General features: G+C 29.4%; 18 protein-coding genes and 2 long non-coding RNA genes across 33 annotated transcripts in view; 11 read left to right on the top strand and 9 right to left on the bottom strand.

Moving 5' to 3' along the window:
* Positions 1-16,477, top strand: part of LOC107063915 (acyl-CoA Delta-9 desaturase) — a 21,589-nt gene extending 5,112 nt beyond the window's left edge. The window contains exons 1-6 of one of the 2 annotated variants that reach the window (XM_089172338.1): positions 4,722-4,868; positions 13,156-13,424; positions 13,604-13,734; positions 14,092-14,297; positions 14,393-14,575; positions 14,789-16,477. In XM_089172338.1, the coding sequence (XP_089028464.1) occupies positions 13,169-13,424; positions 13,604-13,734; positions 14,092-14,297; positions 14,393-14,575; positions 14,789-15,146 (1,134 nt within the window). In that variant the 5' untranslated portion in view covers positions 4,722-4,868; positions 13,156-13,168 and the 3' untranslated portion in view covers positions 15,147-16,477. Of the gene's footprint in view, positions 1-4,721; positions 4,869-13,155; positions 13,425-13,603; positions 13,735-14,091; positions 14,298-14,392; positions 14,576-14,788 lie in introns of those variants that run through there. The other variant, XM_015316077.2, reaches the window with a different exon arrangement.
* Positions 1,109-7,730, bottom strand: LOC107063917 (uncharacterized). The gene is made up of 3 exons (XR_016176518.1): positions 7,179-7,730; positions 6,001-6,094; positions 1,109-1,998 (listed from the first exon to the last, which is right to left on the bottom strand). It is a non-coding gene; the product is annotated as an uncharacterized LOC107063917 (long non-coding RNA).
* Positions 16,478-17,910: 1,433 nt separating the features above from the next.
* LOC107063850 (putative E3 ubiquitin-protein ligase makorin-1) lies at positions 17,911-22,898 on the top strand. Its single transcript, XM_089172339.1, has 4 exons — positions 17,911-18,519; positions 18,642-18,684; positions 22,311-22,621; positions 22,697-22,898. The coding sequence occupies exons 1-4, from the start codon at positions 18,509-18,511 to the stop codon at positions 22,788-22,790; spliced, it is 459 nt and encodes a 152-aa protein (XP_089028465.1). The 5' UTR covers positions 17,911-18,508; the 3' UTR covers positions 22,791-22,898.
* A 174-nt stretch (positions 22,899-23,072) lies between these two features.
* Positions 23,073-26,501, top strand: LOC107063916 (acyl-CoA Delta-9 desaturase). 2 transcript variants are annotated; one of them, XM_015316079.2, is made up of 6 exons: positions 23,073-23,214; positions 23,534-23,705; positions 23,900-24,030; positions 24,388-24,593; positions 24,689-24,871; positions 25,085-26,501. In XM_015316079.2, exons 2-6 carry the CDS (start codon positions 23,561-23,563, stop codon positions 25,440-25,442), a joined length of 1,023 nt encoding a protein of 340 aa, XP_015171565.2. In that variant the 5' UTR covers positions 23,073-23,214; positions 23,534-23,560; the 3' UTR covers positions 25,443-26,501. The 2 variants fall into 2 exon arrangements, with proteins under 2 accessions (XP_015171565.2, XP_015171566.2); XM_015316080.2 differs by having other exon boundaries at positions 23,122-23,428.
* A 1,063-nt stretch (positions 26,502-27,564) lies between these two features.
* LOC107063913 (aminopeptidase A) lies at positions 27,565-34,072 on the top strand. Of its 2 annotated transcripts, none has more exons than XM_089172337.1 (16): positions 27,565-27,785; positions 28,814-29,149; positions 29,938-30,346; positions 30,434-30,581; positions 30,668-30,938; positions 31,031-31,201; positions 31,292-31,389; positions 31,610-31,744; positions 31,836-32,134; positions 32,213-32,298; positions 32,359-32,486; positions 32,569-32,772; positions 32,858-32,937; positions 33,005-33,153; positions 33,245-33,377; positions 33,476-34,072. In XM_089172337.1, the coding sequence occupies exons 2-16, from the start codon at positions 28,942-28,944 to the stop codon at positions 33,846-33,848; spliced, it is 2,892 nt and encodes a 963-aa protein (XP_089028463.1). In that variant the 5' UTR covers positions 27,565-27,785; positions 28,814-28,941; the 3' UTR covers positions 33,849-34,072. The 2 variants fall into 2 exon arrangements, with proteins under 2 accessions (XP_089028463.1, XP_015171557.2); XM_015316071.2 differs by lacking the exon at positions 27,565-27,785 and adding an exon at positions 27,882-28,152.
* Positions 34,073-34,221: 149 nt separating this feature from the next.
* On the top strand, positions 34,222-44,333 carry LOC107063914 (peptide transporter family 1). 3 transcript variants are annotated; one of them, XM_015316074.2, is made up of 11 exons: positions 34,222-34,862; positions 35,391-35,573; positions 36,542-36,582; positions 40,487-40,565; positions 40,660-40,888; positions 41,269-41,543; positions 41,670-41,752; positions 41,953-42,366; positions 42,476-42,701; positions 42,795-43,408; positions 43,512-44,333. In XM_015316074.2, exons 2-11 carry the CDS (start codon positions 35,534-35,536, stop codon positions 43,680-43,682), a joined length of 2,172 nt encoding a protein of 723 aa, XP_015171560.2. In that variant the 5' UTR covers positions 34,222-34,862; positions 35,391-35,533; the 3' UTR covers positions 43,683-44,333. The 3 variants fall into 3 exon arrangements, with proteins under 3 accessions (XP_015171560.2, XP_015171558.2, XP_015171561.2); XM_015316072.2 differs by lacking the exons at positions 34,222-34,862; positions 35,391-35,573; positions 36,542-36,582 and adding an exon at positions 38,779-39,375; XM_015316075.2 differs by lacking the exons at positions 34,222-34,862; positions 35,391-35,573; positions 36,542-36,582 and adding an exon at positions 38,788-39,395.
* A 14,928-nt stretch (positions 44,334-59,261) lies between these two features.
* Positions 59,262-64,155, top strand: LOC107063980 (exopolyphosphatase prune). The gene is made up of 6 exons (XM_015316194.2): positions 59,262-59,497; positions 59,859-60,100; positions 60,849-61,117; positions 62,296-62,537; positions 63,051-63,209; positions 63,910-64,155. The coding sequence occupies exons 1-6, from the start codon at positions 59,462-59,464 to the stop codon at positions 64,081-64,083; spliced, it is 1,122 nt and encodes a 373-aa protein (XP_015171680.2). The 5' UTR covers positions 59,262-59,461; the 3' UTR covers positions 64,084-64,155.
* On the bottom strand, positions 61,230-62,289 carry LOC149032656 (uncharacterized). Its single transcript, XR_016176477.1, has 2 exons — positions 61,980-62,289; positions 61,230-61,917 (listed from the first exon to the last, which is right to left on the bottom strand). It is a non-coding gene; the product is annotated as an uncharacterized LOC149032656 (long non-coding RNA).
* Positions 64,156-65,957: 1,802 nt separating the features above from the next.
* Positions 65,958-91,353, top strand: LOC107063979 (discoidin domain-containing receptor 2). Of its 2 annotated transcripts, none has more exons than XM_015316193.2 (15): positions 65,958-66,613; positions 82,834-83,003; positions 83,219-83,324; positions 83,915-84,140; positions 84,808-84,955; positions 85,616-85,911; positions 86,038-86,245; positions 86,343-86,942; positions 87,760-87,911; positions 87,988-88,149; positions 88,237-88,346; positions 88,430-88,606; positions 88,680-88,772; positions 88,871-89,012; positions 89,137-91,353. In XM_015316193.2, exons 2-15 carry the CDS (start codon positions 82,925-82,927, stop codon positions 89,452-89,454), a joined length of 2,817 nt encoding a protein of 938 aa, XP_015171679.1. In that variant the 5' UTR covers positions 65,958-66,613; positions 82,834-82,924; the 3' UTR covers positions 89,455-91,353. The 2 variants fall into 2 exon arrangements, with proteins under 2 accessions (XP_015171679.1, XP_089028306.1); XM_089172180.1 differs by having other exon boundaries at positions 82,806-83,003.
* LOC107064008 (UDP-sugar transporter UST74c) lies at positions 89,540-94,614 on the bottom strand. The gene is made up of 4 exons (XM_089172186.1): positions 93,539-94,614; positions 92,450-92,757; positions 92,013-92,236; positions 89,540-91,935 (listed from the first exon to the last, which is right to left on the bottom strand). Exons 1-4 carry the CDS (start codon positions 94,416-94,418, stop codon positions 91,773-91,775), a joined length of 1,575 nt encoding a protein of 524 aa, XP_089028312.1. The 5' UTR covers positions 94,419-94,614; the 3' UTR covers positions 89,540-91,772.
* Positions 94,615-94,847: 233 nt separating this feature from the next.
* Cox10 (Cytochrome c oxidase assembly factor 10) lies at positions 94,848-97,390 on the top strand. The gene is given in 8 exon segments (XM_015316188.2): positions 94,848-95,102; positions 95,221-95,343; positions 95,431-95,701; positions 95,783-95,978; positions 96,056-96,231; positions 96,314-96,631; positions 96,705-96,831; positions 96,833-97,390. Coding segments are annotated over 7 exon segments (1,263 nt in total). The 5' UTR covers positions 94,848-95,102; positions 95,221-95,262; the 3' UTR covers positions 96,927-97,390.
* On the bottom strand, positions 97,240-101,668 carry Idh (isocitrate dehydrogenase [NADP] cytoplasmic). 3 transcript variants are annotated; one of them, XM_089172184.1, is made up of 3 exons: positions 101,596-101,668; positions 99,482-99,684; positions 97,240-98,977 (listed from the first exon to the last, which is right to left on the bottom strand). In XM_089172184.1, the coding sequence occupies exons 1-3, from the start codon at positions 101,651-101,653 to the stop codon at positions 97,763-97,765; spliced, it is 1,476 nt and encodes a 491-aa protein (XP_089028310.1). In that variant the 5' UTR covers positions 101,654-101,668; the 3' UTR covers positions 97,240-97,762. The 3 variants fall into 3 exon arrangements, with proteins under 3 accessions (XP_089028310.1, XP_089028309.1, XP_015171673.1); XM_089172183.1 differs by lacking the exon at positions 101,596-101,668 and adding an exon at positions 99,796-99,952 and having other exon boundaries at positions 99,482-99,622; XM_015316187.2 differs by lacking the exon at positions 101,596-101,668 and having other exon boundaries at positions 99,482-99,955.
* PIG-C (phosphatidylinositol glycan anchor biosynthesis class C) lies at positions 100,356-101,638 on the bottom strand. The gene is made up of 2 exons (XM_015316186.2): positions 101,496-101,638; positions 100,356-101,406 (listed from the first exon to the last, which is right to left on the bottom strand). The coding sequence occupies exon 2, from the start codon at positions 101,282-101,284 to the stop codon at positions 100,481-100,483; it is 804 nt and encodes a 267-aa protein (XP_015171672.2). The 5' UTR covers positions 101,285-101,406; positions 101,496-101,638; the 3' UTR covers positions 100,356-100,480.
* Positions 101,669-102,029: 361 nt separating the features above from the next.
* Cul3 (cullin 3) lies at positions 102,030-113,830 on the top strand. Of its 5 annotated transcripts, none has more exons than XM_089172182.1 (14): positions 102,040-102,740; positions 105,188-105,571; positions 105,649-105,852; positions 105,939-106,118; positions 106,192-106,566; positions 106,648-106,818; positions 107,055-107,162; positions 107,245-107,422; positions 107,528-107,772; positions 108,020-108,189; positions 108,491-108,629; positions 108,774-108,901; positions 108,993-109,050; positions 112,157-113,830. In XM_089172182.1, the coding sequence occupies exons 1-13, from the start codon at positions 102,681-102,683 to the stop codon at positions 109,015-109,017; spliced, it is 2,367 nt and encodes a 788-aa protein (XP_089028308.1). In that variant the 5' UTR covers positions 102,040-102,680; the 3' UTR covers positions 109,018-109,050; positions 112,157-113,830. The 5 variants fall into 5 exon arrangements, 4 of the variants coding, with proteins under 4 accessions (XP_089028308.1, XP_015171554.1, XP_015171553.1 ...); XM_015316068.2 differs by lacking the exon at positions 112,157-113,830 and adding an exon at positions 111,513-111,715; XM_015316067.2 differs by lacking the exon at positions 112,157-113,830 and adding an exon at positions 111,447-111,715.
* A 162-nt stretch (positions 113,831-113,992) lies between these two features.
* Ubc10 (ubiquitin conjugating enzyme 10) lies at positions 113,993-115,767 on the bottom strand. Its single transcript, XM_015316066.2, has 4 exons — positions 115,613-115,767; positions 115,128-115,220; positions 114,566-114,752; positions 113,993-114,385 (listed from the first exon to the last, which is right to left on the bottom strand). The coding sequence occupies exons 1-4, from the start codon at positions 115,637-115,639 to the stop codon at positions 114,216-114,218; spliced, it is 477 nt and encodes a 158-aa protein (XP_015171552.1). The 5' UTR covers positions 115,640-115,767; the 3' UTR covers positions 113,993-114,215.
* A 275-nt stretch (positions 115,768-116,042) lies between these two features.
* Positions 116,043-123,671, top strand: Nup205 (nuclear pore complex protein Nup205). The gene is made up of 10 exons (XM_015316060.2): positions 116,043-116,522; positions 117,149-117,312; positions 117,393-117,809; positions 117,907-118,198; positions 118,275-118,997; positions 119,070-122,324; positions 122,399-122,652; positions 122,750-122,989; positions 123,083-123,281; positions 123,388-123,671. Exons 1-10 carry the CDS (start codon positions 116,513-116,515, stop codon positions 123,600-123,602), a joined length of 5,769 nt encoding a protein of 1,922 aa, XP_015171546.1. The 5' UTR covers positions 116,043-116,512; the 3' UTR covers positions 123,603-123,671.
* LOC107063906 (NF-X1-type zinc finger protein NFXL1) lies at positions 123,585-128,137 on the bottom strand. Its single transcript, XM_015316061.2, has 5 exons — positions 127,637-128,137; positions 126,654-126,966; positions 126,418-126,530; positions 124,456-126,133; positions 123,585-124,387 (listed from the first exon to the last, which is right to left on the bottom strand). The coding sequence occupies exons 2-5, from the start codon at positions 126,915-126,917 to the stop codon at positions 123,959-123,961; spliced, it is 2,484 nt and encodes an 827-aa protein (XP_015171547.1). The 5' UTR covers positions 126,918-126,966; positions 127,637-128,137; the 3' UTR covers positions 123,585-123,958.
* Positions 128,138-128,361: 224 nt separating this feature from the next.
* Positions 128,362-130,861, top strand: Gmppb (GDP-mannose pyrophosphorylase B). Of its 2 annotated transcripts, none has more exons than XM_015316064.2 (6): positions 128,362-128,742; positions 129,096-129,358; positions 129,457-129,850; positions 129,953-130,114; positions 130,212-130,443; positions 130,512-130,861. In XM_015316064.2, exons 2-6 carry the CDS (start codon positions 129,206-129,208, stop codon positions 130,678-130,680), a joined length of 1,110 nt encoding a protein of 369 aa, XP_015171550.1. In that variant the 5' UTR covers positions 128,362-128,742; positions 129,096-129,205; the 3' UTR covers positions 130,681-130,861. The 2 variants fall into 2 exon arrangements, with proteins under 2 accessions (XP_015171550.1, XP_015171549.1); XM_015316063.2 differs by having other exon boundaries at positions 129,092-129,358.
* On the bottom strand, positions 130,842-133,996 carry Sse (extra spindle pole bodies like 1, separase). Its single transcript, XM_015316062.2, is given in 10 exon segments — positions 130,842-131,028; positions 131,277-131,422; positions 131,521-131,688; positions 131,764-132,074; positions 132,159-132,343; positions 132,346-132,374; positions 132,457-132,593; positions 132,688-132,977; positions 133,057-133,273; positions 133,388-133,996. Coding segments are annotated over 10 exon segments (1,851 nt in total). The 5' UTR covers positions 133,607-133,996; the 3' UTR covers positions 130,842-130,879.
* Positions 133,997-134,700: 704 nt separating this feature from the next.
* On the bottom strand, positions 134,701-142,225 carry l(2)k09022 (HEAT repeat containing 1 homolog l(2)k09022). The gene is given in 8 exon segments (XM_089172179.1): positions 134,701-135,094; positions 135,258-135,708; positions 135,805-136,256; positions 136,401-136,718; positions 136,797-140,416; positions 140,419-141,149; positions 141,218-141,512; positions 141,596-142,225. Coding segments are annotated over 8 exon segments (6,180 nt in total). The 5' UTR covers positions 141,738-142,225; the 3' UTR covers positions 134,701-134,923.
* Positions 142,226-143,878: the final 1,653 nt, after the last annotated feature.

Raw genomic sequence — 143,878 nt, 5'->3', positions numbered from 1 at the left:
ATGGCAAATGTTTGATAACAAAGATAAGTATGACAACTAAAAGTGACAAATGAGAGAAAAAGAAAAGAAAATGTCAAAGTATCCTTTTTATTTTAATTTTTTATTTTATTTTATTTTTTTTTTTTCGTTGAAAGACACGTTCTTACGTTCATTCTATTTCTCTTTAAAATATTCACATCTAATTAGGATTTAAAAATAGAAGTTGATAATCAGAGAGAGAGAGAGAGAGAGAGAGAGAGGATAATGTCATACACTTACGCACATACATTTATTATATTATAAAAAGAAAAATATAAAAATTTATTTCTATACAGAATGATTTAACAGCTCTTGTCACTTAAATAACTCCGCAAGTATGATATTAGAAAAAAAAGTGGACAAAAAACAAATTTCATGAATAATTTAGAACTATATAACATTGTTATTTAACATTAGTATTTTTTTGCTAAATTGAGTTTTTTCGAGATTTATTGATCAACACTTCGTTTTTTAAAATACAATATTATATTTTAATATTTATTTTCTCCTAGCAGCTGTCAAGACAAATCAAATGATGTATTATATGAATATTTTGGAAGATAAACGAAGGTTAAAACTGGCGAACAAGGCGGCCACAATACAACTCTTCGGCGTTATGGTCGCGCGGTGGTCGCGTCAGGGTTGTTTCAGGATTGCGTCACCCTTTAGTTATTCTGACAATAGAAGGAACAGATAGTTTTCGAATAGTTTTTAATAGTCATTGTCAGGTTTTGTATTTAATATTGCATATCACTGGATTGGTATTGTCAGCCGCTATCTGAAAATAAGTATTAAAATATAATATTGTATTTAAAAAAAACAAAGTTGACCAATAAATCTCGGAAATGACTCAAGCTTGCAAAAAAATACTAATGTTATATTGTAGTTCTGAATTTTTCATGCAACTTTTTTCTTATCCACTTTTCTGTTACTATTATACTTTCGGAGTTATTTAGGTTGCAAGAGCTGAGAAATCTTCCTGTATAATATATTTCATTTCCCTCTTTAAATAAATAATATATAAGTTATATGGAGTAGATAAATTATATATATATATATATTATTTATTAATAATATAATATAATTATACTATAATATAAATTATATAGTATATAAATAAATGATATATAAGTTTTTAATTTTCATTCAATTAAATTATTTACATTTAAATGATATGTGGAATTACAGGTGCCAATGAGCTTACGTTAATTTTGTAAATAATACGTTTACGCTTCCAATAATAATATTTTACGTTTTTAATATTTTTATGTTGATTTAATGTACAATATTAACGGTAAATTCTTTGCTAATATTAAAACGACGAGGAGAGAGAAAGGGAGAGAGATGGTTTCTTATTCACTACTGTTTTTTCGTTTCATTAAATCCATCCAGCTCGCCCTGTGATTCCTTCGTATGTCATCGACCCCTTTGTTTTCTGTGTCAAAAAGTATGTTATCCGAACGGTTTATATCTGCAAGCAATGATGTCGTAAAATTTAACGTTCATCTAACGGACGAGATTTATATGTACTCACTTCTTTGTGATCGTAAGTGTAAGAAGAAAAAAAAAGGAAAGCAGAAATGAAAGCAATGTATTTTAATAAACTATAGAGGTGTTGTGTGTGTGTGTGTATGTATGTATGTATATTTGTAGGTCATAGTATTTTGTTAACGATATTCAATTTTTTTCGTTAGCTCTCAAAATTTAGGATTATTTTTTACAATAATTTTTTCTCACTTTTAAGGGGATATCCTGGTCTAGAAGCCTAAATTTTAGGCATTTTTCAAACTAAGATAAAAAAAAAAAAGAAAAATATTTTTAGTATCCATTTTTTTTATATGGTGTTTATTAACATTTTAAGAATACAAAAAAAAATCGTGAAAAAAAAATAAAAAATTCGTAAAAATACAGGCCGATGAAGTGGGGGTTACAAAAAAAACGGTGCACTCTGGTTGACATGATTCCAACCCTTATAGTGATCTGAAACACAAAAATTTGGAAAATTCTTAATCAGTAAAGATGTCGCTATCGGGTGACCCTTAGCCAAAAAAAAAAATTCACAAAATGGCGTAGATATGAAAAAAAATTTTTTTTTCTCCCTTTTTTTTGACCTTCTCGAATTTTTTTTAAAATACTAAAAATTAAAATTATTCAAAATCTAAGAGTCACCCGATAGAGAGATATATAAAGAAGATTCCCGCCAAATTTTAAAGAAATCGGTCGAGTAGAACTTGAGATATTATGTTAATCACCTCGAAAAAAGTAGTTTCGAGAAAAACGCGTTCAAAGTTTCGCGTAATAAGGGTAGGGTACAGAATACCGCGTCACTAAAACAGCTATATCTCCGAAAATAATTTGAATTTTGAAAAATCCTTTTAAGGACATATTCCTAAAAGGTTAAGCTTTGAAAATATGAAAAAAAATCGATTTTTTCAAATTTCTAAACCAGAATACCCCCTTAACGCATACTTCTATGAGAATTAGTTTTTATTAATAAGATTACGAAATTTATTTGAATTTAAATACTCAATGAAAAATTATTGTCTTCGTAGTGAATTCATTTCAATTTATTACACAAACTCTGATTGTTATTTTGTCTAATGTCAACTAATAATTATAATAGAATAAAATTTAAAAGACGTCAAAGTCTACAATTGCACAATCCGAGTTGCTATTTTATAACAAGAGGTTAATTTTAAATAACACATTTAATTAATATTATCGTACATTCAAAGACTTTCATTCTCGAAGGTTCAACATTAATAATTAGATTCATTTTGCAAAACTTGAATAAGTATGCAAGAATTTAAGACTTGACATGACAGTAAATGTGCTTACTTCGCTAGAAATTATAAACTCCGATTTATAATACAATACATGACGATTAGTCTGCCGTAAAGTGTTGGTTTAAGTGATAAACAATATTGAAATATTTAATATAACAAACACTAGTGTGTTGTCTACTTAAGAAAAAAAAATATCAAACATTAGTTCTTATTAGCTAACCGGATGTTCGATTGTTTCACGTTCAAATACATATTCCTATTCTTTGATTATCATAATTATTAATATTATAGTTTAATTATTTTTTTTTCTTTTTTGGTAATACTTCGGAACAATAAGGATTTGATTTCTTCATTTTGTGTCAGACATATCTAATATCATTTATTTATAATCGTGTATCCCCTATCAAATTTCGCAAGGTTTATAACAAGGTAATTAGAAATAATGCATCCATAAAGTGTATTTATTTCAAGTGACAAATTATTTATTATTACTCCAGACATTAAGGAACATTTTATTTCTTAAATGTTTATGTTTTAATTATAAATTTTTTTCGTTATTTTTGTTTCTTTTTTTTGTTTTGTTTTCTGCAACCAACCGCAAGGTTTTTAATTGATGATAAAATTGGTTAGTGATGTATTATTATTTTTACAAACATTTTAAACTATATATATTATCTATTATTATGGTATTATTTGATATTTTTTTTTTTTTTTACATTTCTATAACACTAGTTCGAAATTTATCTTCAACAATGGAAATAAACTGTTTACTTATTTTTGTCGACGTGAATAATAATATTTTAATGATTCATTGTTTCATAATTTTTCAGTCAAATTATTACCACAACAGTTTTAAGCCCTAATTGTAAGTGTAACACTGGTAATCCTCTTCTAATCATGAACAATGTGACTAACATTTTGTTTACTACTTAAAAAAAACATTACGTTGCCTTCAGTATTTCTGTACGTTTTCTTCGAAAATATTAAAATTGTTTTTTAGTTTTATTTCAAGTGGAATATATTTTAAGCTGAATAAATTGGACACAAGAAGCCTCGTTTTATAAACGTTTTGTAAAATTCCAACATACGAAAGTACTAGCATTATTATTAAAAAGAATTATAACAAAATTGAAATAAGAATGATAGAAACAGAACCATAAGAAGAAATTGGCGTTATTGCAAATGCTGTTTTTTAAAAGAGTACACTTTTTTGTTTTCTATTAACTTTTTTATTTTTTTTCTTCTTGTTATTAAACACTAAAAATAAAACTGACTTCAAAAGACACGTATATAAATACTTATATAAATAAAATCGTACCTATAAAAAATTTGTAAAAAAACAAATATCGACATTACTACATAATGTGTACGTTCTAGAACGATTTCTTTTATTGGTAAAAAAAAAAAAAAAATTACTTTTCAGTATATGTATTCAATGAGTATGAATAATTATTATACAAAGGTACAAGACGGGTCATAAATTAATAGGAAACGGTTGCACATGTTGAAATGTTCTCCCATTCTCTAACCGTTCTTTCATAATATCTTTATTTTACTTTTCGAAATATGATAATATAGTCTATTTTGAAACAATAATCAAAATGTTTTAAATATTGCTTAGAATATATCCTATTTATTTGATACTATAAATAAATCATATAAGAACGAATGAGACTATAAGTTTGTAATCATAATCCCAATTATATTTATAGTAGTTCAGTGCATTGTTTATTTGCATTTGTTGCACCACTATGTTTCTTTTTATTTTTTTTTTTTATTTACGAAAGTTTTACTTCATATCCGTTACCGAAGTGTCAAACGAATTATTCTAGATACTAATAATAACGAACATTAAGCATTTTACTCTTCCCCTTTATAACGTCATAGTTCGTAGCAATGTATAAGTGGCTACGCTTGTCCAGCGCCCAATGTTGTTAAGTAGGACGTACTTTCTTATAACTCCGGTATTTTGTGTCAAGATTCCAGTCGAGTCAGATCTCTTGTTGCAGTTCTATCATCAGGAATCATCCACACGCTACTTCACCTGGCCAAGTAGCAAAAATTGTGTGCGTGTGTTGTGCATTTTTCTTTTTTTAACTTCAGTTTAAATTTATTATTTTTAAAATAGTTTCATTTTTATTTTTTTATTTTTTTTTTAGTTTGTCATTTTCATACTTTTGTTTTTGTTATAATATTTGCTATTTTTCTATTTGTTCGTTCGTTTGTTTGTTTTATGTACGGTTTTCATTAAAACAAAATAAAATAAGGAAAAACAATCGTAAGATTATTTTTTCATGTGAGTCAATTTTTTATCTATACAATTTATAATACAATAAAAATAAAAAAACGAAACAATTTCTCGAATTTGGATCATCGATATTTCTGTCGTAAGTTTTTCCTTTTTTTTCTTTTTTTTTTTATTTGCTTTATCATTTTATTATTTCTTTTAAATTATTCTATTAGTTCTTTTAGTTTTTGTTGTTGTTCCTTCATTTTTTCTTCTTTTTTATTATAAACGAGTGATAATTACGAGCAAGATTATTGTTCATAAATTTATTTATTTATTTTTAAAACACACACATATTATAACACATACTATAATTCGATATTCTTCCAATTAGACAATTTTGTTCGATCGAACAATCCAACAAACTTATTTTCGATTTAATAAATCAATATGTTATAAGAAAAACGTAGAATATTTTCGCGTAGAAAAAAATTATAAAAAGTATAATAATATCGAATAATTGAAAAAAAATAATTAAAAAATTAATTGCAATATCTTAAGGATATAAAAAATTAAAGTTTATATCGAAATTATTGAATGAGTTGTAAAATATATAAATTAATATGTATTCATACGTATAATTATTTTATTATTAATTTGCTTTCCTTTTTTTTTGTTTAGTTTAAAATATTATTTTACCTTTGTTTATTTATCGGATTTCTACTTTTTTTTTTATTTATAAAATATATAAAATAAAATGAAGGATTTGTTTTTGAACGCATAGGAAGATTGGAACTTAAAAAAAAAATGAAATAATTATCCTCGTTGCTTGACATTTTGGTGCATATTAAAATCTTATAAGAAAATATATTATTTTTGTTAGATAGCTTAAGTTCTACTATTTATATATATAATATAAATATCAAATTAACGAATTTAAGAATAAGATCATGTAGAATGCAATCTTACAAGAATATTTTCTAACGATTTTCTCGTTCGGTGCTTCCACATGCTTGATAATCCTTCCGTTCGACATACTTTCTTACTTGTGCGATTCTGTTTACTAGAATGAAATTAAACACTTTATTTATGGAATTCTTCCTGCAAACTAAAATAACTCACGAGCGATAATATTATATTTAAAAGTGACTAAATAATTGTTGCTTAACACTCGTCCTTCGAATATAATGAGTTTTATCGGAGAAAAAAACAAAAATTAAAATTATTCATGAAAAGCACGAACTTCTTATACAAATCTATTTATCGAATAAAAACGAACATTATTTTTTATATCAGTTTTTTTTATAGTATATAATAAAGATCTAGTACAACGAATAATTGCAAAGAAACTCGTTAATGAAATTTCGTAATCACAGAAAAAAATAGCTAGCTATAGCTAGACGCTAGCTTTGAGCGTCAAATTTGACCACATTATATAATTTCGATTGAACTGCCATCTAGACAAGAAGCAACGATAAAGCTGAAAATATTTGAGCTTTAAATTAATTAACGCTGGCATCATTTACATACCAGCATAGTTTTTTTTTCAACTGTAAATATATTTCATTATATATGAGAGCTAGTAAGATTCTCCTTCGTCTAATTTTATCAATTTCTGCTTGTCGAATTATTTTATTTTTTTTATTTTTTTTTTAATTATTATTTTTACACTGTTAATTTAACTGTGTTGTTGTTGATCCAAATAGATAAGGGAATAACATAAATCGATAAGTCAACTTTCTATTTTTGTTACTTGTAAAACGTTATTTTAATTCGTCAATGTCGCTTGACATTACAGTTTGACGCTCAGATTTGACGATGCTTCTTATCTGGATGGCACTTTTATCGAAATTATATAATGTGGTCAAATTTGACGCTCAAAGCTAGCGTCAAGCGTCAACATGAAATCGCACCTTTACGGTTAATCTTACGCAAATGAACAAAAAAAAAATGACGTGCGATTTTTTCAAAACAACCATTATTTTTCCATTTCGTAACATTATCTATTCGACGTTTAATTGAATTCGTTAAAAAGAAAAAAAAGAAATTCTTCTCTAGATGAGTTTTGTTCTAAGTATATTTAAATACATATATATATGCATATATGAATGTGATTGTATAAAAATATGTATGTATATATGTGTTACCAATTTTGAATAATTGCACTTGCACCATGGGAATTGTGCAACGATAGCGAAAGGACGACAAGTTTGCGAAGCATGAAAAATTATTACGAATCCACAAACTCTAGTATAGTATAAAACACACACCATTATAACGTGATTCATTAACTCTAGTGTAATAAGAAAATATATAAAATTATTGTTCATCCTCAAATATCACAAAAAATTATTATTTGACAAAATCCAACGACACGTACTTACTCCTATTCTTTCTTCTTTTTTTCCGATTACGTGCCAACTGCTGCGTACAGTTTCTCACTAAGCAAATAAGATATCGTCAATTAGGTCACTTTCATCTTTACTCACGTTTCTCGAATCCTTTTCCACCACGTGTTTCCACTTTCCGAAGAAACATTTCGTTTATATCGCTACTTCCTTATCGTACGACCTCCTTAAAAAAAAAAAGAAGAAAAAATTTTCGACAAAATATCGAATAAAATAAGAATTATTTATCATAATATAACAATATTAATATACAATTAATAGCGAAACAAAAATTAATTATTGCATATATATATACATTATACTTACAATTTGAATTAATTCATTTTGGATTTATGAATGATCAATTTATTTATTTATTTTTTCTTTTATTATATTTATATAAAATCTACTCACTGTATAAAATTGTTTTAATTCCCATAGACGATACATGGTGATACAAAAAACATAATATTTAATAAAAATGACAAATCAATATGAGACATTAGTTTGAAAGTGTTGATGTGTATTAGTGATAGCATAAGGTTTCGATGTACGATAGCATAAAATAACCGGTTGGTGATTGGCAATGACCTCAACAGCGCTATTGGCCTCATTTCTTGAGAACCTGTTTGAGTCTTTTGAAACTTCACTTCTTTTACTTCCTTCTTCCTTTCCCGTTCGACTCTTTTTACCATCTTCTTTCTCTCTTTCTGTTTAATCCTTCAGAGATCGCTTTCTTTTATTCTATTTTTCCCCTTTTATTCTCTTCCATAGATAATACCGTTTCATCATTGTACATCATCATGTACATACACTTTTATAATACACTAACATATGGTTAATAAGATCACTGTAATCTATTTTCATTTTCTTAAACAAACAGCTTTCAGTTTTTTTGTTCTTCCTTTTTTCTTTTTCCATTCATTTCCTTTCATTTTCCTCGTATAATACATATATATATATATTGTTTCAACAGTTTTATCCATCAACATTATTATTCTGTCGTTACTTTTTTTTTTACTTTATTAATACCCTTTTTTCTTAATTTTTTTTTAATTAGTTCGATTCTTTAACATCTCATCTGAAAACTATGCTAAAATCAATACAATTGTTATATCTAATTGATAAATAGTAAAACAAAAATACATGTACTATTTGAACACAAATCTTTGTTTTGATGGGCATGTTAAAATATGCTAATTATAATTAATAAAATTCAGTATTGATTAAGTTCAAAAATTCGCAACTTATTTGGTAGAATTAAATAAACGTGAGCAAATGTTCAGTAGAATAGTCATTCAACTCATAAAAGGAAAAATAATAAAGACATATTAATAAAAGTTTTACAATTAAATCATTTAAATTGATTATTATTTAAAATAATTCATAAAAAAACATAGGCCAATAAATTTTTTATTTTTTATTTCGTCATAAAAAGAACGTTGACATTTTTAAGGTTAACGGTTCGCGAAAAAGTCACGTAGAAAAATTAAATATTTCGGTTACACGTTGGTCGTAAAAATTTATCGTTTAAAAATAGATCGTCCAAGTTAATTATTATTATTATTATTATTATTTGTTTTGTTTTATTTCTAATCTCTAATTTAACGACCGTGACATATATTTTTTTTAAATAAATTTTTAAATATTTATTTATCTCACCAAGTATCGTGAAGGAAGTAAACGAAAAATTCTTCAATTATGAATTATTTCGATATTTATTTTTGAATCAATTTGCATAAATCTCATCGTTTCTTGATTACTTACAATTAGGATTGTTCATTACTTATTCTTAACCGCAAGAATAGTCAAATCGTTTGATTAACAATCATCAGTACCACCCCTTTACCACAGACAGTTAAACAAAGAGAAAGAAAGAGAAAGAGAGAGAGGTATCATCATCTGACAGTTATTAACTAATCTATCAATAACTTATCCAACTTTACACATTTTATTAAACATTAAAATTAAACAATACTTGTCACATTCTTTCGTCAAGTTATTAATAATTTTCTACAGTATGGTAAAGTCTGAAGTAATTCCCAATATGCATAGCACGTTGATTTGTACATGTTTCACAATAAAATGTTGTTTACCGCCTTCCACCTGGTGTTCTTCTGTCAGAACAGACAATACAATCCCATTTTTTTTCTTTATATATATATATATATATAGATATATTTCTTATTATTATCATTTTTATTATCTTATTATTATATATTTCTTAATTTTATCTTATTTCGATTTGTTTTTTTGTGCCATTTTAATAGAAAACTACAGAAAAACACGTGTTTCTTAAAAAATTGCGGTGTAACAAGTTCATTCTCCGTAATTGCTAATAAGCTTTCATGTCCCCTCAGAGGGGACAACCGAGTGCAAAGGGTTAAAACCTTGACTACAAATGTGAAATAATTCGTCAAATTTAAAGACGTCAAATTGAAAGGTGTCATCTGTCTACGGATGTCATCAAAAGTTGGGGGTCATACGAATATGTAAAATAATTGATCATTATCCTAAATTTGCTGAATTGTGTGTATAATTTTATATCAAATAAATTTTAACATTTCTACTGTTATATGTTGTTAAATATGTTTATATATGTATGTATGTTCTATTTTACTTGAAATTTTTTTTTGTAAAATTTATTTTTTTATAGCTTCTTTTTCATTTATCGAAAACATTTATGAGTAAATAAGCATATATATTTTTTCCCATTATGGCCTCATAGATAAGGTTTTAACATATTATAATGAATCACCTTTTGAAAAAAAGAGTAAGATTGTTCTTTGTAGATTATGCATTTCTTATAATAGAAAAATTCAAGAAGAACTTGATTAATGATCGCATATAATTAAATGTGTTAAACATATTTATTCAAAGTAAAAAACTTTTTAAATAAAACATCTTTAACAATTAATTGTTTCTTATCATTGATAACAAACAATTGTTCGAGGGATATAGCGGTAGTTCTTTTTTTTTTTTTTTTCAAAGAAAAATGTACACAAATGGTTTCGAAAAAAGGGACAAACTAGACAATCGAAGATCGGGAAGCAGCTCTTTAGGCTGGGGTCAAATCAGGACCTGGATAGTTGAGGAATTTCGAGAGGGGAAGGAAAATGAAGAACGAGGAGTTGAACACGCAAATTAGGTCAAAGATTATCGAAACTTGGAAATCATTCCGGTTAAATACCCTGTGTCATTGTCGGGGAGATTTTGGTGATGGTAGTGGGGGAGGGGGAGGTTTGTAATAGGTCAAAAGAGAAACTGACGTCAGTTAACATCTCAGAGTGTGTGTTCATAACAGAATGAAGTTGATTTAGAAAAGGTTTAAGATCGGTTCGGGATTATTTTGAATGAGTGATTAATAATCTAAACAGTTCAGAATACTAGGTTTTATGAATATAAAAAGAATAATGGAATATAGATTTACACTTGTTATTGCAATAGTATAAAATAGATAGAATATATGTAGATCTAAAGTAATAAGATCAAAAATAATGAAACTTATTAGAAGAATAACTGAAAACACGATTTTGACTAATTAAAATAAATATCAAATTTATTGAACTTTATATTATTAATGGTAAGTGTTCGAATGTTAATTATTATTAATTATAATATAGAAAAATATGATAAAATTGTGTGTGTGTGTTTTTTTTTTATAAATATTTACTTTCTCTTTTTTGCTGTTTTCTTTTTTTTTTTTTTTTTTTTTTAAACAAAGGTAGGTAGAAGTTAGTAGTAATGTTGATGGTTAGGATTATGAGTTTTTGATTATACGCGATGATCGTTAAAGATGTTGAAAGATGTTAGTGGGATGTAACTTTTGCGTTGGATTAGAAATAGTATTATGCATTAGATTGATTTGATATAGCTTTAATAAGAGTGGAAAATAATATAGGAAAATGACACAATTTAATGATAAAAAAGAAATAGAAGGAAAGATAACAACAAAAATACGGTTCAATTCGATGAAACGTGTAGTTATCAATCTAAATGACTTTGATATAAAAAAAATATTAGATGTTAGATCTGTGTCGAGTATTAAAAAATATATATATTGCGTTAGTTATATAAGTTTGAAAAGAAATAAATAATAACACATTTTTTATATATACCAAGCAATGTACAATGCATTTAAGTTGTTGTTTTTTTTCTCTATCGACTTCTTTTTTGTTTTGTTTTTCTTTGTAATTATTTACAAAAAAAAGAAAAACTCCTGTTCAAACTTTACATAAGCTTTCTTTATATAACGTAGTGCATCGTCGCATTATATATTTTAATATGTGTTTAAATACGCATTATTTACACAAGTGACATCCATGATAATTACTTTTACTACAGTACAAGTACGTTAATTTAACCTAATATCGCGTTAAAAGACAAAAAAAAAAAGAAAATATTAAACGCCATCAATCTCAACATTGTCTACTGTATTTGTTGATACCTCTTTACATACGTATATTTCTATCGGTAATTTCTTTTCTACAAAATTAGTTATCAAACATATTTTAAATCAAATAAATAAAAGTGTAGAAAGATTGTATAAAAGTTTCATGAAATAAATTATACATCATTAATTGTCGGAAACAATTATTATCATAGATTTCGTTGTGCACGGTCAAACTTGAACTGGAGAATATAATTAAATATTTTTCTACAAATTATATATACATTTATATGTAATAATTTTTTTTATCTATATGTACGACATATGATATTATAATAATTGTAAATTTCATTTTTATATTATATATATTTAACAAGCGAAAATATTTAACAAGTTTTCGATTTTGTAAATTTAAATTTACAATTGAATTTTATTATTAAATCATTTAATATGAAACGTCTAATTAAACTAATATAATATATTAGTTATATATATATATATATATATATAATTATAAAAGGTTGTATATTATATTTTTATATTATATAATATTAATATATAATATAAAAATAAATAAAATATATATATAGATTATCCTTATCTAAATTTGATTTATATTATTATTTAATCATAATTAACCTATTGTTATTTTATTTTTAATTGTAAAAATTTTCATATTATGATTATGATAACTATATATATTATGATAACTTTCTTATTTTGGAGCTTTGATTATTTGTAAGAGAAATTCAAATAAATCATTCGAAAGTTAACGGGAAATCTATGCGTCAACCGAATAGTAATGGATGAATTGTAAACGGACAGAAGGAAATACGAAGAGACACTAAAAGCACTCATAAATTTATAGTTAGGTCTTCTTTACAATGAAAACTAAACTTTCACACATCCATGAAATACGTATGTTAAATTCTTCTTAGCATTCATATTACCATTGGATTTTTTTGTTATAGTCATTAATATTAATTGAAATGCATCAATACTTTTTATATATAATAAAAAGCCCATAATTCGTTCATATTTACATATGATTACACACAATTATGAAGTCACAGTTTCTAATGGCCATTTTTTTATATATCTTATTATTATTATTATTATTATTATTATTATTATTATTATTATTATTATTATTATTATTTATTATGTTCGTTATCGACCAATTAATCTATTGGAAACAAAACAGGTTTTATAAAAATTTAAAAAAAATTTAAAAAAGAAAATCAACCAACATTGATACATTGAATAGCTATATTACAGAGAAACAACTTTTTAATTAAATTTAATAGAAGAAGAAAATAATATGTCTATTAATTGACTTGTTTATAGATCTTACGTAATCATGGCACCAAACTTGTTTGGAACAACAGCATCATTATTTTTGGAAGCATCCCAGACTGGAATAATAGATGAAAATTCGACGACAGAAAAAACAAGTTCACCGAAATTAGAAAAGAAAAAATTAATAAAATCACAGCAAAAATATAGGTGGAATATTGTATGGAGAAACGTCATAGCATTTCTCTATCTTCACATTAGCTTCCTTTATGGATTGTATTTAGCTTTCACTGCTGCAAAATTGGTTACTACGATATTCGGTAAGTTATTATAACAAATCAATTTTGATATTATAAACGAACGTTCGAGGATTAATATTTAGGACACAATATCATATATAATTGACTTATACTACTGCACATTTATTGTAAAAAGAAAAAAACAATCAATAATTTATAGTCTATGAAAAGATAAGAACAATAAACCATATTTGTTTCAGCGATAACCAGTGGCTTTTTAGCAGGCTTCGGTGTAACGGCAGGTGCTCATAGATTATGGGCACATAAATCTTACAAAGCTAAATGGCCGATGAGAGTAATACTGATGATTTGCCAAACTATGGCATTTCAAGTAAGTTTATTCACTTTTATTACATTTTTAAATATAAATATAAGTAATCGCGTAAAACTTGTGTTCATTTCATTCCGTTGAATCAAAGAACACATTATTTGTAATAAAAAAATACTTATACATAACAATAAATATTATATACCGATTTTAAATAAAAATATGAACTACAAATTATAAACAAAGTAATAACAATCTAAATTAAATCAATTATTTTATTTGATTGAAAAATAACTTTCAATATAAAGGCATTAAATTATTACCTATGAAATGCTAATCGAAAAAGAAAATGACACTTGCACTAGAGATCGAAGGTTATGTAATATTGCAAACAAGTAAATGCAATTGTTAATATTGCAGAATCACATTTACGAATGGGTCAGAGATCATCGGGTCCATCACAAGTTCACTGACACGGATGCTGATCCTCATAACTCGCAAAGAGGATTTTTCTTCTCTCACATTGGTTGGCTAATGTTAAAAAAGCATCCCGATGTTATAAAAAAAGGTGCTACGGTAGATATGAGCGATCTCGAGAAAGATCCAGTGGTCGTATGGCAACGCAGGTAAATATCAATTACCTTCGAATATATTGAAATATTTCTTTTTTTTTTAATATTAAATAATCGATATAATTTGTTCTTTTTTTTTTTATTTCTAGACTTTATATCATTCTTATGCCGCTATTTTGTTTCATCATTCCTACGTGGATACCTATATATTTCTGGAATGAGCGTCCGATGTACTCATGGTACCTTACGATTTTTAGATACACCTTATCTTTAAACATTACCTGGCTAGTAAATTCTGCTGCACATATTTGGGGTACAAAACCGTATGATAGGTATGTGAACGTTATTTTAGTTTTTATTACAATATTAATTAAACTACGCTTACGCGATAATATTAACTATTATATTATTATAATTAAAACAAAAAGAAACAAAAGTGATGCGAAATATATTAAAATAAAACTATTTGAGTATCTTAATAACTTGCGTATCACTCTAAAAAATATTTAATAAAATAATATTTATCATTTTTTCTTTTTTGCTAGTACGATTTCTCCAACAGACAGTTATTCGGTTGGTATTGCTGCATTCGGTGAAGGTTGGCATAATTATCATCACGTATTTCCGTGGGATTACAAAGCTGCTGAGTTAGGAAATTACAAAGTAAATTTTTCAACGGCAATTATCGATGGTTTTGCTAAAATTGGTTGGGCTTATGATCTCAAGACAGTCTCACACGAAATGATTGAAAAGCGTGCATGTAGAACGGGAGATGGTACAAAGTATCAAAATGTCAAAGATCAACACGAGCACAATCATAATAATTCTATTTGGGGTTGGGATGATCCAGATATCAATACTGAAGATGTTCAAAGCGCAAGGATATTAAATAAGGCCGAATAAGACTATTATTATTGGATTGGTGGTGGCGTTAATAAAAAGAAAATTACCAAATAAAAAAAAAACCATAGCGAAAATGAGAAAAAATTAAAAAAATTAATGAAAAAAAGAAGTATATCTTGTATAGGAAAGATTTTTTTAATATTTTCGCGTTTTTATCATTATTAGATTATATTTATGTTCAATGCGTTGTTATTACTATGGTATTATTTTTTCAACTTTAATCATTTATTTCGGAAACCTTATGTGCAATTTTATATGAGCTCTGATATTAAATTTACCGATAAGTGAAACACGATTACCCTATGATGACATGATAGTCAATTTACACTAACTCAATGAAACGTCAATTAAAAATCAAAAATACAGTAGTTACGATGATGCTAAAATCTTTTTCTGTTTTTTTTCCTTTTTAAGTCTATTTGTATTAACTGTATCTCCACATATGTGGGAGATACGCAATTGAGTAGATCGTAGTTTTCATACGATTCGGTAGATAATATTTATCATTAACTTAATACAAATTTTTACTTTGAAGAATAAACGAAAAAACGTCTGCGTAAAAGTACAAAAAGAAAAAAAAGGATTTCGTTTGGATCCATCGTACATCGTAAGATAAATATGCTCTCATAATAAGAAGGTTTCTCAAATAAATGATTTTTACGGTTGCTGTAATTATTGATAAGATTTCTCATTTATAAATTTCTATAGTGTCTTCCGTGATCGTGTTATCTCGCAAGAATTTCAATTCGATAAAGTCTTATTTTAGAAATTAGAAATATCACCCATACTTTTAATATTAACTTAATAAATCGTTTATAACTCATAATTAATAAGTAGTAATCTTTCTTGATAAAAAATCAAAAATATTCGATAATGATAATTTGAATTTAATTAGTTTTCCTTAACAATATAATTTATATACATAAAATTGTATATAAGTGGTCAGTTTAAAATAATTCATTTATAATCGTATATTATATATCATTATATCGTATATTAAATATATTGTAAAAATTTTTGTGAGATAACAAATCTGCCTTGTAAATATAGTTACAGCACACCAATATGCAATACGAATATAATATAATATAATATAAATAAATTATGTATAAGCTTCCGCATTTTATGTCTTATAGAAATATACCAGACTTATCGTAAATTTTAGAAACAATAACTAAAAACCATAATAATTTTAAGCCAAAGGGGCTGTTAGAATTACTAAGGAAGGTGTCTATTACGTTTTATTTGTATGTAATATATATATATATATATATATGCAATTCCTAAAATGGTACAATACAATAAAGATTGATATGATATTTATAAATAATTTTATTATTGTGTATTTAAATATATTATTTATTTGTTATTTAAATATATAGTTATAATATTTTTGTCCTACGTAATATTTGTTAACGTAAAGATATTTTTCAAATTAAACATTTATTTTTTTTTATTGTAACTGACAATTAATTTTTTCGAAAAAAAATCTTTAACCCTGTAATAAATTATTGTCATTGAAACTACTTTTTTTTTTTATTAAAAAATTTAGGTGAGATCGTTTCTATCGGAACTGTGAAAAATGTTCTACACATTGATAATTTCTAAGGTGGACGATGAGAAAAAAAAACATTGATCAGTAGAACAATTAGAAAAAAGAATAAAAGAAAAAAAGAAACAAAAAAAAAACAAAAGAACAAAATTTCTCTCGAAAGAACCTTGAACAGTCTTTGAGAAAAAATTCTATCTAAATTGTCAGCTGAAAAAATACAGAAAAAATACCTGCACGTTCGAAGGAAAAATATTCCGTTTCATTTTCTTTGTCTTGTTGTAAAGATTTATCGTATGCCTGACTTAGAAAGTTTTTCGGACCGTTATTAGTAACAAAAGAAACACAAAAGATAGTATCTTTCGTCTTTTCCAAAGAATCTTTCCCTTTTTCGACATTTTCTATGATAAACAAAAGAAGACAGAGGTAAGTAGAATCAGGGTTAGAAATAAAAGATTATTCGTTGTAGCTTCTTCCAGGTTCATTCATTTTTTCACCCCTCTCCTAAACCTGAAAACCTATAAAAGGCCCTTTCCATAGTTCTACGGAACCTATAAAAGTTCATCCCTCATTTTTCTTCTAGCAGTCTTTGCTGACATTTACAAGCGATTCTCGGAGAACGAGTGGTTAATCAGTGTTACAGTGGAAGTTTGAGAAATTCACCGACGATTGGACACGTAAAATTATTATTTGCAGGTAAGGTGTAAACTTTTATTTTCAAAAACTCTATTAACTTTCATTAATAAATCGTGGACTCGCGTCTGCAAAGAAAATCGACGAATTGGAGGACAGTATAGATAAAAAATGAGAAAATATACGCGATGTAAAAGTTATATCGACAAAAGCCACCGTTGGTTTTTGTAAAAGATACAAAAACAAACCGCGTGATTCAACGAAGAATGCGAGATAGCCGTCAAAATACGAAACGAAGTGCGTATCACATGGCTGACCCAAAACACGGATGTAATCCAGGATCAATTTTGTAATATTAGAAGAAATAGATGAAAATTGCCAAAGCAGTAACGTCCGTGGTATGTACTTGGGGATAAATAGACTTAGAAAGAGATTCCAAGAGCTAGGACGGAACTAGTGAAAGATAGAAACAATAATTTAATTACGGATGCAACGGGTGTATTAGACACGTGGCAAAAATTATTTTGACCGGTTATTGAATGTAAAATTTGAGAACGACCAGGAAATAGGGAATTTTGTGTTCCACACAAAAAAATTAAAAAATTATAAATCACCGGGTACCGACTCGATTCCAGATGAGTTAATCAAATGGTGGGAGGGGGGAAGTAGATTGATTGATGAAATTTATGAATTAACTAAATTAATATGGAATAAGAGGAAACATTGCCGGAACAATGGAAAGAGTCCATTATAATTCCAATTTTTAAAAAAAGCGACAAAATAAATTTCAATAATTACAGGGGGATCTCATTACTCTTACCACGTGCTATAAAATCTTGTCAAATATTTTATTAGCGTATGCGGACAAGACAATGGGAGATCACCAGTGCGGTTTTAGGCAAAACGTGCAGACGTTTATATGGCAAAGACCTTTACGTAGAAAACACATTACCTTTAGAAAACACATTTTGATGAAATAGTTTCTTTCCATTAGAAAATAATAATGATATCAGAATTATTTATGTTAGCAGTATAGGAAGTATTAACATGACTGAAGAATTGGTTAAAGCTCTTGAACTTATACCATCGACTATCTCATCAGTTGCTGGTTCTTCTACATCCAACAACGAAATGTTTAATACTTCAGGAACATCAACTGATACATCCAAACCTCTTACAGATGTTCAAGTAGTAAGTCCATCGAATCAAACTTTTAATCCTTCATCTAAACCTCTTTGTCCATATTCTGAAGCTACAAATATTTGTGATTTCAAATGCCTATATTTTCATGGAAATATTTGTGATTTGTGTAGTTGTGCAGCTTTTCATCAAAAATTTCGGAAACAACATACAAATGTGAGTATATATTTATAAGTTGTTAATCTTTTACTTTTTTATTAGTATTTGTTAAGGTAGTACCCCCCTGTGTCGATTTAAAAAAATCGAATTTTTTTTTTTTACATATTTCGTAAGAAAAACATTTCGAAAATATGCTTCGAAAATTTCAGACCGATATTCAAAGTATTCTCAAAGTTATAACCGAAAGTATGGAGCGAGCCGTAGTTTGTATAACTCAGAACGCCTCTATTTATTCACTGTAAGGTATTGTGTTGTTGATAAGCAAATTTTCGAATAAATAATTGATGTGATAGTAAAATCAAGCATATGTAAAGCATGTCAGTATTTAGCAACAAAAAACCCCATCGAAGCTGAGAGTTTATCTGAAGATCACAAAAATGAATGCACAACAAATCACGAGGGTAGCAATGGACAAATGGAGGTCGACAGTGTTTCTGAAATGTTCAAGCGTTCTGAGGAGCGTTATGGTTTGAAATACGTTAAATACATTGTTCAAACAGCCAGAAACTACGTCGACACCGTTGATAATGCTCGTATTTTGAGAGCGAAAAATCTACAGAAGCTTACTCTAAAGAGGTCAAAACCTACGTAGGGTTCTCAAAGCTGTTTAAAATAATAATTATGAGGAAGTTGAAGGACTACTGTATGCACCAGACATAGCAGAATAATGTTAGTATAATTTTTTTATAAAAAATCTGTTCTCAAAACTTTAAACGCGTTTTTCTCGAAACTACGTTTTTGAAATTTTGCGGAAGCACTCACTAAAAACTATAGAACCGATTAGGCTAAAATTTTTACAAGTTATTCTTTACACATATTCTGATGACTGGAACCTCAAAAATCTTTAACTTTTTATAATGATTAACCTTCATATAAATTCCCTCCTGTTTTCCTTAACATGGTAGCAGAGCGTGGTTGCTAAAAGTTTTGTGGAAGAATTGCGATGGAGCTGTGATGTGAATGGATTAAGATTCCGGACTGTAAAACACGTGGTTGTATGGAAGAAACCGATAAGCCGATAGTCAAGAAAGAAACCAAGCCTGTGCGTAAAAATTCTGAACACGAAGGAACGTTCGAGAAGTACGAAGACAAAATGGCAGGTAATTGTGATATAACAATTCCAGTATTTGATGGTGAAGACTACGGTATGTGGAAAAAACGAATAATGATGTACTTGAAACTCAAAAAGTGTCATGAAGTGGTTGAAAGAGAAAAGGTAGCTACAGATAGAGATGACTGGGAAGAAAAAGACTTAAAAGCAATTAATTATATATACAGTGCTATTTCAAATAAGCAGTTGGAATTTGTATGCGAAGAAGATACCGCGTATAAAATTATGCAGAAACTTGATAGCATGCATTTGAGAGAATCAACGGCTTTACAGTTACTGTGTAGAATCAAGTTGGAAAAAATGAAATTGAAAAAAATGAATCTTATAGTTATATAGGTGACTTGATAGATACATTGAAAGTTGAAGATCAAACGGCTGATTATGTAAAAAATAAGATTAAGTTAGCAGAGATAAAAAACAATGACTAAGGAGGTAATAAATCGAACGTGTTTGCTGTAAATAAAAAAGGAGCGTGTTATAAGTGTGGAAAAATTGGACATTATTCACGTAATTGCAAAGATGGCGGACAAGATGGACGCAACAGGGAAACCTCGCAAAATTCGACACGTGGTCGAGGCAGAGGCAGAGGCGGAAGGAGCCATTATGGAAGATGGCGTGGACCTCCGCAACAGGCAGCCAGCACGAGCCAGCAAAGCAGCGGAAGAATGGATGCTTGGTTAGCGACGGTGGCTCACACAGCGCACGGCGTAAATTTAAATAAGATAAGTAAATACGAAATAAAGTGGCTGCTCGACAGCGGTTGTACAGACCACATAATAAATAATGATGAATATTTTGAAAAATGTATTACTTTAAAAGAGCCGGTAAATATCTACCTCGGAGATGGTAGATCGATTAAAGCGACTAAAATCGGAAATGTAATTAGTTATTTCCAAGCATTCGGAAAGAGAAATAAAGTAGATATTAAAAATGTATATTTTGCGAAAGAAATGAATGCAAATTTGATTAGTTATGGAAAATTAATGAATAAAAATAAAATTGTATCTTATGGAAATGTAACAAAAATATTTAATGAAAATAATGAATTAACAGCAGTCGCATTTAGAGAGAATGATACACTTAAATTTAATAGTGAATTAGAAAATTATTGTAAACTAGGTATAAACTCAACTAACTATGCAAACAAATGGCATGAGCCAGAAAGAAAAGTGGCATAGAATATTAGGACATGTAAACTTCAAATATTTGAATATATTATGTAAACAGAAGTTGTTAACGGGCATTCCTAATGAACTTGAAACCGAGTTTATGAAATGTAAGACATGTATTGATAATAAAAGAGAGTTAGTAAAATCACCGGTACATATAATGGTTAACCTTCATATAAATTCCCTCCTGTTTTCCTTAACACTTTTTAACAATAAATATATATTATTAAACAATTAAAGGTAAGAAACAGCACCGATTTTGAAAATTTTTTTTCACACGTCCGTCATTTTGTTTTTATTTGAAAAAAATTTACATATTGTTGGTATCATGTCTATAATTAAGCCTAAAGAATAATAAGTATTTTTAGTTTTTTTGTTTCAGACGTCTAAAAAGGCTCTGTGCTTCCGCAAATTAAATTGGGGGACTCTAATTTGACGTTAAAAAAAGGGACAAATATTGTCCAAATTAGGTTAAAAAAATTTTTTTTGTATAGTTTAAGATACTGATAGAAACATATTTAAATTTCAAAACGATCGCATTTTGTTTTCCTATTCAAAAAAATTCATGAAAAAACATTAAAATTTCGGTCTTCACAGGGGTGTACTACATTAATTCCATGAACCTAAATATTAGCTGGGATAATATACTGTTTGATATCAGATTTTATAAATATAACTATTAACATATTCAATAAATTACTAAGCTCGCGAGTGCTGTCTAGACGATTAAAGATTAAAATAAACAAAACGATCATTCTACCGGTAGTACTTTATAGCAGCGAAACGTGGTCACTGACATTACAGGACGAAAAGAAATTTAAGATATCCGAAAATAAAGTTCTTCGTAAAATCTTCGATGCAAAACGCGATAAGGAAACGGGCAAATGGAGAAAACTTCATAATGTAGAAATACACCGACTGTACAACAAACCGGACATTATTAACGTTGTAAAATCACGCCGATTAAAATGGGTTAGTCACGTGGCGCGCATGGGGGAGGATCGTATGGCGTATAAAATACTGGTCGGTATACCGAAACAGAAAAAAACCACTGAGTAAACCGAGACGTAAATGGGAGGACAGTATTAGAAGAGATCTTAAAGAAATAGGCTACGAAGATCGCGAATGAAGGGGTCGTGTTCAGGGACGAGAAAATTGGCGGGATTTAGTATTTGCTGCAATGAATTTTTTACTTCCTATAACGCCAATAAATAATAATAATAATAATAACAATCTATTAACATATTAGAATATACTTGATTATAACAAGCTAATATGAAAAGCAATATTTAATTTATAATTGTAACCAAATATTTTAACATGGAATATTAATTTTTATATAGGAACATGCTAAACAACATGAAGTTAACATGAAAGTTGACAGAGAAATGTCTTGCGGCATCTGTTTGGAAAACGTAATGGATAAGCTATTTCCTGTCTTTGGTATTTTGCAAAACTGTAATCATTGTTTTTGTTTAAACTGCATTAACAAATGGAGAATAAATCAAAAATTTGCTACTGAAATAAGAGAAGGTTGTCCAGAATGCCGTATCATTTCTAATTCTGTATACCCTTGTATGTATTGGATTGATACAAAAGAAAAAAAGAAAAAGTATATAAAGGGTTATGAAAATAAATTATTATTTTATTCAAAGTAAGTAAGGGGAAAAATATATTTTATATTATTTTTTTCTTACCAAATATAAATAATAAAATTCTGTTATTGCAGTATAAGGCGTTGCAAATTCTTCAACAAACGTCATGAAAATTATCGATTTGGTAAACGACGCAATTCACGATATAAGATTCATTGGTCTATCTAATCGTCAACGTCGTAATTCTTATAGCGATTCTGATATTATAGAAATAAGTATAATTTATTATGTAATATATAACCCATTAAATGATTTTTACAAATATACTTGTTATGAATAAAATGTAGTGATTATTTTCTACTTAAATTGTATTTTTCTTAAATAAACAAAACATATTCTCATATATATTCAAAATATATTATCTTTCTATTAATACATGAAGTTTTAAGAACATTACTTATTTTAAAAATTAAAATGTTTTTATCTATACATTTATGCATAAACGTATGTACATAATTACATACAGAAGTTCATTTTAAAAGAAAATATATGTTCCAAAAGTGATAAGAAGTTTTTAATAATACAGTTCTACTTGTTGTGATCATTTTGTTATCGTCGAGTCTACCTGATACAGAAGATTTTAATTTACAAGGTAAAAATTTGACTTTTGCTTTCGTGTGAAATAATATTTTGTATTCAAATCAGTAAAATATTAATTCATGATATTCGTTAAATCAATACGAGCACGGTTAATGTAAAGTATTAATCTCGACTACAAATTTCTACAATTTCATCGAAAACAATGGTGTATTTATGTGATACGAACGTGAAATAGAATATTGTGAAATATACAATATATCTGATCGGTAGGAAAATTTTCGACAAACGAGCTTCGTAAAATTTGGTTTAATTGTTTTTATAAAAATAACAAATGAAATCCGATTAATACGTTAATTATTATTTTCCTTCAGAATAAGTAAGCTCATTGAAGCAGGAATATGAAGTCATCAAAAGATATAAAACCAAAATATAAGTGGAATATTGTATGGAGAAACGTAATAAATTTTCTTTATCTTCACATAACCAGCCTTTATGGATTATATTTAAGTTTAACCGCACTAAAATTCTATACTACAATATTCAGTAAGTTATCGCAATTATTAATTGCAATTATTAATTGCAATTACCAATTGTACGATGTCATATATAATAGATTTATTCTATTATCATTGGCAGCGATATATTGCAATTTTCATTTATAGTAACAAAACGATACATAAGTTAAATTGTATGACAAAAAAAGAACAATAAATAATATTCTATACTTAATTTTTCAGTGATTATTACAATTCCAATAACAACCCTCGGTATTACTGCAGGTGCTCATAGATTATGGGCACATAAATCTTACAAAGCTAAATGGCCGATGAGAGTAATACTAATGATTTGCCAAACTATGGCATTTCAAGTACGTTCATTCACTTTTATTACATTTTTAAATATAAATATAAATAATCGCGTAAAACTTGTGTTCATTTCATTCCGTTGAATCAAAAAACACATTATTTGTAATAAAAAAATACTTATACATAACAATAAATATTATATACCGATTTTAAATAAAAATATGAACTACAAATTATAAACAAAGTAATAACAATCTAAATTAAATCAATTATTTTATTTGATTGAAAAATAACTTTCAATACAAAGGCATTAAATTATTACTTATGAAATGCTAATCGAAAAAGAAAATGACACTTGCACTAGAGATCGAAGGTTATGCAATATTGCGAACAAGTAAATGCAATTGTTAATATTGCAGAATCACATTTACGAATGGGTCAGAGATCATCGGGTCCATCACAAGTTCACTGATACGGATGCCGATCCTCATAACTCGAAAAGAGGATTTTTCTTCTCTCACATCGGCTGGCTAATGTTAAAAAAGCATCCCGATGTTATAAAAAAAGGTGCTACGGTAGATATGAGCGATCTCGAGAAAGATCCGGTGGTCGTATGGCAACGCAGGTAAATATCAATTACTTTCGGATATATTGAAATATTTCTTTTTTTTTTTTAATATTAAATAATCGATACAATTTGTTCTTTTTTTTTATTTCTAGACTTTATATCATTCTTATGCCGCTATTTTGTTTCATCATTCCTACGTGGATACCTATATATTTCTGGAATGAGCGTCCGATGTACTCATGGTACCTTACGATTTTTAGATATACCTTATCTTTAAACATTACCTGGCTAGTAAATTCTGCTGCACATATTTGGGGTACAAAACCGTATGATAGGTATGTGAACGTTATTTTGGTTTTTATTACAATATTAATTAAACTACGCTTACGCGATAATATTAACTATTATATTATTATAATTAAAACAAAAAGAAACAAAAGTGATGCGAAATATATTAAAATAAAACTATTTCAGTATCTTAATAACTTGTGTATCACTCTAAAAAATATTTAATAAAATAATATTTATCATTTTTTCTTTTTTGCTAGTACGATTTCTCCAACAGACAGTTATTCGGTTGGTATTGCTGCATTCGGTGAAGGTTGGCATAATTATCATCACGTATTTCCGTGGGATTACAAAGCTGCTGAGTTAGGAAATTACAAATTAAACTTTACAACGGCAATTATCGATGGTTTTGCTAAAATTGGTTGGGCTTATGATCTCAAGACAGTCTCACATGAAATGATTGAAAAGCGTGCATGTAGAACGGGAGATGGTACAAAGTATCAAAATGTCAAAGATCAACACGAGCACAATCATAATAATTCTATTTGGGGTTGGGATGATCCAGATATCAATACTGAAGATGTTCAAAGCGCAAGGATAATTAATAAGGCCGAATAAGACGAACCGACGGTCGAAATAAAAAATCATGACGGTGCCTTTTGATATATATGATATATATGATAACAATATTATAATAAATAAATTCTGCAATTATCTTACTCTTGATACTTTGCACTCGTCTCATTCTCTCGAAATTTAGTTTTTTTAAGGTTTCCTGAGTTTTTTCAGATCTCATCTTTGTGCGGTGCGTTGGAGAACATATACATAAACATACACATGATTTTAAGTCATGGATCGTTCTCCAATAAAATTATAAACAACTTTCTAATCTTTTATTATTTTTACGACGATCATTAAATGTCTAACATTGATTAATTTCAATTTTTAAATATTTACTTTTCACATAAGATACTAAATATTATTCTAAAAATATGCATTAAATAATTATAAAATTAAAATTACATTTGTATAATTATTTATTAAAATATTACGCCTGTAGGTATGCAACCCCCCCCCAGACACCATTGAAAATGTTGCTTGCAAGCGTCATCTGTTGGGACGGAATTTTTTTTCAGTCCAAACTGTTTATACACTCATGTTTTACAGGTTGCTTATCTTTCAGGCAGAAAAAATTCCGTTCCAACAAATGGCGTTCGCAAGCAACATTTTCAAAGTGTGTCTGGAGATTTGCATCCTTATAGGCGCGCATTTTTATAATTATTAAATAAATAATTAGAAAAAAATACAAAGTAATATTATAATAATATTATATAATAAATTATCCTACACCTGATAACTATGAACTCGTCTCATTCTGTCGAAACTTGATTTATTAAAGGTTTCACTTCTAACTTGTGTGATCTGCACACACGTATTTTTCTTCTCTCTGTTTTTTAGTTTTGCATAAATCATAAGAAATTGGTTTTTATGTATCAAAGTATGAAATTGAAACATTCATATCTATGCATGTATGCATAAAAACATATGTGAATAATGACAGATTAAAGGTTATATTAAAAAAATATTATACTTTTAAATATCGATTAGGTATGCAGATATACACATTGTTTTTCTTGTTTTTTACAAATCATACTTATTTTTTGGATAAACTATTACCCACGCTTACATATTGTTGGTAGAATTTGCACATATTCAAAAGTATTTTTTTTATTTTAACATTATTACGTTATAGAAAAAGTGATCCGAATCAAAGTGACCAAAAAGGAGAAATAAGGACTTTGATAAATAAAAAAAATATAAGTTATTTGATAAATAATATATATATATATATATATATATATATATATATATATATATATATATTATTTCAATTAATATAATATATACGTAATAAATTTCTAAGAATCAAACCGTAAGACCAATTAACTTTAATAAGCAAGAAATATTATCAAATTGCGCATAAATTGTAATAAATAATTTAAACTTAAGAGTTTTTATGCATACATTTTTTAAATTAACTATTACAAACAGAACAAAAATAAAACATATTTAATTACCAGTCATAAGAACAGTATTTTTTTCAAATCACATTAAAACAATTTCTATTATCAAGGAGATCTAGTATTTACTACGTAACTAGTTTTTATAATTTGACCAGTTTTTGTCTATCGATTATGGTAATTCGTTCAATTGTCTTTATGATATATATTTAGATATTCACTGATGTGAAATTGTATATTACGATATTCTTTATACATATAAATTGCAAGTAATATAACTATATTATTATAATAACTATATATAAGTTATTCATAAGTCTACTTCTTAATTAAATATGTAATTGTTAATATATCTGCAACTTTACCATGTTATTTAAATCAATATTTCAATAAAATTGTAACGACAAATATTTATATTGATAAGAATGCTTGAATAAATAATTCACACAGTCGCCTCTTTTATGAATATTAAAGTTATACTAAATGATAACGTTTTTAAGCCTTCTTTTAATTCAGTTCTGACTAATACATTTAAGTGATGCATAAATTCGAATGCTAGTCGCGTCTTGAATTGAGAACGAATTTCGTCATAAGTTCCTACTCGGTATTAAATTAAATTGACTAAACGTGCGTAAGAAATATACTTACTTATGCAATTTTTTTTCTTTTCGCTGAAAATTCTTCGGTGTTTTACAAAAAAGTAATGCAAGTACAGAGACAGAGGATATAAATATAAAAAATAAAAAAATACTTAAAGAAAAAGTAATTAATTCAAATAGTGATAGCGTTCGATATTATTTTGTTTAAAATTATCACGTTACTGATGGTCAAAGGTTGAGTAAGAAAAGTAAAAGTTCTGCTCATACACAGTTTTACTATTCGATCAGTTAATAAATGTTCTTCAATGGGTGAATACCAACTACTAGTATATGTTCAATGAGTGAGTAGAAATTAGTATTTTCTATTTGCGCCTGCGTTGAGAAAAGAGAGAATATATATCGCGTTGTTTCATAAGATGTAAGAGACAGTAGTTAAAGAAACGATAACAACACAAGTGAATGTATTTGTCTATTCGAGTGAAAGTTATATAGTATAACTGGCCACGGTAGAGAACAATCAGCAAATAAACGCGTGTCACGATAAGCCTTAATTCTACGTTATTGTTATTGCTTTTATCGTAGCTAGTAGATTTTTCTTATCTTTTATTAAATAAAAATGCTAGATATGAAAGCAATATTGCAAGGTTTCATTGAGAAATAAGATTAAGTTAAGCTTAGTGTATTTACGATCGTGCGGAAATTAAAAGTGTAAGGATTTTAACTCTCATATAAATATATAGAATTGAATGAACGTAATAGTAATCAGAATTTTGTGAAATAAAATTACATAGGGCGCTTGAGTGTTAGATCTTGTTAAAAACATCGATTAAGAAATAATTAGAATAATCGAAATGATTCTTAGAATAATGTTTTATAAAATGTAAAGATAAAGTGAAAAACGATTAAGAATCATATTTTTTGTCCGAAAATTAAATTTGTTTAAAGTGACGTTAAATAAAATTTTTGTATTCTTTGATGATCGATATATTCATATTTTTTTGTTCAATTGTCAGAATTTTATTGTAAATCAAAATAAATATTAAATTAAGATTCTAAAGCAACACGTGCAGCATACTGTACACTTAAACGAGTTATCTCCGGTCATTATTCTATTTAGTTTTTCTTTTTGGTTTTTTTTTCAATATCCTTTGACTTATCTCGTCGGCAAGATAATTTAGTAGCGTTATAAATATTTTTAATTAACTGATAATCAATGATAATCAACATCGAGAGAAACGCGATCGTATGATATTCGAATCAAAATAACTAAATATGTATATTAATATTTTATATAACATTCTTTTTTATATTTAACAATTGGATTGACAGATTCACTAAATAATTTGATTATATATAATTTCAAATATAGGTAAATAATAATTTACGATAAAGAAGAGGGGATACTAAACCTGGTTTAGCGAAGAAAATATTATAAAAATAAATTTAAAGGAAGAACAAAAATTGTCGATATTACCGACCGAGGCAGATGCAACTTTGATGGGTTACAAGTTAACAATGGGATCAACAGGTGGCGTTGGAAGTAGTAGCGGCGCAGTAACATCGTTGCAACACCGTGGCGATAGGGGTGCTGCATTTCTCTGTCTTACTTGTGGCATTTGTTTTATTCTAAGCGTGACCTGTACTTTTCTCGGCACTATCGTCGTCTTTCTTGATCATAACGTAGAGGCTGCAAGCTATCGAAACGGTAAGAGACAATTTAACGTTCATCTAAAAATAATTAAAAGTACCCTATGAGGAACCGTGAAAACAGCATTTATCACTGATCACGTGGATCTGACGTATTAGCGCGATATTTAAATATTCTTAGGATAAATTTGAATTCAAAATAATAAACTTCGTAAACAAAAGGACCAATCAAAACGAATTCTATTTTACGATAACTCCCAAAATTCTGCGATTTAAATGTTTGTATGAAATTCGATAAATTTTCAATTGAACCATATTAAATGATAAAAGATAATAAACGCGTAAAATTAGAACTTATCGAAAAATCTTCAAACGAAATAAATATAATGGAATGATGGGACTTTATTTCAAAGTCTGACTGGATATTTGTTTTATTGATAGGAATTTATTCGATGACTATCAATTTCGATTTTTCTCTTTTAACAGATTATTATTTCAAAAATAAGTTTTGCTTTTTTTTCATAAATCGGAATAAATTCTACGTAATCGTTATGCAGGGTATCCCATATAACTCTTTTCACGATTTTTTAAGTACTTGCAATAACTTGATAAAAAAATACTTTAAACAAAAATTGATCTGTTTTTGATTGACTTGTGATAAAAAGAAGTTTGAAACAATTTTTTTTTTTTTAATATTTACTAAGGCTACCTTTATTTTTTTAATTAGCACCCTTTATTTTAAAGTCATCCAAAGATCATGGTATACTAGTTCGTTAAATTCATTGGGAACTGGACTTATGTGGGACAACCTGTATAATTGATTACAATAATTATCTTTATTTACAGTTCCAATTACCAATATGAACCAGGACGATTACAATTTTAGACTACCGAAGGAAGTCAAACCTATTCATTATGATATTTATTTATATCCCGATCTTACCAATGGTACTTTCATGGGTAAAGTTACGATCCTAATAGATGTCCTGGACAAAAGGGGTCAAATAGCTCTTCATCAAAAAGATCTCAATATTACTCATATAGAATTGAAAACTTACGATCGCGAAGAGAATTATGAAATCGAATTGTTACCTTCATTTACGGTTGAGAAATACGAGATGCTTGTTATTCCAATAAAAAAAGAAATCAATTCGGGACTTTATAATCTATCTATCGAATTTAATGGAGCTTTAGAGCCGGACAAAATAGTCGGCTTCTATTCAAGCAAATACAAGGACGAGAAGAATAGAACCAGGTAACAAAAAACAACATCTCAAATATGAATTTAATAATTTAACGATTGATCGCGAATAATGTACTGATGACATTTTTGTTTTCTTAGACACATAGCTACTTCCAAATTTGAACCAACTTATGCGAGAAGAGCGTTTCCTTGTTTCGACGAGCCTTCGTTCAAAGCTGAATTTTCAGTTAAATTAGTTCGTCCTACCGACGATTGTTATAATGCACTTTCCAATATGGATGTCAAGGTAATATCAAGAATAATTTTGTTATTTGTTTTACGAATTTACTCTTATATTATTTTAATCTCGATTATATACATATATATTTATAGGAAACTCTTGTTAATCAACCAAGTCCTGGACTCACCACAGTTGTTTTTACTAAAAGCGTACCCATGTCGACTTATTTAAGTTGCTTCATAATCAGTGATTTCGTAGCTGTTACAAAACAAGCTATAGGTTTCGGTGGCCGTGAATTTCCCGTTAGCGTATACACTACCAGAGCTCAAAAAGAAAAAGGATTGTTTGCTCTTAATATTGGTGTCGATATAATAGATTATTATATCAATTTATTCCGTATAGATTATCCATTGCCTAAGCTTGGTAAATAACGTTTAATTAAATCAACTTTTTATTAATTGTTTGTTTAATTTTTAAGAGACATACGTTATTACATTGAAATATTAATTTGACAGATATGGTTGCGATACCAGATTTTGTTTCTGGTGCGATGGAAAATTGGGGTATTGTAACGTTCAGAGAAGCTAGATTACTTTACGATAATCAAACAAGTTCTACTCGAGATATGCACGACATCGTCACTGTAATCAGCCATGAATTGGCACATATGTGGTTTGGTAATCTAGGTAAATGTTATAATGAAACTCTCACAAATGAAAATATTGTGAAATACAAATTGTGATTAATAATAATATTTGTTTTTTTTTTCTATTCAGTTACAATGAAATGGTGGAACGATTTATGGTTAAACGAAGGTTTTGCCTCGTTCATGCAATACAAAAGTGCAGATGCCATACTTCCCGATTGGGGATTGGTCAGTACCGATAAAATATAAATTAATAAAATTGCATCAATGTAAAGAAAGATTGAAAAACAAAAAAAAATACTACAAGAAAACTAAACATTATTATTCACGATTATGATTCGTATAATGTTCATAAGATCAAAATTGTCATCCAATCAATTAAATACGATCATTATAATTATTCTATCAATTACGAAGATATCATATTAAAAAAGAAGTGAATTTTCAGATGGAAGAATTTCTCCTCGACCAAATACATTTGGTCTTCATTACAGATGCCAAATTGAGTACACATCCAATCATTCAAACTGTTAACAATCCTGACGAAATCACATCAATTTTCGATGATATTTCTTATAGAAAGGTAAATTAACGTACAAAATTATTATTTATGTGTTTATTTATAAATAAATAAATCGATATTTTACTCGAATTGTTATTCACTTTCTTACTAGGGATCATCCGTAATACGTATGATGGAAAATTTTATTGGTGAATATAAATTTTATGACGGTATTAGAATGTATCTGAATGAGTTCGACTATCATAACGCGGAGACGTCTGATCTCTGGACAATGGTGCAAAATCAAGTTGGAACAGAAATAAACGTGACGAAAATTATGGATACCTGGACTAGACAAAATGGTTTTCCTGTTGTTAATGTTCACAAGACTGAAAACAAATATATCTTAACGCAAAAACGTTTCTTAGCCGATCCAGATGCTCAGATAGATCCTTCGGAATCAGATTACGGGTTAGTAGAATTCAATCCAAATTATGCTAATGTATTAATAATCTAAAGCAATGATTAATTTATACATTATCTTTTTAGCTATAAATGGATAATACCTATTACTTACATTACTAATAAAACATCAGACCCAACTTTAGTCTGGTTCGATAATAATGCAACTAATCGTAAGTATACATTAAAATTGATCTTATTTTAATTAAATGTTAAGATAATATCATTTTCAGTGGTAATCGAGTTAAACGAACCTGTTGATTGGATTAAATTTAATAAAGATCAAATTGGTTATTATCGTGTTAATTATGATACAGCGGAATGGGAAAATTTGATTAATCTTCTCAAATACTATAAAACGGTAAATATGCGGCTTCGTGTATTAGTATATATATTTGTAATTTAGGAATTTCTGAAAAATGAATATATGTTGACGTTTACAGAGATTATCTGTATCAGATAGAGCTCATCTCTTGGAAGAAGTATTTAGTTTAGCCTCTGCTGGTGAACTTGATTATGGCATTGCTATGAATATGACTGCATATCTTCCACGAGAAACTAGTGCTATTCCTTGGACGGTGGCATCCAAAAATTTATTGGCCATAGATCAATTTTTATCGTCAACCAATTTATCTACTGTTTTTAAGGTCGTATAATTATACATATGCATATACGTATATACAAATATTCCAGATAATATATTAACGTATTTAATAATTTATATTTTTACAGTCCTATGTAAGAAACTTAGTTGACAGCGTTTATCACGATGTAACGTGGCGTATAGATAGTACAGAAGATCACGCTATGTTGTAAGAAAAAAAGACATACTTATTTATTAATTTATATCTTATTGAAATAACTAAATCAAATTTACAGAAGACTTCGTTCGATAGTGTTAGACCTGGCTTGTTCGGTAGGCCATATAGAATGTTTAGAAGAAGCATCTGAAATATTTAAAAAATGGATAAACGATCCAAGAGATGTTCGTCCACATCCAGATATTCGAGGATTGATTTATTATTATGGTTAATATCTCTACCAATTAAATTATTTTAATAATAAAGATTAGCCTCGATCATTTGAAACGTAATAACTTCTATTTGAATATCGTTACAGGCCTAAATTATGCTGGTACTGAAGCTGAATGGAATATTATGTTCGACAAATTTGTCATGGAAACAGATTCGGCTGAAAAACTTAAATTGATGCGCGGATTAACGGGAATACGAGAAAGTTGGCTTTTGAGCAAGTTAGTAATTTCCTTGTATAAAATAAACAATATTTATTATATATTAATACTTATTGAGAATATTTGATATATTATTTCATATTTTTATTTTTCATTAGATTTATTAACATAGCGAAGAATGAAAATTACGTTCGTGCACAAGATTTCTTTTCTTGTTTAACGGCAATTTCGAATAATCCTGTTGGTACCTCTCTCGTCTGGGATTGGGTCAGAGGAAATTGGGAGTTTTTAGTTCAAAGATACACTTTGAACGATCGATATCTTGGACAACTTATACCTGGAATAACTAAAACATTTGCTACAGAAACGAAATTGAATGAGATGAAAGCATTTTTCGAAAAATATCCTGAAGCCGGTGCTGGTGTATCGAGCAGAGCTAAAGCATTGGAAACAGTACAGAATAATATCAAATGGTTAAAAAAGAATACAGACAAGCTCGAAAATTGGTTGAATTCACATTCCAGCAATTAATATGATTGATCAAAATATAACATTGTTAGAATACAAAATGACATTACCAATATATTCTTATGCGAAAAATAATTTTTAACGATGAAAGAAACTTATGAGAATGTTTATAAATACCCGACTGTTTGTATATTAATTAAATCGATAAATTAGCATTTATGACGAAATATATGCAATGAGTAAGTTGACAAAAAAAAATAAAGATTTTTAATTCATATAGAAAAAAATTTCATTAATTCTTCTACTCTCAAACTCATTAATCTAAATGTTTTTGTTTTTAAGCCCGTCTAAAATTAGTTCAAAGATTCTATCAAATGAAAATACATTATATCAAATCTATCTTCGATAATCAAATATAAATTATCATAATCTATTATAATTAATAATAAAAGTTCGAAGATGTTTCTCGATCGCACAACAATGTTAATTGTTGAAAAAATAATATGTTATTTATCGATGACAGAAATACAAAATCACATAAGAGATTCCTTACTTCTGCGGTGAATCCTCAATTACTTTAAATAAGATTAGAAGAAACTTTGTTACAAAGTACACGATATTATTATTTTTATCAAATCGTTCATTTTGTCTTGAAAATTACTTGATAATAATTATCTATTTTACGATATATTTTTTGCAAGATAATCGTTGAACTATAATTGTTGGCGACGTAAGACCAAAATGAAGCACACTTGCAACAAAATGTCCGGAGCTTGTTTGTCGAGATATTAACGCATTTCTTGAATTGAAATAATTTTCTAATTGTTATCCGTAAGAACAGGGGTGGGAGTAAAAAAAATTATTATTAAAAAGATACTGAGAGGATTAATATATCTTGTGAATTATCGCTAACCATATTATAACAATGTTATTTTATCGTACATCTTAAAGAAAAAAAAGTGTTTTTATAAAGCTAGTTGTAAAATGAAGATAATATTTAATTCACTTTCCAATCAAGTAAAACTATCAATTCTTCTACTATTGACCGTAGGAAGCACCTTAAAAATTATCATCAGGGTAAATTTTATCTCCTTACAACTTTTCGTATAAAATAATTTTTTTTAGCCTTGTTTCTAGTTTTTTTTTTTTAATGGGAATAAATTAATTAATACAAATATAACAAAAATTTTCGTTGATTTAATACCTTAATCAATTTCATTAAAATTTCACACAGCACTTTTGTAAGATATTAAATACTGTTTTTGTTTTTCTTTTTTATTTTGTTCTTTTTTTATTAACGAGATTTAATGCGACACTGAAATATAATAAAATATTATAATACATATTATAAATCATATTATAGATGTTAACAAAATAAAAAATAACGCATATGCACTATCAAACCGATAGAAAAATATAGATATCGATCAATAATTTTTGGATTCGTACAAGTTTAATTAAATCAATTTACTTATAACTCATTGTCAGAGAATATTGAATAGTGATACATATCTTTAAGTATATATAAGTATATTAGCATTGAAGATACCTATTTCTGATAAATTCATTTGTCAAAATTAACTGCTATTCTACGTATTTCAATAGATAAGATGAGATAGTCACAAAATGATATCGTGATTCAAAAGAAGATTAGTCTGAGATATATTATTGTATGAAGAAGACGTGGTTAAGGAAATTAGACGGTGTGGAAAAATCGATCGAATAGTGAAAATATTAAATCATTAAAGATGACAGAGGAAAGGAAACTTTCGGAAAACGAGATTCAAGGTACATTCTTTTGTATATTCTATCATTTTACGATTATTCTTTCTTTCATACGAAACTGTTTCTTACACCATCTCGATCTTATCTTTTACTTACAATTGATTATGTTTACTATTTATTCGTTGAATACTTATAATATATTTGTTTACCTATTATTATCTACATATTACTTTTTAAATATTTTTATATACGTGAATATATGATACATTTTTAAAATTGGGCTACGTAAATATCTCAACAACGATGCATTCTTCAAATAAATCATTTCGAGAGAGCTCAACTTTATTATTTTAAATTTATATATTTATGTAATTGCATCTCCTTTAAATAAAAAAAAAAAAAAAAAAAAAAAACAAATAATTTTTGTTTCGTTAGCCTTTGGTATTTTTTTGTTATTATTATTATTATTATTATTAAAGCAATTATATTTATTAAAATAAGAATATCTGCTCCCTCTGTATATATTAATATTTATATCCTAATCATATGAGTGATAAAAAATAATATAAAATAATTTTACATACATATTTTATTTTAATCAAGATTATTTTATAATTCCTTATCGATTTTAATGTTCATTGGCTTATTTCTTCATTGAAAGATTTGACAGTTGTTCATCAATTTTATTTTATCATAATTTAGCAGTTTTTTTTTTTTTTTTTAATTTCAAACATTCGATAAATTATAATTTCACATATCGTTCGAAGATACGCATAAAGTAAACAGGAAAAGACTTATCAACTAAGGATTTAATAAAGCTTTTGATAAATCGATCAATTCGTTTAGAAAGCCGTCAAAACGTAATTACATGCTGACCTAAATATAAAGAACTATTGCTAGTGACATTGACACTCGCATACATTCATTAATATTTATTCACGAATGATTAATATAACTGTGAAAATATTTGTGAAAGTGATTTATCATTTTAGCTATTCAATTTCTTTATATAATCATTTGTCTCTTTTTAGATCATCCAGATAGACATAGCGATGTTGAAACAACCGAAAAAGTGAGTAAACGTGTTGTTATAGTAACAAAATTGAAGAATCGTTTTAAGTTATCTTTTTTTTTAATTTTATTTTTTGTAAAAGCTAATTTTTTTATTAATTTTATAGATGCAATATAAGTTTATCGTTTTCGATAATTATTGATACTTATTGAATTGATATTAATAGAAATTGTTAATTATACAGTATTAATATATAATTTTGATACAAAAGTACAATAACATTTTTTTTTAATTAACTATATTAATATGAAATATTCATAATAGCAAAATTGTCCCCGATTATTCTACAAACCTTAGAGGAACGATAAATGCATTCAAATGAGAAAGTGAAATCGGTAGATAAAAAAAAAAAAGAGATATCTTTACGAACTTGAGAAATCGAAAGGATTGTATTTAACGGAAACTTTCATTGTAATGCTTTCAACAAAATTATTATCGCGTTTTTGTTCTTTATTTTATTTTATTTTATTTCTTTTTATTCAAAATAATGATTCCCTTTCGGGATACATGGGAAGGATTCTTTATTTTATTTTATATTATGTTTATACCCACGAGATTGTACATGAAATTGCGCAGAAACATTTATATGTTTTGCGGTTAATCTTCCATAATCAAACGATGTATCAAGTAAACGAAGAAAAATATTCAGGTCAACAATCATTTGTAAAGATTGCACGTCGCGTTTAACGGTATTCACGACTTGTGACGCAGGTATATGTAGAAATTAGTTTTTAAAATTTTCTGATAATTATTAAGATGAAATAACTTTGTTTCATAAACCGATCAAATAATTCTAAAATCTTATATAAATTTAAAGAAACCAATTGTTGTTGTACAAAATATATTAAGAATTATAAAGAAACTGCATTTTTTTTTTGTAAATAAAAATGATTAAAAATATAAAATAACTTTAAAAAGAAAAGATAGCTATTTATATAATAAATAAATTTAATAAATATTTATGTGTGATATGTGATGAGTTTTACAATATAATTTTGATATAATATTGACTTTATATATCTTTGCTTACAAGTCTAATGAAAAACAAGCACAATTAAAACTATATAAATATTTATCAATTTTAATCACATAAGATTAATTGAATCTACAAAATGTATATCATTACGTGACAGGATACAATTGTTTTCAAAACACATATTTGAATGATTGAGTTGATCATGCTCGAAAAGAAAAGAAAAAAGAAAAAACAATTCTTCGATTCAGGTACTCTTGTATTATTGAATTATTTTTTAAAACTTACAATTAATACGATGAAGAATTCGTTTATTTATTGTCTAGATAATTTTGATGGGTCTTAAGTGAAAATGATTAAGCAAAAATTCAAGATATATATTCACTTTAACTGGTTAACTCGTGAAGTAATTTAAAACGAATAAATTATTTGTTATATCTCGTTTATTATTACCTTATAATCGTTTATACGCGCATATAATCTTGCAAAACGTGTTCATCTTTTGTTTCTCATTTATACAATCATAATGTTAGAATATATTCTTGTGTTATATCACGCGTAACACTTATTCTTTATCTTATTCACTAGCCTACTTATCTCTTTTATATACCCAATAATAATAATAACAATAATAATAATAAACATTACATTTTTTTCTAAAAACTGTCGATAAAAAATGATAAAAGAATTCATATTGCATTTTTGGTATTACTTCTATGTCCTTCGTTAGTTTAATGAATTGCTCTATATATCTATCCAATAAGAATTTTAAACATTTTATTAGAGAAAATTAAAAAAAAAAAAATGATTTCTGCACGTGTGATCACTGTAGATTAATAAATCTTATATCACCAAAAATATCGATCAAAATTACTATAGTATTTAACGTACTAGCAAAAGAAAATGTCTACATCGAAAGACAATTAACTTTTTTTATTCAGAAATAAATAACGTTAGTTGGAAAAACCAGAAAAAATGACGTTTTGTATTATAAATATGAATAAAATAACCTCGAATAGTAATATTATCTTTCGATTATATAATTCCGTCTTTCCTTTCATTTTCATTTTTCACTTATATAACGAATCGGCTAATAACACAAGGTAATATTTTAATATTTTATTTAAAATATTTGTTTTTCTTTTTAAATTCTTTCTTTTTTTTTTAATTTTTTATCCAAAATGATAAAAAAAAAAGATAAAGAAAAAAACGAACATAATGAGAAAAAGAAAGATAAAAATAAAGAACAAAAAAATTGAATTGAAAAATAAAAGTTAGTACCTGTACTAATATATTTTAAAGTAGAACGAGCAAAGAGGATTTTCAAATCACCATCTCTATTGATGGTTCCCCGACGAGTTTTCTTTATTCTTATTTGTTTCTTTTAGAAAGGAATGGAGACACACGAATCCGAACGTTTGACCATCGATCCAGTTTCTTGTTTTCATTCTGTTCTTAGACGTAAGAGAAATAAGACGAATGAATTGTCGTCCCGAGGAGATTGTAACGCGCGTGCGCTAGATCGCAAATGATCGAGAAAAAAATAAAAAAGAAATAAAAATAAAAATAAAAGTAGCTCATTAATAGTTGATGTAATCATAATAGTAGTAGTAGTATTAGTGATTAAAATATGCACAACGATACCGATAAGAATCGAACGTAAAAGTGAACAAACTGTTGAATTTACATGAGTGACGTCAATTTTTTGTGTATTATAGTTAATGTGTGACGCGTGTTTCTATGTGTACTGTTATGTCAAAGTATATTACGATTTGTCGATATACTTTTTTCAATTTACTTATCAAGATAAATATAGATCGGTAAGATGAGTACGAAACAGGTATGATCATCAAGATTTTTGAAATCATTATATTTTCGTGGTTTACTTTTGTATTTTTTTTAAATATTTTCCTTTCGATAATTTGAATCTGACATATTATTTGAAAATTTTATATGTTCACTAAATTATTGTGAAATCATGAACGATACATAGTCGCTCGTATTCATTGAACATTTGTACTTTCACCTTTTCTTTTATCTTTTCTTTTTCATTTTCTCTTTTAAAAAATTACTTCGTTTCAATGCGTTGATATTAAATTCATTTAATTGGTCGATCTTTTACGCTATAATAACAAGAAAATAATCTGAAATGAAGTTATAAAATATATCTATGTACAAAAAGAATAAGAAAACATATCCTTGTAACGTTTAAAAATAACATTTTATTATTAGTTCAGCCGTTATTTCTTTTCCTTTTTTTTATTTTACTTTTTATTACTAAAATTTTACATACGTCATATAAACGAACGAGATAATTTAACTGAAACAAATTAATTACGATTGACAAACAAATTACGACAAAATTTCATTTATATTTAAAAAAAAAATTTGTTTATATAATATATAATATAATATATAATATAATATATATATATATATATATATATATATATATATATATATATATATATGTATATACACTATAGGTTAGCGTTGTGTCATATATGGATAACGTTTAATTACAGTTAAAGATAAAACTGTTTTTTTTATATAAAACTGTTTGTTAAAAATTTATTTATTAATCGTGTGAATCAATGAATTACGCATGATCACGTTGTTATTATTTTTTTTTGTTATGTATACTTCTACGATTACTCATAATATTACGAAATTAACGAGGTTAATTACCGACGAATAGTTACATAATCAATAGGCTACAAGCGCGAGCATTTAAACATAAACGATGATTATTAACTGTAATTTGAAGAATATCTACCACACATACACTATAATGCAAGTAACTTGTTTCTTCTGAGTTAAAAGAAAACGTTAATACAACGAGAATTGTTGAGGAGATAATATAACGTTCCTTTCTTTTATTTTTTTTTTTACATTATAAATAATACTTTAATTTTTTTGATATTATTGCAGAAACTCAAATATCCAAAGTCCGTATTTTTCATCATCAGCAATGAATTCTGCGAGAGATTTTCTTTTTATGGAATGCGTAGTAAGTCTCGTATTATTTTTATTTTATTTTTTCTTGTTTTTGTTATTTTTTTTGTTTGTATTTAAATACATACTTAATTTGATATTAATTTCAGCGGTCCTTACGTTATATCTTGCAAATACTTTGAATTACGATGCTAGCACTTCGACCGTCATCTACCATGTCTTCTCTATGTTTGTTTATTTTTTTCCATTATTCGGAGGCATACTAGCTGATTCCATATTAGGAAAATTCCGTACAATATTCTATATTAGTATAATCTATGCTGTGGGACAATTTTTATTAGCCTTAAGCGCTGTACCGTCGATAGGAATACCACCAAGGTTAATAATATTTGTAATATGCATTATTTAATGATTTTTACGGTGACTCGAAAAAAAGAAAAAAAAACTATTTTTAATCATACATTCTCTAAGCACATTCTTTGCATATTTCGAGAATCGACAGGGAAAACAAAAATGTTATAATTTGTTAAGAAACGACGTTCATCATACATTTTTCTTTTTCAATTTGCGTTAAGGATTTATGTTTTAAAAATATAATTGAATTGATTTGAAGAACTGTATATGTAATAAATAATTCTTTTTTTTTTTTAATTTTGTTCCAGTCACCGTACATCTCTAATCGTTATTATTTATATCTTATTTATTTTATAGAACAAAATATATATCTTTTTTCTAATTAAAATCTAACCAAATTTCAGGGAAATTGCGTTACTAGGTTTGTTTCTAATTGCTGTTGGTTCCGGTGGTATAAAACCTTGTGTAGCAGCATTTGGTGGAGATCAATTTGTATTACCGCAACAGGAACAACAACTTTCTAATTTCTTTTCCGTATTTTATTTCTCAATAAATTCGGGCTCATTGATATCTAGTTTTCTTACACCAATATTACGAAGCAGCGTGACATGCTTTGGCGAGAAAACATGTTACTCTTTGTCTTTTCTAATACCAGCTATATTGATGTCTATATCGATCGGTAATAATCATATTTAAATTAAAGAAAAAAAGAAATACTAAAATAATAAGAAGAAGAAAGAAAAAATGAAAAAAAGAAAAGGTAGGAGGATAAAAAATCTTTAAAACACGAATTTTTGTTTTACAGTGATATTCGCAGTTGGTAAACCGTTGTACAAAATAGTTGATCTCAAAGGCAATGTCGTTGTCGACGTTTCCAAATGCATCTGCGTAAGTTAAATAAATAATTTACATTTTTTTCTTTTTTTAACAAAAATAACAATAATTATGAGATAATGTAATATTTAATAGTATTATATATATATTAATATAATAATATAAATAAACTGATTTTATTTGCGTATCATAAATTTTGTGTTTAAAAAAAATGTATTGATAAATCGTTTTAAATAAAAAAACCAAAATTTTAGTACGCTATTAAGAGGAAGATAAAATCAAAGGAAAAGATGGATCATTGGCTTGATTATGCAGCAGACAAATATGGTCAACAATTAGTCGACGATATCAAAGATTCTTTAAGAGTATTAAAGATGTTTCTACCTTTGCCAATCTTTTGGGCACTTTTCGATCAACAAGGATCGAGATGGACGATCCAAGCATCGAGAATGGATGGTGAAATCGGTAATTTTTTGATACAACCAGATCAGATGCAAGTATTTAATCCACTTCTGGTTGTGATTTTCATTCCCATCTTCGAGATTTGCATTTATCCAGTATTTGCCAAAATTCGTCTACTTAATACGCCATTAAAGAAACTTACAATTGGTGGTTTATTGGCTGCATTATCTTTCGTTATATCTGCTATTGTTGAATTACAACTTGAGGCAAGTAATTATATATATATATATATATATATAATTTTCATTTTCAATTACTACTTCTACTACTATTATTATTTTTATTTCATTGAATTTTGATGATTGGTTTTTTTAGAAAACATATCCAATATTGCCTACAGAAGGAGTGGCCCAAATAAGAATTTTCAATACCATGAATTGTAAAATACCGATAAAAATCAACGATAAAAATTACGATATTGATGGTCTAGATTATTGGAAAGACATAAACATCGATACTACTAATGGCGATGCTAATTTAGAATGCACCTTTTATATGGCGGAGTGCATTGCGGGAAAGTTCATCAATAATCAGAATAATGGTAATAATCAGTTCATGTTGTTGAATTAAAAATTTATGTTAAAAAAAGGAAAAAGAAAAAGAAAGTAATAACAAATTTTTAATTTCACTACAGATATAATCTCGCGTAATCTCACGATACCCAATGCTAAAGCAATATCGTTTGCTATAACACCAAATGGAGTCCAAAATGGCTTCAATGGCGGAATTGAAAAACCAAAAAAAGGTCTTCCTATAGTTCATAGTCTTATTTATTTATCTCCAGAATCAATAAAAAGTTACGAATCTAGCTTGAACTTTTATAAAGATTCGAAGCTCGTTGAAGTTATTAAATTAAATAAAACAATTTTCAAGGATACGTCATTAGATGAAGTTACGCCAGATAAATATGATATATATTTTAATAAAAAGAAATTATTATCAAATAAGGATTTTAAATTAGGCGGAGTATACACTATTATTGGCTACGACATACCAGAAATACAAAAAACGGAAATATCGATTATTACTGTAACACCTCCTAATTCCATGCATTTGATGTGGCTATTACCACAATACATTGTCATAACTATGGCAGAAGTATTATTTTCAGTAACTGGATTAGAATTTGCATTTACACAATCACCTCCTAGCATGAAATCCTTAATGCAATCTTCTTGGTTACTTACAGTAGCTTTCGGCAATCTTATTGTTGTTATTATCGCAAAGGTATCATTCTTCAATAGGCAGGTGAGCTATCTAGATACATGTTAAAAAACAATGTGTACTATTTTTAATTTATAGATGTCTATTGTTATTTTTTTCTTTTTTTAATGCGAAAATTATGTTGCAGGTTTACGAATTCTTCCTATTCGCAGGTTTGATGTTTGCGTTCATGATATTATTTAGCATAATGACACTGTTTTATAAATATACGGATGTACCTGAAACAGATGGGGAAGATATCGTATTGGAAGAAAAAAATGGAACGATTAATCAATCGTACAAAGATGACGAACAATGAAACATACACAATAAATCTTTAAAATAATGAAACTTATACTCGTTTTCAACTTTTACGTTGAATGATAAAACATATGAAGATATATATATATATATCGTTACATGATGTTTTTGTTACAAAGTTGTTGTGTTGTATGTTGCATCGACAATGACAACGATTATAATCGTACCTTTTTATATAATCGTAAATATTACGTATTACGTAATTTTTTGACAATCTATGTAGGGAAATTCTTTTCCCAAGAGGAATAGGGAAAAGTAGAAAGAAAGTTGATATATAAAAATTATTTAAAAATCGATGATTACACGTACATTAGAATTAATCTTATCATAACAAAATAAAATGTAAATTAAGTTTTACAACGATTTTTTTTTTTTATTAAATTCTAGTACCTATAAAAATATAAGAGATATTAAAAAACATTATAAAATAATTAATTTCTACAAAATTATGTATATATAAATAGAATGAAGAATGAAATGTAGAATGAATAGAGAAACGTGTGGGTAAAATATGAAATAAAAAAATGGCATGATACTTGATATAAAATTAGGAATTCGAAATGGGATTGTGTTCTATCGTAAAATTTATAAGTATTTCCTGTCTCTTAAATTATAAATAACGAGAAATAAAATTTTTCAAATATTCGAATTATATTTTTCAGAATAATTATTGATGGTAATTGGTATAGTAAATCCAACGATGATCACCTGTAACACAAAGAAAACTATATTAATTATAGAATCAAGTGAGATACAATAGCCTGACATATGAATCGTCCAATTCGCAGATGCACTTTTTAATTCAATTCTCTATTTATTTTTATCAAATATCTATTTATTGTTGCAATGAAATTAAATTTAAACGCGTGATTTTACATTTACAAAAAATATAAATAAAAAAAGAGGGGGAACATAATAAATTACAGAAAAAAGAAAAATAATTTATTAATTATAATAAAGTACTTTTAAACTGCATTATATACAAATAAAAAATTACAAATTTAATATAAAATACGATTACATAAACAAAATCTTAAAGACGAAATAAGAGAAGAAAAATTACATTAATATTTACTGAATGTTAATTAAGCTTCAAAATTTAATAGTGAGGAAATGTTTAATGTTGATGACTCTAATTAACTAAACACATATGCATCTCTTTGACGATATAGACACGAAATTGGTGTCCCAAGGAGATGGAATGGTCCATCATCTCCAATTACAACTACAAATTAATGACGAGCAAAGAAATAATAAAATAAAATATAAAATATGACTAAAGAACTATTCTCGAAAGGTTCGAACATGATGTAGAACCTTTGAAAATAATTCAGTCGCCTGTAGTTGCCCTCTTCAGCCACAATTAAGTGGGGGCCTCTTCAGCTTTTAGCCTCTTCTTTCTTCATTCCTTGAAAACTGCATTTGGACATTTTCTATGCGCGAGCAAGATAAGATCTCTCATACTAATTTTGCAAATAAACTCGTATTTTGCTAATTTACATTTCTCGTGGATCATCAATGAACTTTGAGTTTATTGACCATACACGAGAATATTTATTCGAATGTCCAAGCAGATAATAATTTCCCTCGATGACCTAAAAACACTTCGCACTTTTTAACGTCGAATAATAAAATCAAATTGAAATAAATAGTGCAATAAATGTAATGCATTTTCTTGCAATACCTTCATTTTTTTAATTTGTTATATTTAACTATATCAAATATTTTTAACTGTAAGAAGAAATCGCGATAGTGCGAAGTGCTAATCCTGAAATACATACAACTAAGTATCAAATGCATCAAAGAATTTGCGAATTTGATTCGACTTTAACTCGTTCGAGATAAAATTGAAGTAGAAATAAATCTTTCAAATGGTTGCAAATACCTTTGAATCATGATACATGATACATAAAGATCACAGAATAGTCACAAAATAAATTAAAAAATCAAGCATAATAGAATGAGATGATCAAATTTTGTAACAATTCTGCATAAACCAGGAGGCGGAATTTCCACTCCGAAGTGAAAGCAAGAAGTCTAATGCCTTTCCTGGATCCTACCTACTTAAAATTAAAGTTTTCACATTCATTCAGAGAAGTATGCTACCTGCCTGCCTATTATCCATATTTTTACCCATTTTAAGAAAAACCATACATACCCATCCACTCACTCCACGGTTCTCACACATACCACCAGGGTGCAAAAGCCTAAACTAGAGAGCATGCCCCGGGGCACCTCCGACACCCTAGTTCAACCACGTTTTCTTAACTTATATGCTAATGGGTATACGTACGTTCTGCTGTAATCGACTGCCAAGGCTAATGATTATTGCATAAATAACTAAAGCAAAAATACAAGTATACACTAGTATATTTATATGCATACTAGTAATATACAAGTATATCAAAGTTTCCACAAATAAATGCAGTAACTCTACTATGCAAACGATTATAAAAAAAATTAGAAATATTTAATATAAATATAAGAATGAAGATAGATATGTAGAAGTAATGCTTTAAGTATTTAACACTAGATTGCCCAAGGCAGTCATTTTGACTGTTTTTTATTTTCAATTAGAAAAACAATTATGTATATAATGACACAATTTCTTAGAATTTGGTTTTTATTGTTAATATTTACTAATAACTTGTTGTATAACTGTAAATAATATAAGAAATATTAAAAATTAATTTTAAACAAATTTGTTTACACATTAGTTATTTTTTCACAATGCAGTCATTTTGACTGTTTTTGGGCAATATAGCTATACAAGAAATCTCGGGCAATCTAGTGTTAAGGATGTATTAAATGAATAAAAAATATCGCGAAACGATGTACAATACACACTACCTAATACGCACACACAGGTGTAAAGTACATCGTGCAATCACTAGCACAATAACAGCCGCCAATAGGGGAACAAACTAAAACTAAACCCACGCTAACTGTTTCTCACCCATACGTGTAACACCTGGGCACACGCATAGATGAGAACGCAGAAAGTATGGGGGGGGAGAAACGGGAGATTAGTATATTAGAAGCTGAAAATCCTGATCTAAAAAATATGATTAACACATATATAAATATATCAAAAGATTTTAATAAAAATTCATCTAAACGGGCTAAGGACTCTACAAGTCATTTGGTGAATAATGACTTAAACAAGCGAATGAAAAAAAAGTTACCCCATATGAAACAATTATAGTTTCGAGGTAAGGATGTATTAAAAGACTCTACGGTGATGATGGATATTTTTTGCAAACCTCGGACGATTCTTTCATAAAATGGCTGTTCTAATGAAAGAACTGGGCTTTGAGCCACCACTTAATTGCCAGAATCTATCCGTTCGCGAATTTGGTTTGTCTTCTTGCTCATTTATTAACAATATCGAAGTATATATTATTTATTTAATATCAATAGATTATTCTCGATTAGATAAACTATGTACGAAGCAATGCATGTAAGACATTTATTACATACTTTTCTGGACGAAAACGAGTAAATTAATGCTCAATTTCATCACTATTGACCACGAAGAAAACACGTAATAAAAAGAGAGTGCATTTATTAATTGCATTATTAATTAAATGAATTTAACCGATGAGACAAGAAAACCTATCCTAAACTAATAATAAAACATACAATAAAATATACAATTTTCATGAGTAACTCCTAAAAAGGAATTACTCATGTGCTCGTCAATAATTTATTTAAATAATTACAACCAGTAACTCGTGCCGATTTGGACCTTTTATCCTCGGCATGATTGAGCACTGGAGGGACTTTAAATAAAAACTCACGGTTTAAGAAGTTCTGCGATGGCTCCAAAACACTCCTACTTCGCAGCAAGTATTGTACCATCAAAAGTCCATCGAAGATTCATCAAAGATCCATCGAAGAATTCATTCAACATCTTTGAAAGGAAGAGAATCCATGGTTATATCTGTAAAATAAAATAGACAAAACGATAAGTTATCTGGAATATTATCCAAAATCATGTTAAAATAAAATCGAATAAAATGTAAATAAAAATGAATACTTACAATGCATTCCAATGAGATGCAGCTCTATTGCACCATGGTGATGCACCTCGCGTGAATCTAAAAACGCGGTATAAACGAAAATAAGAAACTATAGATGAGTTTCTTATCGCGAATCCGAAATTTTATTATACGACGAACAACACTGACTCTATAATTCGCGTTTGATTTTAACTTATTACTCGCCCGATCACTGATTTTACAACTAATTCAAAGACTGCATTGCTCGCAGTCATATGCAAGAACAAAAATTTCACTCCCGGTCACTTCACATTGCATCCCGGTCGTGCACGATTGCAATCTGAAACTGAAATAAAAAACAATACTATTAATATCATTACTATTACAGAAAATCATTAAAATTTTTAAAGAATTATTTAATAAAAAAATATACTCACTTTAAATCTTTATTGATGAATGCACAATGGGTCTTCTATCCTTAGGATGACGATGACAATGCACAAATAATGACTATAAAACTGCATTACATGCAATTAATTCAATTAACACTAGATTTATCAACTGAGAAAATTTGATTCATTTTAAACTTTTTTTCTACATATGTATATAAAATAGAAATATTATTATTTTTTAAATATATGTTAATTTTTAATGCTGTAATGAAATATACATAGATATTAATTCCTTTCCTCTACCTACTTTTTCATTTAAACAATGTTTGTAAATGTTTAAAAAATAGTGAACAAATCTAGTGTTAAACGAATTTCTAAATGAATTTAATTAATAAAATGTGAATACCATTCCAACGATGATCTGAAACACAAATAAAAATAAAATTATATAAATCATTGTTATATAAAAATTACTATAGTTATTGAGAAAATGTTTAATACAAAAATTGACTTACGTTTTTTCTTCATTGATGAATGCACGATGGGTCTCCTACCCTTAGGATGACGATGAGCACATGTTTAAACTGAATAAAAGAAACTTGCGAGTTTCTTAACCGAGCAAACGAAACTTTAACATGCGACGATCAACACTGAATCTACTTGTCGACTTTTTTATATTTTATTTTAACACGATGCTACACACGAAAACCTCATTGCCTACGCGCTCGATTGCAATGATTTTCTGAAACATAACAAGAAAAAGAACAATTAATATCATTGTTGTAATAAAAATCAATTGAAATTATTATAGAAATGTTTGACAGTAAAATATACTTACTTTTAGTCTTCGTTGATGACTGCAGGATGGGTATCCTACCCTTAGGATGACGACGTATAAAATAAAATGAAATAAAAAGTCTGAAAAGCTGAAACATACTAAAGACTATATTACAATATTTCCTGTAAATCATTCCTGAAGGCAGAACACACGTTATAAGATACTATATCATAAAGAATCAATGTTAAATATAATTCAATAAAGTGTAATCTAAAAAGTACATCGTTTTTTATACCATTCAATCTAATGAAATCTTTTTAAAGTATTAAAATTTACACGATAAGGTTAGAAATAAAATTATTCAATAATTTACTGTGTAGTTACTTTTGACGATCTTAACGTGTCGAAAGACGGAAGGGGAAAGAGATACATTACTACGTTTAACCTTGGTAGTGCCGAACTCTCGGTGCTCGGTACTCGGTGCTCGGGGGTACTCGGGTGCTCGGGAGTACTCGGGTATTCGATGCTCAGTGCTCGGTACTCTGTTGTTTTCTTTTGTTTTCGGCTGTTTCTTTTTTATTTTCGTCTCGAGAATTTCCTAGAAATATATAAACACATTTATGACTACCTAGAAGTCGAATGTTTGTATTCATTTTCTTTCTTTCTTGCTTTCTCTTTCTGTTGCACTTCTTTTTGCTTTAAAAAATAAAGAGATAGACTTACCTCGATAGTTTAGTCATTATCCCGATGTAAAATGAAGCACGATTCTTAGATTGAGTATATATATTCGTATTGGATTCTCTCAACGCTCGGAAAACTAAAATAAGTAAGAAATAAAATTACATTAGTACAATATAAAGAAAATCAAATATATGAGTGTACGTATACGAGTTACCTATACTTATGTATATATGCCTATATGTATGTGTATGTGACAGAAATCAAATTTAATACGATATACGATTTTTGAAGACATAATTATGAAAAATAATTAATTGGAGCATCATTAGAGATGATAAAAAGTATTGATACCATGAGAAAAAGATAAAAATTAGACGAAATATTATAAGTTGGCTTTGATGAGATATGGCGGGAAGCCGAGAAATGTCGACGATTATATTTTCACGGATATCTTTCGAAATTAATATTTTTCAGTTTTGAAAACATTCACGTATAAAAATCTTACTTTTAGTTATCGTTTTATATATAATTTGAAGGTTTAAACGTTGAAAAAAATCTTTTAATTACCTAAATCAACGGGATGACCAAATCTGCTGCAACTACTTTAGATGACAAATTCAAAATGGTGGTCACTTCCCCTTCCCGGTACGTTGCTGAAAGATTGCTGTCGTTTCATTGGCTAATTAACTGATTTGTTATTTCGGACTTAAAATGACCAATCATAAGATTCATCACGCACACATGCTTAGCCACCATACGTACGTAACTCGTTTTTCTCCTACCAACCACGTTAAACTCCACATAATATAATTTATTTATAAAAAATATTTTAACAATAATGAATAAAAATAAAGATAATGTTTTAAACACTGTGAAAACTTTATCGCATCGTGCAGAAAAAAACAACCGTACAAAAGAGAATCGTACGTCTATATAGCCATGCATAAAACAATTGATATCTTTCTCTCAGGCATGCCATCATAAATTATATCGATAAATACAAATTTCGCGGGAATGATCTGCATTATCGATTAATTACTGACGCGCTAAATTCAATATTTTTTAATACACTTTAGTTATATTAAGGGAAATTTTTGTCCACGAATCATTAATGCGCCGAAACGATAAAATAATTACTTTAGAATAGAAAAAGTGCTTAAATCTGAACGTTATAATCTTCAATTTTCTTTATTAGAAATATTATTACCGTTGCACGCATGTTCAACATTCGAAAAAGTCATATAAACATCATTGAACATATGCATTTTTATATGTATTTTCACAGAAGACAAAAACTCAGTCTGAAAGGAAATTTCGAGGAAGACGGTGCAGCTAACATATACACAGTGCTTTTAAATTACAATACGAATTCTTTTCGATTATTTAACAATTATTTTAGTATTCTAATACACTCTTTTCATATTTCAGATTGTTTTAGTGGATGTAATACTTACATACACATTACACAACTATTAACATTCTTTAAATATTAAAAAATTTTAAACCGATAATTTTTTAAATGAAAATATTACCATACAGGATATCACTGAGCATGAGCTAGACAATAATTTCATTAAAATGGAAAAAATGTTCAAATTAGAACGTTATAATCTTGAATTTTCTTTATTAGAATTTTAATTACCGTTGCAGAAATAATCAACATAAGAAAAATCATAAACAACTTTCTAATCAAAGTTTTGTTACAGAGAACAACGGCACAGTCTATAAGTAAATTTCGAAGAGGAAGGTACTCACAAATCATACTCCGTACTTTTAAACAATAATCGATACTTGCATTGATTATTTAATAATTATTTATTTATTCTAATACACTTTACTTATACTACAAATAATTTTTAGTTTCAGAGTCATCACTGCGCAGGGACAATAAAATAATTGCAATAGAATGAAAAGATTGTTAAAATCGGAACGTTATAATCTTGAATTTTCTTTATTAGAATTATAATTACCGTTGCACACATGATCAACATATATGAAGTCATATAAACAACTTTCTAATCAATGTTTTGTTTTAAAGAACAACGGCTTAGTCTATAAGTGAATTTCGAAGAGGAAGGTACTCCGAAAATATATTTCGTACTTTTAAACAATAATCGATACTTCTATCCATTAATTAACAATTATTTTAATATTCTGATACACTTTAATTATTTTTTAGATTGTTTCAACGCATATACATTGGTTTCAACATTACATACCTATTAACGTACTTTAAATAGAAAATAATTTTAATATGAATTTATTTTTTCAATTTATTAGATGACTGTCTTTAACTTGATTGCGTTCCTGAATCGGAAGGTAATACAAAATGCTCCAATTACTTAGATAGCAAATGAAATTGTATTAATATTCATTAAAATTTCTGTTTCAGAAGCGGTTTAATGGGTAGCGGGTAAATTTTTTGTTCGTAAAGGGTGGTACCATTTACGAATAAAGAATTTACTTCAGGCATGCGACCCTGCCCACGCGAGCCATGATTCTATCTTACTCCCAAGGATAGAATCATGTTCATTTAACTTTTAAACTTGAACTACCGTCTTTTTTTTCTTTTTTTTTCTTTTTTGGCTTTTTGATATGCATAGATAGATATGCATTTAGCATGGGAAACTGAAGCTTCATTGTAAGGGAAGGCATCTTCCGCTAATTGTTAGACGGACCCAAGGATTCTTTTCCGTAAGTTCGCTGTTAGTATATGGTGTTGGACTGAACATGTAGTGTAGGTTTCTCCTAAATTTAGAGTCAGTGGACTAGTCCAATCGGGGGGAAACCACTTAAAAAAAAAATCGTGAAAAGTTCCGCTTTCAAAGTTATACCTATCCCCCTTATTTACTCATCCCTTTTATTTTTTAACTCTTTTTTATCCCTTTGTTTTCTGTTGCAGATTGGACTATGGTAAGGAAACGACCACAGGTGGACCAAAGGAGGACCAAAAAGGAACAAGAAGTGGACTTGGTAATGTAAGATAGTATAAAATAATTATTTGTATAAATAAAATAAAAATTTGTATCTTTATATAATTCTATTTTTAGCATTGCACATGTGTGACAATTATTTTTAATATATTTTCTTTATTTATAGGTTCCATGGAACAACTCATAATTGTATACTCTTTTTAATTATTATACTTTATTTTATGTAGATTGAAAATTATGTATATGAATGTATATAGATTGTATTTCTATAAGTTGAAGTTATTCTAGGGTGTGTTACTTTTCAATAGAATAAACGATGTTATTTAAATTTTATTCAGGTTGTACTCCTCATTTATTATTTTGTCTTTTTTGGGTATTCATACTTTTTTCTGTATTCTCCATAATTGTAACGATTTTTCGGATGGTACTCTTATGGTGAGGCCTAAGAGTTAGGTTCATTCCTTTGAATTATATTCGGATGTGAGCATCTTTAGGATGCACATCCCTCTTGGGTCTTCAGAAGCGGTTACCTCCTCGTGGTTAGACACGGGCAATGGATATTACTTTCCATGTAATGTTTATCATATTTTTATATGATACGCATTCCATGGCAAGTGAAATCTAGCTAAAGACCGCTTATCATTAATATTATAATAATAATTGGTTTCTTTCATTTTCCTAATTAATATCATATTCACATTCCTCTCATTGTTTTCCCTTAAATATTCACTTTTATATTATATTTCACATAATAATACTCGATTTATTTGATAGTAACTTTAATCATGTACATTCTTTCAGTCGATTTTTTTGACGTGTAGTGCGGTCGGTTTAAACACGTCTCGGTCGCGATCGCGTTCGCGTTCGCGTTTGTAATAAAAAACTTTATTATAGTTTTTTATTTTCGTTACCGTCTACTGGTCAACGTCATCTTAAGGGTAGGAGACCCATCGGGCATTCATCACAGAAGACTACAAGTAAATATAAATTTTCTATCAAACATTTTGATCATAATTTTAATGTATCTTTTATATTATGACGATGATATTAATAGTTCTTTTTCATTTTTCTGTTTCAGACTACCATTGCAATCGTGCGTGCTAGCAATGAAGGGATCGTTTGTTTGCATCGTTCAACAAAATCGCGAATTAGAGTCAGTGTTTGTTCGCCGTATATAAAAATTTCGGTTTTGTTCGGGTAAAGAAACTCCGATAGTTTCTTTTATTTGATTTAAACGCGCGCGCATCGTCATCCTAAGGGTAGGAGACCCATCGGGCATTCATCACTGAAGATAGAAGGTAAATTAATTTTGATATTAAACATTTAATTTAATAATTACTTATAATTTTGAAATGATAACAATGATTCTAATCGTTTTGTACTTTTTTCTTATTTCAGAAGGGAAAGCAGTGTGAGTGTTTGAATTTTTTGACTGCGTGCAATGCAGTTAATAAAAATTAGAGTCAGTGTTTGTTCGAATAATTAAAGTAAAATTGAATCGCGAAGTAGAGTTAGTGCCGTGTTCGCGATAAGAAACACGTAGAAGTTTCTCCGTCGTTTGAACCGTCTACAGCATCGTCATCTTTAAAGGTGGGATACCTGTCAGGCATCATCTAAAAAGATGAAAAGGTAAGTTAACTTTTCTATTAAACATTTCTTCAATAATTTTATATTATTTTTAAATAATAACAACGATTCTAATCGTTTCATTTTTCTTTTTTTGTTCACAGGTAGAGGAAAGGAATTAATATCTATGTATATTTCATTACAGCATTAAAAATTAACATATATTTAAAAAATAATAATATTTCTATTTTATATACATATGTAGAAAAAAAGTTTAAAATGAATCAAATTTTCTCAGTTGATAAATCTAGTGTTAATTGAATTAATTGCATGTAATGCAGTTTTATAGTCGTTATTTGTGCATTGTCATCGTCATCCTAAGGATAGAAGACCCATTGTGCATTCATCAATAAAGATTTAAAGTGAGTATATTTTTTTATTAAATAATTCTTTAAAAATTTTAATGATTTTCTGTAATAGTAATGATATTAATAGTATTGTTTTTTATTTCAGTTTCAGATTGCAATCGTGCACGACCGGGATGCAATGTGAAGTGACCGGGAGTGAAATTTTTGTTCTTGCATATGACTGCGAGCAATGCAGTCTTTGAATTAGTTGTAAAATCAGTGATCGGGCGAGTAATAAGTTAAAATCAAACGCGAATTATAGAGTCAGTGTTGTTCGTCGTATAATAAAATTTCGGATTCGCGATAAGAAACTCATCTATAGTTTCTTATTTTCGTTTATACCGCGTTTTTAGATTCACGCGAGGTGCATCACCATGGTGCAATAGAGCTGCATCTCATTGGAATGCATTGTAAGTATTCATTTTTATTTACATTTTATTCGATTTTATTTTAACATGATTTTGGATAATATTCCAGATAACTTATCGTTTTGTCTATTTTATTTTACAGATATAACCATGGATTCTCTTCCTTTCAAAGATGTTGAATGAATTCTTCGATGGATCTTTGATGAATCTTCGATGGACTTTTGATGGTACAATACTTGCTGCGAAGTAGGAGTGTTTTGGAGCCATCGCAGAACTTCTTAAACCGTGAGTTTTTATTTAAAGTCCCTCCAGTGCTCAATCATGTTGAGGATGAAAGGTCCAAATCGGCACGAGTTACTGGTTGTAATTATTTAAATAAATTATTGACGAGCACATGAGTAATTCCTTTTTAGGAGTTACTCATGAAAATTGTATATTTTATTGTATGTTTTATTATTAATTTAGGATAGGTTTTCTTGTCTCATCGGTTAAATTCATTTAATTAATAATGCAATTAATACATGCACTCTCTTTTTTATTACGTGTTTTCTTCGTGGTCAATAGTGATGAAATTGAGCATTAATTTACTCGTTTTCGTCCAGAAAAGTATGTAATAAATGTCTTACATGCATTGCTTCGTACATAGTTTATCTAATCGAGAATAATCTATTGATATTAAATAAATAATATATACTTCGATATTGTTAATAAATGAGCAAGAAGTCAAACCAAATTCGCGAACGGATAGATTCTGGCAATTAAATGGTGGCTCGAAGCCCAGTTCTTTCATTAAAACAGCCATTTAATGAAAGAATCGTCCGAGGTTTGCAAAAAATATCCATCATCACCGTAGAGTCTTTTAATACATCCTTACCTCGAAACTATAATTGTTTCATATGGGGTAACTTTTTTTTCATTCGCTTGTTTAAGTCATTATTCACCAAATGACTTGTAGAGTCCTTAGCCCGTTTAGATGAATTTTTATTAAAATCTTTTGATATATTTATATATGTGTTAATCATATTTTTTAGATCAGGATTTCCAGCTTCTAATATACTAATCTCCCGTTTCTCCCCCCCCCATACTTTCTGCGTTCTCATCTATGCGTGTGCCCAGGTGTTACACGTATGGGTGAGAAACAGTTAGCGTGGGTTTAGTTTTAGTTTGTTCCCCTATTGGCGGCTGTTATTGTGCTAGTGATTGCACGATGTACTTTACACCTGTGTATGCGTATTAGGTAGTGTGTATTGTACATCGTTTCGCGATATTTGTTATTCATTTAATACATCATTAAATACTTAAAGCATTACTTCTACATATCTATCTTCATTCTTATATTTATATTAAATATTTCTAATTTTTTTTATAATCGTTTGCATAGTAGAGTTACTGCATTTATTTGTGGAAACTTTGATATACTTGTATATTACTAGTATGCATATAAATATACTAGTGTATACTTGTATTTTTGCTTTAGTTATTTATGCAATAATCATTAGCCTTGGCAGTCGATTACAGCAAAACGTACGTATACCCATTAGCATATAAGTTTAGAAAACGTGGTTGAACTAGGGTGTCGGAGGTGCCCCGGGGCATGCTCTCTAGTTTAGGCTTTTGCACCCTGGTGGTATGTGTGAGCACCGTGGAGTGAGTGGATGGGTATGTATGGTTTTTCTTAAAATGGGTAAAAATATGGATAATAGGCAGGCAGGTAGCATACTTCTCTGAATGAATGTGAAAACTTTAATTTTAAGTAGGTAGGATCCAGGAAAGGCATTAGACTTCTTGCTTCCACTCCGGAGTGGAAATTCCGCCTCCTGGTTTATACAGAATTGTTACAAAATTTGATCATCTCATTCTATTATGCTTGATTTTTTAATTTATTTTGTGACTATTCTGTGATCTTTATGTATCATGTATTATGATTCAAAGGTATTTGCAACCATTTGGAAGATTTATTTCTACTTCGATTTTATCTCGAACGAGTTAGAGTCGAATCAAATTCGCAAATTCTTTGATGCATTTGATACTTAGTTGTATGTATTTCAGGATTAGCACTTCGCACTATCGCGATTTCTTCTTACAGTTAAAAATATTTGATATAGTTAAATATAACAAATTAAAAAAATGAAGGTATTGCAAGAAAATGCATTACATTTATTGCACTATTTATTTCAATTTGATTTTATTATTCGACGTTAAAAGTGCGAAGTGTTTTTAGGTCATCGAGGGAAATTATTATCTGCTTGGACATTCGAATAAATATTCTCGTGTATGGTCAATAAACTCAAAGTTCATTGATGATCCACGAGAAATGTAAATTAGCAAAATACGAGTTTATTTGCAAAATTAGTATGAGAGATCTTATCTTGCTCGCGCATAGAAAATGTCCAAATGCAGTTTTCAAGGAATGAAGAAAGAAGAGGCTAAAAGCTGAAGAGGCCCCCACTTAATTGTGGCTGAAGAGGGCAACTACAGGCTACTGAATTATTTTCAAATGTTCTACATCATGTTCGAACCTTTCGAGAATAGTTCTTTAGTCATATTTTATATTTTATTTTATTATTTCTTTGCTCGTCATTAATTTGTAGTTGTAATTGGAGATGATGGACCATTCCATCTCCTTGGGACACCAATTTCGTGTCTATATCGTCAAAGAGATGCATAAGTGTTTAGTTAATTAGAGTCATCAACATTAAAAATTTCCTCACTATTAAATTTTGAAGCTTAATTAACGTTCAGTAAATATTAAAGTAATTTTTCTTCTCTTATTTCGTCTTTAAGATTTTTTTTATGTAATCGTATTTTATATTAAATTTGTAATTTTTTATTTGTATATAATGCAGTTTAAAAGTACTTTATTATAATTAATAAATTATTTTTCTTTTTTCTGTAATTTATTATGTTCCCCCTCTTTTTTTTATTTATATTTTTTGTAAATGTAAAATCACGCGCTTAAATTTAATTTCATTGCAACGGTAAATAGATATTTAATAAAAATAAATAGAAAATTTAATTAAAAAGTGCATCTGCGAATTGGACGATTCATATGTCAGGCTATTGTATCTCACTTAATTCTATAATTAAAATAGTTTTCTTTTTGTTACAGGTAATCATCGTTGGATTTAACAACAAACCTTTGAGATCTTTTTTTATTTGAGTTCCTGAAATTGTTTCATTTTTGAATATATGTATAAATGCATTTCTGAAGGCACACATATAAACCCTAAATATGAAATATACATATATATTTAAAAGTCCATATTTAATATAACATTGAATATTTGCTCAGGTTTACAAAAGATTTTAAATATATTTGTTAATTAAATGTTTCATTTATTAGCACATCTGTTTCATATTTAAGACTTTAATGGATCTGCTAATTTTTTTTTATTTTTACAATATTTTTGACAAGTATCTCAAGAGGGTGTGATTTTATTTTGCTTGTTTCTATAATACGAGAAAAAAATGTAGGATATTCGAAAAATCATCGATACAAAACTTGATGAGAAAAGAGGTGAGTGAAAAAATTACGCAAAAGACGATTGAAAAATTTCAGCTAAATCGAAAGGGGTCAGGGTCAAAAGTGTTTAATTTGACGTAGAATGCCCCATATATATATATATATATATATATATATATATATATATATATATATATTTGATAGAGAGTGTATTAAATTAAGTTTTCTCAAAAACTAGAGTATTCGTATAAATAATCGAAGACATTTAATAGAAAACGCATTTTGTTCTTTTTGATTTATAAATATTTGTTACTTTTGATTTATAAATATTTGTTATTAGTTTATAATTTAATAAGCAATTCGATAGAATTTATCTCCCTGCCTCCAAAAGAAAAATCACATTAAGTAGGAGAAGTTTCGAAATACATGAAATCCTGTAATTGATAAATAATAATTAATTATATATATATATTATTATATATATATATATTAATTATATATATATATTTATATATATTTATTTATATATATATATATAATTAATATACTAATAAAAAGTGTGAATTATTCTAGCTTTCTAGTACTATTTTTTTCTAATATTATTTATACCTAAAGTTATTTTAAACACCATTATGCCGGTCTAATGATAACTTTAAACAATTTATAAGAAAAGAAAAAAGGTAGAAAAAGCGATTTAATAAAAACGTTTAAAAAAATTTCGCGCAATTTAAATTTAACGTCAGATGGTACTAGTTTTTAACTTTCTATCAGATTCTCTGATTATCTTGTCGGTAATGTAGGTTGCGACATGTAATAAATGATTAAAAAAGAAAGCAGAAAATTCAGAATTTAAATAAAATAATACTTTTATTCCTAAAAATGATATATGTTAATTGTATTTATAGAATGAATAAGAAATGTTTTATTTCTCTATTTTATCATAAAATTGATAGCACAATCAAACATATATATAAGACTAATCGTATTGTCAGGTTATGTTCACTTTCACGTGTTATAGATCAATTTGTGACCTTGTGATTAACGTTACGTACAATTCCATATTTATGATTGGTTTCTATTAGTCATTTTGATTTAAGAAACGTTTGTTTTTTAATTAAAAAATTTGTAGAGAAAATATCTATTATATATTTTTCATAACTTTCAAATAGTGAAAAATAACGTGAAATTATGGAAACATTTCTTACTGCTTCGAAATCAGCTCTAGTAAGTAAAATACTATTTTTTTTTACAAGTATCTCATATATTCAACGTTTTGGTTTACTTTTATTTAATGTAAATATCTCGGTTCGTATTTAATTATAATTCTTGCAATACGTATGTTACTTCAATTTTTTGCCAAGTCGGGGCTGACCTCTGGTGGTATAATAGGAAATAACTTTCGATTATCGATTCTATTATATTCGAGATTAAATTTCAAATAATTTAAAGAGGAACATAAATTATTACCAAATGTAATAAGAAATAATTATTTCAATGTATTATTATATATGTATATATAATACTTTAATGATTATTAAAGTATACATAAATTATTATTTAATATCGATAATATAATCTCTTTTAGACAAAATTATCTGAATATTCTACGATTCGTATCGTTCTTGGAAATCAATCTTGCGATTTGGATTCGGCAGTTTGTGCTTTAGCACAAGGATTCTGCGAATATTTAAATGGAAAAGAAAAAAATAAAGAAAATGTTGCAGTAATACCGATATTAAACGTTACCAAGAAAGAGTTTCGAATTAAGACCGAAGTTATTTATTATTTCCGCCAACATGGAATTTCATACGAACTTCTAACGTTTAGGTATGTAAAAGACTTAGCGTACATTTGTTCTCAATTGTCAGAAACTTTATTTTATTTTTTAATCTATATCTAAAAGCTAAGACAAATACTTGTCTCCTGTAAATACAATTCTTTTTTAAATATTATACATATATAAAACTAAGAGATTTAAATTTGAAAGTTCATGAATAGAGAAAGAAATATGCTCACTATCATTTTAATCCATTAAAGAAATTTATACATATATCCTAATAGTTACAACAACCATTAATTCGCACGTCGTCTTTTTGATGAGTGGACAATTACTTTCGCAAATATAGATACATTTTACTTTGTTGAAAGTGGACCTACAGTATCATAACAATAAAGGATCCGAATTAACATGAAATGAGAAATAAATGAGATGCCAACAAAACCCGACAAACTCGATCTTACAAATATCTATCACCTTGCATTTGATAAAAGATATTTTAATCGTCAGTTGTTTTCATCTTGCAGATCAGTAGTTTCAAATTTATATATGAATACGAACCCATCACCAAATTAAGTTTAACATAATAAGAGAAAGAAATTGTTTCTAAATAAAATTAAAAAAACATTTTAATAAGCCAAAAGAAAAAGAAAAAAAAACAAGATCTTTTATTTAACATCTCGACATGTCGAAGTGGGGAGCGGAAATCGCGTGCTACGACATCACTGTTAGATAGATGTTAGAAAATTGATCTGTTAAATAATATCTGATCAGTTCTATTTATGTTTTTATATATAGAGATGAAATAGATTTGAACATTTTAAAAGAAAATGACAAAAAAATAGAAGTCGTACTCGTGGATCATCATGTCCTGGGGAACGAAGACATGACGTTGGTCAACTCGGTCGTTGAGATTATCGATCACCATCCTCAGGACGCATCTTGGCCCTGGCACGGGAAAACGATTCACTTAGACCTGGTCGGCAGCTGCGCCGCTCTAGTCGCGCACAACCTTCTCATCAAACATCCCGAAGCCGTCGACGCGTGGCTGGCAAACTTCTTACGAGGCAAGTTTTTCCTCCTTCCATCGTATACCTTCAGAAGCCTAGCCTCCCTTTACCTTCCTTACATTTCTCCTCTTCCTTCTCCACCTCCTCCTCCTCCTTCTCCACCTCCTCCTCCTCCTCCTCCTCCTCCTCCTCCTCCTCCTCCTATACTTCCTCTACTCGTCCATTTTCCTTGAAAATCGACAATCCTGAGGGACTCGAAAGTCTTCCGGGTGGATCGAACGAAAAATTATTGATGCTTCTATCGAACGTTCTTTCTTCTTCTTCTTCTTCTTCTTCTTGCCTTCTTCCATTTTTCTTTTTGTTTTCATCCTTCTTTTTATTCTTTACTTATTTTTTGTTTCTTTTTTCTTTTTTCTTTTTTTTTACTTCTATTTATTTGACCACTCATTTATTGTGCAGAATACAAAATAGTCAAAGTAAGTATGTATGGATATTTCGTTCAATAGAAATATTCAAATTATTTGTCAATATTATAAAACAAATAGAACACACAACAAATATTTATAATAGGGTGGTAGAATTGCGTCAGCGTTAACATGTAATACAGAATCCTATAATGATATTTTGTTTCAAATATTTATAATTTCTAGATTTATTGGTTTAATATTAACTGCTTTAAGAGAATTCTTATGTTATTTCATTATAAATATTGATTTCTTTATTCATAATTACCAAGTCCCCAATTAAATTGTATCCATTTTCTTTTTATATTTTTATTTCTTTGTTTATCTTTTTTGTTAAACGTTGAATTATATCATTCTATGAAAGGGAAAGAACGTTGAACAAGTGGACGCGAACTGGAAAGGAATACAGAATTTCACAAGTTACATATTTTATAAAGCCATTAGGGAGAACCTACCTGCTTTCTCTCGTTTTCCCGCTAATGCCGAAGGATTAAACATGCGGACTTGCCTCGTTCAAGTACAACGAACGCCACTCTGAAATACTACTACTAATACTAATACTAATACTACTATTATATACTACTACAATAGTGAAGTAGTAACGCCTTGTTAGAAAATCAGTATAAAGATAACAAAGAATTCGGATATCCTTTTCCAATTATTCTTAAGGATAGAATATTACAATAAGATCTAACGATGATAGACGATTAATTATAATATAATATGAATTATATATCAAAAACTTCAAGATCATTTCTACGTTTCGATTAGGTCCCATATTATTGGATACTTGCAAGTTCTTGAAAGAAGCAAACCGAACTACACCACTTGATCGCGAAATTATGGAAACTCTCGAAAGAATCTCGTCCCTTGGTCCTGATAGAGATCAAATCTATCAGGGACTACTAATGGCAAAAACAGACATCAGTGAATTAACACCCGAGGATCTCGTACTCCGAGATTTAAAGTTCGAAAGTAACGTACCGTTTATTGGTTTCCCGATATTAGTCAAGGTAAGTGTCAAATGAGGGATAAAAAAGTACAAAAAATTAATTTTGTATATATTTTATATTTATAAAAAAAAAGAAAAAATTAAATTAAGAACCACAAGGATAACAATAGCCAAATTTCGGGGGTAGAATGTTATTGACAAATAGGTAGAGTTGATACCTACCCACCCCCTCCTTCCTCTAAGTTTGAACTTAAAATTACTTTGGAAGAAATAAGCAAAATATTTGAGTAGGATCGAAACACTCGTCGTCTTTAAAGCCCCATCCTTATTCAAGATAGGAAAGTTTGATTTACATCGTTTAGTTAGAAAGTTTGGAATGGGGTTCGTTAAGATCGGCACTCGCGGAACAAGCCCGATGCGTAATCCATCGAGAGAGGGTGCGAGAGCAAAATCGATGTCACCCCTCTTATTTTCGAACGAACGAACGAAACTCTCTTGCCCGTTGAATGCCAATGGGGATGAACGAATTCCAGATTTTCCACGCTTATATACGAAATACTTTGCCTATTACCAGGATTTCCTCACTTTGGAGGGTGCACTACGAGCTGTCGAGAAGTTCTTGGAAAGTAGAAAGTGTATGCTCGCTATCCTTATGGGACTCGTCTTGAAAAACGACCACGTGACCAGGGACATCGCGGTCTTTTCGTTATTGACCAATGGTCTGGAAAATAAAGTAAGTAGTATCGTTTCTCTCTTTTCGTACCTTCGTCCTTTCCCGTCCCAATTTTTTTTCTCTCTATCTCTCTCTACCTTTATCTTTTTTTTCTTCTTCTTCTTCTTTCTCGACGTGCTCCGTCGAACTTCGTTTTCCATTTCCATCCATTTCCTTTTGATTTTTCGCATCGGTCTAATCCAATCTACTCTCTCTCTCTCTCTCTCTCTCTCTCTCTCTCTCTCTCTCTCTACGTATTGTCTTCAAACGGCCAACAAAACCCGTTATTACTTCCTTCTTTTTTTTTTGGATTTATCGATGCTCGAATATCAGTTATCCGAGAATACGAAAGATTTCGATGTAAATACTTTTTTCACTTTTATCCGAATATTCGGATTTAGATTTTTCAAAGCTAAACTTTTGAGAGAGAAAATCATGGATTCAAGTATCGAATATTTCAAGGAATTAGATTACGATGCTAATGTTTACAAATAAAAAATAGCATTCTCTCAGAAATATATTCTTCACATTATTGCATTATCTTCTTCTTCTTTACCGTATGTTTTACTTTTCTTTTCTTTCTTTCTTTCTTTCTTTCTTTCTTTCTTTCTTTCTTTCTTTCTTTCTTGCTTCATTTATTTATTTATCTACTTATATTTTTTTTACACACAAAATCACTATCTTTCTAAAAGACAATTTTTCTCTTTTTATTATCACTCAGATAATCAAGGCGTTGCTCGAATCATCTCAACCGCCGTTAGAATTAACATTGGAAAAACGGATCGAAGAAGAAAAGTATAATGTGTTTTATTATAAACAAGGAAACATTCGCGCATCACGTAAACAAATATTACCGATAGTAAGAGAAACATTATCAAAGAAATGGGATTATTAATGGAAGGAAATGTATTATATATATATAATATGTATACATATGATTAAAATAGGTAAAATATCTCAACTTGGATATTTATCACGCATTCATCTGTAATTGTAGCCGTCATACCACGCACAGAGAAAAAAAGAAGTGACTAATTACTGGCGTAAAAGGGTCCACCTGCGTTTCACCCTTCGCGTCCCTTTCTATTTCTCTTTCCCCCTCGCTTTTTCCCCTCTTTCCGCTTTTTCACCTTTGTTTCTTGCTCTTCCTCTCCCTATTTTCCCTCTTTCCCTCTCATTCTCTTCCTCTCTCTCTCTCTCTCACTCCAGGTTCAATCGATCGTCCTGACATAAACGTCCATTATTTGATCGGTGGTTTTAACCGAGCGGCGAACGTGGAACGATAAACGTTAACCACACTGTCTACGCCATTTCCGTATTTCTTTTGATCATCTCCGTATCATAGAATTATGTCTTTATCATTCACATCGTATAACGTTTGAAATATTAATTATGATTTGTCAAAATAATAATAATCATCATCATCATCATTATAATAATAATAATAATAATAATAATAATAATAATAATAATAATAATAATAAAACAGCGAGGAAAAAAATGAAAAAGAGAAACTTTTAACTAGTGATTGCTAGAGAAACCAGTTAAAGAGAATCTCGAGCCCGTTTTTCCTTGACAATGAAAATGGCAAACGAAGAAAAAAAAGAAAGACTGTGAGAAGAGTTGAGAAAAGCCTCGAAATAACTTGACCGAGGAAATCCGCACGCGCTTCTCTCATGCAAACGACACATATACACATACACACACATAAAAACACAAACGATCCAGTCGGGATAAATAAGCGAGCGCGCACCATCAACCCTCCGAAACACCCGCAACCCCAAACCACCCCACTATCTCTTCTCTTCCTTTGGCTCTTATCCCCACCTTACGGCATCTTCTTCCAAGTTGCTTCTCCGACTACATCCGGAAACTCTGACAGGTGTCTACTTTCGAAACGATTCTTGCACGACCGGTTAACTTTCTACCTAGACCACCCTATCCTCGAAACCCTCCGCAACCTCTTCGCCCTCCCTCTCTCAGTTCAGGATAAAATTCATTTTGCAAAGACGCTTACGCCATTTTGCCACTCCCAGACAGACTCCTCTCGTCTGTCCTGGAGTACCAAACAGGAGATAGAAGCTAAGAGAGATGGGGAAGTGAGCGAGTAAAGCGAGCGAATGCGTCGGACGAGTTTTCAAGAGAACTTCGTGTATACTTTCTTACGTGGTAAAACTTTTCTAAGATACTTCAACTTTCTAAGATATTAGAAACGATTTCAAATTTACTTTTCATTTAATTTATATTTTTTACTTCCTTTCTCTCTCTCTCTCTTCTTCTCTATATTTCTTGATTTCTTTAAAACCCCTATATCGTATAAAAAAATAATAATAAATATCTCGAAAAAGAAACATTGAAGTTAGGAAAGAAGAAAGAAAGGTCCCGGGAAAGGATTAAAAACAATTTTCTGAACTTGGCGATCATCGGGAGATTCATTGGGAAAAAAAGGGTTAAGAAGATTAAGTTGAAAAAAAAAGGAATACGATCTCGAATGTAAGCAAGGTATAAGAGAAATGATTGGCCGCGTCAAGGCATCCACGGCCTCGGCCGCGGCCTCGGCTTCGGCTTCGTTGAGGTGGAGAACGAGGAAGAAGCAGCGTTGTACTTGCTTGGCTAACGGGTGAGAAGAGGGGTGCAGTAGGATTTTGCGCAGTGAGTTACCCCGGCCACGATCGGACCTCTCTTATCCCGTTCTCTCCTATCCTTCCCTACCCCCTCACCGCCACTGCCGCCGTGAGCCACCAACGAACTCAGGTGGGGGATGATATTGCCGCGGATGCTGGCTCCACGTCGTAGACGAACGAATCTCGCGTCAGTGCGGATCCGAAGCGGACACTCGGGGATCGTTCTATATTATTATTATTATTATTATTATTATTATAATATTTCTCTATTATTACTTAACGCCGAGTTATAAACGGGTTTAACATTAACACTTTTTAGTTTGTTTTTTGTTTAGATTCTCTTTTTTTTTTGCCTTTTTTGTTATTTAAAGTGAAATTTTAATCAACGTATATAAAGTGAGGAAGGAACTAGAAGAAATTGAAATAAGAAGAAAAAGAAGAAAATATTATTTTTGTGATAAAAAAAAATATCATCATCATCATCATCATCGAGGAAATAAAGAATAGTTCGAGAGTTTTCAACTCTCAAGCTGAGTTATCAGGTCGATGCCTCGTATCTCGTGCTTGGATAGCGCGGGACCTCGTCTCGTTTCGAGGACGAAGAAAATCCTGATAACAGTAATAGTATTAATAATAGTAATAGTAGTAATAATAATAATATCCTCGAACTCGTCTTATTCGAATATTGCACCATGACGAGTTCATCACTCGATGGATCCACCAACGTGCTCCACCGTGCTCGACCAATTCTTACGACCTTGTTGCTGCCCCTGGCAGCTTTGGATATCTCGTCCTTGAACGGTAAGTTTTTACTTTAAAGTCTTATTCAACAGTAAAGGAAGTTTGTCTTGTCACAAGAACAGTGCGTGGCGCTTTAAGCTCTGCGGCCAGAACAGTAGAGACCCAAGGCTCGTGGGTGTGGATCCATGTCCCTTTTCATATTTATTTATTAATAAATCGAAGATCAATAATTTTATATATATATGTATATATAATTCTTTTTCTTTATTTTATTCTAATTAGAGATTCTATCTCTGACAGGGTTAATAAAGGAGATACTTTTTATTCATTTGATTTCTCAACGATATTTATATATTATCAATCGATTAGAATATCGATAAAGTTATTAGAAATGTTAATTTGTAAGTATGATCGTGTAAAAAAAAGAAAAAAAAATAACAACAAATTAAAAAACGAATGTCTCGTTTATGATAGAACAAAATGTTTAGGTATTAATTTTCGAGAAACATAACTGTGATGATTTTTTCAAACTTGATCCTTCGTACAAAGAGAATACAAAGCAATTAGCGAGACCTCTATATAAAGCGTAGCAACATTCGATGCTCATTGAAATGACCGATCGATATTCAACGGATATTTAGCGGATATGAATGCTTTAGTTAGATACTCATCGGATATTATAGACGTATCGCCAGCAGCCGTTCACTCGCGGTGTATTCTCTAGACAGGTCGGACTATTGAAACTCTCCTTTGTATATTCTTCTTCATCCCTTTTCCTCAGGTTCCTTTTCCTTCCTTCCTTCCTTCCTTTTACTCGTAATTCGATCGACTCGAGATGAAAGATACTCGACTCCCTTGTTAAGAGGACACCGGATATCTCCGCACGCGCTTTCCGCTGTTGTTGGCGGTCGTCGATTCTGCCTAAAGGAATGTTTCCTCTTTCTCGAAAAGCAGGTCGCATTACACAAAAGCTTTGGAATTTGATGTACCTATAACGATGATCTTAAAATGTCTATTCATGGTCAGTTAGTTCCTTACTTACTTACTTGCTTGCTTATTTATTTTATATTAGAAAAATGTTTTCTTTTGGTACCAATCCCCAGAGAGGGAAAGAGGAAGAAAGGGAGAATAAATTTCTTATAAAGGGAAAATTTATCGTCACGAGCTGAAACATCGAGGAAAAAGACAAGAAACGTGGCGGCGATTCTAGGTTTGCTAGTGGGGGGAAAAAGAGGGGGAAAGTAAAAGGGTGGTAGGTAGGTAGGTAGACCGAGAAGAACCTCGTGGAATATCAATTCGTTGTGGTATCGTTTTCGTGCGACCACAGAATGGCTAGCCAGTCCGTTCCTTGCGGGTAAGAGACCTCGAGAAGAAAAATAGTGTCTAAGGTAGAACACGCACGAATAGTCGATCCAACACGAACGGGTGGTAAGACTACTACTATCCTCCCCTAGTGGGGACACATATGTCGCAGGCTACTCGAATACGTGTTGTACGAACATCCATCGCGGAATTCCAACCAACAGCTATCGAGTTTTCCTTCCGTCCCTTTTGGCATCCATCTCTTTTCTCCTCCTCCTCCTTTTTCTTTTTCTTCCCTCGTGTATCCTTATTTCCTTCGACCCCTTCTAACGACTCGAACGTTTTTCTTCTTTCTCCTCCCTCTCCTCCTCCCCGTTATATTCTCTTTTCACTTTCGCCTCCGGCCTGAAAAAGCAAGAGGAACGGTTGGAAGGAAAAGAATTAGAGAGAGAGAGAAAAAAAAAAAGATTCATTTATTAAATCCGTGGGGTCGAGGCTTTGTCGGAGCAATCGAGCCAATTAAACGCGAGCGATCGACCGGAATCGTCTAACGGATAGAAAATCCTGCTACTACGTGAAGGGTTTGTTAAGTTATCCCTGATACTGTTTTCCGATCATTGCACTTTGACCGTAGCATCACGCAACTTTGATGTTATTAGATTCGATAGAAAATTAATAAATAAAGATGGATAGACAGAAGAGAGAGTTAGAGTTAGAGAGAGAAAGAGAGTAAATTAAACTTTGACACAATGCAGATCGAGCGTATATAACTGGAAAATAAGTGACACTATGCCGATGTTCCTTCGAGCTTAATAATGAACCCGTCTACGCGTATCACCAGATTCCAACGCTTTATAGACTTTATAGACTTTAATGGAAGCTTTTATGTCAGCGATCGGACGATACGTATACGTCGAGGAGCTGGCAACGGGAACAAAGTTTTAACCTGGTTTCCGCGTCTAATTCGGTCATTGATCCATGACTTTTGAGTGACAGGATATGGCGGAGCAAGCGCATAAAGAGGGAAAGGAACTTGCTAGAGAGAAAAAGAGGGGGGAAACAGAGAGAGAGAGAGAAAGAGGAAAGGGAGAAAACACAGAGAAAGAGAGAGAGAGAGAGAGATAACCGTAGAGAGTAGGCAAAAGCTCACGGGGTTTGCAAGCATCACGGAAAAGGGGAACACGAAAGCTTTCAGGGCCGTCCATTAATCGTCATTCCGCGTACATGTTGAGACGAGAGGAACAACAATAATAATAACAACAACAACAACAACATCGATGACGACGACGACGACGACGACGACGACGACGAAGAGGACGACTACGACGACGAGGACGACTACGACGTCAATAAGAAAAACAAGTAAAACTTGCGACTAAGAGAAAAGAAGGGTGTCGAGAAAAGAGCAACACAGAGAAGGGAAGAAGAAATAAAGTAAAAAAGCTTGCAACGGAGCGGACAAACAGGGTAGTAGAGAAGGGTAACCAAAGAAGATAGAAAGAGAAAGAGAGAGAGAGGGAAAGCAAGAGGAGAGAGAGTGATGGTGGTGGTAGTGGTACATAGGAGAACGTGAGCACGCCAACAACTCAAGCCGCATGGAAATTTATGCAAAAGCGTAACCGATATCGCACCGATTAATATTCATCGGGGAGGGTGAGGAGACGTCAGAATGCTCGGGCCAGCGAGAACCACAAGAAGAGCAGAGCTAGTTGCTGTTGCTTCTGCCGTTGCTGATGGTGCTGGTGCTGGGGTTGGTGATGGTGATGGTGATGGTGCCGCTGGCCGCTTCGTCGAACGCTCCGAGGATAAGCGAAACGAGAACAAAATCGTTTTTCTTTTATCTTTTTTTTTTCCTTTTACCTTATGCTCTTTTTTTCCTTTCTTTCACCTGTCTCACCACTCTTTATCTCTCCTCTCTACCTCTCTTTTTCTCTATCTCGTACACAACCAAACTCCCCGTACCATAGCAAACTCACATGGCGAACTCTTTGTTTCTCTCTCTCTATCTTTCTTTTTTTCTCTCTCCCCCAAAGAGATTGAATATTTTTCCTCCTTTGATCAAGCTTCTCCTCATCCCTCATCCCTACTCCTCTTCCTCTTCCTCTTGCAGCCACGAACGCGTCCTCATGTAAATGCGTTTACGCAAGAGAATATATATTCGCAGAGGCTTTGAGAAGGTTTCTCTCTCTCTCTCTCTCTCTCTCTCTCTCTCTCTCTCTCCTCACACACACACACACACATTCCATAGCAGATACTTTAATCGCCTTGAATTCGAACACATCTTCTCGAAAACCGTCCACCCACGTAATCGTTACATTACCATTGACGATTCTCCTACACATCGTTGAACTGGACTTCGTAACGAGACTACCGTACTACAAAGTGCGTATACCTATACGTTGGAGAGGTTCCCTATCGAATTTTCGTCCTTCGATCGGTACTTACATACTCTGCTCGTTTACTCGATGGAGATGGCCGGCCAACCATTATTGTTCTAATCGAATTTGTTACGGAAGTTAGCTCGGTGAACGCGTGCTTTGCTATACTTCCTGCAATCGAAGAAAAGTTCTTTTTAAAAGAATTTACTAAATAACATTATCTTCATTTAATTCATCATATCATTTGTTTTCTTTTCTTTCTTTCTTTCTTAACATTTTTCCATCGGATGAGTTATGCCATGGGCAATGCGTATAAAATAAATATTAATTAATTGTTATATCTAGGTATTACATATCGGTGCAGGATACATATACTGATGTTTTATTATAATCGTAACAAATCTTGTATCAATCGATTTAATACTCTGATATTGTATTCTATATATATATTAACAATCTTGTTTTTAAAATACTGTTTCAAATAAATATAGCAACATCTCTTCCTTTCAATTATATATCGACGCAGCACGTCGCTCACTTCTTCTTTTTAGTTTTTTTCTCGAAGGTGTGATGCCTTTTGAAAAAATCTTTGATTCAGTACTGAAGAGATACTAAAGTTGTTGAAAAAAAAAGAAAAAAAGTCAGAATCCAATGAGCTCGTACCATTCGCACGTAATACGATTACGGGAGTCTTTCTAGAATCGTCCCTTTAAAAATATACAAAGCAATGAATTCCATACGTTTTTTAAAAACTATTTACTACAAAATTGACGTCATATCAACGTCTCGTCGAAACGCGCGAAACTCTTAAAAGGTGGAAGAAAAAGAAGAAGAAGAACTCGTCTTATGAGTCTTTGACTCTCTGCATTTTCTCTCATATTTTCCAGACTAACGAGCGACAAATATTTCGTAAAACGAACTACTTTCGTATATCTCTTTCGTAAAGGAGTCCTCTCTTCGGCTTTTCATTAAAGTCCTTCTTCCTCTCGGCATTTATAAGAAGAGAACTCGAAGACGATAACGAAAGAAACTTTAATTTCACTTTTTTTTCTTCTTATTTCCCTTTTTTCTTTTTTTTTCCTTTTTTTCTCTTTTTATTATTTTTATTCTTTCGAGATAACTTACTAGTTAGTAGTTTTCCTTTTTATTAATGAGACCTCCTGTTCCGCCGTTGCTTTTCTTGACGAGTGGAAAGGACTTGAAAATCCTGACTTCTCTTTCAGCCACGTGTTCGAGTATCCTGTGAAAAAAAAGAAAAAAAAGAGAGAGAGAGAAAAAAGAAAGAAAAGAAGTAACAGTAGTTACTTCGAAAGTCGCTGTAAGTCACGTTGGTACTATCATTAGCGGCTTCTCTCGTGGTGTCACACTTTGTTTCGAAAAACTGGTAATGAGCGCATTTCTAGAAGCACAACCTCTACTTACTTGTTCCTTTTCCTCTCTTTCGTACTTTCCCCTTTCTCTCTTTTCTTCCCTTAGCCACAGCTAATGACAAAAAGTCGAGATTAGCGGCAATAAGCAGTGCCGGGGTTAGCTAGATTGGTAGAACAACCAGTACCACCACCACCACCACCATCACCACCTGCTTGTGCACCTTCTGTTATAAAGTGGGACCCATTTACCAGACCACAGCCGTCGCTTTTCTATAAGTAAAGCTAAACGAAGCTTTAAGTGTAGAATCGATTCTCCCTGACTTGAATCATTCAAAAAAGATACATCTCATGTAGCTTACTGAATGAACGTAGATATACCTTTTCAACGGGGGTAAATTGATTCTCGCTGCTGTGCAACGAAAGCTACGATTAGGAGTACGTAATGAGCTTGCTTTTGCGCATCGTCTGCCTTTATCTATCTATCTCTCATTTCTGTCTCTATATATCTCTCTCTCTCTTTCTCTCTCTTTCTCTTATCAAGCAAATCGATTTACGGTATCTCACTCTCTTTAATCGTCCGTTTTAATCACGACTATGCATTCACGATAGATAGAGTTCAGACAAAGGGCACGCGTTTCGAATAGTCCATTTATTAGAATGTCCCTATCATCGATAAAGTTATAAAAGCAGACTCGGTAAAGCGATGGGCGACGCATCGACATCTCGAACGTTGTCAAGGGAAAATAGCATTGAGGGTGGAGACACTAAGGGGTGCTTCCTCGTGCTTTACCGAACATTGCCAAGTACTACGAAGGTATGAGGTATGATATTCTGGATGCCAGTCTATGCACATCCACATCCTCCCCCTCTCCCCCTTACCTACCTTAGTCCTTCCTTTTACATATTCGTTCGAAACTATTTTATTCCTTTTTTTATTTTTTTATTTTGTTTTCCGCCTGTTTATCTTTCTCTCTCTCTCTCTCTCTCTCTCTCTCTCTCTCTGTTTTTTTTGTGTGTCTCTATCTCTTCTATTTTTCATTCGACTATATCCTGCACATCGGTAAAAGCTAGCCAGTCAGCCAACTCGCTCGAGCTTAAATATGTAGATTTTTCGCGAGGTGTAGGATGAAATGAATGGCTGCCAACGATGAAGCGAAACGAACAGAAAGAGAGAGAGAGAAAGATTGAGAGAGGAGAGGAGAGAAGAGGTGAAGAGAGAGGATGGGGAGGGGGATAAAGCAGAAGCGTGCAGATCAGAGAGAGGTGAAAATTAACTTGGTTACGACAGATTGCTTGTGAATAATTCCTTCAGCCATTCGGCGGCATGATAACTTTGTTGCCGTATGCTCATTGTCTACTCTCACCCTTCCCACTGTGTTCCTAGCGACCCTTGAACTCTACTATACCGAAAAGTCTCCCTCTATCGTTCTCTTCGCCATCCATCCATCCATCCATCCATCCATCCTTCTTCTTCTTCTTCTTCTTCTTCTACTACTACTACTACTACCTTCCATCCATTTTCTCTTTCTCTCTCTCTCTCTCTCTCTCTCTCTCTCTTTTCTGTCTCTTTCTTTCTAATAGAAACGCATACACCCTCACAATATCTTCGTACAGGTTATATTGTACGGCTATGCATAGGTACCGCACTAATATAACTCCGTCGTTTTCATTTAATCATGTCAACGGAGCAGAAATGCCTTCATTTAATGACCCAATAAAGGAGGAAGAAGAAGAAGAAGAGAGTTCTGTTGTGTTCTTCTGTCCTTCGAGGCAGCCCTTTTCTTCTCTCATCATCATCATCATCATCATCATCGATCTATCTCTATTCCCATTTCGTTTTTCATACGCGTATACAACTACCAAATATATCGTGTCACTTTTTTTAACGAGCAATACGATGGTAAAACGTTCAAGGCAAAATTTGTCATTAAATTGAACAATCAGGAAATAATTCGAAACCACGATAAAAATAATAGTTTTGTTTTCACTGATAAAACGAACGAACGAACGAACAAATGAACGATTCCTATCTCTGTTCGTAACGATCGTTTAACATTTCACGAAGTATCGTATAATTACACCGTCAATCAGAATCCGAAGGACGGTAATTGTTAAACTCTCCAAGTCGATCTGTCCATTACGGTTTCGTCCCCTTCCTCTCCTCCACCCGATTCCGATCTCACCCGGAACGGGTATGGAACGAGAAAATTCGATCGCTTACTATTACGATACAAACGGGACAGACGTTGATCTCACCAAAAAGAACCTTCTTCCATGATCTCTCGCAGTTATACCGAACCCATTTGGGGATTACCGAAATTTCGCGATAATTCAGGTAGCTGCAGGTAAAGCTGGCTCGGTGCCATCATGGTGCCGCCCCCTGCGCTGAATCCCTTTTGCCCAGGACCGAAAGCCAGTAAGAGAAATAGAGACAGAGTACAAAAAAAAGAAAGAAATAGAAAGATGGATAGAAAGAGAGAGAGAGAGAGAAAGAAGGAGAAAAGGAACGAGAGAGGGCACACACCGAGTGCGCGAAGGGAGTTATTTTATGAATATCCGACTCTCGGCGACGGATCCTCTCTCTACTCCCTTCACTTTCTCTGTCTCTCTCTCTCTCTCTCTCTCTCTCTTCTTTTTCTCAACCTTTTTCCAACATTCTCCAGCTTTTCCTCTTTTATCTCTCCTGACGTGCCAACCCCCTCCCCACTGCACAGCTCCTATCCCTGAGTCTCTTTCTCTCCTTTCTCGGAAATCTCAATGTATCTTCGAAAAAGCCTCCGGACGTCGAGATAGAAAGAGAGAGAGAGAGAGAGAGAAAGAAAGAAAGAATATACGAAGTTTTTCCCGTTTGCAAATCAGCAGTAGCAGCAGCAGCAGCAGCAGCAGCAGCAAAGCCACGCGCCACCACATTTCTATGGTTTTACGCGGGAAGCTCGTTATTGCGTATTCTTTTCACAGCGCGTAATATCGATCGCGACCCAGTATACCTACCACTCGTTATGGGCATTAATGCCGTTAACAGGGGGCGGCCCACCGTCGAGAAGTATGCTTGAAAAGAAAAGTCAGTACTACTACTATCACTACTATTGCCATTACTAGTAAGAGAAACTGTAATTACTAGTTCGTTCTCTACGGCAATCGTTTTTTAAATTTATCTAGTTCCATAGCCTACTATCATTGTATAATGCGTATATACTATATATGTGTGAAAGGTATACAACCACACTTTACTCCTCCTTCTCTTTCTTTATCTTCTTCTTACGGTCAATCGATTCTCGTATGGAACCCACGTGGTTCGCAAAAACAATTTTATATTCGTCGGTCATAGCCGGCTTCCATCAACATTGATCCGCGAATAGAATGGAGGCATTGTTCGCACTAGCTCGATTCATATTCAGATGAAAAGAGAAGGGAGAAAAGAAAAAGAGAGAGTGAGAGAAAGAGATAAAAAAAAAAAAAATAAAAGTTTTATCCCTCGTTCCACGTATCGCTCATCCTCATCCTCTTATTTATGAAGCCGATCTTCCGGCCCTCGCGCGTTACCATCTGTTTGATCGGGAAAAAATGGATTACACCCGGGCGCGTCCTATGGATTATCATCCTCCGGTTGACTCATACATTTAAATAATATATATACTTACGTATACGATAGTTATATATATATATAACTTATACATATTTATTTTTTACAGTTATAGATTAGGTATGATCTTGTAGGTGTAAATATAATACTTATCGATTCGTTATTTTAAAAAGAAAAAATTTGAAATGGTCTGTATAACTTATCTACCTACCTACCTACCTATCTACCAACAGAAAAGAACCCATGTCCACCCACCGAGGAAGAAACATGTCCATGTTTAAAGAATTCACGTGCACGGCCACGTACGACTCATTACCCTTTCACAAGGAGGAATTTCCTTTCGGGATTACGACCCACTTAACGGCCATAACGAAGGCTACGTTCGAGGCTGCTAGGCACCAGAGTCTCCTGCATTATATCTAAACTTGGATGCTTTGCTACAAGAACGAAGCCTTTCTGTGTGTGTATGTGTGTGTATATATATTCCAGTACAAGAGGAAAGAGACGAGACTTCCGCGAGTGCCAACGCACCCTTCTTACTCACCCTCATTTTCTCATCCCACAACTACCCCACACCCACTTATGCCATTCCGCACCCTGCCTCCCATCACCCTTCTCCTTCTCTTTTTCTCCTCCTGTTAAACCTACGTGATAAACTTTTCATTCTATCGAGAAAAAGAGAAAGAGAAACACCAAATGATTCCAACCTTTTTCTCTTCTGTACTGTTCTGTTCTGTTCTATTCTTTTCTGATCTTTCTAACGTGAACATTCGAGAGGTTCAAACCTATTCAACATCCCAATGCGCTTTGGAAATAATTCGAGGAAATGATTATGATCGATTACGAATAAAATATAACACACCATTATTATTATTATTATTATTATTATTATTATTATTATTATCATTCGTATTTGGAGTTGTTCAATATGTTCTAATATTTAAAACAACATTAAGTAAAAAACGTAAAGAAGAAAATTTGCATTTTTTTAATAAATATATTGTATTTGTGCCCCCATAATTATGAAAGTGGTCTAACCTATCATAAGTCATATATCATTTGTTTCGAGATATTTAAAGAATTACATTTGAACAATAAATGTATTCTATATGATATTGAAATAACAAACACTATCTAACGGTTCATTTTTGACAATATCGTGAAAATTACATTGAATTAATTTAGTTTAAAATAATGTGGTGTGAAAAAACCGATAAACTCATTTTTTTTTTAATTTTGGCTTAGACCATTTCCACAATTATGGACAAATTTATGCATTTCCACTCGGAAATTATTTTTTTCACGTTTCCTTACAAACATAATTCGATGAATGATAAATATATATATATATATATATATATATATATATATATATATATATATATATATATATATATATATATTATTTATTCCTGAAATTATTTTATTTATTATTTTTTACTTATTTTCTATTTTATCATTTTAATATCAATCTACGTGTCTGCGTTTCGATTTACCGAAATAAATACTCGTATGCCAAATCGTATCCGATATTCCATGTGCGAGGGATAAACGTTCTTTGATATATCGGTGTGCTAAAAGATGTTATAATATATCTACTTGTTCCATTTTAGAAACGTTCATTTTTAACTTAAGATCGGAGGATTGATTTGATTGATTTTAATTGGATAATTGACAAGCACTAGTTATTGGATAATCTATTACAGTTAAAGATCTTATTTTTATTGCGAGATAAAATGAGAGAGAGAATATATCAAATTGTAAGTTCGATCAATTCGTTTCATCATAATCATTTAAAATAAATATCTTCTCTCTCTCTCTCTCTCTCTCTCTCTCTCTCTTCTCTCTCTCATGTCAGTCGTTTGATTTAACTTGATTACCGATTTATACGCTATCGGAATTCGATCGTTTTCATGACTGGTAACGGGCCGATCATGACGTTGAGAACGACGAAGTTACTCGAATTTCCGAGGACACGAGAGAAAGAGAGAGGAGGATGAGACAGGAAGGGGTGGTAGGAGGTTGAAAGAGGGAAGAGGAAACAGATTCGAGAAGATAGAGAGCGATAATCGAAGCGGATAGAGAGTGCCGTGGGGAGAATCGTGGCGTAAATCGGAGAAGGCAGGGAACGTAGATCAAGTCGTGATTCGATAGAGTAAACCAGAAAGAGAGAGAAAGAATTAGAGAAATTCGAGTTGAAAAAAAAAAGATTGGAGCTTAAATAAAACTTCTTAAGTTTCGTTCGCGCCAAAGCAAATGATTATTTAATCATTTAGAGATAAATATCAATAAGATGAACGTTAATAACGTTCTCTCGTATCACTTTTCGATTTATTAAATCAAGGATAAAGGGAAATATCAATCGACCGTTTCTCGATTAGACAAATTAAAACTAATAAATGAAACTTATCGTAAATTTTATATTCTTTCATTTTATTTTATTTTATTTTCATATATAAAAAGAAATATATAAACATAAGTACATAAGATAAAGAAGATAACGCGTTCTCTTAGTATCTGTTCAATTATGATAAAATATATAATTTGTGTTAGATTTCAAATGAAATGAAGAAAAAGCAAATGTTATAATAATAAAATTAAATAAAATTTCTAAAAGGGAAGAGGAAAAAAAAGAAGAAAATACAATTACAAGCGTTAAATATAACATACATACATATTTCTTGTAACTTTAAAAAATAACATGTAATAATTGCGAATAAGGGAAAGGGTGGGAATAGTTAGTTAATAAATAAAAATCACCGATCAAAAAATTCAAACGTTAGTCAAATTTTCTTGACTTATACAAAAACGATAATAAAAATGAATTTGAAAAGTTAAGAATTAGGAGACACACACGACGAACATATTCCTATATATAACAACGATCGTTTCTGGTATCATTCCAATTATCGTTGAAGGAAGGAGAAAGTGGTGGTATATTAATTTGACCGATTCGTTGGTTAAAACATCGAAAGGGCATGGTAATTATGCGAGAATTCTATTAACGGGGGTGTCGATCGAGTCGCGAATCGCGAATCACGCTGCTTGCTTGCTTGCTTGCTTGCTTGCCGGGCTGAACCATCTTTCTCTCTCTCTCTCTCTCTCTCTCTCTCATTCTCTCATTCTCTCATGCTCTCTCTTTCTCTCTCTCTCTCTCTCTCCTTTCGGTATCGCGTATTGATCGTTCTTTACTTGTTGCGCAGAGCAAACGCGACTCGCGCCGACCACCGTGCTCCAGCTTGCTGGCCCCTACGTATTTCGCTCGCGCAGAACACCATTCTCCATGGACAGACGTAATTAACGTCCAAGTAGGAACGAACCAAGACTTCATATATACATACCTACTAGCATCTTCCTGCTGATTTTATATCTCTTTGACTTTCTCTATTTCTCTCATTTTCTTTTTCTTATTTCTTTCCATCCAACTCCTCTCCCCTCCCCTATATTTCTGTCTTATTCAACCTTTTTTTTTATACTCGCTTTTATATATTTATTATATTCATCATATTTATTCATAAAATATACACCTATATATACGTGAACTGAGAAAGATAGACAGATATTAAAAGATCGATTTTATCGTCGTCCTCCATTTCAACGAATATAAAAGAAAAGAAAAAAAAACAAGAAAAAAAAAGAAGAAAGAGATAGAAAAATTGTAGGAGTTGGAAGTAAAAGAGATCTCATGGGTAATTACGCTAAAGAATCTCGACGAGGGCCAAAGAAAATGGGAAAGTATATACCATACCAAGAAAGATGAGAGAGAGAAGAGAGAGAGAGAGTGTATGTGTGTGTATGAAAGAGAAGGATGAAAATAAAATAAACAAAGAAGGATGTTAGAGAAGTTCCTTTCAAGTTATCGTGGCTACCTTTGTAAACAGACTATACCACCACTGATTCTCTCCTTCTTCTTCATCTTCATCTTCTTCTTCTTCTTCTACTTCTTCATTTTTATTCCCAACCGATTTTATTATCCGTTCGCTAAATAATAATTATAAAAACATCGTCTCGCGTAAATAATGTTTGACTTTTGCTACTTCAAAAGTTCCATCATTTTATAACGTTGTTTTTTTCTTTTTGAAAGAAAAAGAAAAAAAATTGATTAATAATTTATCATCAACGTAAATTCCATTACGCTTTAGTGGTAATTGAGCCAGAGACCGAGAAATTTATATTTCAATTTTACCTCGTAATCGTTTATCAAAACGTTCATAATGTTTAATAATGTCGTTAAATTAAGCTTAAAAGGTTACGCAGAGAACGACGTTTAATATTTTATATTTTTATCACTAATTTGCGTAGAAAATGAGGACAAAAAGAAACATAAAAGCGTTGTTCTCCGCTAATATAAATACTTGTTTACAATATAAATCATAGAATAAAGACGACAACTATTGTCGTGTACTTACAGAATATAAAAAACAATTTAAAAGTTATTACAAAGAATAAAAAAAAAAGAAAAGAAAACTGTTATTTATCTAGGGAACAAAAATCGTAAAGTTAAATTAACGATCGGATAAGACACGAACGAATACGATGAAAGATGTTTTTCTATTTTCAATGAAATCGGTATGGAAACTTTGAAATTTCTGTGGGAGCAACAATCTTAATTTATCATCGTAAAAAGTAAAATAGAACACTGCATAGTGGAGAATGGCAAAAGCTGTCTAGATTAAAGATAGAAATTGGTCTTTATTCGTTAAATTAAGTCGATTTCTTCATATCGTTTAAGTTTACCTTCGGGGAAAATCAAGAATTGTGCAATTACGAAATGTATAATATACGTACATATATATATATAACTAGTAGCATCCTAGGGAAATTATGACCGTCCGTATAACGAATGTTATTTTCTCTGAATACGTACTTAGGTATATCGTTCGTCTCGAGAAATGAACGTACATAATTAATTAGAAAAGCGTTTGATCCATAAATCAAAATGACGCGTAGCCTCTTATTCAAGTGAATTTTCGTCTCTGTACGTGCTTTCTGTGCAGCCTTTACGTTTACCTTCAATTATGTCTGCTTGTACTGTTCGCCCCTCCTTTTCTTGATGGGTCAAAAGGGAAACCGTGGAAAAGCTATATGATTATCCACTCGACTCCTTCCTCACCTCCTCCTCCACCTACAATAAATCGCGTGTTCGTTTTTCTATCACATCTTTCCTTACTTTTCAAATCTTTTCATTCTTACGAATAGTTGAACAATCTTTTTCCTTTACTTTCCTTTTCTTTTCATTTCTTTTTTTTTCTTTTCTCAAAATAATTCTTGACAATCAATTTCTTTTAAATTACTCGATGATACGTACATACATGTATTTGATATTATGAGTATACCCATCACCTATCATTCTGTTTCAAATAAATAACAAAACTATCATCCCCGAACGTGTAAACTTTGTTTTATTACAATATCCAAGTATACCCAAGCGTACGTACTTTTTTTTCATATTTCCATATTTTTTTCTTTTTTCCCTACACATCGTATCGATCTCCAAAAAATTTTATTCACCTATAATGCAATATTGTCGACTTGTGTAAATTTAAGAATAATTCGATTAAAAAACAAAAATCTATTAACCGAGAGCAAACGTGATTTTTTGTCTTTTTTTTCACATGAAATACAATTTTATGATATTTTCCATTCGCATTTTTTAGAAAATTATATGAAAATGGTTATAAAAAATCTATATTTTATTTAAATATATAAAGAAATATATTAGAGCTCTTAGGTACGTTTCAATATTAAAACAAAAATTTCTATATTATAAAAATGATTATCTTTCATTAATTCTAAGCTGAAATAAAAAGTATGTACTCATCAAAATTATATATATATATATATATATGTTTGTTCAATTTCATAATAAGAAAACTTTCTAATACTTTAGTCAGAAATGCATTGTCTAATCTTGTTGTTCTGCAGAATAGAAAGCTTACAAGTCTTCCTCTTCATCCTTTGCACATTTTGTTTGACTGTTGGGGTCGACTCCCTTTCATGCTTCGTTGCATTTCACTTCGGCAAGCTCGTTGGATCGTACCCGCTGTGCTTGCAATCGACAGAAATTATGCTCATAACGTACTCCCGTTTTAATTAAAATCGCGTCTCTGGGGGCTTCGCTTGCACCGTGTAATGGTGGTTGAGAAAAAAAATTCGCGAGGGCAAAAGTAGATTACGTGCGCGAATACTGTGAGATGGTTATGCGAGATAATGTTATTAATATCGTTGTAAGCATCCTTTGCTTCTTATTTTTTTTTTTTTTTTTTTTTTTTTTTTTAATTTTTGTCGAGGAGGAAGAAAAGGAGGAGATATTTTTTTCGGTCAACGAATTTCATTCGCAATTTCGATTCCGATATGATTTTGTGATATACTTTTTTTTTTTAATTTTTTAATTTTACTTTATAAATATAACAAAAAAAAAAAGAGAAAAAAAAATAAATAAAAATATCAAATTATCAAATTCTTTTACGAATACAAGTTAAAATCTTTGAACCTTGCGAAACATTGTAAACGATTGTGCGACCGTCTGCATATAACTGGCCTACTTCACTTGCACACGGCTGCCACGAAGAAACGAGTATACTCTACTTTTGTGCACTACGTAAGCGGGTAATACATAAGTATACTACATGCACACTACTTCATATTTGCGGCTACGGTGAGCAAACGTAAAAAAAGAAAAAAAAACAGGGGTCTCTTTGCTTTACTCTCTACGGTATAAGTCAGAAAATAGTTGTTCTCAAGATGCAATAACAAAGATGTTTTTATTTATTTAAATTAAATTATTAAATGAGAAACGCAAAATTATCTTTGACTTTACTTTTTCTTTTTTTTTTTTTTTTCGTTAAATCTTGTTAAGTTTTATTTATCTATCGTTCGATTATAATTCGTAAAATATTTCGAGAGAAAAAAAATAATAAATATAAGATCACATTAGACGCGTATAATTCGATGTTGAATGAAACGATGTGTAGATAAAACGTTAGGGTTGACAAGGCGTTACAATCACAAGTAAAGAGAGAACCTTCGGGGCAAGCAGTTTCTGTTCGAATACCAAAAGGGTCGCTTAATGACAGAGCTTCCGAAAGGAACTGTGAGGGCAAGGGTTTCTTTTTTATACAAAATCTCGTTAAAGTTCCCACGCCGTAGGCGTACAACGAGGGCCAAGATTTTTATGCGTATACCAGGATGAAACAATTTTTGACCCCGATACCGGAACTTACCACTTTTAGTAAGAACTTTCAACCCTCTTTGCTTTTTGTATTTCTTTCTTTTCTTTTCTTTTTTTTCTTTTCATTTCTTTTCTTTTCTTTTCTTTTCTTTTTTTTTTTCATTTTTCTCAAACTTCTTCCCTTCTTTCTTGAAACAAAAAAAAAAGGAAGAGTGTACTTACGTATAACATAATACTTCTATCAGATGATATCATTTCTCTTAAAAAATTACGACAATCCGTTTTCATAGTTCTATTTTTTTTCCTTTTCCCATTACCCCCTCCTTCCTTCCTTCTCCTTATTTATTTTCCTATTTTCTTACTTCCTTTTTTTTCTTACAATCTTTAAACAAAAAATAAAAAGAAAAAATATATTGTTCATCCGCAATACGAGCACATATTCTTTCAGGTATTTTTTTTTCTTTTTTATTTTTCAGAGTAATGACAATGATAACTCTTCATGTCTACTTATCATGCGCTATAAAATATTACGAGGCAATGCTACAGTAGAATATCAAATCACATATCATGGAGGCAGTAGTTATTTTCATAGGAGTCCTTACTGTACTGGTTTTATGCATGAACGAACCTGTCATAGGTATTCCTGGTACGTATTCAAATCATCTATGTAATAAAAATAATATTAATAATAATAATAATATAAATTAAGTATATAAATATTACGTTATTCTTATCGTCAAAAGATAACATAAAAAAAGAAAGAGAAAGAAAGAAATAATATGAAAAATACAAAATACATTTCTGACAATAAGTAAGAATAATAAAGACAATAAAGAGACGTATAATGGGCGATCGTTTTAGGACAGTGTATGTTACCTCTTGGCATGGAAGAGGGAAGGATCCCCGACGACGCTATTACCGCGTCTTCGAGTTACGAGATGAAATCTGTGGGGCCGCAAAACGCAAGGTAGATATTGGAAAGTTTACGAAGGATAACAGGATACATCCATATATATACATCCTATATATATATATATATATATATATATATATATATATATATATATATATATATATTGAGTATATAATATATATATGTATATATATATAATGTGCACATATATATATATATATATACATAATATTTATATTATACAATACATATTATTATACAATATATAATATGAATATATAAATATATTAGAGTGAAGCAAAAGTTCGTGCATTTATTGCGTTATAAATTGTGTTATAAATTGTGTTATAAACTGCATAATGGATTGTTTTTGTAAAATTTACTTTTGAAATATTAATTAAAAAATGCTCGAACTTTGAATTCACCATAATATATATATATATATATATAATATTCCATAATTATGTTTCTTTTTTTGTCCTTTTACTTCGTCTTACTTATCTTACGATAAAATTGAATTATTATTTTTCCTAATTAATAATTTTATTAGAAAGTTCTTCATTTTCTAAAATATTTTTTTAACTTAAAAAGATAATTATTGAAAGATGAGAAAAAAAAAAAGGTGGTTAAATATCTCTTTACAGATTACGGCACGAAAAAAATGGCGGAGCTTGGTGTCCCAAAGCACAAATCAGCAGTGCCATACGAGAATATTTGGAAATCGATCTAACGAAGGATCATCTTATTACGTGGACTGAAACTCAAGGTCGTTTTGGTAATGGTCAAGGCCAAGAATATGCCGAAGCATTTTTTCTTGAATATTGGCGGGATTCTAAATGGCATCAATATAAAAATCTTAAAAGAGATAAAGTACGTGTGTTCGTCGGTTAATATTATACGAATTATTAGATCGAGTCATAAATAACTTTTGTTTTTTATGAGACAAAAAATGGCTTTTCTGCGACTTATAAGTGCAGGACACTTTTCATGGAGTTTTTTTTTTTTTTTGCACTCTTTGCATCTGTTGGACGTATCTATTGAATTTTGCTCCAATATTACCATTAAAAGGTTCGTCAAAGTCGAAAATACGTCCTGCACTCGGTTCGTCTTTTAAGATCGTATCTCCACAACAGAATTTTTCAAACCAATTTCTAATTGCTCTATCAGTTATCAGTCCTGCACCGTATACACTGCATATTTTTTCAACTACCACCTTAATGCTATTGCATTGTTTCAATTCCTGAAGCATTACATGTCAAATATGCATTTTTCACTATCTATTTCAGAGGTTAAAAAAAAACGGTTAAATAAAATATTCACTACATAAAAAAGTTAACAGAAGACTAATTGAATATTCATCTATATAGTGATATCGAAAATCTATTTGTTTCGGTGTCTTATAGTAGATAAATACGAAAAATAGATTCTACATAACCACATCGGAAATTACTTATGACTCGACCTCAACTTTTGTGATTTTTTTTCTTTTATGTTTATATATAATATTTATTAATCATGTACAATTTGTTTTCTATAGGTATTACGAGGTAATAGCAATACATATTTGGTAGAAAAGCAAAAATTAGATTTGCCGTTCGTAGCTAGCAGAGTACGATTCGTACCGTACAGCCAACATCCTCGTACCGTCTGTATGCGTGTAGAAATTTATGGCTGTGTATGGGAACGTGAGTATCCTTCAATCGAGTACCATTATATCAAGTATATTAACTATATTAAGATGCAAGCAGACGTTACATCGAGGCAACCATCTATCTACTTGCCACCTATACTACCTATTTATTATTTATTATGTAAAACATATATACATACGTGTCTGTGTGCATATAGTTGAACATAATTTAACATTTAAAAGGAATTTCGATAAATGCATTTTCAAAATCACGTATATTTCATGTAATACCACCTTTTTCTTATCGAATTAAATTGACGAAACATTTTTCTAAAAATCGATATTAAATATCAAATAAATTAAATGAATATGAAAAGAGATATTCCTTAAAATATATATATATATTAAAATAAATGTCTTAAATTTGAAAAGATGATATTATTAATTAATATAACGTTTTACGTTTATTATAAATAACAATTTCGTCAATGCGTTAAATGGACATTTAATATTTATAATAAAAAGATTTATATCGAAATTGTGTTAACTGGGATAACATATTAATGCATATTGATACATAATATTGATAGTTTATATATTACTCATTGATATATTTTATTTCAAATTATAATCTTTTTAAATATTGGATAATATATTGACGTAATCGATAATGTATGTATTAAATAATTGAATTTTTTTTTTGTTTTTTTTTTAGAACATATCGTAAGGTATGTAATACCAACGGGTGATTCATTCGGACCAAACGGATCAAACATGGAGGATTCTTCCTACGATGGTACAGAGGCTGATGGTATTTTAAGAGACGGGCTTGGTCAATTGATCGACGGAATTTTCGCGGACGAATCCGAAGCGATGACCTCTTCCAGTGGCACGAATTGGGTCGGATGGAGCAATCGGGATAGCGTACAATTGATCTTTGAGTTTGACGATGTCCGTGAATTCGTCGACTGTACCATTCACGTTGCCAATTTACCGCAACACGATATCGAGGTAAATAAAACTACAGAAAAAAAATGACTAAACTATTCTATTGCTATAAATAAATAACAATAATTGTTAATTTAATTAAAAAAAAAAATGTACATATATATATACATATATATTTACTTGTATTAGATATTCTCAATAGTTTCCGCGTGGTTCTCAAATGATGGTATTGATTATAATCCAACGGAAGAGACATTAAGAATAAACCACGATGACATCAAAATTGGTACTAGTCTTTCAACGATACTATTACCAACGCGTATTGGTAAATTTGTTAAATTAGAATTTAAAATCAAATCCAAATGGTTGCTCATTAGCGAGATCACGTTTGAAACAGGTATTTACAATTTATTTGCGAAATCTTCGTTTCGAAATAAACGAAATAAAAAATAAATAAATAAATAAATAAACAAATAAAAAGATTTATTCGATAGTCGTAGGTACAAGAAATTCATCTAGCGAATCGAATAATCAAATACTCGACGACGATATGAACGATATAGAATTGAGCGTGGATCTTGCTGAAAAAACCAACAACGAATTCAACGAGACAATTTATGAGCAAAACGATTCTAACTTAACGCCGGACGCCTTCCCGGTTAATAATTCACAAACTTACATTGGTCTAGTTAGCGGTGCATTGACGGTGATAGCCTTGCTATTAACTTGTACGATATTTTTGATGAAACAAAGGGGACGCAACAAAGTTGCTCTATTACAAAAGCATACGGCTTTATTGTGCGGTTCATCGGCACCAGGCATCACGATCAACATGAAAGACGTTAAATTAGCGACCCCAATCGTTGTCAATGGTTTATCGCAGTCACGATTATCTGTCAAAAGTAAAAGTCTTACAAACGATGACGACAGTATTCGTGGTACAACAGAGAGACGTAATTCTGAACGAATGTATGAACGTTCGAGCGCATACGAAAGAACCTACAAAGTTTTCTCGGAAGATAATCATGTATATGATGCGCGACCACATCAAAGTGAATTATTGTCGTCGATAGATTACAATACTGAATACTCTGGTAAGTTTTTTTTTAATTGACTTGCTTTTTGAAATGGAAACTTCTTTAGAATGGGTATGATTTTCTCTTTACGCTCTGCTTCGTAGTTATCGCTTCCGGTTGTATATGTGTATGTTTGTATGCGACTCCATACATGATTTTTTATTTTTATTTCATACAAAATACTAAATATTATTCTAAAAATATGCATAAATTAATTACAATATCGGAGTTCAATTTTTATCATTATTTATAAAAATATTTGACTTGCAAGCATTTTTTAAAGTGTTTTATTATTTATTTTTTTGTACTTATTATAAAAATGCGCGCCTGTATAAATGCAACCCTCCAAACACACTTTGAAAATGTTGCTTGTTAGCGACATCTGTCGGAACGGAATTTTTTCTGCCCGAAAGATAGGCAACCCGTCATACATACGTGTATAAACAGATTTGACTGCAAAAAAATTTCATCCCAGTAGATAGCACTCGCAAGTAACATTTTCAAAGTGTGTCTGGAGGGTTGCATATGAATAGGCACGCATTTTTATAATTAAATTAATAATTAAATTAATAATTAAATAAATAATGACAAATTAAACGTGCAAATAATGTTATAATAATATTATATAATAAATTATCCTCGAAATTTGTTTATGTGAAGGTTTCACTTCTAACTTGTGTGATATGCACACATGTTTTTTTTTTCTTATTTTAAAATATCATACAATCTATTAACGATCTTGATAAATTTATTTGAATAAATAGATAGATATTGTCATTTTTTTCTTGCCGAAAAAGTTCGTGATTAATATATATATAATTAAATTTTTTTCTAGACTTCAACAGCGATTGTAACTTTTCCAGTTACAAAGTAGGAAATCGTGTTGCATCTACGCCCTTTCCGATAAAGAAATCAAAGTCGACGCAGTCGGGAAAAATCAATCATAAAGTTTACGAAAGTTATTATGCTGCGACCGATATATTGACGGTAAAATATCGAAATTTATTCATAAGATTTATTATCAAAGAATTTATAACCTTTCATATTAATAATATTTTTACAGATCAAAAGGCGAGAACAATCATCCGTGTTCAGTCTATTCACGCCTTTACATATTAGAGATAACACTAATTCTGCGAGTAATGGAGATTCTTGCGACATTCCACGAATTTCTAGACACAGATTAAGAATTCTTGACAAGCTTGGTGAAGGAAGCTTCGGATTGGTAATAATGCGTTTATTTTCGCACGCATTATCAACGTAATAATAAATATATTTTTAATAAATAAAAAACTGTATTCATTTATAATAGGTGCATCTTTGTGAAGCTAAGGGTATTCAAAATCCAGATGTTGGAAGTATACGAAATCGACAAGTTGTTGTAGTTCGTTCTCTCTGGCGTGGTGTCGTAGATTCTCTTAAGTAAGTTATACTTAATTAAAAAAAAATAAGATCTATATATAAAATGATGCAATTTTAATTTGAAATTATCGTTAAAAAAATAGGAAAGATTTTACGAATGACATGCACTTTTTGGCAACCATTCGTGACGTTAACATCGCAAGGATAATTGCCTTGGTCGAAGAAGAACCTTTTGGTGCTGTGTTCGAATACGGCGAGTTGGGTGATCTTCCAAGTTTTTTGGAAGATCGTCGCAAATCTGAAAACGAATCATCGCTGAAGTAAGAACATATATTTTTTTTTACATTACCCAATAACAATTTATATATAACGTTGGTATCATTCATTCAACAGCTACGAATGCTCTTTAAATTTCATCATGCAAATTGCCTCAGGAATGAAGTACCTTGAGAATTTGAACATACCACATCGCGACTTAGCAGCCAGGTATTAATGATAAATAATAAATAAATAAGAGACAAAAAACAAAACCAAACAAAAATTAGTATCCAATTAACAATCATTATATGTGTATATATTTTTAGGAATTGCTTAGTTAATCAAAATTTATCAGTAAAAGTGTCCGATCATGCGATATATTGCAACAAATATGATCACGTATATTACGTTGATGGATGTTATAAGAAAATACCACTTCGTTGGATGGCCTGGGAAGCGGTGATTCTGGTAAGATAATTATCTTTCTTCGTTCTTTCTTTTAATCGTCGATGTGAAAAAAAGAAATTATAATATATAAAAAAAACACATACACATTGAAATATATTAAATAAAATCTAATTGACTTTCTAAGGGTAAACAATCTTGTCGTGCCGATATATGGTCTTACGCGATAACGGTCTGGGAGATTTTAACAGGATGCAAGGAAATACCTTATTCAGATTTGACTTCGGAACAAGTATTAGAAAATTACGATCGTTGGTACAATCATAATCCAGGCTACAATAATAGCGGTAACAGTGAAAAGAATCAACCACGAGTATTATCCCAACCATTGTGCTCCTCCGCTGATTTATACCACATGATGGTTAAATGTTGGAGTAAACAGCCTGAGAACAGACCTACCTTTGAGGAGATCTACCTCTATTTAAAGAGACTGGCTTTCGATTAAAATATAATATAACAACACGAGACTCGCTCCAGAAGCGCGGACCAAATTAATTACAATCAGCCAAGATGCATCCTACATATTTGCCTCTATCCTTCCTTCTATTACGATGATCGTTTAATTATTCTATTCCTATGGCAACAATGCGTGTATGTGTGTGTATGTGAATTTCACTTACTTATCATCATTCACACTACTCCTTTAAACGTAGGATGCTCTCTGGCCATTTAACTTATAATGCTCATCTAGGTTTATCTAATTCCGATCCTCTATTATTATTATTATTATTATTATATAATATCTATTTATAAAATTATAAGGATTCGGATAAAACGCAAAAAAAAGGAAAGAAAAAAAAGAAAACTTTTTTATAAAAAATTAGTGTGATCGTTCTTCATTTTAAGGTAACGAAGATTTGTGTGATTTGAGAACTTCTCACATGCTTTTCATATAACTTAATATCGTAAGATGATAGTTTTAATAATGATATACAGTTCTCGCGCATTATTAAATAATAACCACCTTAACTTTTAAACGCTGCTAAATGTTAATTCAATGAATAAACGGCCTCGCGTATTATATTCATCAATTATTTGACGATAGAAAAATGAAATTTGGCCGGTTAATATCACAAACCTGCATGTGCGCGTGAACTTAATATTAATATTAATATTATTCGAATCGTTACATTTTTGCCAATTCCATTGAACATATTATTAAAGTAATAGTATATAAGAAAGTATATAGCAAAAGTAATGCTATGAAGAAATGGAATAAACTATCTAATATATATATATTAGATAGAAAATATAAATAAATAAATAAATATATATATATATATATATTCATAGTTTTCTATTTGCGTATACATACGCAATATACACATATGCGTATATGTATGTGTATGCACAAAGAAAGCAGATATATAGCTAAATAATTCAATGAACTATCATCATCTTCTTGCTAAAAACTAAAACTGTGGCTCTTTAGCATGTAATTTTTATAAGATTATCAATGAATGGCCACCTTGTATATGCAAGAGTCCTTCGATCGTGCACTTAGTCACATACAAAAAATACAACTATAAAAGGGATTATTTTTTCCTGAATCCTCAATGTAAGTAAAAGCAAAATCGTAAGGTGGATAATAATAATAGTAAATAATAATAATAATAATAATAATAATATTAAATAATAAATAATAATAATAAATAAAAATAATAATAATGATAATACTAATATAATAATAATAATTAATAATTAATAATAATAATAATAATATAAAGAAATAAATCTTCACTTCTGGACCTTTTGCCTTAAAATAACGACGAATGATAAGGCAAAATACTTCGTTGAATTTTTCTCGGACCTAGGGAACGAAGTATTGTACTTAAAATATACTTACACCACTATAGATGAAAATGGACAATCAAGTTTGCAAAGTTATCGTTTTATAAATTGTGCAATATTTTAGAATACTAAATGTTAATTAATTTACTAAGAAGATTGTTTACAATCTCATTCGTTTAAAAATAGCTTTTAACTTCTTCATCGAATGATAATAGGTATATTATATTATAATTATTCCTTATAAATTGTCGATGTATACAGCGCGAATTAAAAAAAAAAAAGAAAAGAAAAAAAGAGGAAGAAAAATTTAAAAAAAAGGAGCGTAAAAATTGACACGTGTAACGCGTAAACATAATTACGCGGTCGCACATTTCGCACCTACACATTTCTCTACGATGGTAAACTATTTTATCGACTTTTATCAAACATTTCATAGGCTCGTAGGTATAGTAATCCAAATTTGTAATATGAGTCATGTGTATTCCCATTAAAAATTATATTCTTAATATTTCCAGTGTTATAATCAATAAAAATTGTTATATCATGTAAATAATTCGTAATTTTTACAGATAAAATTACTAAGGATCTTTTTGCTCTCTATATAATACTTTTATTTATTTGATCAATATTTTGTAAACATTTTTTGTAAGTGTTTTAAATAAATGGTTAATATTTATAATACTATTATAATTAATAAATAAATATTGATATTTTATTATGAATACTAATTATCTATATAATACTAACAAAGCTTTGTATTATTCAATGTAATAATGACCATTCATTTTGTCATTTTATTATATGCTGACCATTTATTTATTATACTGATTAAAAATATTTAAATACATTGATCCAATAAATAGCAGCCTTTATATAAGAACAGTCTAAATAAATGATATCAGTCAACAAACTATCGCTATAACTAATACATTTACATGATACATACATACATTATCACAGCACATTCTTATATTATTCTGATAATGGAATAAGAGAAACGATGTTCATCTCCTTATGAAAGTCTTTGAGAGATTGTTCCCACCGTTCTTCAAAGTAAACATTTAGTAAAAATTCAGCATTATTTCCAGTCTTTATTGCCCATTGAAGATAATGATTCAGATATAATTTTCTTTGCCTGAAAGAAGATGTTATTTTAAAAAAAGATGTTGTTTGAGTAAATAAAAAATCGTATTGTGCTAATTTTTAGTTTACCTTGCACGCAAACGAGCCGCTCCAAATATAGCTCCTCCTATACACATTGGAAATTGTGTTTGAAGTCCTTCTACCCATTTAACTGTGACTTCTCCGAGCATCGTTGTAGGCATCAATAAAACAGCGTGACATATATCATGTATTTCACGATATCGTTGCATTACATATGCTTGTTCAATATCGTCGATAAATCTGGTAGGTATCCTAGAATCTGGTGTTACTTTCTAGAAAGAGTTTTTCAACACTGGAATAAAATAAATCTAAAAATATCTAAATAATTTAAAAATAGCTTAATTTATCTAAAATGCAATCAACCATGTAAACAAAAAAGAAATTCAACAAAAATAACTTGTACATTCTTCAAGCAATATTATTTACTTAATAAATCCAAACATTTGAAAAAACAGGAATCTATAACAAATATAGTAAAATCTTACATTCATTTCTAAAAAGTTGCTATATGTTTTTCCAACAGTGCCATTTGGTAATTTTTTCAATAATGATAAATCAATGGTCGAACTATTTATACGCGGTCTTTCTCTTAAAATTCTTCGGCCTTCGGGTGATTTATTCATTTTATTCAGGCAGTGTACAAGGGCATTTCCAGATGAAGTTTCTGCAAGACATGCAATCATATCACCACGGGATGGGTCAGCCAGTGATATAACTGCTGATCCTACTGTGAGAGCCGCTCGTTGAAAGGAAGATAAAAATACATGATGTTTAGCATAATCTTCTTCAAAGGCTTTGTATGCAGAATATCTTCGTACCGCTGAAATCTCTGAAACTGATCAAGGTAAATGACAATTTGATACGAGTTCTTAATAAATAAATTTTATTTCTGTACAACTTATACACTTAGATAAAAATTAGATTACACTATTGATATTTATTTTCCTATAATATACATGACAGTGTATGTTTGACTAAAAATTGTGACCTTGGTTTTAAATCACTTTACTAACAATTATCTATCTAATTTTGGACTGTATGCCATTGTATTATTATGGCACTATAATCCTGCCGGTAACAATAATTCTCTTTACTTTGGTATGTATTACAACAAAATTTCTCATATCTACATACAGTCACCCATAAAACTTTTCACAACAGTCAGGTGATTCATACTAGATAGGAACATTAATAAAAGCTACTACTTAACACATAATTATCGGTATAAGATATTATCACCATTTGAATGTACGGTATAAAAATATGGACTTAACAACTACTTTATAATTCCATATTCATAAAATATTTTTCACGTGACTTAAGTTCACTCCCTTATGGATTTAATTGTTCATTCGGCAAAAAAAAGTTTTCTTTCAGATTTAAATGCAATGCAGCAGCAATACTTCCAGTTTATAAATACTAAATTGTTTGTGCAAGTAGCATGTTAAAACACGTGCTAAATATTACTGTACATCATATAGATTGTATTCTTGAACTTTCTTCCTGATTAATTGGAGAATATTTAGATTCTATCGATTCCTTTCTACGGAAGGTTACCCATGTGTATACTAGACTACCTACAACACTTAAATTTAAACCTACAAAGTTAATCCAAGAAAATATATAATCCCCTCCGATGACCATACCGAGATAAGTTACACAAATATTTTTTAAACATCCTATTATAGTAGTAGTCAATGCAGAATTATATAGCGTGCAAAGAATAACACTATAAGATAATATAAAGCCCATAACGCAGGATAAAGCAAATTGTAAAACGAATAAAATATTAGTCCAATCTGGAAATTTAGACACCATATGAATATCTCCTGTCCACCATGCCATCATGATTGCGGGTATCACCATGAAGAGTGAATTATAATACATCAATCCATATTTTCCAAGTTCCTTGGAATCCAGTTTTTTCTTCATATAGACTCCATTTGCGGCGGTAAAAATATCATTCAACAATATAAAGATATAACCCTCAAGATTAAAGGCAAGATCGTTTAATGCAGCAATTAAGGCACCCAGCACCATGGTGTAGACGCTAAGCTGTATGGAAGCGCGAGCCTTGATCCCGAGAATGTAGTATTCCGCAATCATTGTCATGAGGATACTGAATCGTCTTAGAGCAGTAAACATTGGTAAGCTGAGTTGTTTCGTACCACCCAATCCAAAAATCATATTACCAATATATATCATTGGTAATGGCCAGATCTTAACAAACGTCGCAACTTCGAGGTTAGGGAAGTCAACGTAACGTAACTTCTTCGCCAAGAATAAAACGAAAATAGTTGCTAACATTTGTCCTATTCCCAATACTTGAAAAGATGGGAAACCAAAGGTAGTTAAGACCATTTTATTCACCACTGTTATCATAAACGACGATACTCCGTAAAACAGAGCTGAACCGACGCGTACGAACATTGCATTTTGTTGATTCACTAACATTTTTTCTAATATTCTTTTCGATAACCCTCAACTAAATTATCGAATATAAACGTTCATACGTTCTTATTAATGCCATTTTATATACAATTAATAATATAAGTGCAAGTACATACACCGTAATAACCTTAACATTTTTTCTCGTTCAGATAGCCGACGAACGTACCAGTACCATCCGTAACACACTCGTAACATATGTATATATATATATATTCTATAATCTTATCTATAGATACGTATAAAGTCTAATTTTTAAATTACATTTATATTTTATATATATGTATATAATGTAACAATAACAAAAAATAAGTTTCAATTATCAACTTAATTATTTAAACTATTCACTTACAATTAAATAATAAAAATGTAAATAATATTTGCAAATTTGCAACTAATTTAAATTATGTTTCATTTTCTTGTTCCTACGTGGCGTTACGAACGTTCAAAATGTCGTCACGTTTTAGTCATTGGATGCACTGGACCAAAAAGCTATGAATAAGAGGGTTATAGTGGACATGTAATAATAAGTAAAATTGTTATACAGGATTATTTTTGTATTTATTAGATATATGTTATCTATTGATTTATTTTTAAAATTACAAATACATTTGGTATGTCAAAAGAGTTTACAAATTATCGTTATGCAACATTGATACTATGATAAAATAGTAATACATGAAAAATAATGTAAGTTATTTGATATGTTAATAAATGTATTCTTTTTCTATAACTAAATAATAATATTTATGACAGAATATTTATATTTTTCTGATTAAAAATATGATTTTTTTATCTTATTTTATAGGATAAAATAAACTATCTTTGATTTTTTATCAAGAATATTTTTATGATGTTATACTTTTTCACCCCACGAATATGTCGCAATCTACTACCATGCACTTCGACATCGAAACTATTAACCACTTTGGTATGAATATAACTTTTAATATTTATTTATTTTTAACTAAAATATTGTTGAAAGAATACTACATTTAAAGATATTCATGTCTTTTAGTACTCCACATGTTCGAAACAAAAGTCGAAAGAAGTTGTAAATATGCACGAATCATGTATAGAAATAAGAGAAAAAAACTACAATCATATTAGTCCTGCGAATACACAAATAACATTAGATCCTGACAAATATGTTTTACCAAAAACTTCTAGTCCTAATAGTAACAAGGAAACAACCCGTCCATTTGAAGAACCACAATGGAAACCTATGCAAGTAGAGTTTGCACATCTTCACAAATATTGTCTGAAGTTATCTAAAATTAGATTAACTTGTAAGTAAAATAATGTATATATTATTTTTAATCACTTTCTCTAAACTATTTTAATATAATGCCCCTAATTCTTTTATTTAGCTTTAGTCGTAATAACAACCATGGGTGGATATGCGATAGCACCTGGCATGTTTGACTTATATACATTCACAATGTGTTCCGTTGGCACTGCATTAGTATCTTCTGCTGCTAATGCTGTTAATCAATTTTTTGAAGTTCCTTTCGATGCACAGATGTCAAGAACAAAGAATAGAGTTTTAGTCCGTGGACAATTAACGTAAGTCAACATTTAATGTATCATGGTATTACGATAAAATCAACTAAAATTGTATTCTCCTTTGGTTTTAACATCAGTCCGGTACATGCAGTATTATTTGCAACTCTATCAGGAGTAACTGGCTTAACCATACTATATAGTCAAGTCAATCCTATAACTGCAATGTTAGGTGCTATTAATTTAGTTCTATATACTCTTATTTATACTCCTATGAAACGTATTAGTATTCTTAACACTTGGGTCGGTTCTATTGGTAAGTAAAATCATTTTCTTTTTTTAATTAATCTAATCTATTTAATATTACTCCTCTTATATTTTGACTTTTCTTTTTATAGTCGGTGCCATACCACCACTTATGGGCTGGGCAGGTTGCACAGGCGACATAATGGCTCCAGGAGCTTGGATTATGTCTGGTCTTTTGTATGCCTGGCAATTTCCTCATTTTAATGCTTTATCTTGGAATTTGAGACCTGATTATTCACGTGCAGGCTATAGAATGATGTCCGTTACGAATCCTAATCTTTGTCGTAAAACAGCATTAAGATATACGGCTGCGTTAATGGGGTTGTCTTACTTAGCTCCTGTATTAGATGTAACTAATTGGTACTTTGCTGCTATGTCAACGCCGCTAAACTCTTATTTTCTATATCTTGGTAAGTTGTTTTCTTTATATTGTGATAACTTTTAACGTTTATTAATATTTTATTCCCATTTTTACATTTACAGCTTGGAAATTTTACCAAAACTCAGATAGCGCGAGTTCTAGAAAACTCTTTCGTTTTTCATTGGTCTATTTACCTGTGCTAATGATTTTACTGCTTGTAAATAAAAAGTATTGGTTCATTGGTAAAAAAAACAGATACTGTAACGAACGATGAAAATTATCAGAAAGAAACTTTCTTATCAAATCTTTCGAGATTGATTATACCAACAACATCGTCCGTTTAATGCGATAACGCAAATTATGTCATTGTCAGTGACATCGTTGACGCCATCATATTCTTTAAAAAAAGTTGTAAATTTGTATTATAATTATTAACTAAAATATTTTTTAAAGTACAAACTCTTGTAAATATCATAGTAGAATTCATAAATAATTATATGACTTGTTTCGTACAGTCATCCCATTAGACGCAGAAACGAGTATCATAAAAATTGTAGCTCAATTATTAGATTATTGACAAAAGTACCTTAGTATAATTTATATTTAAATAGATAGTTAATTATATAAATTTGTGATGGAAATAAACACAAACACACATCTGTGGATCAGATTTTATTTAGGAGACTTCGAAAAAGAACAGCTTTATTATTATTCGAACAATGTAATTAAAAAACTTATTCAATTTTTAACACCCTTAATAGAGTTGATTGATAATTGAAGCAATAAAATCAATCTACATAAATATAAATATTGTATTAGTGATTGTGCATAATAATTATCTATTTATTTCATACAATTTTATTGATTACAAATTTGTAAATCATATCTCCATATAAAAAATCCTTATATACAGCTTCCTCCTTTTTTGCTTTTACATAAGAAAAAATAGTAAAAAACAATATCGATGAGGAAATTACATTTTTAAATTATATAACTAATATAAAATTTTACATAATTAAAATAATATTCCGAAACCATATTTATATATCACCTTGTTAATCTTATAAAAATGATAGCTATTTACTAATAACTGAATATATTTTGACAATTCTTTGTCTATATAACAAATACAAATATGATCTTAATATTTTGCACGTAAAACTTGTTCTGATTCAAATAGTCAATTAGTAGCCAATGCTTTTTTTAAATTTTCAGCAAGTTTATCCATAAAAGCAAATGTTTCTAAATAGTCACTTCTAGTAACATTATGCATTCCTTTAATACAGATAGCCAGATCCTTAGTCATGAAACCTGATTCTATTGTTTGAATACATACTTTTTCTAAAGTTTCAGCAAAATGCTTCAATTGCTGATTTTTATCCAGTTTAGCACGATGAAGCAATCCTTGAGTCCAAGCAAAAATAGATGCAATAGGATTGGTAGAGGTTTCTTTACCTTGCTGATATTGACGATAATGTCTAGTAACTGTACCATGAGCAGCTTCTGACTCTACTGTACGTCCATCTGGACATATTAGTACAGATGTCATAAGCCCTAATGATCCATATCCTTGAGCTACAGAATCTGATTGTACATCTCCATCATAATTCTTACATGACCAAACGAAACCTCCTTCAGATTTCATCGCATAAGCAACCATATCATCTATCAAACGATGCTCATACCAAATCTTTTTAGCTTCAAATTTATCTTTATATTCTTTCTCATAAATTTCTTGGAAAATATCTTTAAATCTACCATCATATTTTTTCAAAATAGTATTTTTCGTTGAAAGATACAAAGGATATTCTCTGGAAAGTGCAAACTTGAAAGAACTATGAGCGAATGCACATATGCTTTCATCTGTATTATATTGAGCTTGTGCTATTCCAGGACTTTTAAAATCATGGACAGTATATACCTCTTTTTTACCATTTTCACCAGTCCATGTAATTTCAAGTTTTCCAGGTCCTGGTACTATAAAATCTGTTGCTTTATATTGATCTGCATGAGCATGTCTGCCAATAATAATTGGCTTATTCCAACCCGTTACTAATCGAGGAATATTTTTACAAATGATAGCTTCACGGAATACCGTACCACCTAATATGTTTCTAATAGTACCATTTGGACTTTTCCACATTTGTTTCAACTTAAATTCTTCTACTCTCTTTTCATCAGGAGTAATAGTAGCACACTTTATACCAACATTATAACGTTTAATAGCTTCTGCACAATCAACTGTTACTTGGTCATTGGTGGCATCTCTATTTTCTATACCTAAATCATAAGTATGTAATTCGATATCCAAATAAGGTAAAATTAATTTTTCTTTTATGGAATCCCAAATGATACGAGTCATTTCATCGCCAAGAATGTCTACGACAGGTCCTGCCTAAAAACAATGATTTAAAAAAAGAGAATAAAAATAGCTATAATTTTAAAATATTTATAATAAGAAGATACTTTCTAATAGCTGTTTCTTTAGGTCAATTGTCTATGACTAAGCATATTAAAAAAACAATATTTCTGAACATATTACACGTTATAATTTATATAAATGCATATATATTGAAAATAAGATTATAATAAGATATTTTAACGTATAAGAAATAATCTAATAAGAATATATCCAAATGTATCATTCATCTTAATAATTTACGTATATGTAAGTATATACATATATCTCTTATAAAGTATTGATATATTAAGTACATTATTTAACATTATCATCTTGTCATTTCTCATTTTTTATCATTTTAAAATCTTATGATATTTTCAAAAATCAATCATTATATAATTTAGATAAAATTGAATGAACTTTCATATATACAGATTATAATTGTTTTCTTTTCATAATTAATTCATTAATTTTTTTTATTCATTTATTTTTACTTACTTGTATTTTCGCCATATTTACTGATGAGATAGAAAACGTTCTTGCCAATGAGTATGTTATTGAACTACCTCTGAGAAATCTTTCAATCGATTGACGCGATGACGTGACACTGTTACTACCGAATTGACAACAAGGTGTAGCCTTTAAGAAAAACGTATTAACTCTTACGAAGCGGTGGGGTAAAAACATGGCTACTTTATCATATATACAATGAAATATAATTTTTTAATAAATTTTTTTTCTTCTTATCTTTATCCTTAATTTTATGTTTAATTTTATTTTCTCCTTCCCTTTTCCAACTGAACGTTACAAACCTAATAATCTTGATAGAAGCATGTATCTCTAATATGAGAAATAATTATTAAAAAGATATTTTCATCTTTCTTATCATTTAAAAATAGAAGAAAAAAATATTCTGCAACCTTGGAATTTGAACTTTAAAAAATATTCAAGCAAATAACACGCAAAATGCTATAGGAATATACGATACTGTATTTGTTCTATATGAAACTCCATTTTATGGTATGTAAACATGTGTATCTATATGTGATGCACATAATCCACAGATAAAACATAAGTATTATCAATAAATGTCTATAATACTCATCAAGACATTTTGAAAATTAGCAATACAAATATAAAATATATACTTGTGTTGTCTATATTTACGTATGTACATTTATATATATATATATATATATACTTATTTTTATTTTCTTTGCGATCATTGCGCCACCAGTGATTTGATTCTTAGCGTATTTCTAAATAATCACACCTGTTGATTCGAATAATAGAGAATTCTATTTTATAAAAAGAAATATATATCTGTTGTTTGAAATATAAAAATATTTAAATTTAACTTATAATTACAATATTAAGTTTTTCATTAATATTTATTACACGAAAACGTTGAGATAATACAAAAGATATAGTTACAGAATAATAAAAACAATTGTTTTATTTGATAAACTATTATTAGAATTAGAAAAGTTATAGTAGTTAAGAAGCAATGATTGCTTCATCCCAAGGACCATAAATATTATTTTTAAATTGTTTACATCTAATATACCAAAGTGGACAAATGAAATGAATGAATATTATAACTACTACAAAAACATAAGAACATATTTTAGACATAGGTAATAATAAATATATTGTCCCTGTGGTTATTATGATTGATATTATTAGTTTGTTATTTATATGAGACAATAATATAGGAAATAATACAAAAAATTGTACTGAAACAGTTAAAAGTGAAAATGCATGTAAAGGGGTAGCAAGTCTGGACGCTAACATTAATGAACCAAAAATAGATGACGTTATAGATAAAGAATCAGAAAAAAATATTTGCGAAGAACCATACTTGTTAAATATTAAATGAATGAAAAACATTAATATAGTCATAGCATATATTGTGTCTGTACTAATCGTTTCTGTTAATGTTCGCAAGACTGGTGATAAAGTATATCCAAAAATAAGAAAAATTAAAGTTGTTCTAAGATCTTCTGACAATTTCTTAGACATATATAATATTTTAATATTATAATACAAATATCCAAAAATGGTTAAAATTATTTCTGACATAATAATAACATTCGGAGTGGTCCATTCATTATATAACCAAATAAATATGATAGCAAAGAGAATTGGAATACTTAAACGTATTGATATGCTTGCACCTAAATTAATAGCTTCTAATCGAGAAACATGATTTGATTTTACATTCCTACGTAATTTGGTCAAAAATGTACTGTCTGTATAATTGTCTGGTAAATCAGTAAATTCATAAAGATTTTTTTCCATTTAGCACTAGTGTACATTTCATACATACATATATATATATTAATTTCTAATCAATTAATATAATTACAAATATATAAATGGAATGTTATTATTTTCCTTCTATAACAAGTTAAGGCTGGACACTGAAAATTGTAAGATAATTATAATGAAAACATATTTTAATTGATAAGTTATTATTTTAATCAATTGAAAAATACAATATATCACTTACTTGGTTATACATTAGATAACTTTATATTTTTCAAAATCATTATGTTATAAATAAAAATGATATTAATTTATGATGATTTATTATAAATTTAACATAACACCTGCAATTGATTCTTCTGTTGCTGATTTAAAAATCACTTTGACGTTTAAAAACTCCATATTTTCAGCTAGTGAAAACGTATATACATATATATACACATGTGTACATTTCCATGAAACATCCAATTTAAATCGAAAACATTGATTGGACAACTAGTTTGATAAAATCAAATATTATTGGTACATTTCCATAATAAAAATTATTATATATTTCTTTATAAAAAAAAAGAGACAAATTTTTTCTTGATTAATTAAATATTTCTTTATTTCCTCCATCTTTATAAATAAACCAAAAATGATATATAAATTAAATTAGAAACTAAAATAGAATTGAATTAGATTAATAGTTAAATAATTCATAAAATTAATTTTGGAATATTCATAGATATTAAATATAAGTACATAAATATTAAAATATAAAACATGGTTCCGTTATGCCATCTGTTGTTTAAGAAAGATGCAGCAAAGAGAGTGTTCGTGTATCCACGTATACCGTTTATCGTTAGTCTGGTTTGTGGCTGGGAATATGAATAGAGAGCGTAGTAAAAGTAATTAGGCTTGTTAAATCAGATAGATTCGAATATTAATATTTCAATTTAATTAATTATCGTAGTCGATAAAAACAATAGTATCGATAGTTGGAAAGAATTAATCGGACATCTTTTATATGTGTACGAGTTTTCCCTATGATCCGCTGCAGAACTCGGGTAGTATCATTTCTTTCTTGCATATTCTCCCCCTTGCCCGTCAACCCTTAACTACCTTCCCCCATTTCGGTGTGTACGAGTATGAAGAGTATCTCGGTTTCTTGTCAAGTCCTTCGTCTTAGTAACTGTAATATGCACCAGTGATAATAAAAGTTTCGTTTACTAAACCACATATAATATAGATATATCGCGTTTAAGTGTCGAGCGCGATTAACCTTGTGAAGCCGATCCTCGGCTGTTTTTCAATGAGCGAATGAAGAATATTCGGTACGTTTAAGAGTGGTATGTCAGTGTGTATACACAGTACGATATTACCGTAAGCGAAGAGAGAGAAGAGGGTAATCATTTTATACAAATCTTCTTTGAACATTTCATTCGACATGATGAAGAATAGTGCTTTGCCAAAGAAGGAGGGTAAAATGCGTATACGTGCTTTTCCGGTAAGAAAATTTGATATTATAATATATATGTACGTCTATCTCTATCCCTCTCTATCGTTTTCTTTCTTTCTTTTTCTTTCTCTTTCTTTCCCTCTCTATCGAAACGACATGGAAGAAAGAAAGAAAGAAAGAAGGAGAAAGACAGAGTATAATCAAGCTATTAAATGTAGCACGTATATATACTCCCATTGCATTTATATATACACATGTATATAAAAATATATATATAGCTATGCACTTATCACACTTACATATTACTTTTCCCTTATTTTTATTAATTATACACATCACTTTCTTCTTTTTTAGTTTATTATGATTATTAGTATTATTAAAGTAAAAATCATGAAATTTCTCGATAACACTAATTTAATATAATATCGTTTTCGTTAATATGTATATATATCATTTGTTAATCGTATTCGAATTTCGAAGTATTTAAAAAATTTTCTATGTACGTTTCTGTTAAATCAAATTTATTTTCTATATATTATAGTTTCCTTTTTAACCTTTTATTTGCCTTATTTCTAAAACGTTATATTGAATAGGTTAAGTGAATTCGAAAATAATATATATTAATTTTTGTTAGTTATAATTAAACTCGTTTATATGCATGGTTCTTATTTTTCAATTCATCAATATGTTAATGTATAGAAAATGTTTGGGAGAAATTCATTTTATTTAAATATTTAATTTACTACTTACTGATATAAGAATAAATTGTTTCTTTTTTTATCTTTTAATATTATAATTATTAATATAGTTTATAATAGTTTACTTATGTAATGGAAATTTATGATTTGATTCGACAAGAAAAATCAATATAAAACTTTACAAATTCTCTGCTCGATATAGCATATATAATTGTATGTTAAATATATTGTTTCGTACTATATATACAGAGTTTCCAGTTTCTTTTTTACAAAATTTTACTAGCATATATTATAAGTAAAAATAAGAAAAAAATGTCATACAATAATGGTCTGATGTTTCGTTGAACATATTGCTAATATCTATTTGAATATATAACAATAATATATTCTGACCTCACTTTTTACTATAGGTTAACAGCACACAGTCTTTTTAGATTTCATACAAAATAAATTTCAGCCAGAAATAGTTGGAGATATTCTATTATTGTTTCGTTAACATTTATAGATCCAATGATATGATTGTCTAGTACATTATGCAGTACCAATACAATGATGGTTAAATGATCACTATCTCTAATAACGATGGATAGATCAAAAAGGACTAATTCTTTAGCCCTCAAAATCACCAAATATCATGCTAATGAATTTTTACTTGTGGGAAACAGGAAAAAGAATATTTAAAAAAGCACATGTTTAAATAACATTTTTTTTATTTTTACTTTTAGAATATGCTGGTAAAATTTTGCGAATAAAACTGGGATACCATGTATATACATGTATTGGTATTTTATAATAATAATATTTATAAGTATTTATATATAAGAAGTATTTTTTATGAATATCAAATTGGTTAATTTGTAACTTTAATTTGGAACAATTGTTGCTATAACGACTAAGGAAGTAAATAAAATTTGAGGTTTTACAATTTTTTTACTATCTTCAGAAAAAACTGCAATTCTATCTTATAAATAATAAAGCTTCAATATACGTAAGATGTAATGCATCAACTTTAATACAAAAAGATTAAATTTACATTAGAAGACATTGTATAACATTGATTAAACGTATGAATGTGTTCAAGAGGATAAATTATGTATTCAATGTTACACATACTATTCTCTTACAATAGATCATATTCCGTTAAGTAAAACTGATATACGATCATGAAATATTCTTATAATTGATTTTTGAAATATATATATATACAATTTTTATTAATATTAAATTATATATATTTAATTTTATATATATTTTGTCATTATATTTGTGTTTTGATTTTATCATTGAAATATTTATGGTTATGTATTTATTATAATGATCTGTTCTATGTTTATTTTCTGTAATACAGATAACTTATTATTATATCTAAATTGATCTAATGCATATTTATACAATTGGATTTAAGAAAAAAACGTTATAAGGAGAAAAAAATTAATTATAAAAATATATATATACAAAAAAAAAAAAGGGAAAAATGTCAAATTTAAGAATCTGTTTAATCATATTGAAATAGCACATATAGTAAAGGAAAACATGAATACCAAAATAAACATGGATAGTGCAAATATTTTTCTTATTACCAAGACCTCTGTGAGAAAACATATCTATATTAATTTATGTTATGCCATAAAAATGTGTTTATTAATTTTTATAATTGTAATTTTGGAATTTATGCTGCAGTACAAGAATTAACATTAAAAAGTTTAACTATAAAATTGAACATATATACATTTGAAAACATAACAATTAGTTTTTATTATAATACTTGTTATACATCATATTATTTTTGTATTGTAGACCACTATGGATGAAAAGTACGTAGAAACCATTTGGACCTTACTAAAAAATGCCATCCAAGAGATACAAAAGAAAAATAACTCTGGTCTTAGTTTTGAAGAATTATATCGAAATGCATATACTATGGTTTTGCATAAATATGGTGAACGGCTTTACACAGGATTAAAGGAAGTAGTAACTCAACATCTCGAAAATAAAGTACGAGACGATGTTTTATATTCGCTTCATAATAACTTTTTACAAACATTAAATCAAGCATGGAATGATCACACAACTTCAATGGTAATGATCAGGGATATTTTAATGTACATGGATAGAGTTTATGTACAACAAAATGATGTGGATAACGTATATAATTTAGGACTTATTATATTTCGAGATCAGGTAATACTATAATATCTTATAATATAAAATCATTTCTTTGATGAAACTTTTATAAATATAAGATTTTATTTTTATAGGTGGTTAGATATGGTTGCGTAAGAGATCATTTGAGAGATACATTATTAGGTATGGTTGCAAGAGAAAGACATGGTGAAGTTGTTGATAGAATCGCTATAAAAAATGCATGCCATATGCTAATGTTACTTGGCATTAATAGTCGTCAAGTTTATGAAGAAGATTTTGAAAGGCCTTTTTTACAACAAAGTGCAGAATTTTACCGAGTAAATGCTATATAAAATTATATTTGATTATCCTTTATAACTTTTTTATTCATAAATAAAAAATATGTTATTGATATCTTTTCTAGATTGAATCTCAAAAATTTCTAGCAGAAAATAGTGCATCCGTTTATATAAAAAAAGTAGAAGCAAGAATTTATGAAGAATCGGAAAGAGCAAAACACTATTTAGATGAGTCTACGGAACCACGGATAGTTGAAGTTGTAGAAGAAGAATTAATCAAAATCCATATGAAAACTATTGTTGAGGTATAGTTATTTTTCTTTTTCTTATTAATGCAAATTAGAGAGTATATATTAATACTTTTATTTTCACTAACAGATGGAGAACAGTGGTGTAGTACACATGCTTAAAAATCAGAAAACAGAAGATCTTAGTTGTATGTATAAGTTATTCTCAAGAGTAACAGATGGTTTACGCACAGTTTTTGATTGTGTATCTCAGTTCCTTAAAGAACGAGGACGTGCTATGGTTCAAGAGGAGCACGAATCAACAACAAATGCTGTACACTTTGTGCAGAATTTATTGGATTTAAAAGACCGTTTTGATCATTTTCTTCATTATTCATTCAATAATGATAAACTTTTTAAACAAATGATATCCTCAGATTTTGAATACTTCCTCAATTTAAATACTAAAAGTCCAGAATATTTATCTCTATTTATAGATGATAAATTGAAAAAGGGTTCTAAAGGGGTTAGTTTTCCTTTACACTGGCTATATGATAAATTCTTTAATTATTACGATTTTGTAATGTGAAATAATTGTAAATTTTAGATGACTGAACAAGAAATTGAAGGTATCCTGGACAAAACAATGGTTTTGTTTAGATTTCTTCAAGAGAAGGATGTTTTTGAACGGTACTATAAACAACATCTAGCAAAACGGCTTCTTTTAAATAAATCAGTATCAGATGATAGTGAAAAAAATATGATATCTAAACTTAAGGTATTAATAATATTTTATTTATACTAATTTAATGATCTTTCCTTCAATTTCCTCTATACTCTAATAATTTATTAAATACAATATATTTTAATAATCATTTTATATATATTCTTTTTGTATATTTATTTTTATATTATAATATAATATATATTACATATTTTACTTTTTAAAAATATGTATTATATAATATAATATAATATATATATATACACATATATATATAATATATATTATAGACTGAATGTGGATGCCAATTTACATCTAAATTAGAAGGCATGTTTAAGGATATAACAGTTAGCAACACTATTATGGACGAATTTAAGGATCACGTTCTTACTTCTGGGGTAAGACTTTATAAATAATTCTTTCAATATTCATTGAATATCTTATTAGTTTTAATTCTATTTATTTATATTCTCAATAAAGACAAATTTATACGGTGTGGATATAAGTGTAAGAGTACTCACAACTGGTTTTTGGCCAACACAATCTGCTACTCCTAAATGTAATCTACCAATTGCACCACGAGGTGCATTTGATGCCTTTAGACGTTTTTATCTTGCTAAGCATACGGGACGTCAATTGACATTGCAACCACAATTAGGTTGGTACTTTTTATTTCACTTAGTTTAGAGATGACTATAGTAACGAAGATGATTAAAACTCTGATAAATAAAAGATAAATACTATTAATATAAATTATTTACAGGATCTGCAGATTTAAATGCTATATTTACTGGACAGAAAAAAGAAGAGAGTAGCTGTGGAATAGGATTGGATACGCCATCTTCTTCTGGTTCCATTATAAGTGGAAATAATAATGGCAGTAATAGTTTATTAAGTCAAAGAAGCAGCGTATGTGCAAGCGGTGTAAGAAAGCACATAATTCAAGTTTCAACTTACCAAATGTGTGTGTTGATGCTTTTCAACAAAAGAGAATCATTGACATATGAAGTTAGTATTTAATATAATTTTTTCTTTATTTATTTAATTTCATTTATAATTTCAAAATTAAATAAATATTTTAATTTTATAATGTATCTTATAAAATTAAAATATTTAATTAATATTGTACGAATATACAAAACGATCATGTATACAAACACATACATATACATGTTTATGTATGTATGTACATATGTACGTAAATATATATATATAGATATATATATATACATATATATTAAAATACATTGTGTAGGAAATTCAAGGTGAAACCGATATTCCAGAGAGAGACTTGGTTAGAGCTCTACAATCTCTTGCAATGGGCAAATCGTCACAGAGGGTATTAATCAAAAATCCTCGAACCAAAGAAATTGAACCTTCACATACCTTCGGTGTAAATAATAGTTTCTCCAGCAAATTGCACAGGTATATTTCATTAATTAATGATAAAAGCAAATATGAGAACTTCCTTGAATTTACAGTTATGTTCGCAGCAACTTTATTGCATGATATCTTGATTTTTTAATTATAAAAATTTGTATTTATATTACATATGTATATTACTTTTTATTATTTTATTTTATTATAGACAATGTGCCTTAAAAATTAATTACTTTGTGTATTATTTTCATAAATATTATACTTTAATAAAAAAGTATGAATTTCATAAAATAATAAACATAAGTCATTTATTATACTTCTAATAAACATATACTTTTTTGTAAAGAGTTAAGATCCAAACTGTGGCAGCAAAAGGAGAATCAGAACCAGAAAGAAGAGAAATGCGTAATAAAGTCGACGAAGACCGGAAGCATGAAATTGAAGCAGCTATTGTTCGTATCATGAAGGATCGAAAGCGTATGCCGGTGAATATAATCAATTTTCTATATATAAAACTCGTCGTTAAGATACGTATGTATAATAGTGTGGTTTGTAATTTGGCGTTTTGAAAAATTTTGCATTCCAGTTTGACACCAAATAAATAATTTAAAATTATCTTTATATTTTAGCATAATATACTCGTAACTGAAGTAACGCAACAACTGAAAGTACGTTTTTTGCCATCCCCTGTTATTATTAAAAAGCGTATCGAAGGTTTGATTGAACGAGAGTACTTAGCTCGTACGACGGAAGATAGGTATGTGCAATATATTTATAGCGTAATTTATTTAATCATATTAATAATCATTTAACTTTTTGTTATTTTGTATTTCTTCTTGTACTTCTAGGAAAGTATATACGTACGTTGCTTAATGCTGAGTTCAAATATTGGAACTGTACAAAAGTGTAAGTAATTTGTAATAATGTATACCATTTAATTATATCATCGATTCATTATATGCATTATACTTTAAACAAATAATTTCTATTATTATTGATATATCAAAACACTTTCATCATTCTCACCATCACCACCACCACCATCATCTATAATGTGTAAGATTCATTACCACTACTATTGCTTTCTCCATGTAATAATTATATATTTGGCATTCTATATCAACAAGGAACATTTTTCTTTAGAGTAGAGGGCTGTATGTTTATTTGCGAATTATTAAAATAGATTTTTGTTAAATGATCTTCTCTCTGTAACATCAACTGCCATTTTATATTTTAGGTTGAGAAGTTGTACTTACGGCATTGTAAATGATAATTATGCCAATTTCATTTTCTTTTATTATAGCGGCTATATTTTTTTCCTGATACATCTTATTTCAAAGTTGTAATTGGTCTATTATCGATAAAAATGTTAAAATATATTTTCTTTGTTTTTTTTTTTAATTTGTTTACTTTATTTTTTGTAAAGAAAAAGAACATATAACATACGATGCAAATAGTTGTAAATAAAGTAAAAAAAAAAAAAAGAAAAATATACAGATACAAATTTATAAAAAATAAATAAAGAAAGAAAAAAGAAAATAGATTAAAGTTTGTAATAATACCGTTTGTTTATGAATGTCTCAATGCAATCCGTCTTGATGACTTAACAAAATATGGTATTATCGTAAAATAAACTTAAGAGTTAATATATTAATTATATAAAGTTATATGAGATACATATTAAAAAAAGAAATCTAGAATTTAAAGTGGAACTTGAGTGCAGTATGATTCATTTAAAATATATTATTCAAATCATTGCGTTAAGGAAAGACGTTTCTCGTTGGTTAATGAATGCCTAAATAAAATATCAAAATATTGAAATAGATTATTAAAAAATTGATTAGTTTGGTGGGAAAAAAATCGATGCACGTTGAAAGCACCAATTTGTAATATATCAAATTTCGCACAGATGTTATTTACTTTTTTTACATGCTTTTTTTCTTTTATTTGGAATGCCAAAAGAAGTAAATGATATAACATCCATTAGTTTATTTCTAATTCCATTTTGATAAATAAATAATGTAAAATTTATATAAGGATTATAATATATTATATTATTATTGTATGTGTTATATTTTTGTTGTTTTTAATTATTATAGTTAATTAAACAAAGCATAAAAAGAAAATTTTACGTACATCATCTTATTTAAAAAACAAATGTAATATGTGTTCAGTATTACATACTGATTATCAGTATTATATTATCAAAAGTCGAGAGATCTGTGATTAAAGGATTCTCGTATTAAAACAATACAATTAATAAAAGATAAAAATTAGCGGAGCAAATGAAATAAATGTACGATTCAAATTCACCTGATCATCCTTCGTTACTACATATTTGCTTTTCATAGTTGAGAAGAGAATTTCTTTAGTAGGAATTCAAAAATAAAGAAATAAATATTGTTCTTATTTCGATAATTCTATCAAGTTTGAATTCTCCAAAATATGTAAATTTAATTTCTTATATAAAAACAATGTAATACAGCAAAAAAAATAGAAATCCTACATATTTCAAGATGTTATTATTAAGCCCAAAATTGTTGCGAATTATTTCAAAACAAAAACAAGAAAATGATTGACCACTTATGTGTTTGCTTTCAATGACTCTAAATCTTATTTTCTTTCTTTCAAGATCTATTTATACGTTATCAAATTAAATATTATGTAATAGGTATACTTGCATGCAATTCGTCAAAAAAAAAAAAAAAAAAAAAAACAAGAAAATAATAATGTATTTTAAGATTTAGATATTCAAATCTTATTAAAACAAAATAAAAATGCCAATATTCTTTTACGACAAATAAATGCCAATAAATATAAATATAAATATAAATATATATACATAATATCAAAAACGCATGTAGTTATATTATGAATATAAAATAAAATGGAAAAACAGACTGTAGAAATAAATCACTTGAAATTCTAAATAAGTTAACGTTGAAGTTTAATAATATCTATTTATTTGTTTGTGTGTTTTTAAACATTATTGTGTCTATTAATCCTCATATATGGTTTATATATAAGATAATCAATACGCCAAACCACGTCACACGGGTTATTCAAGTTTCAATTATGAAGTACCTTGTTCTAAAGAGTACACGTGCGTATATCCTAAGCATCAAAGCTTTCAGGATAAATGAATATGAAAAAATTAGACGAAAACAAAATTTAAAAAAAAGTAAATACGTCTTGTAATTTTTCATTGTGCTTTCACGTGTATCACATTGTTGAACAATAATTCATGCTATTATTGTTCCAGTTCCATTAATTAATTAACGTCGTTAATCTTTTCCACCCAGCTTATCGATTGAGAATGGTTTGATTACTCATCGACTTCGATACATTACAACGTGTTTATTGTGTAGTACGCCAAAATGTGGGATCTTCAAAAACTGTGTAAGACATGCAGAATTGTGTTAAGATGGAAAATATACGCGCATGAGCTTGAATTAAAATGAGGAATTTTTAAAATGAGAAAAGACAAGAAAAAAAAATAAATACAGAACACTCAACAATGTTACCCCGGCTCATGTATTGTAGAAAGTAAAAAAAGAAAAGAAAAAAAAAAGGAAGCAAATCTGCAAATGTCATATTTTTTATTTTCATTTATATTACCTTCTTTATTTATTACAATAGAATTTTAATATGTCAATATAAGTTTTTCTCTTTCTTACGTAAAAAGGAATAAAAAAATAAAAAAAAATAAAATAAAAACTTAGTAAAAAATAAAAATCTTTATAAAGATTTTTTGTCTTCATAATATAATATATTTACCTAACTCTCTTCAATATACTAGTTTTTATATAAACTTAAAATAAAAACGCATCTCTGCGAAAAATTAGTTAAACAAAAGATAAGGATAATTAACATACTTGTAAATTAAAAATTAATTCCTATTATTAATACAATGCTTACATTATTTCGTTTGAATTTTCTAATCCTTATTAATTATTCAATGTCTGAAACATGTGTTGTTCAGTATTGGTAATTATATATTTAATCTTTTCAGTCGATGTAAAAAGTCAGAGAAAGAGAACAAAAAAAAATAAAAGGCCAATGAGTTGTTCAATCAAATAACACTAAATGTAATGGACACATTACAAATCTTCTTTGTAACATTTGTTACTTCTTTATGAAGTATGAATATATTACGTAATTTTGACTTCATAAATAAATAATTTTATCGGATAGAAATAATTCCTTTCTTTTTTTTATTTATTTATTCTTGAAATAATTTTTCTGATATAAATGTCATATAATATTGAAATAATATATGAAAACAAAAAATCTTACAACGATTCTACTGGTACTATACACATTTTTATAACTTACTGATTTTATATTAAAAAATTTTGGAAAAAAATGTAATAGATTTTGAAAGTTTCTACCAATGAGAACAGTATAAAGATGTTATTTGTTACAATTACATTTTTAACATACAATTTTATTTTCATATATAGTTTTTGATATTACTTATTTTATGGGGGGGGGGAGGCAAGGGGAACTATATTCAATAGCATCCTTATTTTTATCTTCGATAGAAAAAGTTTCTGCTTGTATATTATTATCTCTAACTATAGTTCTTATTTTTAAAAAATACACGTTTTACGGAAGTTTAATGTTCTTATTATTCTTGTGTATTTATATATATTTATATATATATTTTTTTAAAGTTCATTTACGATTTTAAATAATATAAAGAAGTATACTTATTTTTTATGTTACGTCATATTGTAATATTAAATACCATCTTTTCTTTTTATATATTCACGTGAGTTTTTTTGTAAATTCTACTATAAAAGTAGACTTTTTGGAAAGCACTCATAAATATATATAGAAATAGTTTGCAATTATTCTTAAATAAACGTTAACTATAGTCAAGAAAAATTATCATTATTCAATATCAAAAGAATGTAATGAGTTTATAATATTATCATCTCCATTATGTGCTGGATATAACAGTGCAAAGATAAAGTTAGAGAAACCATTTAAAATGATGACAATAAATATAAATATAAGTCATACTAATTTATGACGAGTATCTATCATAAATATCAATTACCTAAACAACTCTTTAAAACTGTGTTTCTCAAATTTTGGAATTTTATGTATACTCTGGACATGTATATGTAACTGGTGTATTCTTAATATATATATATATATATGTGTTATATAATTATATATAATATTTATTATATATATATTATATAACAATGGGAATAAAAAAAATATGAACATATCATGTACACATAAAATTTGGTATTTATAAATTCGATACAAAATGTCTTAGATTGATTGACCCATACTTCAGAACTTCAGAATTGTATTGAAGAGATTTTTCTTCTTTTTTGTTTGAACTCTCGTATGGCGCACCCTCAAAGTTTTACTATTTGAGAAACACTGATATAACAAATAACGTTGAATAATTGCAAACAATGATATTACTTAAGTCTGCCTTATACAAGCTTATCAATGTTGAATAAAGTAAATTAATTATACTATTCCAAATGCTACACATATATATAATTATGAAAATAAATAGGAACGTAAGGTATATAAACAAAAAATCTTGTTAGAAATGAGGAAAGCATGTGCTTGCCCTCTTCTTTTATAATTACTTTTAAATTTGTCAATAATTGATATTTCATCAAAATATTTGTTCTCTTTTTTTTTTCAATTTCCATAAGTCTTCGATATATAGTATACGACATTTCAATACATGCTATAAAAATTTGAGAAATGTAATATATGATAGAGTTGATATTTTTAAATTCTTTGAAATTAATTTGCGTGTAATTATGATGATAATCTACCCAAACTTAAGAATTAAAATACGATATAAGACTTGTTTACAATATCATACAGTTATTTTATTATAATTTACTTTACTCTGAAAAGTTCTTTCCACCTTATTAAACATTACAATTGCATATATTCATATCCTCCTTATCAACCAATACTGTACACGGGCATTCTCGATTCCACATATGACAGACCGGCATAAATCGACTCGCAATGAATTAACTGAGGTGGCAGGCATCGTGGTGAGAAAGGCCTACCATTTGGGATTATTCGTTTGAGGATGATGATTCTCGCCTTTTTTCTGCATGTTTTTTTGTAAAATCTTCTGCATTTTTTAAAAATTTCTTTCTATCTTTAAGAAATTCTTCAGCTAAATCTGCTCTTAAGGGATGTTCTGGCTCTGGATCATTTACTAAAGCTATTAAAGCTTGTATTACTGTAAAACAATAACATGAAGTTGTAAATACTTTTTAAATTCTTTCAATTCATTTATTTATATATTTTATTTGCTTTTTTCCATTATAATAGAAAAAGTATTTGTAAAACTGCTATCAAAAAATAAATTAATTTTCTTTTGGTTAATGATGATTATTTCTTTCTTAAATATTAATCTTACCCTGATCTGTTTTTGTTGCTGGCTTCCAATTTTCAGCGCTTATAATCGGTAAACATACTTGTCCTTTTTCATCTACATTTGGATGATAAATCTTTGTTTTAAAATTTATCCTTGGTGGTTTAAAAGGATACTCTGCAGGAAAATTAATTTCGATGCGAAATGCTCCCTTATTGTAAGGAGCATTGTCCTATGAATATAACGTATATAATTATTACAAACAATATGTTTATAAGAATATATATATATATATAGAAATAGAAATATAAGTATAAAATTATATTAAATATAAAATTACTTATGTTTCTATTTTTGCATTTTATGTATATATATTTATAAGATATATAAATTAAATATTTCTCTTTTTTTGGTCAGTAATTGGCAATTGTTTCATGGATTGATATTTTAAAACGATAAAATTTATAACAACATCATAAGATAACATAATTCTGAAATAAAAATCACAATGTGAAATGATTTTGCATAATCTACAAATCCTTACGTTTATATATTTAATTAAGGTTAGGTTAATAATAAAAAAAAGTAATAAATAGTATAAACATACCGGCAATATAAGTCCTTGCCAAGTAAGAATATTTGATTCATCTACTTGAATTGTAAAATTTTTCATAGCAGAGGCTCTCAGATCGCCTAATTCCTGGAAAAGATAAAATGTCCATATTATTATCTCATGATATAGATACTATCTTCTTTTAATACATTTAATATTAAATTTAACTCGTAGATCAAGAAAATATGAAACCTTTTATTTCTTAGACAGAAAGTCATAAATAAAGAAAAATATGAAAATTAGCTATAGTAAATAATAAAATATAATAAGTTCATATTAAATGATAATATATAAAACAATGTTATTAACTTTTTGAACGGCGTCGAACAATTCTAAGGACTACAAAGGAAATATACTAGGTATATCATATCATTTTCGTAATATTTATAGAAATTATTAATTAATATTAAATATATCTATTTTTGTTTTACAATCAAATCTAAAGAATAATTCTTATATTGTTAGGAACTTTAATTTACCTTTTGCAATCTTTTTATAGCTGCCATTTTGAAAATAGAGTCTTCTGAAGGCAGTAAAATTCGTCAAGTTAACCAGTGACCAGTGCTGCCTGTTGTTAGAACCTTATTTGTCAAATTGAAATTTCAGGTCTGCTTGCTTGGAAGATATTTCTGGCGGAAAATTTAAATATATTTAATATTAATTTTCTATAATATAATTATTTACATAATCATGAAACTATTATCATTTTGCGCGCTTAAATATGGATTCTTTTGTAATGTAATTATTGAAGATAATATTCGTGAAAGTTCTAGAACGAATGAAAAAGAAGTGAGAATTTTTTATAAATTATTAATACTTATTAATATGATTATAATTATTTTCAACATCCACCACGAGCACAGTACGCGCCTCGAGTTCTACTAATTATGCTTAAAGCAGCCAATAGGAAGCCGCTAATTTTACCTCCATGCAAAATATATCAACTAAACCTATAGCTTTAAAACTTTTGTATCTATAATATACGTTTATCGTATTATAATAAGGTTATTAATTACACTTCACCGTCTCCTACGTAATCATTTATTTTTGTTTTCGCAAATTTACGTCAACTTCTTTTAAAATAGCTTAAGTGATCAGGAGAATTTTTTATTTTCCCGCCAACGCCTCGTACCTGCTGCATGTTAACTGACTGACTTCCTATACGAGATCCGATAGCTTTACATATTTACTTTACACCAATTAACGTTCAAATTTCTGTTGAAATCATGGCCGTAAGTTAAATGTGCGGCAAATTCTGTTCACGCTCTAATACCGGTGTTTCAACATTTTTTAAAAACGTTAATATTCTATTAAAATTATATCTGGTGTTATCTAAAAATAATTTGAAGTTTATAAATCGTTTTATATAAATCACCAAAATGTCAGAAGGTAATTATTTGTTTGTAGATTTTGTAAGAATATCCATAGTATAAATTCTAACCTAATATTTATATTGTTATATGTTTTTATCTAATCATTTAATTTAGACTAAATAAAAAACTATGGTGTAATTTACAAATATAAAAAAATCTTGTTTTTGTATCAAACTTTTTAATATCAGTTACATTATCATGTTTATCTGATAACTCAATTATATGCTAAATTTTTTGTAATTTATCAATTACATTGTACATTACTATTATACTATCGTACAAGCGAGCAGATGATGATTCTACATAAAAAACTAAATCGAAAATATAGAATATAATTTGTTCGTATAAAACTTTGTTTTAGAGAAAAATAAGTTTGAAAATTGGTTAAGTGAATGCATATCATGCTCTGCTTGCTTGTATCATCGGTTATAGGAAACCCTAAATACATACATATGTGTACATGTGTACGTAGGTAGGTGGGTTGACAAGTTCTGAGTCTCAATAATAAACTTGTATTATTTTTGGTTTAAAGACAGAGTGAGTTTGATTGAAAAAGAAATAGAGTCTAGGCTAGGCTATAGTTTTCAATTCGCTCACTTATATATGTCCGTTTCTAATAATTTATAATAAATTTTTGTATAGAAGAAACGAGTACCGAAGATATATGGACACCATATAAAGAATTACAAAATCTTGTAGTACGATGCATTACAATTGCACCTAGTATGCATGATCCTCAGTATCATGAATTCATAGAAGCATTGAGAAATCATAGACAGAATTTTTTTACACTCTTAAAAAATCCAGTAAGTATAGCATTAAAAAAGTAACAATTTAATTTCATATAAATTAATATAAATTAACTTATGTGTTTTTTGTTCATCAGCCAAAAAATATTAATAGCCGCAATGAAATTAAGAAAGGCGTAACAGATGGTATAACATTACCTGGTCTAGGACATCAAGTACTATCAAAAGAATTGGTAGATGAAACTTTAATTATATCGGATATGTATGACTTGAATGAATTCATGGCTCTAGATCTCTTATGTACTGCCCAACTTCAAATGCCACATTACCCTGGTTTAACCAGAGGTTTAACTGCTGTACTTTTGTATTATGATGGGAGGAAAGCATTGACTACTACTTTAAAGACCTTAGTGCAAGCTAGAATGGGAAATAGCTGGGCTCTCGATGCACCACAAACTCTTACAAAATATATTACTGAATATACTAATAAATTACAAGAAGATGGTTTATTAGATAGAATTATTACTTTACTAGAAGATATGGATCCCATACAGGTAAGATGGAAATATAGTTACTTTTATTAACAACTCATTTAAACTACTATAGATTACGATATAATATAAAGTATAATATTATTTGACTTATTAACAGGAACAAGATCTTCTACAACAAAATAGAGCATTGGGAGGAGCGAAGCATCATCGTATGGTTATGAAACTTTATAATGATACTAGACAAGATTTAGCAGATATTTTATATTTGTGGTCTGCCCAATCGTCTTTACCTAAATCTATTTTCTTTCGTTTATTGTCGGTGTTACAATCACGTCAAATTGAATCTGAAGCTGGAGAAGGTGGTCCCGATAAAGTAACATTAGCTCTCATTATGGCCATATTATATGCTGTAAATCTTAGTCCATTAAATAATCGAGAAAATGGTGAAGGTATTAAAACTTGTTTTCTATTATTCGATAATATGAAGTTTTTCTTGAATATTATTTTATTAAAACGTTTTTTCAGATATAATTAGCTCTATTCCTTTAATCACGGAGAGAGGAGCATTAGATGATGTAAAACAAAAAATATTATCCAATAGTATTACTTGGGAAAGTACAGGATTGCGCGGACTTGTACAATTTGCTTTAGCAGTTGCCATAACAACTTTAAAAACTATAAGCAACACTTATCAACCACAGCATATTAATAATGACGATGAAATTTTGGTTGAAACAGCTTTATCTAATAAAGTTTTCCATTTCATGGCCGAAATTTTATTAAAAAATACTTCTGTACATCATGAGGAATTTTATATGCGTTATTTTCATACTCTTCTTTCTGATTTTATATTATTAATGCCACTGAAAATTAAGGAATTGAGAAGTCGAGCAGATGAATCAATGCGTTTGATACAAGCTTATCAGCAAGAAGGTGTAGAACCACCAATGAATTTAGACAATCACTTTGAGTATCTTTTGCTGACGATAGCTGAGCTATACAAGAAAGATCCATTAAAATTAAATTTAGCTATGGATTATTGGTGTCAACATTCAGAATCAACTCACGTTTCTGCTTCTGTACATATTGGACGATTACCTCCTAGACAAGTTGCTTTATTTAAATTTATACGATTAGCTGGAGAAATTCTTCCTGCTGGTCTTTTTGTATCATATCTTAAAATGATTGCATCCCTTGCTTCGTCACCTCCAGCTGCACGTCAAGCATTTAATTTTCTTAAACCAAATGGTAAGATATACTTTCTTATTATTTTTATCCTATATGAAAAGATAAAAAGTATCATTTTTTGTATTTTAACAGGTTCTTCAACTTCGTCAACAATTTCCTGGGATCACTTTTTTAATTCTTTAAATCGCTATTATTATAACTTACGACAAGAATTACCACCAAGTCAAGATACAGTATATAGACAAAGAAGTCACCCGAAAGGTATCACACCTCACGAAGTTAAAGGATTAGAGGCTGTGCTTAGAGTCGTACAAATAATTGCAAAATATGATGAGATGTCCAGAGTAGCGATATGTGATCATCCAAATTGGAAAGTTCTTCAGTCTCTAATAGGATTGGTTAGCTGTGCAATGCCAATTCCATTAAAAGGCGTTTTAATAAGAACTCTTGCTGCGTTAGCAAGATCACCAGACAGTTCTTCTACAGTTTGGCAAAGTTTAGAAGCTGCACAAATTCTTTCGACTATACCAACAACTAGTAGTTATCAACCACGAGGAGTACAAACAGAATTGGAAGAAATTGAATCAAGAAATGAAGAATATCCTTTGACACGAGCAATGTTAAAACTTTTAGATATTTTGACAGATTATCCAATTCCACGTCTTTTGGGTGTTGGACAACGAAATCCAGGATTTGATCCTTATTTACATTTCCTTATTAATATCGTATTTCTAAGATTTCACACACGCTCGTATAAAAATGCTGCGGAGAAATGGAAAGTTGCGAATGGATGTTTGAAAATATTTTCTAAATTGATTAAACAATACGAGCCATCTTTAGAAGATTTTATGGGATGTAAAGTTGAATTACAAGGAGGTGATATGACTGTAATCAATTCTGCTCCTGGATATCATTTAATGACGCAATTACATTCTACTAACTCTGAATTACTTCATGTAATACTCTATATTCTTGATGAAGGATATCATCAGTTTGATACATATGATATTTTCCCTGGGAAAAAATATCTGGAATATAGTACGCTGTGCTGTTTGGAAATATTAGATCGGACTTTGAAAACACAACATCAATACATGGCACAGTTAGCATCAGCAACCAGTATGAATAAAATCGTAACTGGTCTTTCGCGTTTATTATTAGGAGTTAATATGCGGACTGGAAAACCTGATCATATGATAAATATTGTTAATTATGTCTCTTATAATTCTTGGCTAGCACGACATTCGTATGTCGCAGTAGGAGTTGTACAAAGTGTTGCCAATGAACCAGGTGCAGATTTAGAATTATTATCAACATTTACAGCTACTAATTCGTTGGTAACGAATATTAGGCATGGTTTCGTTGAGTGTTTAGATATGGATTATACACCTGCAAATGAGGATGATATAAATAATGATGAAAAAGCAGATGTAGAAAATTGCAAAGAAAGAATTTTATTATTAATGATGCAAAGTATTACACGGCCTGCACCTAATCTTGCTCATTATTTGCTTGGATTTGAGATCACTAAGGATATTCGAAAAACAGTTATCCAGCAACCTGGAATTTTAGGTTTTCCACGAACTTGCTTGCATTCTGTTTTGGGTATCTTAGAACAATCTTTGGATAACGGTCGTGATAAGATTACAGAAATGTGTTATTGTTACTTGCACACATTAGTGGCTAATAATAAGACATCAATACCAGTTCTAAGATTCTTACGAACTGCGACTAATCAAGATTTTGTACAAAGGCACTTATCAAAATTACCTTTCCAAGGTTCAAATAAAGCAATTGAACTTGGTTGTATGTCATGGCTATTAAAAATAGTTGCTATTGAACTACGAATCTCTGGTGGAAGTTTACAAAGTTCCCTTGTTCAGCGTTTAGTTGGAAATTATAGTCAAGAAAAAGATCAAAATTCACCGTCGCAGAAACTTCTTATGGATCTTCTACATTATATTGATTTTCAACTATACTTAGAGCCACCAAAGTCATGGGAATTTTTTGATCCTTCGCAAATTGAAATGGTATTAGGTCGGTGTAGCGTTCCATCTACTTTAATAGGAGGACCTCAACTTATCGACGTTCGAAAATTACATTCTCTTATTTTAGATGAATTAACGGTTACTCAGAATAGTGCAACAGTAACCCAAAGAAAATTAATGCAACAAGAATTGCAATCGATACTTGCTCATGCATTGAAAAAAAATCAAACTAAACTTTTATCATATGCTACAGTAAAATTTGTAGAAGGCTGGTGCCAAACAACAGAAATATTATTTTCTGTAGCATCAAATTTACAACTTCCTGCAGCTCAAAGACAAACTCTTCTTCTTAACTTATCACATGATTTGTTACAAAAAATGACAACATGTGAAGCATTAAGTGAGATTAAAACTCTTGTGTCCGGAACAGTATTGATGTTACTTGTCAATTTGAGAAATTATTTTTCAATGCAATCGAACCAAGAGTTACTTCCGACGTCCCCTTCCAATACGACGATGATGAAAATAATTCTTAGCCATGTACTAGAATGGATTTTAAGTGCAAGTGCTTCCTCACAAAAAGTTCTAACGCATCTTTATGCTGCACTTCTAAACTTTCTTTGCGTTATAGGCTTAGAAAAATCAGAGAATGCATCTGTAATGGATACAATGTATGTTAGTCAATTGGACAGTTCATTCAATCGATCTATGACAGTTCACAAACGTTCACACTGTTATGCCACAATACAAGTTATCAATAGCTTTGGTAATCAACTAATGGACGTTTTATGTCACAATTGTTCTGGTGGTCATGATGTATGTAAAATGTTAGCACTGTCTTGCTTAGACAAAATCTTAGAATTGGATTACGATAATTCATGGATGATTTATTTAACTAGTCGAGGATATTTAAAGCATATGATAGACAGCCTTTTACAATCAGATAATTTATTAAGGCTTATGCTTCAACCAGAGCCTGAAACATTAAGACCTTTGTATTTATATGAAGCCAAATTAGCAACATTTTGTAGAATGGCTTCAACAAGATTTGGTGCTGAAAGCCTTTTAAAAAGTAAAGTTTTATCTTGCATGTCAAGTATGTCCGTTTTTGATCAACATCCGGATGTTCATATGAACATTGAATGTCTTGATTCTTTTGTACCCCCAATTGGACAACGTTATCAACAAATCTTTTTACCCGCTTTATATTTATGCGGTTCATTGTTGACTACTTTAGGAACTGAAAATCAATCTTGTGCTATACAAGTTTGTAGCTTCTTACAAAGTCATCGAGATGCAGTAGAAATGATATTAAGAAATGCTTTTTCAAAGGCGAATATTTTATATTTAAAAGAAATTGCTTGTTTGACTGGAGTCGTATCCAGATCCGCTAATATTGGTAAATAATATTGATCAATGAAAGTATTACTCTAGTTGCACGTTTGATGTTAATTGTTAAACTTATTTTTTTAGATATGTATAAATTAGTGGACGAGGGATTAACGGTTACCGATATTGGCGATAATGATATGATAGAAGATGATAATGGAATGAGAGAATTACGTGCTCATCTTTACAGATTACAAAAATTAATGCTCTCATTACTTTACAAATTCCAATTGCAGCCAACATCTGTACATTTGGATTATCATAAAACAAATGTAGATCAGCAACAAATGTCTTGCATAGAAATAGTTGCGAATGTTCTATTGTATGCTCGTAATCAGGTTTGTACAAAATTGTTAAGCACTTCTTATATATATAAAGTAATTAATATATAATAAAAAGATTAATTATAACATAATAAATAATTTTTTGTAACAGATGCAACATAGTACAATGAATCAAAAAGTAAGAAATGTTCTTTTTGAACCTTATTTATCACCGAAACAAGGCACAAGAGAAGGTAAAACTAAAGATATATCTGGCGAAGTTCATTTAGGATTGATCGTTGAACAACTCACATCTACAACTGCATTAATTCATAATGAACTACCACACATTGTTTCTTTGATTACAAAATCAAATATGATATCAGACATGACTGCTACAGAATTAAAAAAAGTAATATATATTATTAATGAATAATTATATAGAATTAATAGAATCACAAAAAGATGTTATTTTGTAATAACTACATTTATTATTTCTTTTTAGTATATGACTGACGAAGAAGCAGAATTAGATATAGATAAACAGCGCATTATCTTAGAGCAACGAATTGATCAACGGCTGAAGGAAAAACATCAGAGTATAAAGTATTGTTGCCTTATAATAGAACACAGTTTATATCTACTGTGGAGTCATTTAGATTTTTACACAATGCAAATAATGTCAGGATATCAGAGGATGCAAGGTATGTGTGTAATTCGTTGCTTTGTAATTGACAAGAAACATTAATAATATATTAATGAGGATACATTGATTAAAGCAATACTTCATTTGTATAATTGTTTTTATAGCATCCACGGGAAATATAATTGATAATATATTGGATAAAAAGATATCACCAGAAATCTTAACAGAATTAAAACAAGGACTTGTTTCTATATTTACGGATAGTTTCATTACGCAATTGATCGATATACATAATGAGTATTCAACGGTAGACCGTAATTTTATAGAAGCTCTTATTAGGAGAATCAAAAGATTATTACAATTTATAATCGTAACGTAATTCTATTTATAAAATGTGTATACATTGTTTCTATTTTAAATACACGCCTCTTTCTATACTGTTTCACAACCTTTGGTACTTTTTATTAATAATGATCAATATTAATGTATATAAAAGTCAGTAATAATAATAATATTTTTATAATAAAAATGCAAACAGTGTAGATACCAAAATTAATTAAAATAAGAAAATTATATATTATAAATCTATAATCTAAATATTTTTATAGCTTAACTATTGATATATATATAGTAAAATGTATCATATACAATAGTTATTTATTATAGATAAAAATTATATAATCGTAAAAACTAATTTTAATCTTTGTTGCTAATTTCAACGTTTTCTATATTAAATTAACTTAAGTTAGCATAAATTACAATAATACTTATAATAGCTATAGAAATGGTTGTTATCAAAACCAATATGAATGTTTTACTATTTTCCTCGTTTGAATTCGCTAATTCTTTTTTCAATTTATCCTTTGCTTTTCGTCGTGGTTTAAATTTTCTTTGGAATTTTTCGATTTCTTCCTGATTACGTAATTCTTCTTCGCGTTTACGTTGTATTTCTTTGATTTTGTTAGCTTTATCTTTTTCATTAATAAGTGACTGACAAACACTATCACATTCAACTACAATTTTCTTTTCTTGTATAACAGAACAAACATATTCCTTTTTAATGCGTTTACATTTACACCATAGTTTTACTTTCTTATTACATGCATCTGGCTTTTTACATAATCCAGGATGACAAATATCATTGCACCTATGACCACATGGATACTGCAAAAGAAATATGTAATATAGTTAAACTTGTTATTATTTTTATATGAGCTATTTTTTATAATTACATTTTTTGGGCATTGATTTCCACACTTTAACAGCTCTTCGCGTTGCTTGACTGTTGCGGATGTTAGATCTATGCAACGTCTATATAAAATACTGATGCCACAATGGCAAGAAATACGTACTAATTGTTGACATAAGTCGCATGGTGCGGGATGACAAGATTTTAAACACTTATGCAAACATTCTTTGGGACGTGCAAACGAGCATGGTCTTTCACATGGCATACATTGTGTATTACCAATCATTCCTTCTGATGATTTTACATCATGGCACATTAATTCGCAAGTGTGATTTGTACATTCTAGTAACTGACCACATGGTCTTCCACAAGAATCGGCTTTAGCGATATAACAAGGCAATGTACGTGTTTCGTGTCCACCTAAGCATTCTACTTCAATAGGAAATTCACAAGGGGGACAAGGCAATGTTTTTAATTCCATCATATATCTTTCTTTTTCCCATGGACCTTTGGGCTCTCCTTGTATACTATTTAAGCTCGTTTTGACCCAAACCTTACTATGACAAACAGCTAAACATTTATGTCCACATTTTTTATGAATTAAACCACAAATTTTCTTACATGGCGGACATGGACCTTGATGACACTTATGGATCTCTCTCTCAGGATGAATACAAATAGAGCGTACTTTACATGGTTTATTACAATGTGGTGGTTTAATTTTTCTTTTGCTTCCACAAGGTACTATTATCTTTTTATTACCACACTTGCATTGAATTATATCAGAACGAGAGCATGGGTAGCAAGGTCCACTATGACAAGCTGCTAGACATTTATGTTTCTGACAATTAAGAAGATTGTTGCATACTTTTTCACATATATTAAAGGTATTTTTTACTAAACAATCGCAACATTTTTTATTGCACAGATGTCTTCCACAAAGTCTTTTTTGAGTACATTTTTTATTACAGTGAAATTCTTTCCCACAAGCTATTTCTTTTGTAAAATTCCCACATCTACACGATTTTCTGACCATCTCCAAGCACTGACCGCATTTTTCAAAATGACATGTCATGTTGCAAAAGTGTAAACCACAATTTAGTAATTTTCCACAAGTATTTCCACATTTGAGTAATTGTTGTTCCTTACATGAAACTGTATATCGGTTTTTACCACAGGGGCAAGTTCTAAATTTCTTTGGACAATCTCCACAATCGTTAATAGAATGACAAATACCTTCACAGGTATGTATTTTGCAAGACAATAGCCTATTACAAGGCTTATTACAAGTCCAAGTAACTTCATTGCAATTTTTCTTTTGCCTACTACTTTTACAACGACAATCCGTTAGTAGAATTTCCATACATGGTGGACAATCTCCAGCATGGCAAATTTCTTTACAAGTATGGTTACATCGATCGTATTTTTTATTGCATATGTTATTACAACTCCAACCACTTATATTACATCGCAATGGACGGGCAGGCTGCTTTCCACAATAACAATTAATTACCACCGTTTTTGCACAAGGTGGACATGGTCCAGGATGACATAACAATACACATTTATGTCCACAGTTAGGTTCCAAATATTTCCCACAAGTTTCTCCACAAGAATGCGGAACAATCCATGTTTGATTAGACGGATTTTCAACGCTGTTGCAGAAACATTTGTAGACTTTTGGAATTTCATCTTCTTCATATTCTGCTCTACATTTTGGACTAGAAATATATATATGTATACCATTTTATTACAATATTATTGGAAATAAGATGCAAAATATTTTTAACACTTCATCTACCGATTACTCGGCATTTCTCTTTTTAACTTTTTAGCTTGTACTTTTTTTTTTGAGAACACATTTATTCTATAATTAATATATCAAATATTTTACTTATGAATGCATCGGATTTTCACTAACAATGAAATGATTGTTAACAAACATTAACTTCTATTATTCAGCGCTAGATAAAATATTAAATACAAATATAATAGTACAACTTACCACGTCCAAGTTGGTTTAATTCCTTGTTCATGTTTATGGGCTAGAGTATCTCGTATCCAATGTAAAATACACGTCAAATGCATAAAAGAATAACATTTATAACAGTTCCATATCTGTTAAAGATATATTAATATACATCAAAATATACATATTTATATATATATATATATATATATATATATATATACATATAATAAAAATATATATAAATAATAAATTAACAGTGAGATACATACGGGATCTGTTCTTTTTACTGTTGAAATACATATTAAACATATAGCACCACCAGATTGAAAAATGTTAATCAAATACGACATAATCTTTTCTGTGTTTAAACGTTCACCATTATAAGCTGATAAAACTTCATCTAACGTCCTTTGTATATCTTCCTCACATATAATGTCTTCGTCTTCACTACTCGAATCAAGAGAAGCAATCGCTTCTAAATGTCGTCTAATAGACATTTTATTTTCTACTTGAGCTTGCTTAAACTTTTGCATCTTTCTTACTTATTATATTATTCAATAAATATTATTAGAACGCCCAAAGCTATAAATATTAATTGGAAATTGTAATTATATTTATATTTCTTTAATTCTTTTATATATATATTGTTTATACATACTAAAGGTATAATATATTATTAGGTGGACCGGAAAGTAACGTCGCTTTCTAACCTTACATTCACACGAATAAATTTCTAACAAATTTATATTTTTAATCAATAATATAATCAACTTTGTTATGAACAACCTTTCTTCATCTAGTATGCAAATTTTTAATATCAAATTGATAAAAATCAATCGGTTTTTGATAAAAATATACAAAATTTGACATATGTAGAAACGACATTATTTTCCGGTCCACCTAATAAAATGTAGTATATATTGTAGTATATATTTTTTCATTTAGTAAAATAATAACAGATTTGTACAAGCATTACTACCGTAACAACTTATATGTATGATTAATGTTATTTTAATCTGTAATATTTATATCAAAAATTTCTACATTATATTCTTTATGATAAGACTGAATATCTTGTCCACGTACACTACTGATTTGTATTCAAAAAAATATGTTCTTACTATTTTTACCGGTCATATGTATACGTCAGTTGTATGTCAATTTCGATTATTATACTTAATTCTATACATTTCAATGATGAATATCATATGCTGTAGGAGTCAAAATAGCTGTTAATGTAAAGAATACTCACCATTGGAGGTAATCTAAAGAAAAGGATTGTTAATTAGACCAAGAAGAACTAAAGTAGAAGAACCATCAAAGTATGGCGTAGTTATATTTGACAAAACCGATAAAATTGAAAGTTTCATCGAAAAACCTCAAGAATTTATCTCAAATATTAGACTCACTATGAGGTTATGTAAAAAAAAAGAATTATAAATTAAAATCACTGTTAGGGATTATGTCAAGAAAAGAATTTTGATTTAAGCTCATCACTGAAGTGCAAATAATAAAATGTACATGAAGTCAATGTAATATCTATCAACGTAATATTCAAATTCAAAAGAATAGGAAAGTTCATGGAGTTAATAACTGTGAAGATTTACAAAAACATACGTGATTTAATGTATATATATTCTACAGATATAAGTCAGTTAGTGACGATTCGTGGTTTAAAATCACGGGGGTGTTCACTTTTAAAATAGATATACACATTTAAATTACAGTATACACGTATATTTAAATAAAATATCAAAATTATAGTCAAAATTTATTACAAATTAAACATGCAAAAATATTGGGGGTGCTGTAGTTTTGCAATGTCTATGCATGAGCCGCCCCTGGTCACAATGACCAATCATGATTATTTAGAAATATAACTAGATATAAAAAAACAATCAGATTCAAGGTAATTGGACTCTTTAAATTTAACCGTATGCAAGAGTAGTAACTTATTATTATATTTTAAATAGTGACTATTTATGTCACCATCAGCCTAATAAATATTGCCCAATATATACTAACTCAGTTAAATAAAAAGTCAACTATGAAGAGGCAGAAAATACGCGTTGGCTTAGCGACTCATATATGTTCGCATTGACAATTAATCGAGTTTTTAATTTAACATTTAAAAACATTAATGATAACGCACAAATGTAATGAGTAGAAAAAAGTATAAAAAAGTTCATTCCTCTAACGATGAGGAAAATGATGACTCTATGTGAATATGTCAATGTGTAGATTGAGTACGTGTTTACATACACGAACTACTTCTGCAATTTAATGTTACGTGGCAATGCTTATCAGCGATAAATATTTCAATTTCTTTTTCTTCATTATTTTAAGTGCATAGTACAGGTATGTGATTATTCTACATATTATTTTGTTAATGAAGTCGAAACAAATGTTATTTGTTGTTTATCTATGTGCACACATGTATATTCATATTTCAAATATATGATTTAGAATACATGCGACCTAACCATATTAATATTTTGTATTAATATTATTTTGAAAGCTTAGTACAAATAAGTAATTTATTTATTTGAATATTAAAAAAAATGATAAAAATCGTTAAATACAACATAAATATCATTTATGTCATATAATATACTATGCTGTAATATATCACAATAAGTTTTAAATTTTAAATATTAAATTATAGTAATATAATTTTTTAATAACATTTATTTTCCTATTTATAAAGACAGATACTTATGAAATAAATCTTACTCGAGTTGTTACCGTTATAAAGACATTGGAGAGGAAGATACTATATCAAAGACATTTGATATTAGTATCTTGTTTTGTATATATACTAATGCATCCGAAAAGAATGAAAATAGAAGTTATGAGAGCCTTAATACTTGTTGGTGGATATGGAACCAGATTGCGTCCTCTTACTCTTACACGACCTAAACCATTGGTTGAATTTGCTAACAAACCAATGCTTTTACATCAAATAGAAGCTTTAGTAAGTTTATTGTATTTTTAATGATCTGTAATTGTTGTATAATTTTATATTGCTAAACAATAAGAAAAAAGAAATAATATTCTTTTTCTTTTTTTTAGGTAGCAATGAATGTAACAGAAGTAATATTAGCTGTATCTTATAGAGCAGAGGAAATGGAAAAAGATTTGGAAGAAGAAGCTAAGAAACTAGGAGTTACTTTAATATTTTCCCATGAACCAGAACCTTTGGGTACTGCCGGTCCACTTGCTCTAGCACGTGATATATTATGTTCTGGAGATGAACCATTTTTTGTTTTAAATTCCGATATTATTTGTGATTTTCCATTTAAACAGTTATATGAATTCCATAAAAGTCATGGTAAAGAAGGTACCATAGTTGTTACTAAAGTAGAAGAACCATCAAAGTATGGCGTAGTTGTATTTGACAAAACCGGTAAAATCGAAAGTTTCATCGAAAAACCTCAAGAATTTATCTCAAATAAAATAAATGCAGGTACAATAATGCAACAAAATATAATTACAAAATTACTGATCATATCATTTAAATGAAAATATTAATTTTGTGTGTTATCTGTGATACACATTTTTCTCATAGGTATGTACATATTTAATCCAAGCATATTAAAAAGAATAGAGCTAAAACCTATGAGCATAGAAAAAGAGGTTTTTCCATTTATGGCTGAAGATAATGAATTATATGCAATGGAGTTACCAGGTTTTTGGATGGATGTTGGACAACCTAAAGATTTTCTCAAAGGTACATTTGATGTTAGATCCGTAAGAAAATAGGCTAAATTCCTAAAATATACATATCGTATATATATAATATACACTATATATATTTTATTATATAGGTATGTGTATGTATCTTGCTTCGTTAAGACAAAAGTCTCCTGAAAAATTACATTCCGGACCTGGAATAGTGGGAAATGTTTTAATAGATCCTACAGCTAAAATTGGCAAAGATTGTAGAATTGGTCCTAATGTTACAATCGGTCCTGGTGTTTCGTTAGCTGATGGTTGTTGTATTAAAAGGTCTACTCTTCTTAAAGCAGCTGTAGTAAAAGAGCATGCATGGCTTGATGGGTGAGTATAAAACGCAAAAAAAAAAACAATAAAATTTTTTAATTTATTATTTACCTTTCATTGAATAGTTGCATCGTTGGTTGGCGTAGTGTTGTTGGTCGTTGGGTACGAATGGAAGGTACAACAGTTCTCGGAGAAGATGTAATAGTTAAAGATGAGCTTTATATCAATGGCGGTCAAGTATTACCACATAAAAATATTTCGAGTTCTGTGCCAGAACCACAAATAATCATGTGAGAAAAATGGACTTGAGATAATGGTTTTTCTAGACAATAAGTGATAAAATAATACATGAAATATCTTCTCTACTTTAAAACTTTATATTTTTTTAAAAGTTTTGCAAATTAAAAAAAAATCAAATAAGAAACATCACAAGTAAATGTAATAAAAGTGCATACATATATTGACAGCAGTATTATCCATGTGTATAATGCATTTATTCAAGCTTTATCGGTAAACCGCGTGTAACTATTGAAGCTGCTGTCATGTATAGCGAGCATGCTTCTTTTGATTTTGATATTGCTCTCAACATCTCAGGTTCCGTTGTTATCTTAGTTGTTTTTTTCTGACTATCTTTTAGAAATCCTGGTAATATACAAATGTTATTATAAGTAACATAAAAATTGATATATATATATATATATATATATATATATATATATATATATATATATATAAGTGCTAATATATATATTTCTAAGTATATATATATACTGTATATTTCTTAAAATTTATTAGCCAAAGCGCAAATCTAGTTTAATTTCTAATCTAATTTTGTAAATGTATGATATCTTCTTTGTAATGTAAATATGCAATGAATTTTATATACTAACTAAAATTGCCTTTGCACCAAGCATCAATATCTACGTGAGACCATGATCGTCCGAGAGAAGATGGAATCCAAGTGCTAATAAAACTTGCTGTCATCTTATCAATGTCCCCATCTGTTATTTCCCATTGCATGCCCAAAACACATGGGCTTAAAATATTAAAGTATGAAGGTCAATACTAAAATATTTTATAATACTATGCTTATGTATGTATCCTTTACATACATTCTAAATAGTACTAATTTACCTGGTAGCAATCAAATATTGATTGATAATACCATAAGGAGGAAAAGGTCCACCTACAGGGGCAAATCTAATACTATTACATCCAAACAGTAACACGATTGCCTTTACCTTGAGTTTTTCTATACGTTCTCCAGGTAAATATTGTATACCACTTCCATGACCATTGTACCTTTAAATAAAAACAGGTTTATGAAACTTTTAAAATTAGTTATCTGAAAAATTAATAAATAAATGAAACTCTTACATAAGTATATCATAATTAACCAATGAATCTTCAAACATTTCTTCTCCTGGCTTTTTATTGTATAAGCTTTTCCAACTTGTTAACCAATAGTTTATAAATAATTCCAAACGTTTTTCCATTTTAAGTAAATCGCCACTAGGGTTAACTATACATGTGCCAAGATTATCTTTCATTTTAACTATTTTACATCCATCCTTCATTGTATCTTCATGTTGTTTAAATAATGTATATGCAACATAGATGGAGGAAAATCGTGTAACAGGATTATTTTTAAGAATTTCTAGAGATTCAAATGGCAAAAAATCTAAATGCTAAAAATAAAAAATATATACATTAAATTGAAAAGATTAACAAAATCCAAAACTTTTATGAAGTGTTAAAGGCTATGCATTTACTTCATCTATGATCAAAACCAAAGTTTTTCTTTTTGCAGTTCGTAATATCTGTAAATTTGGTAATTTTCCATAAATTGAAAGTATCAAGTTTTCTGCCAGTTTTTCTTGATTGTTAAGGATATACTTAACAGCTCGTGCTATTTCTTCTCTTGTTAAAAAACATGCACCCAAGCTTATTTTTTTAACAGCCATTTAGTACGAGGGCATAGATTATTACTACAGAACATAAATCGCTGTTTATTAAAATAATTAAAAATAAAACATGAATTAAATTTAGATTATTGTAAAAATAATTTACCAAGGTAAACAATCAGTTATTAATTTATCAACTATTGATTCCATTTCTGCTGCTACATCCATGTTATCGATGAAGTCTGCCATAAAAAGTATTCTCCATTCACGCAACCATGCGAATTCAAATTCATGAACTGCTGTCTTAAATAAACTAATATATTTAAGATTTGTGAATCTTTCAAAATAATAACTATATCTACTATCTAACAACTTATATCATTGATAATTCAAATACCTTCATTTTATTGTCTTGTCTTAGACGCATTTTCCAGTATAAGTCTTTATTTGCATATTTTGCTGTCAGATTTGATCTATTTTTATCCAAAATTTCTTGAATTTCATTACATACATCATACTTTGTATTCGATGGCGGTTTTGATAAAGTTATACATAGTGGTTTTATAACGCTATTTTCAGTTGGAAGTATAGTAATGTGTAGGGCATTTATAGAGTGAAAAGTATCCTTGTTGTAATTTAAATACAAAAAGTCTTCGTATTGTGCTGTAACTTGTACAATATACCATTCTGAAAATAGAAGAAAAGTGAATTGATATACTTATACTAAAAGAATAATATAATTATTAGTAAAAAGGTATACCATTACCTTTTGGAAGATTTACAAGATTAGATAATAAAATTGCTTCGGGTTCTGGATTTTGGGCATGAAGTTTTGTATATTCAGATTTAAGCCCATACACTTGAGGTGTTTTTAAAACTTTTTCACGCATTTTAGTTTTTAAATGTCTATGTAGAATTTGTCGTCGAAGAAATATTGAATGAGATTCAGCAAGATTATATACAGCTTTGATTTCTTCCCCAGCCTATACAAAAAAAGAGCTTTTGTAAACAAAAAAATCTTAATCAATTATTATATATTAAATACATAAATTAATAATCACATGCAAAAAAATGTCTATATTATAAAATAAAAATACCTTCAAATTACAACATGCCATTATTTTATTTAAATTACTATATTCAACACCACCCGCGATGAATGATTTCTTTGCAAGTAATTGTTCAATATCATTCTGTATTTTCTTTAAAGATGAATTACTTGAAACTGTTTTTTTGGATTGTCTTTTTAATTTCGCCGATTCAATAGGGTGACATTTGTTAATAATACACATAATATCGTCAATCATATCCCCCATTGTTTATAATTTCATTAAAAATTATTGTTTTCACATACAAATTAAAAATGGTGTTTAAAATAATTAAAAAAATTACTGAAGTAACATTGTATGTAAGACATATGAGAACAAAAAAATGAAAAGTATGAAAATTATAATAAAATTAATATATGAAATAGATTTAGTGCAGATGACAACACGTGTAAACTTTCTGTTATTTATTCACAACACAATTTAAATCTTGATCATGTTGGCCAACAAAAATAATGAATAGTTTTATATCCAAGAGTTAGTAATTTATATTTTTTTCTAGATTTCTGACGTTTTAGTTAGGTGACGAGTATAAAATTCTAGAACGATCTCCTTGTACGTTTACAAATATTTTATTTGATGTATTCATCATTTAATGATTATGATAAATTAAATGTTAAGTCTTTACCATTATTACGTTTAAAAAGTATTAGTGATCCTATAGGAGATGCGCCATGTACATTGCTGGGGGACCGGAACTTGATTTTGCGCGTGAATGATTTAAACATTGAAATAATTATGAAATAATGAATTGCATCAAATACAGAAAAAAAATGAACTATATTTAATGATAATTAAAAATTTATATTAAAATAGAATAGGTTACAGGAAAAAATTATTATAAATTCAAGCGGTCCCCCAAAATTTTCAGCCAATGGCACATGAGCTGAATATGAATGGCGCATCCCTCCTATAGGATCCCTAAAAAGCATGCGACTTGAGAGACATCTACAGACAAAATATAAAATTTACGAACGTTTCTCGCACGTGATTGTGTAAGCAAGCTCTCGTTCTTAATTATTTTAACTTCTTAAGTACAGATATGATATTTATATTAGAATTTAATAATAAACAAGAATCAATCGCTTTTATATCTTTTTACTAATTCAATTAATAATTTTTAAAAGGAATATTTATCATACTTTTTACATACTATATACAGGTATACACATTTTTCAAAACCAGCACATCCAAACTGAACTCTGGTTTTTGCTAAATTTAGATTAAAGAAAATTAAAATTCTTTTTTTATTTATGTACCTAAATCAAATGAACAAGTATGAAATAATAACTCATATATTGCAATTAAATATAAAATATTAAATGTAAAAACATTTATATATTAAGTAATAAATATACAAATATATTTACAGTCTATCTATTTACATTGCAATTGTTGTTTCAAGTTGATACAGAAATAATCAATCAATCATACATAATAATTACAAAAATTATGTCCCGCAAACAGATTTTAAACCTCTTAGAACAAAGAATGACGATTAGATTGGATCAAAAAAATAAATTGCAATTAGAAATATTGTTGTAATGGTTCTCCTAAAATTTCCTCCAAAGTTCTAACTGCATTTTGTGCACATTTTTCTGTAGCTTCGTCCTCATCTTCTAACATCTCTGCTAAGAAAGGTACAGTTTCCGGTAGTAAAGGCATAAAATCTTCTCCTAATTTCCGAGCGATTTCAATCTGAAAAAAAAAACACAAAAGAAAATAATATGACTTTTATCCATCGATACGTAACAAACGTACAAACGTAAACAAAATAAAACACAAATGAAATGCAAGAGATGTGTTTAAGAAACAAAAAATTAATAACAAAACGAATAATTATCAGAAATATTGATCTCACCAGAGCGTTCAAAGCAGCACTTCTGACATATGCTTTAGCGTGTCTAGTTTTTAATAAGACTTGATAAACCAATAATTTATGCAACGAATCATCTGGTATAGCACTTGCGAAGGAAGCTATGCAAGGCACTATCAAATCGTTCGCACGTTTAATATATTCTTCCTTCGTACCCATAGTATTTTCTAATTGATCAACGATCGGTTGAGCCAATGTGTCGAATCGTTCTTGATTGACAAAATTATTAGCATCAAAAGTAAACACACGATGGAGCGTTAATAATATTGATTCCACCAATTCGATCCTATTGGACTCTTCGGTTAAAGTATATTCGTTAGATTCTTGAGAAACGAACTGATTGTTGTTGGTTAATAAATGTGCTGCATGTTGCAAGAAATTGCCCGCAAATAAAACGAATAATGATTTCAAACATTCTGCTATGTTAGCTGAAAGTCTAAAAATGAAAAAAAGAACATAAGAGAGAACAATGGATTATTAATTGATTAGTTAAATCCAAGTCATTAGAATAAATAAAATTATTTAAACATACCTGAAGAATGTAATGTTTCGTTCTTTGTGATCTGAATTTCTTGTTGCCCAATCATAGAATCTATAATAGAGAGGTCTAAAAGTGGCCTCGCTTAATTTCAAAACTAACGCTACTAAAGCTTTACCAGCATTCTCTTCAACAATCTGAATATTTTTAAATAGATCTACACCGTCAATTTTCATAAGGTCATCACTAGAAACTATATCCTCACGAAATTGAAATACTTTTAAAAAAAAGCTTGTCAGATCTGGTATAGCTGCAGTTAAATCTGCACTTGGTATTGAAACAAATGATTCAGAAAGTATGTTTAAAAGTGGCGGTATACATTTGTAAGAATTTCTTTTATATAATTTATCGTATGTCTTATTAATAGCCGGTAACAAAACGCGCAAAGGTACGTAACTTGCTAATTTTTGTGTAATTGATTTTAAACGAGAAACCACTACACCAATCTGCAAAAAAAAAAGAAAATATATATATGTATCTGTCTGTCTGCGTTTCTATATGTGTTAAATTCAATATTTCACATGAAAGAGGAAAAAAACGAAGGAAAATTAGGAAAAAAAAAATAATGAAGTTTCTCGATAAATAAATACCTTGGGATGATCTGTGTCGGTGTAAAATGAATTTAATCGAGTTAACTCGTACAAAATTTGATCCAAGTAATGTGATAAGAAATTTCCAACCGATTCCACGATCTTCTGGAAGGCACTAATGATACTGATTGTAACTACATCGGGTATTTCTTCGTGGCAATAAGTTTCTATTAAACTAATAAGTGCAGGTATAAATTTGTTCAATGATTGTATAGCATGAGTACGTAAACAGCTACATAATTCTCCAACACATAATGCTGCACTTCCTAAAATCGGACCGTTTCGTGTTTTTAATACTTCGGTAGTCAAGTCGAGAATCTATAATATAAAAGAAATAACATTAAAATGTTAAATACTTATCATTAGATCTTTAATAAATAAAATTGTATTACTTACATGTTTGAATATCATAGGATGTTTGTTTGCCAGTATTTTAGCCAACAACTTGAAAGTAATTAAAACGGTTTGTTGGACGATTTCACCTTCTTGATTTTCTGATTTCACGTTAATGTCGATAATGTTTGACAACGAACAAGTCAACTCTAATAGATTGACATGATCCTCTTCGTTAAACTTTTTCTGTTGCAGCCTTGCATTAAGCAATTCTAAGGCTTTCTTTTTGACTGTTAGTAACTCGTGATTTAAAAGTTTATTTACGCTTAATAAAAATATATTGTTTGGTAAAAGATTGTTAACAAGATCAAGCACGTCATAAAGATGATGTAAAAGAACCTTCCAATATTTGACTATAGGCTTCCCGTGGTATAAATATAAATCTGCAGTTTTGGAAGTAGTGTGTATCAAGAGTAGTAATTCAATTATCAGAACATCGTAATATGGCCTCATTTCATCCACTTCTTTTGAACTGTATCCGGCAAATCGACTAATGAAATCTGTCGATGATAAAAGATTCCTTAGAAATTGGACTAACACGAATTTGTAGTGTCTAAGATGTTTCGGTGTATTCTTGGTGATATCAAAAATATGTTTATGTGGATAGGATAGTATGGCTTCTTTTTGATGTTTCTCTTCCTCAATATCGATCGGCAAATCTTTCAAAAATTGTGTCAATTTAACGCAAACTTGTAGCAATCTTTTCGGTTCGAATTCTTTCGAAATGTTTAACGCAAATTCTAGTCTTTGAGATGGCGTTTGGTCATTAACGGCACGACTTTTGGAAAGCACAAAACTTTCGAATGTTAACAGATAATATAAATGAAGATAATTGTCGAGTAATTGCAAAAGTTTTACAAACAGTGGCGTTCTTCTGTGTTCTGGTATATCTGGTAATGAAACGATAAATGTTCTTAAAATTTCACATACGTGAATCTCATTATTCTCCACATTTACAATTGGTATTACGGTTTCTAATGTTTTAATAATAATTTGTATTGAATAAGCATCGTCTTGTCTAACAACCGAGCTACCCATGAACGTAAATATAGGCATAATCGTGTGAAAGGCGAATTTAACGTCAACGATCTTTAACAATTCCACCAATACCAACAATGCGTGATAATGTGTTTGAGGATTTCTTGATTTCCTAATGCATTGTGCTATCAAATCTACTTGAAGATAACCGTCACGAATAGGAAGTTTCTCGATTAATAATTGATAAATATTCGATAATATTAGCTGATTCGTATATTCGATGGGGCTTTGTTCTTCAAAGCTAAGACATGTTTTAAGTAAATCGAATAAAATTGGGTAGAGTAGTTCTTTTTGTTGAATATTTTCAGCACATTGAACGAATTCTAATAGAATTACTCCGCGTTTCCAATTTCTGCTATTGATCATCATTGGATTAGGAATAGTATGACGCTTACTCAATCGTCTTGCTCTGACTGGGTTCTGATCATTTTCATTTGTAGTTTCGTTAAACGTTTTCATATTTTGTAATTCGTCGATTATTAGTTGAGCATGCATACTTATTCTTCTAACAGCTTTGTCGACATTCGATATTACATTACTAACGTCACAATCCGTTGCAATGTCCAGTAGTATCCCAAGAATCTTTCCTTGCATTTGATTGGAAACTTTGCCGACACTTTCGAAAAACAACAGATCTATTTGCTTCAAGAGAATCACACTTGGAGGATAAAATATATCATTAACTTGTATTACATTTTCATAGTTCGATATGCTCATTTCAAAAAGTTTCCACACTTTTTCATCGGTCAGTGCTTTTGTTGTTACAGCGTTAAATCGTTGAAGAATATTATTCAAAGCATTTCCAACAGATTCCTGTTTGGTATCCTTACTTAATTTTTCAAGCAAATCAAGACCAAGAGTTGCAAGATCTTTTAAAATTTCTGGTCCATTTACATGAATAAGGATGTTTAATAACTGCGATTTAACGTACATTGGTGTTACCGGATCCACAATTATTTCAAATAATTTTTTTTGTACGTTTTGTAGTTTTTCTCGTTTATCAGATTTGAATTGACTGTTTACGTCAGGATCTGGTGAAAGTAAGAGATAGAGATATAACGATAGTTGATTAGGATCCATAGATATTTCTGTACTTCTTTTCACTAATTCTTGAAGAAATACTGAAAATGGTTCCATCGTTAAATTAAAAGTTTGAGTTAATTTCTTTAAAATGTTGATTGCCATGACTCTGCACTCATTGTGTTCTCTTGCCAATGATAGAAGTAAATTTGTTAGAAAAACATTATCTTGTAATGCCAATTTCATAGTTTGAGATTCTTCCAAAAATATTGATAATATTTGCAAACAATGAAATGACATTTGGACGTTGACAGGTTTTATGAACAATTGTGATATGAAGCGAATTAAATCCTTCATCGTAGTAAAATGTCGTTGAAAAAATATCTGTAAACATCTTGAATAATGTTTACTATGATACTTGTTGCTCATACCTTCGAAAAATATTTCAAGAAGACGTAATATCAGATGACTACGATCTGAATCATTGTCAAAATCCAATTGAGAATAAGATTTGAAATCCAATCGTCTGTGAACCATCTCATAAACGTACGTACCAACTTGCAGTGGTAAGATATCTTTCGAAGTTAATTCCAATGCTGATTGTATATCGCTCCTAGTTAAATTATTACAATTTGGCAATAGTTTCTTTTGCGGATATTTTCTAAGCATTTCTGTAGCTAATTCAATGACTTCTCTAGCTAATTCTGGTTTTAATGAACCAACGGGTACTCTGCAAACAGATCCCAACAAAATCATATTAAAGAACACTGATACAGCATCGCCATGAGAAATCTGTTGTTTCATAGCATTCAATATATTTTCTGTTGGCGGCAATAATTTAGCCTCTAATATATTTGTAAATACTGCTGAAGTAATCATTTCTGCGGTTGGCGATCTTCCAACGGCATTTTTAACCGCTTGCATGTAGTTATTGTTCTTAGCAAAATTGGACAATAAAATTTCCATAGCAACCTCTACGTCTTTCTCCTTATTAGGAAATAAATATGGCAAGGTTATAATGAATATACTCGTATCGTCACTATCGTCGCATAATTCTAAAAGTATTTTTAATGCTGGTTTAGCCAATATTTGTCTACTATCATTGTGACATGTCGATAACAAAATTATTAGTTCATCGACTATTATGTCGGTAGAAAGTAGCTTTGTTAATCGTTTTACAGGAAATGAAAGTAAAGTTCTGATAACGTTTATTTCATTATCACTGAATCTAGCCTTCAAGGTATTTCTAAAAATTTCTTGCAAACTTTCGGGAATAATTACATCGTCATTTGCGAGTGCTTCTAACGCTATTATTCTGTATTCTGAACTGGCATGAACCAGTCTAATTAATATTTTCACTGCTTCATGTGCGTCATGCGCGCCAAACGGCCAAGAAGGGAGAAATCTTAATTCTTCTTTACAAGTATTATCTCTTTCGTTGTATTTTATCAACTTTTTTAAATAATTGTCAAATCTTTCCGGATATTTTCTCTCCAATGATCGATATAAATGAATCAAGAAATCTTTATATTCTCTAGATACTTCATTTTCAGAGAAATTCTTTTTAAAATACTTGGTAGTAATACATCTACTGCACTATCTTCCAATTTCAGTGAAGATATTATATCATTTACCAAATTCTGTATTAGTTGAGTTTCTGTTGGGTTCATCAGAATCTCATGGCATGCAGTCTCTATCAATGGAATTATGAGTCTTGTTACGTTGATACCTGTAGATTGTAATTTGACAATCGTTTCTGTAAACCAGGAGAGATTTGCCAATTTATGTACAACACTGCCATGTAAATATGTCAATCGACAAAATGCAGAATCAAATAAAAATAAAAGAAAAAGCACTGCTTCTTTTCCAAGGCATGGTTTTTTAAATATTTTTAATAATAATTTTTCCATAATATCATCTTTCAGTTTAACTTTAGTCAATAATTTTGATAGAATCATATAACTGCTAGAAGCAAAATCTGGAATTTCACTAGATAATCCTTTTAAAAGAGTTGGTAACATATAACCATATTGAACTTCTTTGATTGTTGGTAAAATACTGATAGCACCAATTAATACTGTAGTATAAAATGAGTATAGAGTATTCAAAGCAGTTGCTTGCTCTCCGTATATCTTTGTTGCTGTAGAAACGTGCGTGCAAATCATTTTTAAAAGACCATTTTCGGTACTAACTTGGTTTATAAGTGTACCAGAGGACAAAGGTATTCCTGGCCTCTGTAATGGTTTAAGCCAACGCCATTTATCATTTGATTCTGTTAGATCTACCAATTGCAATGCTCTAAAAAACAAAACATACATTAGGATATAAATTAATAATAAAACTATTAAATATATGCTATAACGTACCTGGCAAAAATACGAGTTTCGTGATATGGTAAAATTAAAAGAAGAAATTGATCTTTATTATATTGATGTATACGAAATCTATATATCAACCATTCAAGAGCCTTGTGAGCTGCATTTAAGAGAAAATATGGAGAAAGTAGTATCAAAAATTTTTCTATTCCATTATCGAGCTTTTTATTAACATTAGCATCATAGATCGAACGCTCAAAGTTAATAGAGCTCTGGGCAAATAAGTTATCTTTGAATTCTATAAATAAGTTAGTTAACTTAATCAATTCATCTAAACCACTTTGACCTGAAATATAAAAATTATATTATTAATATTTAATCATTCAACAACGCGCAAAATATAATGCCTTAATAAGATGAACATTTTACCAATGCTTAACACTGTTTCCTTTTCTAAACTTGCAGCTTCTTTAGGATCAAATAATAAACTGAAACGTTTTCGTTCTTGTAATAATAATGTAGTTTGTGGAACTCTCAACTTTTTCAATTGCTCTGCTAATGACGTAGCCATTTTAAACCTGCAATTAATTAATTGACATAATAATTATTCACACGCTCTCTAAATTAAAACTATTTATATTTTATTATAATTTTTATTTTGTATTTAATATAAGAATTTCACAAAACATTTGAATACATTTAATGCTATGTAAACACAATTTTTCCATAATTGCAATAATATCTTCTTATCTCTATAAAATTCCCCTGTCACAGTGTTTGTTATTCTTATTCTCCGAAACGACTTGACCGATTTATGTGAAATTTTTTGTGTATATTCGGTAGGTATGAGAATAGTTTTTCTTATATTTCTTATACCCCTGAGTGATAAGGGTGACCCACCATAATTATTTTTCCTTTAAAAGGATATTAAGAAAAAAGAGAAAATAAAAAGACAAAAGTTATGTTTGGTATATTCAGACAATGTAAAATTATATGATGTGAAGTAAGTGGTGATCTTATGTTACCGCTAATGCGCAGTTGGTTCGATATTAAGAAAAAAGAGAAAAAGAAGACAAATTTTATGTGCGTAGATTCAGATCTATCTATATATTTATTAGCCACAGCAACGCGTGGCCGGAGCACCCCTAGTAGTTATATATAATTTACTTTTTCACTTGCTGTCTTCAAAAAATTAAAATTATTTTTAGAGATACCTAAATTTAAAAAATAAACGCGTTTTTTAAAATCAAAAAAGAAATATTACACATTAATTTTTTCACATAAAATACTAATGAACAATGTTTACTTACGACTAAATATATGATCAACCGACCATGTGGCCTCATGTGGCTAGTATTAACCTTACTAATTTACAAAAAGAGAAGGAACTAGGCTACATGAATTAAAAACAGGAAGAAAGATAACTAGAAGGTAAAATGGCAGCCGAAATTGAGAGCTGAATGCAACGAGTCACGTGATCTCATGCACTTGGAAATTTCCCATAAGCCCATTGGAACCAATAACGTCGTTTAAATGCAAAATGCGTTATGCATTTTAAAATTTTTAAATCGTGCTAAATTTATATATTGATAGACTAAATTAATAAATTAAATTAATAAATTATTCACTTCGTTAATCTTCCGATACTAGGCTTTAGCACATATGCATAATGATTGGTATAAGCGTCCTGGTTGTTTTTTTTTTACAAATTATGGTACGGATGGATCAGAATGACAGTGTTGATTAGTTTGTGGAAAATCCAATGTCCGCGGGCCGAATGGCTAGTTACTGACCACTTTAACGACCAATGAGGAAGCGGACATAACAAGGGATTTCACCTTTTTTATTTGCGATCTCTCAGAATAGATTTTATTCAACAAAATACAGAATTTATACACACACGCACAACGAGATACAGAATGATAAATTGATACGGAAGAGAGAGCAAGCGCAGTCGACTGATAAGCTTGGCGAGTGATATCGAACTCTTGTCGAGAAATCCGTTGGATCGATGATCTCCGAGAAGCGAGGAGATGATCCGGGATGTTCGTTATTAGGCCCGACCAATCAGATTCCCAGGCGCAATTACGCCGCGAGTTCTGACCAATCGGCCGCCTCTACATCATGGTTTGGTTACAAAACCGAGGCAGAAAGTGTCGCTGCAAGACACGCGCACCTCTAGTAGTTTTCGGGTACGTCTGCCGAACTTGGCGCTGGCAGCCGCGAGATGTCGGCACCACCCTGGTGCATGTAGAGGGTTTCTCTAGAGTAAAGATAATATTAGACTGAATTTTGTTTTATGACTTTTATTGTTAGGATGCGACTTGCTTTCCTTAGTTGTACACTTCCCAACCGCTACGCACAGACTGTACTAGTCTGGTGACCACTACTTGTTAGCGTGGTTCCCTAGCCTTCTAGTAACTTTAGAGGGCGCGACCTTCGATCGTACCGCTACATTACTCCCTTCGGAGCATTTTTCTTATTACATAAAAATGCGAAACTTAAAATTATGGATGTTTACAAGTATATAAAAATATATAAAGATATATAAAAATATTGCATTATCTCTATCCTAACTTAATAAGTTTTAATTGGTACATACGAATCGGTATTGCAATCTTTTTCGACGAACGCTGGTTTTAGTCTTTCTATAGATACATTTATATGTTTTCCTTTATAGTTAATTTTGAAAATATTATCTGTAATTCTTTG

This window comes from Polistes dominula, unplaced genomic scaffold (assembly GCF_049000335.1).
Source record: "Polistes dominula isolate Pdom_NZ unplaced genomic scaffold, Pdom_raw_medaka contig_73, whole genome shotgun sequence".
Classification (NCBI taxonomy): Eukaryota; Metazoa; Arthropoda; class Insecta; order Hymenoptera; family Vespidae; genus Polistes; species Polistes dominula.
This window is presented reverse-complemented; position numbering and strand designations above follow the sequence as displayed.

Bases quoted from the DNA above. Each gene is read 5' to 3' on its own strand.
- LOC107063850 (XM_089172339.1), top strand. The intron at 18,685-22,310 runs GTGAGTATATAT...ATTTTTATATAG, and splicing joins TTCGGAAACAACATACAAAT to GAACATGCTAAACAACATGA. The intron at 22,622-22,696 runs GTAAGTAAGGGG...CTGTTATTGCAG, and splicing joins AAATTATTATTTTATTCAAA to TATAAGGCGTTGCAAATTCT.
- LOC107063916 (XM_015316079.2), top strand. From the start codon at position 23,561: ATGAAGTCATCAAAAGATATAAAACCAAAATATAAGTGGAATATTGTA. The intron at 24,031-24,387 runs GTACGTTCATTC...TTAATATTGCAG, and splicing joins GCCAAACTATGGCATTTCAA to AATCACATTTACGAATGGGT. The intron at 24,872-25,084 runs GTATGTGAACGT...CTTTTTTGCTAG, and splicing joins GGTACAAAACCGTATGATAG to TACGATTTCTCCAACAGACA.
- LOC107063913 (XM_089172337.1), top strand. From the start codon at position 28,942: ATGGGTTACAAGTTAACAATGGGATCAACAGGTGGCGTTGGAAGTAGT. The intron at 29,150-29,937 runs GTAAGAGACAAT...CTTTATTTACAG, and splicing joins GGCTGCAAGCTATCGAAACG to TTCCAATTACCAATATGAAC. The intron at 32,135-32,212 runs GTTAGTAGAATT...TTATCTTTTTAG, and splicing joins CCTTCGGAATCAGATTACGG to CTATAAATGGATAATACCTA.
- LOC107063914 (XM_015316072.2), top strand. From the start codon at position 39,277: ATGTGTGACGCGTGTTTCTATGTGTACTGTTATGTCAAAGTATATTAC. The intron at 39,376-40,486 runs GTAAGATGAGTA...ATATTATTGCAG, and splicing joins ATCAAGATAAATATAGATCG to AAACTCAAATATCCAAAGTC. The intron at 43,409-43,511 runs GTGAGCTATCTA...ATTATGTTGCAG, and splicing joins TATCATTCTTCAATAGGCAG to GTTTACGAATTCTTCCTATT.
- LOC107063980 (XM_015316194.2), top strand. From the start codon at position 59,462: ATGGAAACATTTCTTACTGCTTCGAAATCAGCTCTA. The intron at 59,498-59,858 runs GTAAGTAAAATA...AATCTCTTTTAG, and splicing joins CTGCTTCGAAATCAGCTCTA to ACAAAATTATCTGAATATTC. The intron at 60,101-60,848 runs GTATGTAAAAGA...TTTTATATATAG, and splicing joins TACGAACTTCTAACGTTTAG to AGATGAAATAGATTTGAACA.
- LOC107063979 (XM_015316193.2), top strand. From the start codon at position 82,925: ATGGAGGCAGTAGTTATTTTCATAGGAGTCCTTACTGTACTGGTTTTA. The intron at 84,141-84,807 runs GTACGTGTGTTC...TGTTTTCTATAG, and splicing joins AAAATCTTAAAAGAGATAAA to GTATTACGAGGTAATAGCAA. The intron at 88,607-88,679 runs GTAAGAACATAT...TTCATTCAACAG, and splicing joins GAAAACGAATCATCGCTGAA to CTACGAATGCTCTTTAAATT.
- LOC107064008 (XM_089172186.1), bottom strand. From the start codon at position 94,418: ATGTTAGTGAATCAACAAAATGCAATGTTCGTACGCGTCGGTTCAGCT. The intron at 92,758-93,538 runs GTCTAGTATACA...CTGCATACAAAG, and splicing joins AAATTTAAGTGTTGTAGGTA to CCTTTGAAGAAGATTATGCT. The intron at 91,936-92,012 runs GTAAACTAAAAA...ATCTTCTTTCAG, and splicing joins GCGGCTCGTTTGCGTGCAAG to GCAAAGAAAATTATATCTGA.
- PIG-C (XM_015316186.2), bottom strand. From the start codon at position 101,284: ATGGAAAAAAATCTTTATGAATTTACTGATTTACCAGACAATTATACA.
- Idh (XM_089172184.1), bottom strand. From the start codon at position 101,653: ATGGAGTTTTTAAACGTCAAAGTGATTTTTAAATCAGCAACAGAAGAA. The intron at 99,685-101,595 runs GTGTTATGTTAA...TTCATTGTATAT, and splicing joins AACAGAAGAATCAATTGCAG to ATGATAAAGTAGCCATGTTT. The intron at 98,978-99,481 runs GTAAGTAAAAAT...CATTGTTTTTAG, and splicing joins TAAATATGGCGAAAATACAA to GCAGGACCTGTCGTAGACAT.
- Cul3 (XM_089172182.1), top strand. From the start codon at position 102,681: ATGATGAAGAATAGTGCTTTGCCAAAGAAGGAGGGTAAAATGCGTATA. The intron at 107,423-107,527 runs GTTGGTACTTTT...AATTATTTACAG, and splicing joins GACATTGCAACCACAATTAG to GATCTGCAGATTTAAATGCT. The intron at 108,902-108,992 runs GTATGTGCAATA...TTGTACTTCTAG, and splicing joins GCTCGTACGACGGAAGATAG to GAAAGTATATACGTACGTTG.
- Ubc10 (XM_015316066.2), bottom strand. From the start codon at position 115,639: ATGGCAGCTATAAAAAGATTGCAAAAG. The intron at 115,221-115,612 runs GTAAATTAAAGT...TATCTTTTCCAG, and splicing joins CTATAAAAAGATTGCAAAAG to GAATTAGGCGATCTGAGAGC. The intron at 114,753-115,127 runs GTATGTTTATAC...TTATATTCATAG, and splicing joins GGCAAGGACTTATATTGCCG to GACAATGCTCCTTACAATAA.
- Nup205 (XM_015316060.2), top strand. The intron at 117,810-117,906 runs GTAAGATGGAAA...ACTTATTAACAG, and splicing joins AAGATATGGATCCCATACAG to GAACAAGATCTTCTACAACA. The intron at 122,653-122,749 runs GTTTGTACAAAA...TTTTTGTAACAG, and splicing joins TATTGTATGCTCGTAATCAG to ATGCAACATAGTACAATGAA.
- LOC107063906 (XM_015316061.2), bottom strand. From the start codon at position 126,917: ATGCAAAAGTTTAAGCAAGCTCAAGTAGAAAATAAAATGTCTATTAGA. The intron at 126,134-126,417 runs GTAAGTTGTACT...ATATATTTCTAG, and splicing joins ATTAAACCAACTTGGACGTG to TCCAAAATGTAGAGCAGAAT. The intron at 124,388-124,455 runs GTAATTATAAAA...TTTCTTTTGCAG, and splicing joins GAAATCAATGCCCAAAAAAT to TATCCATGTGGTCATAGGTG.
- Gmppb (XM_015316064.2), top strand. From the start codon at position 129,206: ATGCATCCGAAAAGAATGAAAATAGAAGTTATGAGAGCCTTAATACTT. The intron at 130,115-130,211 runs GTACATTTGATG...TTTATTATATAG, and splicing joins ACCTAAAGATTTTCTCAAAG to GTATGTGTATGTATCTTGCT. The intron at 130,444-130,511 runs GTGAGTATAAAA...TTCATTGAATAG, and splicing joins GAGCATGCATGGCTTGATGG to TTGCATCGTTGGTTGGCGTA.